Source organism: Pan troglodytes, chromosome 13 (assembly GCF_028858775.2).
Source record: "Pan troglodytes isolate AG18354 chromosome 13, NHGRI_mPanTro3-v2.0_pri, whole genome shotgun sequence".
In the NCBI taxonomy this organism is placed as follows: domain Eukaryota; kingdom Metazoa; phylum Chordata; class Mammalia; order Primates; family Hominidae; genus Pan; species Pan troglodytes.
Window position 1 is genome coordinate 121516116 of NC_072411.2, and position 117729 is coordinate 121633844.

The 117729-nt window shown below is 48.2% G+C and overlaps 3 protein-coding genes and 1 pseudogene across 9 annotated transcripts; 2 read left to right on the forward strand and 2 right to left on the reverse strand.

The window, feature by feature from the left end:
• Window positions 1-14136: 14136 nt before the first annotated feature.
• Window positions 14137-17247, forward strand: LOC470655 (tubulin alpha-1B chain-like; annotated as a pseudogene).
• Window positions 17248-24545: 7298 nt separating this feature from the next.
• On the forward strand, window positions 24546-32109 carry DNAJB2 (DnaJ heat shock protein family (Hsp40) member B2). Of its 5 annotated transcripts, none has more exon segments than NM_001280413.1 (10): window positions 24583-24732; window positions 25011-25111; window positions 25782-25891; window positions 26922-26975; window positions 27144-27266; window positions 28042-28134; window positions 28338-28440; window positions 28624-28694; window positions 29847-30050; window positions 31201-32109. In NM_001280413.1, coding segments are annotated over 9 exon segments (834 nt in total). In that variant the 5' UTR covers window positions 24583-24732; window positions 25011-25046; the 3' UTR covers window positions 31212-32109.
• A 2734-nt stretch (window positions 32110-34843) lies between these two features.
• On the reverse strand, window positions 34844-54618 carry PTPRN (protein tyrosine phosphatase receptor type N). Of its 3 annotated transcripts, none has more exons than XM_016950560.3 (23): window positions 54424-54618; window positions 52998-53048; window positions 52650-52763; window positions 48939-49035; window positions 47778-48039; window positions 47339-47693; window positions 46790-46921; window positions 46146-46180; window positions 45188-45462; window positions 44903-44989; window positions 44508-44587; window positions 44250-44314; window positions 43078-43296; window positions 42426-42626; window positions 42178-42325; window positions 41942-42015; window positions 41632-41709; window positions 41418-41537; window positions 40178-40344; window positions 36684-36737; window positions 36048-36112; window positions 35760-35833; window positions 34844-35519 (listed from the first exon to the last, which is right to left on the reverse strand). In XM_016950560.3, exons 1-23 carry the CDS (start codon window positions 54536-54538, stop codon window positions 35448-35450), a joined length of 2940 nt encoding a protein of 979 aa, XP_016806049.1. In that variant the 5' UTR covers window positions 54539-54618; the 3' UTR covers window positions 34844-35447. The 3 variants fall into 3 exon arrangements, with proteins under 3 accessions (XP_016806049.1, XP_063646864.1, XP_016806051.1); XM_063790794.1 differs by lacking the exon at window positions 54424-54618 and adding an exon at window positions 54088-54176; XM_016950562.3 differs by lacking the exon at window positions 44903-44989.
• A 17627-nt stretch (window positions 54619-72245) lies between these two features.
• RESP18 (regulated endocrine specific protein 18) lies at window positions 72246-98142 on the reverse strand. The gene is made up of 8 exons (XM_054678851.1): window positions 98047-98142; window positions 97567-97621; window positions 77383-77607; window positions 75618-75722; window positions 74484-74611; window positions 74004-74093; window positions 73765-73849; window positions 72246-72402 (listed from the first exon to the last, which is right to left on the reverse strand). Exons 1-8 carry the CDS (start codon window positions 98140-98142, stop codon window positions 72356-72358), a joined length of 831 nt encoding a protein of 276 aa, XP_054534826.1. The 3' UTR covers window positions 72246-72355.
• Between the last annotated feature and the right edge of the window lie 19587 nt (window positions 98143-117729).

Here is a 117729-nt window from a genome sequence, read left to right on the forward strand (position 1 = left end):
CTGACTCTTGGTCTCTTCTGTCTCTAACCCAAGAGCAGGATCTGCAACCCGCACCTTAATGGTCTCAGCACTCAGCCCCTGGTCTCCGCAGAAGCCCTTCTTTCTACATTTCATTCCGTTCTCTCCACCCCATCTTTTCAAGCTACTTCTGCTTTCTCTTTCTCTCTCTCTCTCTCTCTTTTGAGTCAGTGTCTTGCTGTGTCACCCAGGCTAGAGTGCAGTGGTGCAATCTCAGCTCATTGCAACCTCCATCTCCCGGCTCAAGGCCATCCTTCTGCCTCATCCTTCCACCTCAGCCTCCTCAGTAGCTGAGAACACAGGTGTGCACCACCACCATGCCCAGCTTATTTTATTTATTTATCTATTTTTGAGATGGAGTTTCGCTCTTGTTGCCCAGGCTGGAGTGCAATGGCACGATTTCGGCTCACCTCAACACCTGCCTCGCGGGTTCTAGCGATTCTCCTGCCTCAGCCTCTGGAGTAGCTGGGATTACAGGCATGTGCCACCATGCCTGGATGATTTTTGTATTTTTAGTAGAGACGGGGTTTCACCATGTTGGTCAGGCTGGTCTCCAACTCCTGACCTTAGATGATCCGCCTGCTTCAGCCTCCCAAAGTGCTGGGATTACAGGTGTGAGCCACCACACCCGGCCTTATTTTTTGTATTTTTAGTAGAGACAAGGTCTCGCCATATTGTCCAGATTTGTCTTGAACTCCTGAGCTCAAGCGATCCACCCGCCTCAACCTCCCAAAGTGCTGGGATTACAGGCCTGAGCAACCACCCCAGCCTGCCTTGCATTTTCTAATTGTCTCCCTTCACTGGGGAAAGTCATCTGGCAGTGCCCCAGGTGCTGCTGGTTTGCAGATCTTAAGAAACCTGTCTTCCTGGCTCTACATCACTTGGAAAGGATTCACCCCTCCCTCCCCCATCACCTGACAACACAACATAATACCATGAAAGAACTAGTGATGGCAACTCTCTATCAACAAAATAGGCAAGGCATGGAAAGGAATATAGTGAAATATGACAAGGTCTTTCTTCCCAGTAGACTTGCCATCTGATTGGGAGAACAAGACTCATTCATAAAAAGAAAACTGACAGGGGCGTATAATGAGGCTTCTTTGGGGAATAAGGTCATGGTCCCTACAAAGAAAGGAGCCGTGGTGACTACAGGACACATGGCAGTAGGTTGCAGACCCTCCCTGAACCTCTTTTTCCTTGTGCTCTCCTATCCTAGCAGAATGAACATAGTAAGAGACTTGAGCTATCTTAGGAAAAACCCTAAACCTCTTTGACCTTCAGGTGCAGATTCTTCATTTGTAAAACCGGGATAACAACTTCAGATTGTGAATATCAGATGAATTTAGAGATGTACATATTCACATCAAGGCACTGTGTAAGTAGCTGTGACATTTATTTTAGTGGATATAGCACATCATGCTATAGTTATTTGTGTACATGTCCATCTTAATATTATAGATAGCAAACTATTGGAGGTAAGGACTGTGTCTTATTCATCTTTGTTTCTAGCTCCTAGCATAGTGCTTAGCACACCTGGTAAGCATTTGCTAAGTGTGTGTCAGAAGAATTGTTTCACTTCAGAGATGGTAGGCAGAAGAATGCTCCCCCATAAAGATGTCCACATCCTCATCTCCAGGACCTGTGACTGTTACCTTACATGGCAAAATACTTTGAAGATGTTATTAAGGTAAAGATCTTGAGATAGGGAGATGATCCTGGATTATCCCAGGTAGGCCCAGTGTAATTTCAAGGGTCCTTATAAGTGAAAGAAGGAGGCAGGAGGGTCAGAGACAAAGAAGAAGAGGTCAGACCTGGTGCAGTGGCTCATGCCAGTAATCCCAACACTTTAGGAGGCTGAGGTGGGAGGATCACTTGAGGTCAGCAGTTTGAGACCAGCTTGGGCAACATAGTGAGACCCTGTCTCTACCAAAAAATAAAAATTATAAAATAAAGAAGAGGTCAAAAGTAAGTAGAGGTCAGAATGATGTGATTGTTGGCTTTGAAGAGGGATAGGGGCCATGAGTAAAAGAATATGGGCAGCCTCTAGAAGATGGAAAAGTCGAGAAATAGATTCTCCCCTAGAATTTCCAGAAGGAAGGCAACCTGGCCAACACCTTCATTTCAGTTCTGTAAGACCCATTTTGGCTTTTTTTTTTTTTTTTTTTTTTAAGATGGAGTCTCACTGTTGCCCAGGCTGGAGTACAGTGGCGCGATCTCGGCTCACTGCAAGCTCCACCTCCCGGGTTCAAGCAATTCTCCTGCCTCAGCCTCCTGAGTAGCTGGGACTACAGGCATGTCCCACCATGCCTGGCTAATTTTGTATTTTTAGTAGAGATGGGGTTTCACAGTGTTAGCCAGGATGGTCTCGATCTCCTGACCTCGTGATCCACCCACCTCAGCCTCCCAAAATGCTGGGACTACAGGTGTGAGCCACTGCGCCCAGCCTTTTTTTTTTTTTTTTGAGGCAGGATCTTGGCCGGGCATGGTGGCTCAAGCCTGTAATTCCAGCACTTTGGGAGGCCGAGGCGGGTGGATCACGAGGTCAGAAGTTCAAGACCAGCCTGACCAACATAGTGAAACCCCGTCTCTACCAAAAATACAAAAAATTAGCCGGGTATGGTGGTGTGCACCTGTAATCCCAGCTACTCAGGAGGCTGAGGCAGGAGAATCGTGTGAACCTGGGAGGCAGATGTTGCAGTGAGCCGAGATTGCACCATTGCACTCCAGCCTGGGCAATAGTGAGAGACACTCTCTCAAAAAAAAAAAAAAAAAAAAAAAGAGACAGGATCTTGCTCTCTTGCCCAGGCTGGATTGCAGTGCTGAGGCAGGAGAATCGCTTGAACCAGGGAGGCAGAAGTTGTGGTGAGCCAAGATTGTGCCATTGCACTCCAGCCTGGGCAACAAGAGTGAAACTGTCTCAAAATATATATATATATATACACACACTATATATATATATTTTATAGATATGGGGTCTTGCTGTGTTGCCCAAGCTGGTCTAGAGCTCCTAGCCATAAGCTCTTCTCCTGCCTTGGCCTCCCAAACTGCTGAGATTACAGGCATGAGTCACCTGGCCCATTTTGGGTGTTTTTTTTTTTTTTTTTTTTTTTGAGACAGTCTCTCTGTGTCACCCAGGCTGGAGTGCAGTAGTGTGATCTTAGCTCACAGTGCAATGCAACCTCCACCTACCAGGTTCAAGCGATTCTGCTGCCTCAAAGTCCCGAGTAGCTGGGATTACAGGTGCGCAGCATGCCTGGCTAATTTTTGTAGTTTTAGTAGAGACAGGATTTCACCATGTTGGACAGGCTGGTCTCGAACTCCTGACCTCAGGTAATCCCCCTGCCTTGGCCTCTCAAAGTGCTAGGATTACAGGCATGTGCCACCATACCTGGCCTCATTTTGTTTGTTTTGTTTTGTTTTGTGTTTGTTTTTGTTTTTGTTTGACACAAGGTCTGGCTCTATCACCCAGGCTGGAGTGCAGTGACGCAATCTCGGCTCGCTGCAACCTCCACCTCCCGGCCTCTAGCCATCCTTCCACCACAGTCTCCTGAGTAGTTGGGACTACAGGTGTGCACCACCACGCCTGGCTAGTTTTTTTTTTTTTTTTTTGTATTATTAGTAGAGATGGGGTTTCACCATGTTGCCCAGGCTGGTCTTGAACTCGTGAGCTCAAGTGATCTGCCTGCCTCAGCCTCCCTGAGTGCTGGGATTACAGGCATGATTCACCATGCCCAGCCCACCTGGCTCATTTTGGACTTCTGAACTCCAGCCCTGGCAGATAACAAATGTGTGTTGTTTTAAGCTATGATTTTTATTACAATTTGTTACAGTAACAGTAGGAAAATAATACGACAACAATAGAGGTATGTGGAAGCTACCATCTTAAGATGGGCAACAAGCTCCCTCCAGTTCGCCACAGTCCTCATCACTCTCTGTGTCTCCCTGACACAGAACATAAGTGTCTGTTGTCATTTAACTTCATACGATCAGCCCACGTTACACATTTATGATACCCTGGCCACTGTAGCTAAGAGTTTATAATCCTTGAGCACGCTTTCTAGCTGACAAAATGGAGAAGACATGGGTGCAGGAAGAAATGCCCAAGATGGCCGGGAGCAGTGGCTCCCTCCTGTAAATCCTAGCACTTTGGGAGGCCGAGGCAGGCGGATTGTGAGGTCAGGAGTTTGAGACCAGCCTGACCAACATGGTGAAACCTCATCTCTACTAAAAATAATAAATAAATAAATAAATAAATAAATTAGCCGGGCATGGTGGCAGGCACCTGTAATCCCAGCTACTCAGGAGCTGAGGCAGGAGAATCGCTTGAACCTTGGCGGCAGAGGTCGTAGTGAGCCGAGAATGCGCCACTGCACTCCAGCCTGGGCAATAACAGCAAGACTCTGTCTAAAAAAAAAAAAAAAAGAAAAGAAATGCCCAAGGCATGTTAGTGAAATACAGATTCTGCTTCTGATTGTGTGTGTGTGTGTTTGTGTGTGTGTGTATGTCCTCAGGATGTATTCAGATCCTCAGAATTAGGGCCATAAACTCTGGGTGAGTATGCAGGTAATGGTCCATTTTACCAGATCAAAAACTTTTAGACATTCACAGACATGTACAGAATCTAGAAAATGCTACCAGATGTTGAATTACTTTTCTAATTCACTCTCCCGTTGAATTACTTTTCAGTCCATCTACCTATATGTGTACTCTCCCTCTGGGTCTCTCTCCCTCTTCTCCTTTCCCATTATCATCTCCATCTTTTCTGACCCCTTCCCAGGGTCTCACCTTTATCTTGGAGCAGGGCAGCAAGGTACTCAAAGTTTAAAATGTTTGCACTGACTCCATCTGGGAGAGATAGAGCCACAGCCTTAGTGATGTGCATCCTTCAGTTTTTCCAGACTAGAGCATCTCCCAGCCATCTTCTTTCTCACAGCACTGCCTTTACAAAAGGGGTAGCCCTATTCATCACATATCCATGAATTCACCCCTCAATACTCTCCCTGCAGACTTGACTCACATACTCCGCTGAGATGCTTTTGCCAAGGTCTCTAGTGGCCTGCCTCTTGCCAAATCCAAAGGCCACACATCTTCATCTTCATCTTTCTTAGCCGCTCACAGCAGCATTTCTCATGGTCGATTCTTCTTTCCTTCTTGAAATTCTTTTTTGTTGGTTTTGATGACAGCACCGGCTTCTAGCTTTTGTCCTGGCCCCTCCTTCTTGGTGGCCTCTGATAGCTTAATTTTAAATGATGTTCCCCATAGCCCAGTCTCAGGTTCTCTTATTTCCTTCATTTATTTTTCTCCCTGAAGGAGCAATTGTTGAAGCTTGGTGATGAATATATGAGGTTTTATTATATTATCTCTGTTTTTAGGTATATTTTTAATAATATTCATCATAAAAAGTTATTGTAACATTTTTGGAATTATTTAAAGAGAATTATTAAAAAATAATTTTGGAATTATTTTAAAACTAGAGTATATACATTCCCATACAATAGTGAAGGAATAGGATAAAAAGAAATGAATGTCATATATATGCTGACGACTCAAATTTATATCTCCATTTCCGACCTCTCCTCTGAACTTCAGATTCATATGACTAATTGCCTTCTTGACATCTCCACTTGAAAGCCCATTAGACATCTCAAACATAACACAGTCACCATGGAACTGTTTTCTACCCTCACCCCACTCCCTGCCAAACCTGCTTCTGTTCTAGGCTTCCCAGTCTGAGTGATCATCTTCCTTCCAAGTGCTTGAGTTAAAATCTTAGGATTGGCCGGGCACGGTGGCTCACGCCTGTAATCCCAGCACTTTGGGAGGCCAAGGTGGCAGATCACCTGAGGTCAGGAGTTTGAGACCAGCCTGACCAACATGGTGAAACGCCGTCTCTACTAAAAATACAAAAATTAGCCGGGCTTGGTGGCAGGCACCTGTAATCCCAGCTGCTCGGGAGGCTGAGGCAGAAGAATCATTTGAAGGAGGCGGAGGTTGCAGTGAGCCAAGATCGCACCATCGCACTCCAGCCTGGGGGACAAGAGCGAGACTTCATCTAAAAAAAAATAAAATAAATAAATAAAATCTTTATTTTAGGATCACTTTCCTCTCTCTCTCTCTCTCTCCTCTCCCTCTTTTAAGTTAGAATTTTTTGGCTGCAAATAATGGAAAACCTAACTTATCAATGGCTTGAACAATGAGGGCATTTATTATCCCACAAGGAATCTGAGTATAGGGTCTTTCCAGGGTTGATTCAGTCATGTCACCAATAACTCCAGTGTTTCTAGCTTTCCGCGCTGTCATCCTCAAAGAGCGGGTGACATCTTCCCTCAGGAACACAAGATACAGCAGCTCTAAGTATCATGTCCTTATATGACTCTGTCTTAAGGCAGGAAATGGGGGGCTTCCTCCCACATCTGTTTTTATCAGGAGAAAAACCTTTCCTTGAAGCGCCCTAGCAGACTTCCCCCTTCTATCTCACTAGCTTTTGCCTAAACCAGTCACTGGAGGGAGGGAGTTAAATGGCCATGGATGGTTTGGACTAACCTGTACACACCCCTAGGTCTGGGGGAAAGCTGTCTTCCTCAAGCAAGTGCAAGGGTGAATACTCAAATAAAATCAGGACCTTGCTAGTGAAGAATTGGGCAGGGGCAGGCAAGGCTGTTGAGAAGCTCTGCCACCACCTACACTAGTATGTCCTTCACTTTACTGCCAACCCAGCTACTTCTCACCACCCCCTACTACCATCCCGTTATTCCTAGATGCCTTCAGCAGCCTCTGAACCAGCTTCCTGCCTCTAGGCTTGAAACCCTAATGCAGTCTCCACACAGCAGCTGCAGTCATCTCTCTGAAACACAAGCTAGGCAATGACGCTTGTTTCAAACCCTCCTGTTACACTTATATAAAAGCCATTCTCCTTCCAAGGCCCCTCCACCTCTATGATCTCATCTTGTAGAGCTCTCTCCTTTCCTCACTCTGGGTTTTTGGACACACTGGGCTAGTTCCTACCTATGATTGTTTGCACTTGCTATTCTGTCTGTCTGGAGAACTGGTTTCCAGATCTTGCCTCGCTGACTCCTCACCATTCAGCCCTCAGTTCAAGTGTCACCTTCTGGCCGGGTGCAGTGGCTTACGCCTGTAATCCCAGCACTTTGGGAGGCCGAGGCGGGCGGATCATGAGGTCAGGAGATCGAGACCATCCTGGTTAACATGGTGAAACCCCATCTCTACTAAAAATACAAAAAATTAGCCTGGCGTGGTGGTGGGCGCCTGTAGTCCCAGCTACTCGGGAGGCTGAAGCAGGAGAATGGCATGAACCCAGGAGGCAGAGCTTGCAGTGAGCTGAGATTGTGCCACTGCACTCCATCCAGCCTGGGCGACAGAGCGAGACTCGAGACTCTGTCTCAAAAACAAAACAAAACAAAACAAAACAAATATCACCTTCTTATAGAGTGGCTTCTGTTCAGTCTAAAATAGCAGCCCCTGCATATCTTTCTGTTCCATTATCCAGCCTTGTTTTCTTCACATGCTTATTGCTATCTGGAATGTTCTTGTTTGTTTATTGTCTATCTTCCCCATGAAAATGAAAGCTCCATTTTATTTCTTTTTGAGACAGGGTCTTACTGTGTCACCCAGGCTGGAGTGCAAGTGGCATGATCACGGCTCACTGCAACCTTGACCTCCTGCGCTCAAGTGAGCCTCCCTCCTCAGCCTCCCAAGTAGCTGGGGCCACAGGCATGTGCCACCACACCCAGCTAATTGAAAAAAAATTTTTTTTTTTTGTGGAGGCAGAGTCGCACTATGTTGCCCAGGCTAGAATGTAAGCTTCTTAAGAGCATAAACTTGCCAGGCACAGTGGCTCACACATGTAATCCCAGAATTTTGGGAGGCCAAGGTGGGCAGATCACCTGAGGTCAGGAGTTCGAGACCAGCCTGACCAACATGATGAAACCCCATCTCTACTAAAAATACAAAAATTAGCCAGGCGTGGTGGCATGCGCCTGTAATCCCAGCTACTTGGGAGGCTGAGACAGGAGAATTGCTTGAACCCGGGAGGTGGAGGTTGCAGTGAGCCGAGATAGCGCCACTGCACCCCAGCCTGGGCAACAAGAGCAAAACTCCATTCCCCACCCCCCAAAAAAGCATAAACTTTTGTGTTTATCACTGTATCCCTGGCACCTGAAATGGTGCTTGGCATACAGCAAGCACTCAATATTTGTTGAAGAAATTAAGAGTATTCATGGCCTCTTATGTTTTAATCTAGATGCATTAAAATGCTTTAAAAATCTCAGTCTTGGCCGGGCACAGTGCCTCACACCTATAATCCCAACACTTTGGGAGGCCAAGGCAGATGGATCATCTGAGGTCAGGAGTTTGAAACCAGCCTGGCGAACATGGTGAAACACTGTCTCTACTAAAAACACAAAAATTAGCGGGGTGTGTCGGTGCATGCCTGTAGTCCTAGGTACTCGGGAGGCTGAGGCAGGAGAATTGCTTGAACCCAGGAGGAGGAGGTTACAGTGAGCCAAGATCACAAAACTCAGTCTTTTCATTCTGCTTTACATAAGACAGCTGACTGCCATTAGGATAGTTTTCTTTTTGGAGTTGGTGATACCTAGGTTGACTCTGAGAGTCCAACTCCCAAGGCCAGTTGGGAGAAGTTTCAGTGCTACACAAGAGAGTTTTGAGCCCAGTGGGCCCTCTGGGCCCCATACCACTCCATCTGGACAATAATTCCTGAGGTCCATGGTTTCAAGGGCCAACCCAGTAGAAGGCTGAGCTTTCTTATCTTTGATATGTTAAGTGGCTGGGTCTCTTCTTTGGGCCTCTTTGTTCCAGGTGGGAGACAGAAGAGTTCTAACCTTCAGTCTGTAGCCAAAGCCAGAGTTAACCAACTTGAGATCATTCCCTAGCTTACTGGGATGACAGGGTCTCTGAAAAAGTCCCCTGTTTCAACTGCACTATGTAACACAGTGGCTGAAATTTCACATTAGCAACTACTTCCTGGATAGGGTTGCTAAATAAAATACTTTTATTTGCTAAATCTGGCAGACCTAGTCCTGGTTTTGGCTGCTATCTGGAAGAGGGACTGAACTGTACAACAGTCCCCCCTTACTTACAAGGATATGTTGTAGGGCCCCCAGCGGATGCCTGAAATGGCGGATAGTACTGAACCTTATGTACTGTTTTTTCCTATACATGCATACCTATGACCAAGTTTAATTCATAAATTAGGCACAGTAAGAGGTTAAGAACAATAATAGGCCAGGTGCAGTGGCTCATGCCTGTAATCCCAGAACTTTGGGAAGTCAAGGCAGGCAGATCACTCGAGGTCAGGAGTTCGAGACCAGCTTGGCCAACATGGTGAAACCCCATCTCTAATAAAAATACAAAAATTAGCCAGGCGTGGTGGCATGTGCCTGTAATCCAAGCTACTCAGGAGGCTGAGGTGGGAGAATTGCTTGAACCCAAGAGGCAGAGGTTGCAGTGAGCTGAGATCATGCCACTGCACTCCAGCCTGGGTGACAGAGTGAGGCCCTGTCTCAAAAAAAAAAAAAAAAGAACAATAATGATATAGAGAAATAAAGCGATGATAGTAATATGCCAGCATCACTGCTCTTGAGCGGTGGGGCTGTTATGAGGTAGAATAAGGGTTACATGAGCAGAAGCATCGCCACAGTCGATCTGATAAGGGATCCGGCTACTCAGTGGCTAATGGGTAGGTAGTGTCAACAGTGTGGATACGCTGCACACAGGGATGTTCTAGACATGATGGAGTAGGACGGCACTAGATTTCATCACACTACTCAGAATGGCGTGCAATTTAAAACTTATACATTGTGTTTTTCTGGAACTTTCTCTTTAATATTTTCAGACTGTGGTTGGCTGCAGGCAACTGAAACTGCAGAAAGTGGCTAATGGGGGGCTACTGTGGTGTGATTTCCAGGCAACATGAGGGCCCATTTGAGGCTAGTGGCCATGCGTTTGAAACATCAGTCAGCATGGTTCTGGATTTTTCTATGGTCACTGTTTAGCTGGGTGAGTGCAGACACAGAGCTGGGGACAAAACAAATTTAACCAGGGTTCTGGTTTAGTCAAACAAGGATGTTGAAGCTAGCGGGAGGCAAGACAGTTGAGGGGTACAAAAGGGAGTGACCCTGGCTGGCCATGGAACTGAAGACTGGGAGGAAGGAGATAAAGACCGAGGAGGGGCTGCTGTGCACACTCTGCCATGTGGAAAGAGGGGAAGCAGAGCCCGAGTCCTAGATAAATCTTAATTCCAGCACTAATTAATCCCCATGTGACCTCAGGCAGGACACTAGGGATTTCAATTTCCTTTCCTTCATCCTGGGAAAGGGAGGCCCTGCCTTGCCTACCTTACAGAGTTGTTGAGGGATTCAAAGGAGGTACGGAGAGAAGGTGCCTTAAGAAGCATAAAGCAGACTAGGCGCAGTGGCTCATGCCTGTAATCCCAGCATTTTGGGAGGCTGAGGCAGGTGGATCATCTGAGGCCAGGAGTTTGAGACCAGCCTGGCCAACATGGTGAAACCGTGTCTCTACTAAAAATATAAAAATTAGCCAGGCCTGGTGGCAGGTGTCTGTAATCCCAGCTACTCAGGAGGCTGAGGCAGGAGAATCGCTCGAACCCCGGAGGTGGAGGTTGCAGTGAGCTGAGATTGCACCACTGCACTCCAGCCTGGGCAACAGAGCAAGACTCCTTCTCAAAAGAAAAAAAAAAGATGCATAAAGCAGGATACAAATGCTAGAGACTAGCCTTTTTATTTCAGAATTTTGCCTAAGACTATCGGGAGACTCCTTTTCTGGGGACATAAGGCCAGGCTAGAGCAGCAGTGACTTGCCATGGCCTAGGAAGAGACATTTAGGAAGTGCCTTGAGGCCCTGCTCATCCTCTTGCTTTGCCCTTGGAGAGCAACAGCTGTTTTGGACTAAGCACTTAAGAAAGGTTACCTTGTTAGTACCTCGTAATACTACCTCTCCCCATTCTCCAGAGAGAGAGAAAAAAATAAGTTTTAATTGCTAGTAGCTATTAGAGGTGGGATTAAAACCAAGCTCTAGGTCGCTTGTTGTATGATATTCTGAGTTTCCAGGCAGGATGTCCTGAGGCTTGATCTCTTGGCAGAGGACTCATTATTTCTGGATCATTGCAGAGATCTTCTTAGTCCCACCCACAGTCGACTTACAGCCCTCAGCAACCCTAGGGCAGGGGAGTGCAGGGGTTTGATGGGTGGGGGTGGTGCTGGAGCTCAGGGTCTTGATTTCTAAATCATCTTCCACCTATGAAGTGCAGGCTCTGCCACCAGGAAATGGGATTGCGTGACTGACAACAGATACCATGTACCCAGAGGCCTGGATACCTGTGTGGAGTTACTAGCCCTGGCCCCTCCTCTGCCCACCTCAGCTGGCTCCCCTGTTTGGGTGCAGGCCCAGTGCTTGCCTCGTACTCTGTGACCAAGTCAACAGGCCCTGCCCTCCCAGGCCGTTTCTAACAACATCCACCTGCTGAGAGCCACCCAGCGAGTATAAGGAGGAGGCTGGCTGGCCGCTGCAGGCCTCTCACAGATCTATCCCTGCTCACTATCCTGCAGCAGACAGAGAGACAAGACCCCAGCCAGCCCCTGTCTAGGCAGCATGGTGAGTAGAAGGGGCCTTGGGGGGACTGAGCATGCAAGTGAGGGTCCCAGTGGGCCCAAGATATCTGGCGTGAAGGCACCTTGGGAGTCCACATGGTGATGGGGCTACAGTATGTGGTGAGGTGGGGAGAGGGAAAGAGACTTCCAGATGTGGCTGTGGCCCCCAAATGTGCAGGTGTGGGGGGCATCACAGGGGGTAGGGAAGGAAAGTTTAATGGTAACCAGGTTGTGGGGCTGAGCCTAGGCTGAGAAGCAGGGCTGCTGAGGGGGTCTGAATTTAGGTGTGGGGAGTGTGGGGGAAGCAGGACTTGAGCAGAAAGTGTAGGTGATTTCCTCTGCTGGCTGAGGATCTCCAGACCCTGGGCCTTGCCACAGGTTCACTGTTGGGCTCTGATCCCACCTTCCCACCATGGGGACACATCCTCCATGGAAGCTTCTCCCCTCTGGTTCCTCCCTCCACCCTGCCCATCTGCTGTGCCTTTGTCTGACCTCTCATGTCAGTTACAGATCAGTGGGGAGAAGAAGGAGGAGGGAAAAGGGGGTGCTCCCATCTGTCAAGAGCTGGCTGTGCCTGGGGCTTATTTGATATCTTTTACCCACCTCCCTACCAGGCAGGATAGAAGAACAGTTAAGAGCATGGTTGGTGCCAGGCCGTCCCTGCTCTAAATATTCTTGGTTTTGCTCATGGCCTTGAGCAAGCTACTTGACTTCTCTGAGGGTCAGTTTCCTCATCTATAAATTGGGGGTAATAAAACTACCTACCTAAGGTGAATGTGGTAAAGATTAAGTGAGATAATGTGTATAAAGTGCCACCTTCACCTGGCACCTTATTAGTGCTTAATAAGCAGAACTAAGCAATGTAACAACACAGGCCGCCGGCTATGAGATTCTTCTCTTTCTACAGTCATGAAAAAGGTGCTAGGGAAGCTGAGGTGAAATGACTTGTATTGGATCACAGAGAGATGGGGGTTTGAGGCCAGGTCTGTGTGACTCCAGAGTTCTTTTTTTTGTTTTTTTTTTTTTTTTGAGACGGAGTCTCATTCTGGAGTGCAGTGGCGCAATCTCGGCTCACTGCAACCTCTGCCTCCCGGGTTCAAGCGATTCTCCTGCCTCAGCCACCCAAGTAGCTGGGACTACAGGTGCTTGCCACCACACCCGGCTAATTTTTGTATTTTGAGTAGAGACAAGGTTTCACTATGTTGGCCAGGATGGTCTCAATTGCCTGACCTTGTGATCTGCCCACCTCGGCCTCCTAAAGTGTTGGGATTACAGGCGTAAGCCACTGCACCCGGCCAGGGGCTGAGTTCTTTGCCCCAAAACTGCTGCCTCCAGTGTGAGACATCATTCCCAGAGGGGCCAGAGACACCTTGCATGGGCTAGTAGTTCTGGGGGCCAGGACGATGTCTGGGTCTGTGGACAGAACTGGCTGGTCAGGCTCAGAGGTGCAGCACCAGGCAGGTGATTGGTGAGCCAAGGCAGCCCCAGGATTGGACCTGGGATTTCTCCTGTCCTTGAGGTCTCAGCTCAACTCATTATCTTTTTTTTTTTTTTTGAGACGGAGTCTCATTCTGTTGCCCCGGCTGGAGTGCAGTGATGCAATCTCGGCTCACTGCAACCTCCACCTTCTGGGTTCAAGCAATTCTCCTGCCTCAGCCTCCCGAGTAGCTGGGATTATAAATATACACCATTTTTGTATTTTTAGTGGAGAGGGGGTTTCACCATGTTGGTCAGGATGGTCTCGAGCTCCTGACCTCAAGTGATCCACCTGCCTTGGCCTCCCAAAGTGCTGGGATTACAGGCTTGAGCCACTGCGCCCAGCCTCAATTCATTACCTTCTCTTACTATGACATCAGGGATTGAGGGTGGGAAATTGGAAGGGGAACCCAACATGCATGGCACGCCCTAGTGTGTGTTAGGCAGTGGGCCAGGCACTTTGCATGCATTCTTTCATTTAATTCTCATAGTTTTTCTAGGAGGGGCTCTTATTATTGTCCACATTTCAAAAGGAGAACATTGACAAAGAGGTTAAGATTTTTGCTCAAGACAAGTAGAGAAGTAATTGGGCTGGAATACAGATTATTTATGGATTAATCTCAGTCATCTAAAAATCATGAAAAGTCAGGCCTTTGTGTTATATAAAAATAGTCAATGAAGTGTTACATTTTTGGAGAAGTCATCCTCATTAAACAATTAAGAAATATTTCAGGAATGCAAAAAGGTATAAATAATAACATGATAGGCTGGGCGGCGGTGGCTCATGCCTGTAATCCCAGTACTTTGGGAAGCCAAGGCAGGTAGACTGCTTGACCCCAGGAGTTTAAGACCCACTTGGGAAAGATGGCGAGACCTGTCTCTACAAAAAAATTTAAAACTTAGCCAGGCATGGTGGTGCATGCCTGTAGTCCCAGCTACTCGGGAGGCTGAGACAGGAGGATCCCTTGAGCCCAGGAGTCCAAGACTGCTATAGTTAACGATGATCACATCACTGTACTCTAGCCTGGGTGACAAAGTGAGATTCTGTCTCAAGAAAAAAAGAAAAGAATAATGTGATGAACAGCAGCTATCAAGCTTGAGAAATAGAATCTGTCTCCAATTGCATCTATCTGCTTCCCCTGCCAGAGAGCACCATTATTCCAAATTTGGAGTTAATGTCTCCTGTGCTTTATCTTTGTACTATTTTCCCTTGCTTCCCTCACCAATGGCTCCTAATTTCTTTCTGGACACTGGTGGGTAGATTATCTTGCACTTCTAGATTCATTCGATTCCTTCAATGTTGCTCATCGAGACAGGCACTGAGCAAGAGTCTATAATCTCAGAACTGCCCGCATCTTCTGCTTCCCCCAATGATTTTGGCCCAGCCCCTACAGCCGATGCCTGTTGCTCCTCAGTGCCACCAGTAAATGCTTAGATGCAGGAGGCGAGGCAAGCAGAGTAGAGTCCAGGAACCTTGGCCCTCAGCCAAAGAGCCACTCAAGGAAGGCAGGCAGGAACCATGTCCAGGCATGATATGTTTCCCTCTGTGAAGGCCGTTCTCTGCCCTTTGCCCACTCAGTGTGAGTGCATCTCAGTCCACGTGGGGCAGGCCGGTGTGCAGTTGGCAATGCCTGCTGGGAGCTCTACTGTCTGGAACATAGGATTCAGTCTGATGGGCAGATGCCCAGTGACAAGACCATCAGGGGAGGGGATGACTCCTTCAACACCTTTTCTAGTGAAACTGGGGCTGGGAAACATGTGCCCCAGGCGGTGTTTGTGGATCTGGAGCCCGCTGTGATGATCAGTCCCAGCCACAACCTTGTCCCTGGGTACCACAGCAAGTCCTACTCCATAACTGCAGAGCATGGTGTCTGTGGTATAGCTTCCCAGGTGCTGCAGCCAATTAGAACTCCACATGTACAGAATCACTGTTACTCAGCTCCTGAGTCTGTAGGCCACTCCACATCCCTTTCCTTATTGAAAAACACATCCAAGCAGCACAAACACATCCAAGCAGGTAATAGCAGCAGCCTGAATGCAGAACCTGGGACCCGGTGACCCCACTCCCTTCAGGTCCCCTGGGGCTCCAGCAGCTGGATTGCAAAGGGAGGTGGGGCCCAAAACTCTGCCCACTGCAGATGAAGTTTGAACAGGCACATACCGCCAGATCTCTCATCCAGAGCAGCTCATCACAGGCAAGGAAGATGCTGCCAATAACTATGCCTGGGGCCACTACACCATTGGGAAGGAGTTCATCGACCTGCTACTGGACCGGATTCGGAAGCCGGTGAGGAAAGGACTGAGGGCTGGGGCAGGGGGAATGAATCTGGATTCCTGTTGTGAGGTAGTCTGGACACCAGATTGGGGAAGGACAGCTTCAGCCTCTGGGAGAAACACACAGGATCAGGACCAATGAGGAGAGGCCCTGCACTCTGATCGGGGGGCCAACTGTAGGTTCCAGCTGGAGCTGGTGTCCCCTGTATCTCCGAAGTGGCTGGCCTGATGCTAGGCCGGGTGTCCATTAAGGCAAACATGTTGATGGGCTGCCTGGCCAAGTTGTGGGGTTCCATAAGCGTTCCCAGAATACCACCTTGTGTTACAAGGATGTGGGCAGAAGTCCCTGTGAAAGTCAGGGATTCAAAGAATGTCAGCCCAAAGCCTCTGTGATTGGCTTTGGCTTCTACAAAGGATGGGGATGAGGTTCCTGGATTGTTGTTCTTAGTAGAGAAACCCTCTAGAAACATCCAAAGTTAAATCAGCGGGGCATGGGTGTGATGGTGGGTGGAGTTGGCAAGTTATGATGACAAGATGAGGGAGCCCTGGAGTCCTGTGCACTGGTCAGCCTAGACAGCCAACTCCACCCACCATCATACCCCTCTTTTCCAGCATACAACAGAGCTCTGTGTTAAGGGCCTCAGGAGATTTCAGAGGAAGAGGGACAGGGAGGAGAAAGAGTGGGCCCTGGACCCACTCTATGAGGATCTCTTTTGTGCTCTTGGAAAAGTCTTCCAAGGAGTTCATGAAACTTTTGGGAATTTAAAACAGCACAAGTTGGTTCTTTCCTGTCCATCAGCTGTGCTCCATGCCCCACATTTCCCCTCCCCTTCCCTGTCTAGGCTGACCAGTGTACAGGACTTCAGGGCTTCCTGGTGTTCCACAGCCTTGGTGGGGGCACTGGCTCTGACGTCACCTCATTCCTGATGGAGCAGCTTTCTGTTAACTATGGCAAGAAATCCAAGCTGGAATTCTCCATCTACCCAGCCCCCCAGGTGTCTACAGCCATGGTCAAGCCCTACAACTCTATCCTGACCACCCACACCACCCTGGAGCACTCAGACTGTGCCTTCATGGCGGACAACAAAGCAATCTATGACATCTGCCGCCGCAACCTAGACATCGAGCGCCCAACCTACACCAACCTCAATCGCCTCATTAGCCAAATTGTCTCCTCCATCACAGCTTCTCTGCGCTTTGACGGGGCCCTCAATGTGGACCTGACAGAGTTCCAGACCAACCTGGTGCCCTACCTCACATCCACTTCCCCCTGGCCACCTATGCACCAGTCATCTCTGCAGAAAAGGTATACCACGAGCAGCTGTCGGTGGCAGAGATTACCAATGCCTGCTTTGAGCCTGCCAACCAGATGGTGAAGTGTGATCCCCAGCACGGCAAGTACATGGCCTGCTGCCTGCTATACCATGGAGATGTGGTGCCCAAGGATGTCAACGCTGCCATTGCTGCCATCAAGACCAAGTGCAGCATTCAGTTTGTGGACTGGTGCCCCACAGGCTTTAAGGTTGATATCAATCACCAGCCTCCCACTGTGGTGCCTGGGAGTGACCTGGTAAAGTGCAACGTGCCATGTGCATGCTGAGCAACATGACAGCCATCACTATGGCCTGGGCCCGCCTGAACCACAAGTTTGACCTGATGTATGCCAAGAGGGCGTTTGGGCACTGGTATGTGGGTGAGGGCATGGAGGAGGGTGAGTTCTCCAAGGCCCATGAGGATATGACTGCCCTGGAGAAGGATTACAAGGAGGTGGGCATGGATAGTGTGGAGTGGGGGGAAGAAAAGATGGGGGGATGAATACTAGGGGAATACTGTGTGTCTGTCCTACATAAAGTGCTGTGGCCTTATTGTCTCACGAATGTCTTTTTCTCTGGGGGAAAACCATGGGGGGAGGGCTTCTTCTCCATGAGAGATAGGAACGCTGGTGTCTTAGCCTCTATTCCCCAGAAAGCAGATCTGATTTTAGATTTCATTACAGAGTGCAATTACAGCAAATAGAATGGGGGCCAAGGGAAGTAAGGCACAGAAGGAGGAAAAATTCACCCTAGAGAAAATGCAGCTGAATAAATGGCATCTCAGAACCATCCTTGGGTGAGTGGGCAGGTGAGGGCTGGGGGTGGGGTTTATGCACTGGCTCTATTCTTCCACTAGTTAAACTTTCGCCCCATCAAGCATTAATTCCCCTGCACTGGTGGATTGCACACACTTGGGCTGTAGAGTCATCAGGAAACCCTGGGCGAGGAGGAGGTGCTATTAAGTTGCACATATGTGAAGTCAGTGGAACCCCACATGGAGCTGCAACAAGAGCCCGGTGAGGCCAGGAGGATCCGAAGTGATCCTTAAAGTAATCTAGTGCCCACTAGCCCATCCTGCGATCTGGAGGCTTGTCTTCTCCAGGCAGGAGGTTGGGGTAATAGAGAGCCCTGACACTGGAGTTGGTTGAGGCAGAAGAATGGTGCAGTGGCTGCCACACAGGGAGAATGGCTTGTAAGGGTAGGAGGCTTACCTCCCAGTAATCTCTGTCAACACTCACCACTTTTTTTTTTTTTTGATGGAGTTTTACTCTTGTTGTCCAGGCTGGAGTGCAATGGCACGATCTCGGCTCACTGCAACCCCCGCCTCCTGGGTTCAAGCTATTCTCCTGCCTCAGCCTCCCAAGTAGCTGAGATTACAGGCATGCACCACCAGGCCTGGCTAATTTTATGTTTTTAGTCGAGACAGGGTTTCACCATGTTGGTCAGGCTGGTCTCCAACTCCTGACCTCGGGTGATCCACCAGCCTCAGCCTCCCAAAGTGCTAGGATTACAGGGGTGAGTCACCATGCCCGGCCCTGACACTCACCACTTTTTGATAAAGACAGTTGACCTTTTAACAGTCCTGTGGCATCATGCACACACAGCTTCCCACCCCCACTTCCAAACAGATGGCAAATTTTAAATCCTGAGACTGAGTGAGGCAGGAGAATCGCTTGAGACCAGGAGGCAGAATTTGCAGTGAGCTGAAATAGTGCCACTGTACTCCAGCCTAGGTGACAGAGCCAGACTCCATCTCAAAAAAATAAATATAAATAAAAAAAATACAATACAATAATATTTTTGTAAGGACAGGATCTCACTATGTTGCCCTGGCTGGTCTCGAACTCCTGGGCTCAAGTAATTCTCCCACCTTGGCCTCCCAAAGTGTTGAGATTACAAGCATGAGCCACCATGCCTTGCTAAAAGGGCTGACTTTTAAATCTCCATATATTTGACTTATGCGTCTTTCTATCAACTGGTTTCAAACTTGGGAAAGGAAAAGGTGTTACTCTGGGAGCCCTTCACACCCCAAGAAATAGCCATCATTTAGTGAGCATCTACTATGTGCTAGGTCCTGTATCCATAAGATCTTGTTTAATTCTGAGGTTAATACAGTTATTACACCCACTGGAACAGAAGCTCTCAGACAGGCCTTGGACTGTTTTTCATTGTTCTACTCTCAACACCCCAGTGTTGCCTGGCATATTAGATGATTAACATTTGTTGGATGAACTTGTTCAATGAACACCTATTTTATAGATGTGGAGACTGAGACTCAAAGACTCGCCCAAGGTGGTAAATGGAGGAGTTGGGATTCAAACCCAGGTTAGCCTGCACCAAATCATATGTTGCTCCCCCATCTTTTTCTTAGGTGCCCTCACTTCCTGCTCACAGTGGTTCCAGGCAGCCCTCCAGACACCACCTCTTCTCAGCCTGCCAGGTCCCGAGTGCCCAGACAGTGACTCAGGTGCCTCGGGCAGGGAGTGGGTGACGCTTCACAATGCCCTGCCCAGGCTCTGGGAAGGAGGGCATCGATGTAGAGGGGAGAGTCCCAGCTTCTGGGTCTGAATGGGGGTAGAGGCTTCTTTGGGGCCAGATTTTGGGGCTATCAGTGCCCTTTGGAAAACATCCCCCAACATCTCCTAGGAGGTGGTGAGGGCCTGGGAGAGGCCAGGATTGGGGGTGGGGAGGGAGGTGAGCTCTTCACCTGCCAAGACGGCTAGGGATCGAGAGAGGCAGCTCGTCTCCCTTCCTGTCTGCTGAACCAGCCAGCCCACCCTGGGCAGCTATATAGCCATCTCCCTGAGGTCTTCCTGCTAGTAATACTCTGCTGGCAGGCCCTGGCAGGCCTGGGTTGGACTGGGTATGGGTGTGGAGAGGTGGCAACCCAGACCTCCTGAGGCAGCTAGGAGCACCACCCAGCCTGGCTCCTGGGGACTCCCTCAGTGCAGGAGAAATGCTTTCATCCCTGATGATTCTAAGCCAAAGTACAATTGCCTCCTTCAGGCAGACAAAAGAGACAGGTTCCCAAGCTCAGATTCTACCCAACAAATTTATTCCCTGGGCTCTGATGTGTCAGGAACACGCCTGGCTTCAAAGCTGTGTTGTCACCATTCTCTCCTTCTGGAACGCCACCTCCCCCTGCTTGTCTCAATGTTGCCATTCCTTCCAGCTTAGGTCACAGCCATCCAGAACCTACCCAGCCCCAGGGAGCTCTCCCTCTTCTGGATTCTTTTAGCACCTACCTCGGTCTCTATTTTTCATTTGGCACTTGGTGTGGGCTGCCTTGTATGATAGCACTTGGCTTCTTGTCAATGTCTTATTTCCCCAACTCAATTTTTAACAATTAGTATGAATTTGAACAGTTATTAGGTGCATATGCTTCAGAATTCAAAAAGTATCAGAGAGATTTAGGAACAAAAAAAATAAGTCTCTTTCATTTTGTTCCCCTCTTGGCAGCCACCACTGTTAATGTTTTTGTTAGTGTTTCCTTCCAGAGATGTCTACATATATATAGGTTGAATATCCCTTATCGGAAATGCTTGGGAACAGAAGTGTTTAGGATTTCAGATTTTTTCAGATTTTGAAATATTCGCATATACATAATGAAATATCTTGGGGCTGAAACCCAAGTCTAAATACGAAATTTACTTATGTTTCATATACACCTGATACACATTGCATGAAGGGAATGTTGTATAATGTTTTAAATAATTTTTTTGTTTTGTTTTGTTTTGTTTTTTGAGATGGAGTTTCACTATTGTTGCCCAGGCTGGAGTGCAATAGCGTGATCTTGGCTTACTGCACCTCCACCTTCCAAGTTCAAGTGATTCTCCTGCCTCAGCCTCCCAGGTAGCTGGGATTACACGTGCCTGCCACCATGCCGGCTAATTTTTGTATTTTTAGTAGAGACAGGGTTTCACCATGTTGGCCAGGCTGGTCTCAAACTCCTGACCTCAGGTGATCCTCCTGACTTCAGGTGATCCTCCCGCCTCGGCCTCCCAAAGTGCTGGGATTATAGGCGTGAGCCATTGAGCCCAGCCTATGTTTTAAATAATTTTGTGCATGAAGCAGTTTGTGTATATGAGGTCAGGTATGGAATTTTCCACTTGTGGCATCATGTCAGGTACTCAAAAAGTTTTGAATTTTTGAACATTTCACATTTTGGGTTTTTGGAGTAGGGATGCTCCATCTGTACTACCATGCTTGTATGCACATTTAGTATACACTTTGTTCTACACCTTGTTTTTTCACTTAATAATAAATCTGGAAGATGGTCCATATGAATACTGTTAGCTATGCCTCATTCGATTTGGTCACAATATAATATTCCATCGTATAGCATACCAACACTTGTTTTACCAGTCTGCTATTAACGGGTATTTAGATTGTTTCCAATCTTTTGCTATTAAAAAGAATGCTGCAACCCTTGTATGTATTTTTTTTGCACATATGTATGACCATACATTGTTAGAATTGAGATTTCTGGGTCAAAGATTATGCATTTTAAATCTTGCTCTCTTTAAAAGTCACACCAGGCCAGGCACGGCGGCTCACGCCTGCAATCCCAGCTACTTGGGAGGCTGAGGCAGGAGAATTGCTTGAACCCGGGAAGCGGAGGTTGCCGTGAGCCAAGATCGCACCATTGCACTCCAGCCTGGGCAATAAGAGTGAAACTCTGCCTCAAAAAAAAAAAAAAAAAAAAAAGTCACATCAAATTACCCACCCTCCCACTACCAATCTATAAGAATGCCTGTGCCCTCAGCCTTGCCCATACAATGTATTCAACTTTTTTTTTTTTTTTGGTCTTTGTCAATCATCCAATAAGTGAAACAAAGTATTTTGTTAGGGCCATGTGCCCGGGTGCAGTGGCTCTGGCCTATAGTCCCAGCACTTTGGGAGGCTGAGGCAGGAGGATCATCTGAGGCCAGGAGTTTGAGACCAGTCTGGCCAACATGGTGAAACCCCATCTCTACAAAAAATACAAAAATTAGCCAGGGGTGGTGGCACATGCCTGTAATCCCAGCTACTTGGGAGGCTGAGGCAGGGGAATTGCTTGAACCTGGGAGGTTGCAGTGAGCCAAGATAGTGCCACTGCACTGGAGCCTGGATGACAGAGCAAGACTCCATCTCAAAAAACAAAACCCCAAAGTATTTTGTTGCAGCTTTATTATTATTATTCTTTTTAAAATTATTATTATTTGAGATGGAGTTTCACTCTTGTTGCCCAGGCTGGAGTGCAATGGCACGATCCTGGCTCACTGCAACCTCCGCCTCCCGGGTTCAAGTGATTTTCCTGTCTCAGCCTGCCGAGTAGCTGGGATTACAGGCATGTGCCACCACGCCTGGCTACTTTTTGTATTTTTAGTAGAGACAGGGTTTCACCATATTGGCCAGGCTGATCTAAAACTCCTGACCTCAGGTGATCTACCCACCTTGGCCTCCCAAAGTGCTGGGATTACAGGCATGTGCCACCACGCCTGGCTACTTTTTGTATTTTTAGTAGAGACAGGGTTTCACCATATTGGCCAGGCTGATCTAAAACTCCTGACCTCAGGTGATCTACCCACCTTGGCCTCCCAAAGTGCTGGGATTACAGGCATGAGCCACCATGCCTGGCCTGTTGTAGCTTTAGTTTACAGTTTTTTGTGAATGAGATTGAGCATCTTTTCATTTGTTTAAAAGCCAGTATTTCCTCTTCTGTGAGCTGCCTGTCCCTTTGTCCATTTAAAAATGTCATTGTCTTTCATTAGTTGGCATTTCTTTGTGGACAAAGGAAATTAAACCTTTGTCTGCTAGATGTGCTCCATATAATTTCCCTCGGTTGTCATTTGTCTATGTCCTATCCCCTTGAGCACAGAGATTGGAATTTAAACTTTTTTATATTCTTTTTCTTAATATAACAAGACATACACGGTAGGTGCTAGACAAATGTCTGTTGGCACAGCAGAGTAAGAAGAAAAAGGCAGAGATCTGGAAAATTTGGAGTGACTTAACCCAACCACTCCTTCCTCTTATACCAAGTCTAACCCTTAGTCTTTGTGTCAGTCAGGACTCTTATAAACAGCAGAAGCTAACTGGCAAATTGTTTCAAGTCCCCTGCCCCCAACAATTATAGAGATATCGGATAGCACACAGAATCAATGCAACGGCCAGCAAACAAGGGTCAGCAATCAGACAGGCACCTAGGGAAGCTGGGCAGCCAGTACCACAGTCAAGGTTGGGCACAGGACAGCCTGTGTAGGAGACTCCTGTCCCCTCCACCCTCCACAGTGATCCTCCTACTCTCGTCCCTCACCTGCGGCAGTAGCGCTGACACTTCCTCCTCCAGACACTAGAGGCCGCTGTTGGCCCCATCGCCTCCACCGCCGCCGCAGAAATGAATTCCTAAACCAGCCTTGCTATTCCGTGACTTGCTCCAGATTCAAAGTCCCAGTTGGAGCATCCGATTGGCGGAGCTCATGTCTTCTGCCTGCAACCCTAGAGCCGAGTCAGGGAGAGCAAGCATTGGGGCTTTGTGGCAAATGGTGGCCTGCTTTCCATTAGGGCCCTTGCGATGGGAATTCCCCAAATGTAGGCAGGAGGTTCTGACGGTGGGCGGCCAGGAAACCAGGACACTCACACCACCTTCTTCTCTCACGTCCGCCTCAAACCCTTCTCGTTGGCGAAGTATTCCTGGGTCCCCCAGCCTAAAGCACTTTTCTGGACTCACATAACCATTATTGCTTGAGCCAATCGCGATGCCAGCAGGACCGCAGTAACACCTAATTCGTACCATGTCTCATTTGACTTTCAAACAACCCTAGGCACTACCTATAATTAGTGAGAAAAAAAGAGTGCTCAGAGATTTTCCCAAGTCTCACAGTAATGCCAGGTTGTACTCTGTTTTCAAAGCCTCGGGTTTCCCAGGGGGCTACATTGATGGGCTGGTATCTTATCAAGTTCAAGCTCTGCAAAGGCAGGGCTTGGGCCACATTCTTCTTTATACGGCCTGGCAGCATCTTGAATGCAGAAAAATGCTCAGCTAATGCCTTTGGATTGGCCTGGATGGGATCAAGCAGGAGCCAGTTCTGGAAGGTTTCCTAACTCTCCAATGAGGCCTGAACCCAGGGAGCATTTTGAAGTGGAATAGGCCTACTCAGGATCAGTTTGGGAAGACTTGAACCTGGGGAATTCCGTTGTACGGCCCCCTTTACCTCACCTCCCCCAAATGTGTCAAAACTGTCAACAAGAGGTTTGCAGGTGTTCATTATTTATTCATCCCACGGGTAGTTTTGAACCCCTACGACTGCTCTAATAGACCAGTGAGAAAAAACACACAATTCCTGTCCTGTGAAATCGACATTCTAGTGGGGGAGGTGAATGGTAATAAAAAATAATCAAACCAATAAATGCTAATTTGTGGCTCTAACAAGCCTGATGAAGGAAATGCCACGAGATGCTGTAAAAGGCAGTTCTGACCTACTCAGGAAAGCCAGGGCAGCCTGCTGGGGGACCTGGGGCTGGAGCTGGGAGCTGAAGAAGGGGGAGGAGTTAGAACCGTGGTGGGGGGAGGGAGGGAAGAGTCTGAGTCCTCGAGGTGGGTGAGTAAGCAAGGATCATCGCTCATGTTTATAAGAAAGTGACAGAGGAACCTGGGGGCCGAGCGGCTTGTTTGTGGGCTGCCCCAGCCTCCGTGCGAGCGCGTCTCGCTTGGATGGAGGCGGGGCCGCAGTCTCCCAGGTCCCAGCTGGGGCTGACGTCGTCCTGGTGTGTGCCCAAAATAGCCGGCTCCACCCTCTTCTCCCGGCAGCCCCTGCAGGCCCCCACCCCCCCAGGGGACAGGCGGAGCCGGCCTTCTCCCGGTCTCTAGTAGTTTCCGCACCGCTGACGCATGCCTGCGCGCACAGCTGGGCCGGGCGCGTCCTACGCAGCAGCCGCGAGCCGGGCTGCGGGTGCCAGACGGTTCCCGGCGGGGGGCAGGGGCGGGGCGCCGCAGGAGGCCGGGACTCCTGGCGGAGGAGGTGCGGCCGGGGGCCCGGGTCAGGCTGGGGGCCCTGGATCGGACTGCTGGAGTTGGGGGGCCCCGATAGGGCTCCTGGGCCTGGGCGTCGAGATAGCTCTTGGCCCCGGCCTGCGGGGGCAGATAAGGCTGCCGGAGGGAGCTAGTCACCGGCCGCAAGCAGAGCCCGGTGTGCTCCGCTTCCAACTGGGAGCGCCTTCCGCCACCCGGGGAGGGGGACTGCTGCAGCCACAGGGTGGGGCTCTTGGTTCTTTCCGCCTGACTCCTTCTCTTCTGCAGCCCCAAGGAGGCCCGCCTGACGACTGACCAGTTGCCATGGCATCCTACTACGAGATCCTAGACGTGCCGCGAAGTGCGTCCGCTGATGACATCAAGAAGGCGTAAGTGCCTCCGTGTGCAACAGAAAACCTCTCACCCTCCACCCGCCACCACCATGGGGCACTTCAGAGTGACACCTGTAGGTGTCTGAGGGAACCAGGTCGTTAGAAAGCACTGGGGTGCTTCTTCCGAGTGACACCTGCAGGGAGGAAAGAGACCCCTGGTAGAGTACAAGGAGAACGTCCAGAGAGTGAAGTAGTTAGTTCCGCTGGGAGCTGCACTGTGTTATGGGTTGTTCTCCAGTTGATCTTCCCCTCCTCCTCCTCCTTTCCCCTCCCCTCCCCCTTCCCCCTAGATTTGGGCATTCTCAGGCTGCAGTGCAAAGATGCAGTGCAAAGAGGCTCTATGAGGAGGAGGGGCCGGTGTCCCTGTACTCTTCGAGGCCACATGTGCCCCAACCTTTGCAGCCCCAGTCCAGTGAGCCCTAGGGAGGGGCTAGGGACCCTGGCATTGTATCCGCTTGTACATGTGGTCCCAGCACTGGTGGCGGAGGAGAGAGGGTGGAACTTGATGGAAATATCACAGCAGCGGCAGCCCTAGCAGCTGGGGTGGACCGGGACCCGGGGGTGAAAGGACAGTGATAGGCTAGTGGGAAAACAGGTCGTTCGGTTCCTGGGTGGGAAGTGCCTGCATTTGTCCCCCGACTCTCTCCTCTGCACCCACTTTCTGCAGGTATCGGCGCAAGGCTCTCCAGTGGCACCCAGACAAAAACCCAGATAATAAAGAGTTTGCTGAGAAGAAATTTAAGGAGGTGGCCGAGGCATATGAAGTGCTGTCTGACAGTAAGGGCCGGGGTCAGGCAGGACCCAGCACATCACCCCCTACTTCATGCCCCAGCTCACATTTTCTTAAAGCAATGTCTCTGCCACCTAGTTTCCTCTGTGCCTTTTTCCAGCCTGACATTTAAGCTCCCCCCTCCCACAGGGACAGCTCAGTGTCTGCTCCCCAGAGTCTGGTAGGAGTGGCTGGCATGAGACCTGAAAGGGGAAGGAAGCAGGGCAGGTAACTCATGTGAGCTGAGCCTCCTGCGTGCCAGGCATTGGTGGGTGTCATCTCCATGAGTTCTCACAGCCGTCCTATGAGGCAGGTTCTATCACCCCTATTTTACAGGCAAGGAAACTGAGGCTGAGAGAGGTGAAGTAACTTGCTCAAGGCCACGCAGAGCTGGAATATGAATCCAGGTCTGCCTTTTTATTGATTCATTCGAAAAGTAATTCAGTGAATGGTGACAGTGTCCGGCACTCGCTGGGTGCTGGGGAAACTGGAGGACAAGCAGGCACTGTCTTTGCCCAGAGGGGCAGGGAAGACCAACACCTACCAGGCACACACACAGACACAGTTACAGCTTGTGAAGAGTATTCCGAGGGAAGAAACAGGGCAGGTGGAGTGCTAGGGAATAATGTGCACTTGCTTTAGTTCTGGTGGTTGTAGAAGGCCTCTCCGAGAAGGTGACATTTAGGCTAAGCCCTGGTGAATAATAATGTAGTAATCATTAGCTAACATTTTTTGAACACTTTCTATGTGTCAGGCACTGGTAGGCAGTTTACGTGGATGGTCTCATTTTATCTTTGCAACAACCCTGTGCGGTAGGTGTTGTGATGACAGCCATTTTCCAGATGAGAAGAGGCCAGCTGTGTGAAAGGCTGTGTTGCTGCCTAAACCTATAGCCCGTGTCCCCTGGGTCCCCTGCTGTGCCTGCTTTCCCCCGCCAAGTGTCAGAGTGTCAGTCTCTGGACAATCCTTTGAGTGTCCTAGCCTGGGAGGGGAGCCCATCCCAGAGGGAGGGTGAAATGATCTGGTCTCTTTTTGCAGAGCACAAGCGGGAGATTTACGACCGCTATGGCCGGGAAGGGCTGACAGGGACAGGTAGGTGGAGTGGTGAGGCCCAGGAATGGAGGTGGGGCAGGGAGGAGAGGGGCAGGGCAGATTCTTGCAATGGAGGCTCTCTCAGGCTCCTGGCTGTGCCTTAGGTGAGGTCCCCCGGCTCAGGGCAGGATGCATGCCCTAAGCTCTCTCCTCATCCTGCCTTTCCAGGAACTGGCCCATCTCGGGCAGAAGCTGGCAGTGGTGGGCCTGGCTTCACCTTCACCTTCCGCAGCCCCGAGGAGGTCTTCCGGGAATTCTTTGGGAGTGGAGACCCTTTTGCAGAGCTCTTTGGTGAGTGGACTCTGGAAGCCTCTGAATGGCTCAACTTCCCCCTCCAGGCCTGTCCTTCCATCAGCTGGGAGGCCCTGAGGTGGAAGGCTGAGAGGGGACGGGAATGCCACGGACAGAAGATTTTGTGGAGCTGGGTCCAGTGAGAGCCGGGACAGAACCTCACGTGTGCCAGAACCCCCGTAATCCAACAGTGACACTTCACAGACTCACCTTATTAAATTACAACAATAATACATTGTTAGACTTCTATAGTAACAGCCATGAAAGCAAGACTCAAAGCATCTTGTGACAATATTGTTATTATTACCTATAAAACAGATACTGGTATTTTTTAATGATAGATATGTGCCAAATATTTTACATTTCGTAAGTCTCTAGTGAACCCTGACAGGTGGGCAATTTTCTCCCCATTTGCAGATGAGAAAACTGAGGCACAGTTAATAGCCCAGAGTCACATAACACATGGCAGAGCTGGACTCCTAGCTGTGTCTGCCTGTCATCGCGTCATGATGATTTTCCTGTACTGAAAGAGCCATCTGTCCTCCATCCCTCTTCCCCCTCCTTCCTTCCTTTATTCTTTATTGTGGACAGAATTAACCAGTGAGTGTTTTTGAATTCAACATTAAAAAGGAATTTATAAATAAGCCCAACTAAAAAGCGGAAAAGAAAAACCCTACCCAGTTGCTTAGTGGTTTATACTTCCAGACTTGGGCTCACACACTTTTGAGGGGAAATGTCATTACCAGATGACTGCTAATCTGTTTACTTGTTGCAGATGACCTGGGCCCCTTCTCAGAGCTTCAGAACCGGGGTTCCCGACACTCAGGCCCCTTCTTTACCTTCTCTTCCTCCTTCCCTGGGCACTCCGGTAAGTTCTGCCCCTTCCCACGTTTGCAAGCTCCGATTCCTGGAACCCCTGGCTTGAGCTTGTTGCTTTTCCAAGCCTGTCTCCTGTGTTGGGAGCCCTGCCTCCAGCAGCCCTGCGAGGAGGCCTGGAGCCTCGGTGACCACAACAGGCAGCGCAGTCTTCTTCTAACCACCTCTCCTCCTCCTCCCTTGTCCCGATGCCAGATTTCTCCTCCTCATCTTTCTCCTTCAGTCCTGGGGCTGGTGCTTTTCGCTCTGTTTCTACATCTACCACCTTTGTCCAAGGACGCCGCATCACCACACGCAGGTGAGAGCTCTTTCTGGGGCCATAGAGGGCTGAGAGGTCTGCTGGGGAGCTGTGTTCAAATAGAAAGTTGGCTCCTTGAGGGCAGGGCCCAGTCTGCACTCTCTACTGCGGTGGCCAGAACTGGGACCAGTGCCTGCAGGATTCTGTCACTGCTCGTTGCCTGAACTGTGCTGTCTCCCACAGAATCATGGAGAATGGGCAGGAGCGGGTGGAAGTGGAGGAGGATGGGCAGCTGAAGTCAGTCACAATCAATGGTGAGGAGCAGCTCCCCTACCCAGCCCCTGGCAGGAAGCCCCAGCCCCAACCTCAGCAGCCTCCTCCCCAAACTGCTGCTCTCTGAACTCACTTAGGGCTTGGGAGGGAGTGGCAACAGGCCAGACTGGTAGGATCAGAGATGGCAATGCCGGGAAGGGGGCGGAGGAGTCTCACGAAGCCATCGCCATCACTGTGAGTGGGGTGCCTTACATTTGCAAAGCACTTTACTCTTTTTAAAGCACTTCCAGATATACGATATCCTCTGTATTCTTCAAGCATCTGGGGGAGTACACAGGGCAGATGGTATCCACTCAGTTTTAATTTGGGGACCCTGAGCTGCAGCGTAGTTAAATGACCCTAACTTCCAAGTAGCCCAGGCCCAAGACTCTTTCCTTCCAAGTAAGGAGTGGAGCCAGGAGTCAAACTCAGGACGCACGATTCCCGGGGCAGAACTGCCCCTGCAACACCATGCTGTGCAGGGCCGTCACCACAGCTAACCTTTCACGCCTGCTGACTCCCAGCACTGTGCACCAAGCCCTTTACATGGGCTGACATATTTAATCATTGGAACAATTTGAGTATGAAGGCACTATCATCATTCCCATTTTCTTCTTTTTTTTTTTTTTGAGACAGGGTCTTGCTTTTGTGCTCAGCCCAGCACGATTATGGCTCACTACAGCCTCGACCTCCTCGGCTCAAGCAGTCCTCCCACTTCAGCCCCCTGTGTAGCTGGGACGACAGGCGTGTGCTACCATGCCCAGCTAATTTTTAAAATATTTTGTAGAGATGGGGTCTCACTATGTTGCCCAGGCAAGTCTCGAACTTCTAGGCTCAAGTGATCCTTCTACCTCGGCCTCCCAAAGTGTTGGGATTACAGGCATGAGCCACTGTGCCCGGCCATCATTCCCACTTTCTAGATGAGGAAAGGGAGGAGTAGGGATGTTGAGTGACTTGCCTAAGGGTAGGAGCTCCTACCTGGTAGAGCTGAATACTTCCTTGTGCTCAAAATCACAACCCTAGGTGCCAAAATGCATGTGTGCCAATTCCAAATAAGAGACTCTTAAGTGGTCAGGGTTGTTACTGTGTGAGGCAGCCTGGCAGTAATACCCCTGGCTCAGGTTGGGGCCTCATGGTGGCTGTGACTCTTGCAGGTGTCCCAGATGACCTGGCACTGGGCTTGGAGCTGAGCCGTCGCGAGCAGCAGCCGTCAGTCACTTCCAGGTCTGGGGGCACTCAGGTCCAGCAGACCCCTGCCTCATGCCCCTTGGACAGCGACCTCTCTGAGGATGAGGACCTGCAGCTGGCCATGGCCTACAGCCTGTCAGAGATGGAGGCAGCTGGGAAGAAACCCGCAGGTGGGCGGGAGGCACAGCACCGACGGCAGGGGCGGCCCAAGGCCCAGCACCAAGATCCAGGCTTGGGGGGGACCCAGGAGGGTGCGAGGGGTGAAGCAACCAAACGCAGCCCATCCCCAGAGGAGAAGGCCTCTCGCTGCCTCATCCTCTGAACACCGGGCCCAACCTGATCTGATCCAGATCTTGACTGGGGGTCTGACTCACTGTGGGAAGAGAAGAGGGGAGTATCCTGAGTTGTAGGAACTGCTTTCCAACTCCATGCTCCCTCCACAAGTTTCCCTCCCAGGCCCCCCGCACCCCAGTGTGGACTTGGGATTTGCTGTGCTCAGCCCAGGGCTGATAGGTCCCTGGTGAAGCCCAGGGTGGGGGGTGTCAGGGCAGTGGAGGGGCCCGAGGAGCCAGGTTGCATTTATTGGATGGGGAGCTCCAAGGGGCATTAGTGGTTTGGGCTGGGCCTTTTGTGCCCAGGTACTCTGCCACCTGTGTTGCTGATGGTGTCAAGGAAGGAGGACTTGGCCTAGGGTTGTCTGAGCCGGAGCCAGCAGCTCCACTGGAGAGCAGTGCAGGCAGAGTGGAGCCTCCTGCTCTCCTGGACCAGCTGCAGACCCCCAACCCTGGTTTCTGTGCCATGTTGCGCTCTGACCGTCTCTGTTGCTTCTCTTCTGGTGTTGCTTCTCCTCCCTCCCATTCTCTCTGCAACTCCCTGCGGGCCGCATCGCTTGCTTTCACTGCCGTCTGGCTAGGACTCCCTTCTTCCTTCCTTCCCCGAGAAGGCCTCAATGTGGCGAGGAAGATGCTGGGGCCGGTAGGGCTGTGAGATCATCTGGGGAGGCTAGCCGGGTGGGGCGGGAGCCTCTCAGCTGTCCAGATTCAGAACTGGAGCCCACTCCTCCTCCCTCTCGTTGCCTCAGCCTGCCCTCACCCTCAGGACTAGGCAGAGGTGAGGCTGGCTCACCCTGAAGAGGTGGGATAGGACCGGGGGACCCCAGAGGGAGGCCTAGGAGGGGACTGCACCCATACTGCTTCCCTACCACAAATCAGGGCTCAGGGAGAGGCCATGCGGCCAGCCCAGGTCTGCATGCTGAGCCCCATCCTCCACAGCTTGCTGCTGACGCTCTCTCCTGTCACCCCGCCCCTGCTCTCTCCCCAGATGTGTTCTGAGCTGGATGCCGGGATCCAGAATCGCTGCACAGTTCCAACAGGACAGCGCCTTCCCCCATGCGCTGGGAGGGGACCCTCCATTTCTCCCCCTCACCCATGCTGAGTGTAGAGCCGGGGCCTGGGTGGTGGGCAGGGGCTGGGTGGGAGGTGGCAGTAGTCTTAGCCTGTGCACTCTCTTCCTTGGGTGTTTGGTGCTGGCTCCTGGGGACTACAAATCCCAGAGTGCGGTGTGCCCGGCCTCATTTCTGATAGATCCCGCTTGGGGGAGGTGGTGTGTGGTTACGGAGCTGTGCATCTTGGGACATGTAGTAGCCCAGGTCGGCTTGTCACTCGCTGTGAGATGGGGAGATTTTGTCTTTTGATTTATCCCTGTAGGGCTGGCAGGGTTGTAGATGAAGGGGGAATGATCTGAGCCTTGGTTCCCCTGACACATCTTGCTAGCCCCAGGGTTAGAGTGGGCAGGGCAGAGCCGCGCAGCACCTGGGAGCGGTACCTTTCCCTTGGGCAGCCTGGGGTCCCAGGAACAAGCCAGGGCGAGTAGCATGTCTGCCTGAGCAGGGTGTGGCTCCAGAAGGCTGAGGAGTGTGGGCTGGCAGAGAGCTTCGAGGGCAAGGCCACCCGCGGGGGCGTGTGTGTGGTGGGGCTTGGCATGTGATGGCAGCTCCAGGCATGCCGCTGCTTGTATGGCTTTCTTTGGCCTCTGACCCTGCTGCCCATTCTTTCCAACATCACAGATGAACTGCCTCTCCTCCTCCCTGCCTGGGGAGCCCAGTGGCCAGGGAGGGGAGTGGTGGAGCCAGTCGCTGTAACACTGAGCTTCAGAGACGAACCAAAACCAGCTGGGCTGAGCTCAGATCCAGGGGGAAATGCTGGAAGTCAATAAAACTGAGTTTTGAGAGCTTGGTGGTGTGTTGTGTTCTTGCGTTCCTACTTTCTGGGGTGGCCCAGGAGGGCCTCTTAAGGGACAGTGGGTGACACCTCAGGCCTCACACCTCCCTTTATGCCCCTACAGCTAGAGGTGCAGGCCTTGCCAGTTGAAGGCAGAAATGCCTTCTTTGACCAGGCTGCCCTCCCCAAGTATGTTATGGAACCCCAAGCAATGCTTCATTCTTTGCTTTCACCTCTTGGGAGCCTACAGCCGGCTTTCCCTAGCAGCCGATGTTCCCCTTATGAGTGGCTTCACCCCCTAGTACTACTCCACAGCACAGCTAGGACCATACTCAAGTTAAGACTTAACTGAGGCTGGGTGCGGTGACTCATGCCTATAATCTTAGCACTTTGGGAGGCTGAGGCGGGCAGATCACTTGAGGCCAGAAGTTTGAGACCAGCCTGGCCAACGTGGCAAAACCCCATCTCTACTTTAAAAAATACCAAAAAAAAAAAAAAACAAACCCCAAAAAACAACAAAAACACAAAAAGCTGGATGTGGTGGTGGTGCACGTCTACATGCCTATAATCCCAGCTACTCGGGACGCTAAGGCAGGAGAATCACTTGAACCTGGGAGGCGGAGGCTGCAGTGAGCCAAGATCAAGCCACTGCACTCCAACCTGGGCAACAGAGTGAGACTGTCACAAAGAAAGAAAGAAAGAAAAAAAAGACTGAAAGCACAGAAAGCTGAGAACACACAGTGAAACCTTTAAACTGTACCCCCATGAGGCCCACAGACTAAGCCCCTGGGTAGGTTTCATTGGCTCAGCCCGAGGTGTGAGCCAGTGGCACGTGGAGTGGCACGAGTCCAGCCCACCCAGGGCCCAGGCCCCAAACTCATCAGGGCCCACAGAAGAAAAAGCCAGGTACCCCTTCCCTTTCATCTCCAGCCACTGTGCTGGGACAAGCACCTTTCCGTTGTCAGGCAGGGCCAGGTGGCTCCCCAGGCCTCTCTTCCATTCCAGGACAGGCTCTTGCTTCACCGTCAATCACCAAAGGGCCTCTACTATATTTTTCTCAAAGTGAAGAAGCAGCCTACCCTGAAAGAGGAATTTCAAACCTCCATCCTGAGTCGGGTGGAAGTTTGCAAATGGCTGTTTCTTCTACGTCTGTCTAGCCCTTGAGATGGCTATCACTGACACTGAGCCTCAGCAGAGCGTGGGTGAGACAGCGGGAGGGCCTGTGGTCTGCTGGTGGGTCCCTTCACTCCTGCTCAGGGCAGATGGTGTTTGCCCTGTTTTTTAATTAAGGAGACTGAGTCTCAGCACAGGTAAGTAGCCCTAACTCCCAAGTAGCCCCAGGCCTAAGGCTCTTTTTGCCTTATTTCATGTCCACCCCATTTGTCCAAGGACACCTCCTGACATGCAGGTGAGTGTGCCTTCTGGGACTATACAGGGTGGAGGGTTCTGGGAGCTGGGGTGAGACAGAAAGTGTCCTTTATCCCCAGGGGAACGCCTGTCCTAGCATCTCACAGGCCTAGCCTAGACTCACTGGCAGAGTTTTGCTATAGTTTTGCCTAAGGTGTGGCAGACACTTTGCTAATATCACTTTGTTCAGGCCTCACCTCAATCTGGCAGCAGAAGGGCACAAAGCAGCTGCCAAGAACTGAGAGGAGGCTAGGCGCAGTGGCTCACGCCTGTAATCCCAGCACTTTGGGAGGCCGAGGCGGGCAGATTGTCTGAAGCTCAGGAGTCCAGACCAGCCTGGGCAACATGGCGAAACCCCGTCTCTACTAAAAATACAAAAAATTAGCCGGGCTTGGTGGTGGGTGCCTGTAATCCTAGCTACTCAGGCAGCTGAGGCAGGGAAATCGCTGGAGCCCAGGAGGCAGAGGTTGCAGTGAGCCGAGATCGCGCCACTGCACTCCAGCCTGGGTGACAGAGCAAGACTCTGTCTCCAAAAAAACCCCAAAAACAAAAAAAGAATTGAGAGGAGAGGTAGTAGAGAGGAGGTTAGTCAGCCAGGTGCAAACTCTAACTCCACCTTACAATCTTTTTTTTTTTTTGTGAGACAGGGTCTCACTCTGTCACCCGGGCTGGAGTGCAGCGGCACGCTCTCGGCTCACTGCAAACTCCACCTCCTGGGTTCAAGCGATTCTCCTGCCTCAGACTCCCAAGTAGCTGGGATTACAGGTACCCGCCACCACACACGGCTAATTTTTTTGTATTTTTAGTAGAGACAGGGTTTTGCCATGTTGGCCAGGCTGGTCTCGAACTCCTGACCTCAGGTGATATGCCTGCCTCAGCCACCCAAAGTGCTGGGATTACAGGCGCGAGCCACCATGGCCGGCTAATTTTGTATTTTTAGTAAAGACGGGATTTCTCCATGTTGGCCAGGCTGGTCTCCAACTCCTGACATCAGGTGATCTGCCTGCCTCAGCCTCCCAAAGTGCTGGGATTACAGGCATGAGCCATTGCACCTTACAATCTTACAAGTTGTGTTACGTGTTACCACAAGCAAGTTCTGTGCCTCAGTCTTTCCATCTGTAAAATGGGACTCATCATGTAAAGCACCTTGGAGACTGCTAGCTGTGTAGGAAGCCTCGTTCTAACGTAGTGTTCCCACCTAGAAGGGCCTTACTGGCAGCTGGCGCTCTCCTGCTGTGCTCTCTGCACCTCCTGAGAGACCAGCAGGGACCGGCTCCGGGCTGAGACTGGGGCTGGAGTCCAGATGCACAGCGGACAGAAATGCGTAGGAGTCTGGGTTGCAGCTGCACAGACAACACACTAACTTTATTCACACTGGTACAAAAGTAGTTTTTTCTAGAAATGTTCTCTTGCGCCAGAAGGAGAGAGGTTGAGCAGCGCATGGTGGGAGGGTGGTGGGAGGAGGCTGGGCGTGAGGCCAGGGAGGGCAGAGCGCCCGAGTGTGAGTCAGAGGCAGGCCCGGGGCTGAGAAGCAGGGGGAGCCGGGTGTGGCGACCCTCTACCCCATTCTTCCATACTGGAGCATAGGGGGACACACACAGATGTTCGGGGAGCTCCCAGAACCCCAGGAGAGCTACAGGAGAGCCAGGCCAGGGAATGTAGGCAGGAGAAGGCTCTGGGTAGAATTGCTACCCATGTCCTTTCCTCTCCTCCTGGCTGCAGCACCCCCATGGGATGCCCTGGGCTCTGGGATGCCCCAGCTCTGGCATGCGTGAGGCTGGGCAGGTGTGCCCCTTCTGGCTTTCCCTTCCTGACTCTTCTAGGAAGAGCTGAGCATGCCCAAGAGGTGGCTGGTGGGGCAGTGAGGAGTGGGTACACAGAGATGCTCACACGGGCAAAGAGGGACAGAGGCTGGGCTGCCCGCCAAGGGGCCCCAGGGTCTCACTGGGGCAGAGCCTTGAGGATGGCATTCACTTCCTCCGCCACGGCTGTCAGGGCAAATTCAAACTGGTCCTGAGGAAGGGCAGTGGTAGGATGGTCATGGAGAGGGCTGACCTCTGCTCTGCCCTCAAGGTGGGGGGCTTTCGGTGGGGGGAGGGCCCTGGGCAGGTCCCCTGGGAGGAAGGGAGTCCTCCTGGAGGAGGCGCAGAAGCAGGTGGGAGAGGTTGGCAGCTGCTGCTTTCCCTGGGGTGGCCAAGAAGTGGGTGCTAGGGAAGGGTGGGAGCTGGGGTTGGGGCAGGAAGGCATGGTCACCTTAGAGCGGACAAGGCCAGGCCGCTGGTCACGGACATGCTCCAGGGTGGCAGCGATGTCAATCTCCTTCACTCCTGGAGATGGAGGTGGGGATGGGGCTGCTCAGGGGGTGTCCAGAGGAGGACAGGACCCAGAAAACCTGAGGCCTCCTGGAGGCGAAGAGCCTTGGAGGGCTGGGCAGAGCCTGGAGGTTGACAACCTGCTCCTTCTGAGCTCCCAGGACCCTGTGTGCTGGGGAGCCTCTAAAAAGGGCCTGGGGGCTGCGGGCACCGTGGGGAAGCTCCCTACCTTTTGCCATGCGGTTCAGGACCATGTCGATGAGGATGTAGGTGCCGGTCCTCCCCGCACCGTCACTGAAACAGGAGTTAGTGACAGGTTTAGCTTGAGATGCAGCAGAAAGGGGGAGGGACGGAGGAGGCCTGGGGGCCTGGGGGAGGGGAGGACACTGGGTGACCCGTTGGGGTTGGCTTGGAGAGGGACAGTGAGCCAAGGATGAAGGAAAGCTCATAGCACCTGCACGCTGGGACTTGGGCCTTGAGAGGGGAGTCTGTGACCTGTGGGTGTCACTTGGGCAATGGGACAACCAAAGAGGAGAGCCATGGCTCAGCCCAGAAGCAGAGGCAGCAGGAGGGAATTGGATGGGCCTCTCTATCCTTCAGCCAGCTTTTTGTGTATAGGGGGACAATGGTCAATATTTTCAACTTTGTGGGCCACATACAGTTTGTATCACATACTTTTCTTCTTTTTTCTTTACCCATTTAAAACTGTGAATGCCACGCTTAGGTCTTGGCCATTAAAAACAGGTGGTGTGCTGGATTTGGACTATGCCTGCAGTTTGCTAGCACCAAGGGGACAGGCAGGCAATGTGCACAGGAGACGCACACAGGGAGTGGGACCAGAGAGATGAATCTCCTCTCCACCCACCTGCAGTGCACGATGATGGGGCAGGAGCGGCCCCGGTAGCACTTGTTCACCTTCCTGCAACAAGAAATGGGTGTGAGGGCCAGTGGGCACCAGCAGAGAGGGAAAGGGAAGCTGAAACACATGACGTGGGCCTCTCTTTCTTCCTTTTCTCCCCACCTGCCCGGGGCAGAGAGGGAAGATGGTTGGAGAAAGGAGCCAGGGCTGGAGGCAAAGAACCAGAGCTGGTGTGGGTGGCACTGGGCTCGCCTTGTCACTTGCAAGCTAGGTGCCCAAGCTATGCACCTGGAACAACTGATTTAACCTCTTTGAGCCTCAGTTTTCTTACCTGTAAAATGGAGGATAGTAAGAAAAACCTCCTTAGGGTTCTTACAATGATCACATGAGATAACCCATGTAAAGAGCTAAGTGCTAGGTCTGGCACACAATAGGTGCTCAATACATGGTAGCAGGTGGCAACTATTAATGATAATACATCATCATATTAAGAGCCACTTCTGCCCAAGTCCAAGGGGATAGCTTTCTGGTGACTTCAAGGGTGCCAGTCTTGCCACATCCCTGCTCTGGCCCTCTGCCATTCTTTATGACCACCCAGGCTGTTTTCCTCCCGACTCAGGCTCCAGTGGTCCTTACCAGTTGTGACATCAGGCTGCCCTGGGCATAGTGTTCCCTGGGCCAGGGGAGGACAACCCCAACCCCTCAACTCGGGACATTGTGCTACTGCTTGTCTCCCTGGAGCAGTCTCACTTCAGCACAGGCATTCTGTGGCTGCGTTATATTCAGACTTGGGGTCCCCTTGGACCTCAGACCTTTCTCCACTGCCCCTGACCACAACTCAGTGAGGAGCAGGGGGCTTCTCCGTCTCTCAATGGACCCATCTAACCTGCCCTTGTCCTTTATGACCTTTCTGCTTTGGGAGTCACCTGCATACTCCTGATATCCCTGCAAGCCAGAACCAGGGAAGACCTTCTTAGGGGTTGTCAGATTGAAGTTTGGAACTTCACAGTCCTTCAGCTATAGGACCAGGTGACTTAGAATGGCTTCATAGGAGTCCACATGGTTTTCTAGCTCTTTGGCTGTTATGTCAGAGGGCTAGGGTAGAAGAGTAATCACAATAGTTGTTTTTGCTCATTTAATAATGATAATAGGCAGCATCTAGAATTAACTGAGCCCTTGCTATGTATCAGGCACTTACACTAGATTTTACATACTTTATCAAATCTTGCAACAGCCCTCTAAAGCAGGGGTCCCCAATCCCTGGGCCATGGACCAGTGTCAGTCTGTGGCCTGTTGGGAACCGAGCCGCATAGCAGGAGGCAAGCGAACATTACCACCTGAGCTCCGCCTCCTGTTAGATCAGCCATTGCAATAGATTCTCACAGAAGTGCGAACCCTATCATGACCTGCACATGTGAGGGATCTAGGTTGTGAGCTCCTTATGAGAATCTAATGCCTGATGATCTGAGGGGGAACAGTTTCATCCTCAAACCACCCCCTCTCCCAGCCGTGGAAAAACTGTCTTCCACAAAACCGGTCCCTGGTGCCAAAAAGGTTGGGAACTTCTGCTCTAAAGTATGTGTAATCATCCCCATCTCACAGGTAGCGGAGTGGAGGGAAGCCAAGGAACTTACTCAGGGTCACTTTCTTAGGGTCTCTTTTATTAATTTGTTTTCCTTCTAGGGGGGCTTGACCAAACTGCATTTATTTATTTATTTATTTATTTTGAGAGGGAGTCTGGCTCTGTTGCCCAGGTGGCAGTACAGTGGCATGGTCTCGTCTCACTGCAACTGCTGCCTCCCAGGTTTAAGAGATTCTCCTGCCTCAGCCTCCCGAGTAGCTGGGAGTACAGGCGCTCGCCACCCTGCCTGGCTAATTTTTGTATTTTTGGCAGAACAGGGTTTGACCATGTTGGCCAGTCTGGTCTTGAACTCCTGATCTCAAGTGATCCACCCACCTCGGCCTCCCAAAGTGCTGGGATTACAGGTGTGAACCACCGCGCCCGGCCCCGAACTGCATTTCTTAAGCAACAGTTTATTTGTTCTGGATGTCTAATGCCAACTGAGTTTACATAATTCCAGCCTAAAGCAATCTTTTAGCTTATCTGTGCAGCTTTAAAACAGATCCATGAACTAGTTCTACCAGGATTTTTTAAATATGGAAAAAGGAAATAGCTCTGATACCCTGGCACTGCTTTCAAGATGCCTGTGTCTCAGGCCTCAGGGACCCCAGTTAGAAACTGCTGTCCTGAGGTTCAGAAACTATACCCACGTCCCCACCCCCAGCTCTGCTCCTCTGTCCAGTACCTAGAGACATCAGGCCAGCTTGGCAAGGGACAGAGAACCAGGAGAAGGGTGCAGTGTGGGTGGGCCCCTGCCCTTGGTAGTGGGCTTCCCAAGTACCTGTCTGGGGCTAGGAAAAGCAGGGGACGCTGGAGGGCTGACCTGTCTTGGTGTCAGTGTTGGAAAAGGGTAAGTCCCTCAGGTAGCCCCTGTCTAGTCCCCACCTGCTCCACTGAGCCCCCCAGAATCCAGAGATCCTCCCACACTCCTTTCGACAGTCTTTGCCTCTTCCCTGTACCCCTTGCTCCCAGCTCGGGGTGGTCCCCGGGCCACATGTCCTGTCTGTCCATGCAGCAGCCACACCTGCCAATGATCACTTTTGTGACTATGCAACTGGAGTGAGAATACTAGCTGCAGATCACAAAAATGACACTGGCAGCTGTGAGGGAGAGAGAGAAAGAGGGAAGAAGGGAGAGGGAAGGACAGAGAGAGGAAAGACGGGCAGCGGGAGGGAGAGGGAGAGACGGACAGAGCAGCAGAGAGAAACTGGCAGACAGGGGAAGGAGGTGGAGAAAAACAGGGGAGAGGGCAGAGAGAAAGGAAGAGAAGCGCGGAGAGGGAGAAATGGAGAGAGGGAAAGGGTGAGGCAGAGACAGAGTGAGAGAGAGATGGGGAGAGAGAAGAGGAAGAAAGAGGAAAGGAAAAAGAATGAAAGACACAGAAAAAAGAGGCGAAGAGACGGAGAGGGATGAAGGAGGGATGGAGAGGGATGAAGGAGGGGAGACGGGCAGGCGGGAGTGAGAGACGGAGGGGGCAGCAAGGCAGCGCAGTGCAGGGCCTGGAGACAGCGGGGCAGGAGGGAACTGGAAGGAGAGAGGAAGCAGGGGTCCTGGAGAGGGAGGGGAGACAGAAAGCAGAGGGCCCTCTGGAGGAAGCAGGTGGAGGAGAAGGAGCCAGTACCGGGAGCGTGAGAGGGAGGGAGCAGAGCAGCAGCGGCCGGCGCGGAGCTGGCCCACGCGGGTGGTGGAGGCTCGGGGAAGGGCACAGCCGGAGCCTCAGGCCTGGTTTTAGGGGTGGGAGCGTGGGGTCTGGAGGGGGCGGCCAGAAGTCAGAGGCCGAGGCTCCAGGCCCGACCCGGGACTCCAGGCCGAGCGGCTGGCGGACCCCGGCTCCGCCCCCGCCCGTGCGGTCCCTCCAGGCGGGGGCGCCCGCGCTCACCTGCGGAAGTCCAGCAGGGGCCGCGTGGAGGCCGGTGTGCCCTCTGCCGGCCAGCTGAGGAAGTGGAACTGCGTGAGCGTGCGCGTCTCCTGGGTCTGCACGTTCTTCAGGTAGAAGCTCCGCACCAGAAAGTCCTCGCACCAGATGTGCTCCGACACCAGGTTCACCTGCCCGGCAGGGGCCCAGGCCTGAGCGCCGCGGGCTGCCCCAGTCCCCGCGTTGCGCGCGCTCTCCTCGCGACCTTCTCGGTCTCTCCAACCACCGCCCGGCCTCCCAGGCCGGTTCAAATTCTAAGTTCCAGCGGTCCCAGGAACCCTGGCTGCCTGTCACTTATCTACTGCTCAGGACCACTAGTAGCTTTTCCACCCAGACACAGCTATTGTGAGCCTCTCGAGGTCGGAGTTTCTCCTCCCTCTTCCTCGCAGGGTCTACCAGAGTATGAGTGCTACACGTGCCATAAACTTGGATGAAATTCTGTAGTATTCTTACTGGATTTTTTTCGTTAACCACCAGCAGGACCAATGAAAGGCTTTTTTAAAAAACCGTCATGTGCTTATTTGGTGGGGAAAAATTACTATTCAGGCTCATCTGGTGATGAGAAGCTTCTGCTGTGTTCTTAAGGTTTTTTTGTCTTAGTGGGGACTCACGTTCTCCCATTTGTCTGAAATATTTCTCTTTCCCCTGCTTGGCCTCTGCCCAGTTCCCCCTCCTTCTCCACCCCTCCACCTAGTCTCTCTCCTAATGAAAAAGTTTGTTTCTCTTTTACATTAGTAACATATGTAACGGGTGGTATGTCTTTCTTTGCTTTGGCCACCAGGAAACTCAGAGCTAAATTAGGCTCAATTAACGTAGGTCTTAATCTCAGTCTTTGGGTATCCTTATCTTCCCTGTCTAATATACACTTCGCTGTTAGCTTCTTACCTCGGTTTTGGTGGTTTTATAGTTTTATCTCTGTGCCTTTATCATAAGTCTCTATGAACGCTTTTTGACTCTAGACAGGACACACACACACACACATATGTATGTTCTGTAAACAGGACACACACATGTATATATGTGAATATATGGGTATGCATATATGTGTTTATATATATTCATATATGTATGAATCATGAGCAGGGCCAATAAAAGCCTTTTTAAAAAGACTGTTGAGTGCTCATTTGGTGAAGAAAACGTTACGAAAAGGCCATCATCTACTCTTCCCACATCCATTGTCCCCTTGCTGTGGGGCCCTGCTGACCTCATATACGTGGTAGAGGGAGGCACCCTCATCTGGCCAGTAGCGGTCACACTGCTTGACACCATCCTCCACCAGCGGGGTCAGCATGACGATGACGGTGCAGCCGCTCTCCCACACCATCTAGGGACAGAGACCCAGTTGAGCTCCACTCTAACCTCCCTGGGACCTCGCTGGCCACAAGGACCCCAGCGAAGCCCTCCCTTTAAGAGCCCACCTGCCAGAAGTCTGCGATGGTATGGGACAGCGGGCCCTGCGTGGCTATGTAGGCTGGCATCCGAGGGTCATGCTCAATCTGGAGGCAGGGAAGATACACCATGAGCCAGTGTGGGAAATGCCACTATGGACAGGCGTGGTCAGAGCAAGTGGGTCAGGGTCTGAGAAGGCTGGCAGTTCCCCCTTGCTAGGATATCAGGCCCCACCACTCCAGGGGGTTGGTGGGGTGGCAGGTGACCACGGGGAAATGGAGTGCATAGGGCCAGGATAATGATGGGGCAGAGGTGGGGGCTGGAGTCAGGGCCACTCACAATGGGGCTGGCATTGATGTAATCGCTCCGAGAAGGGCTGCTCTCCACCTTCAGTTTTATGCGGGCATGGTCATCTGCACAGACCCGACACCCCACCCCAGATGGCCCTCTGGTCATTGGCATCGCGGGACCTCTGCCACTCAGCCTGAGCCAGAAGCCCAACCCCTTACCCCAAGCCCTCCAGACCTTGCAGCAGAGAGAGGGCTGGGCCAGGTGGGCCAGCAGGGTTCACTCACAGGGCAGGAAGTCAGGATGCCGGTTCTTTTTGATGTTGCCCTCCCCCTGCGCGGTGGCACAGGTGTTTGGCTCTGCTTGGTAGGCACAGAGGGCCTGCCACTCCTTGGCAAGGCGGTCCCGGTTCCGCAGGTGATCCTCCATGTATGCCTGTGGGGGCACCACGGTCTGGCTCTGGCCCACACAGCCAGCCTGGCCTCTCTCACCATCCCATTCCTTCACCCACTCTGGGCCCAGGCCCTGTCCTGACCAGAATCATGTGTCCTGTGGAGATGTCCATGTTGGCTTGGGCCGGCTCCTCGCACCAGGACGGGGTGCTGCTGTGGGAGCTGGGGCTGGCCTGGGCTGCGTCACTGAACTGGGAGGACACACTGCTCACCCGTGAAGGCTCCGGCGGACCCTCTGCCCGGTTGAACAAGGACTTCGTGGCCATGTGCTGGCGGCACAGGTCCTGTGGAGGAAGAATCAGGTGAGGTCCAAGAGTCCCCTGAAACTTTTCAACAGGGCCCTGGGTTCAACTCTGGGCTCCTAGGCTTGCCCTTGACTGATTTTCAGTGGAACTCAGCTCCTCTGGGGTATGGTCTTCTGCCTGGCCCTGATCCTTTCCAGGGCTGTTTTGCTTGGGTGGTGCTTATGTCAACCTCAGACATGACAGAGCAGAATCCCAGAGCCCCAGAAGCACAGCACCAAGAAGAACCTTAGGCACTGTATGCTCCCAATTCCCATGCGTTCATAAAGGCCCCTACCATACTCCCTCCCACTGGGGCTTCTCCAGCCTCCACTGGACCTTCCCAGGGATGAGGGCTCACTCCCCATTCAGTTCCGACCCTTACTCCACACAAGACCCAGACTCCCAGGCCCCTTGCATTTCCTTTGCTCAATCAGCTTCTGGGGCTGCACACCTGGTACTCAAAGGTAGTGTCACCATGGGCCCCCTCAGGCCCCAGGGCTGCCAGGCGCTCCTTGTCTCGCTGCCGCGCATGCTGCCGCACACACAGAGCCACAGCCAGAGCCACCAGCAGCCCAGCCACACCTGCCAGGGCCACCAGAGTGAGCAGCACTGAGCGCATGGGAGAGGTGCTGTGCGCGGTTTGGGGAAGGACTGCAGCTGCCTCCTCCCTCTGTGGGAACAAGGCTAGAATCAAGGGAGGCAGTGGCATAGGGAGGTTTCAGAGCTGCTCCTCACCCCGGTCCCATGCCACACCCCCTGTTAGGACATCTCCTGGGGCAAAGCTGGGAGATTAGGGGTATGGTGGTACAGCCAGATGGGCTCAGATTCTCCTTCTCAATCCCCATCGGATCAACTCAACCACAGTGCAGTGCCAGAGGCCCCCACCAGGAGTGTTTGCATTTAAAAACGGACAGAGAACCCTAGGAATTGAATTGTAGAATGTGAGGCATCAGTGTTGGATGCAGAAGACAAAGATATTTTGAGTATAGGCTGGGCGTGGTGGCTCACACCTGTAATCTCAGCACTTTGGGGGGCCAAAGGTTGGCGGATCACCTGAGATCGGGAGTTCGAGACCAGCCTGGCCAACATGGTGAAACCCCATCTCTACTAAAAATACAAAAAAAAAAAAAATTTAGCCGGGTGTGGTGGCAGGCACCTGTAATCCCAGCTACTTGGGAGGCTGAGGCAGGAGAATCGCTTGAACCTGGCAGGTGGAGGTTGCAGTGAGCCGAGATCGAGCCACTGCACTCCAGCCTGGACAGCAAGAGTGAAACTCTGTCTCAGACAAACAAACAAAACATATTTTGAGTATAATGTCCTTTCTGTGCAAGGTGTTCCGTTGGAATTTGGAGACCGCGCTCCAGCAGACTAAGGGCGGCTCAACTAGTTCTCAGGCCTTTTTACTACAGAGGGCTTGTCCTGCAGGGAGGGGACACCTGCGCCATCTGCTGGTGAGAAAGAGAACTGCGGGGAGGGACTGCTTGGGCGAAGGCCGCCTCCAGCCTGCCGTGCCTACGGACACATGAGATTTCAGCTCCAGTTCTCCCCTCTGGTTTGCCTCCAGCTCTTGGGGACAACATCAGCCCTCTGGGGACTTGGACTGATTCTCCAGTTAGCGCATACCTGTCCCACTCCTGTCTGCAAGATTTGGAGCCCTGTCTGTGCTTCCAGTTCAGACTTCACCAGCCCTGCAGGGAGGACAAAGGTCAGGCTCGCTCCAGCCCCATGTGGTCTCCATCCTCTGTCTTGCTCTGCCAAGCAGCAGGCAGGGCCCATGTGGGCTGGGAACATTTCAAGGGGGCATCAGCAACAGGCCTGGATATATCCTCTTAGGAGTGGGGCTGGGGCCAAGCCTGGGATTGAGGTCGCAGAGATATTTACCTGCTTGTTGGGTCACATCAGCCAAAGACAGGTTCTGCTCATTGTGCCGGATGCGGAAGGTGAGGGCTGGTCCCACCACACTGCCAGATAGGAGCTATGTTACTGCCTTCTCCACCCCAGACCGCAGACTTCAAAAAAGAGGCCAGCTCTGGCCCTCTCCCCATTAGAGGATGGGGCTGGAGCAGATTGGGGATGCCCTACAGGGGCATCTGAGGCAAGGAAGATGCTGGGTGGGGCCAGCAACGGGCTGGGTGTGGCTGTACCTTCAGTACAGCTGGGAGCATCCCTGAGCTCAGAGCTTGTCTGCTCTTCCTCCCGCAGGCCCCTCCAGCCACCTCCTTGCTCAAGCTGCTTTCTAGATCTCGGCCACTGCCCTAGCAAGATGCCAGCCCCACCTGATGTTGATGAAGCTGCCTGAGGACATGTGCACATGCTCAGCCAGGATCTCCAGCAGCTTCACTCCTGCAGCCAGGCTCAGGGGCCTGGAGATGGGAGAAGGCAGAGGAAGGAAAGTGGGGCAACCCTCTCAGTCATTTTCTTAAAACAGGCCACTCCAGGGGTACAGAGCAGCCTGTCAATTCCCTGTCCCTGCACATCTGGATTTCTGCCCTCTGCTTCCGGCCAGGCAGGCCAGCCCAAATCCCAGCAGACCAGAAAGCTTCCCAGGATGCAGCCCTTACTTCTGATCAGTGACGATGTAGCCATATTCCTCCGCTGCTGGGTGGGCTGAGGGCTGTCCTGCCACCGTGGGCTGGCTCTGGCCCAGTGGGCTTTTCTTCTCTAGCAGGACAGGTGTCGCAGGGGGTCTGGCAGCTTTGGGAGGCTCAGAGGAGACAGGGCTTGGCACCTGCTGGACTTCACTGGAGGTGGGGCTGGCAGTGGGGTGTCCAGGCATGGGGGGTGTGCGGGCTGGAAGCTCTGCTGTGTCTCTGCCCTCCACCGGCCCCTCCATTGTCTGTTCAGAAGAGGGTGGAGGTGTGGCCTCTGGACAGTGCTGGGGGAAGGGGTACCCTGGACTCGGAGCTCTCCACAGTGGAGCTCAGGACCTGCTTTTCACTTTCTACCCCCAGGGACCACTGCAGTACTGGGTACAGAGAGGACACCAGAGCATCTGAGACAAGTAAGTGGATACATGAATGAATAAAGGATTGAATGATTGAAAATGGTCTGTACTAATCCACAGAATGGGGCTGGAGACAGAAAACCCCTGCAGCAAGAGAAGCTGGGGTGAGGGTAAAAGACAAACAGGCAGGCGATGGTTTCTAGACTTTTGTTTAGCCACAAAGTCTTAGAAATCCAACACATGGAACAGAAAGAAGCAGAGCTCCTCCTGCTACAGAAGCTCAGGAAGGGCTCTCTGCTCGAAACTTCCCTCCTCCCCTAGGAATCCTCAGAGCATGGTCTGAAACGATTGTAGTGAAAAGAGGAATGAATTAAGAATTCAGTTTTCTGGCTCCAGTTCTGCCATCAACTTGATGGGAGACCTTAGGCAATAACTTGTGGTCTCTGGGCCTTGGTTTCCCCCAAAATGAGGGGTGGGAGGATACAGATTCTGGGTCCTGAATTTGAAATTTAGGTTTGGCAAGGGGGCGTGCTGCCATGGGGTGATTATGAGTCAAGGAGGTGCTGGGGACTCACTTTCTTGATATCAGCTCCAACATTTACAACCCCTCCTGCGAGACAGGAAAAACAAGAGTCCGGAAAAATGGCCATGGCCAAGGTCTACACAACACAAGTGGGAGAAAGGGCCAGAGACCCTGAGCCTGGAACATTTGCTGTGGTCTTCATCTCAGTCAGTGACCAAGACCCTGTTACTGGTCTCATCCTAAGCCTGGCCTCATTCCTTTTTGCTTCCTCCTCCCAATTTACTGTTTTATTAACTCCTCCCTCTACCATTGGCCATCTCTCTCAAAGCTATTCTTTGTTCAGTTATTTCTCTACCCATCAATTACTGGCTTCTTCTTAGCACTGGCTATGCCCGTTTTTAGGCCCTCATTGTCACCAACCCATCCTTCCTGATGCCTCCTTTTCCCTGCTCACACCCTCTGTTGGCTGCTTTTTCCATTACTTCCACCATCTAGTCTTTTCCTGATCTAACTCCTAAGCTTGCCACCCTACCCCCTTGCTCCCTGCTTGCTGGCAATGACCCTATGTCTCAAAGGAACTCTTTCCCCTGAAGCCTGACTCTTCCTCTCCAGGCTACTCCAAGTGGTCTCGAGGCAGGGCAAGAGGCCTCCATGGAGCCGGGAGATATTGGTCCCTCCCTCTGCCTGGACACTTACCCGGATTTCTTCCTGCACCCTTGGGCAGTAGCTGCAGCAGGGTCAGGAGTGTGGAGAGCTGCTCAGGGGTCAGCTGACGCAGCTCTACCCCATAGCCCGCCAGCACAGCGGCCAGCCTCTGCAGAGCCGCATCTGCTGGGAGCCAGACACAGAGCTTAGGGCTGATTGCGCAGTGAACTTGAGGGATGCAGATGAGTGAGTGAGTGTGGGAGGGGACTAGCATGTTAAGAGAGTCTTCCCAGACACCAGGACACCAAGAGATGCCCTCCCTTTCCCAGCCCTTGTCCACACTTTGGGGGAAAGTTCTTCCTGGGACCCAGATCAAACTTCAGGACATCTTGACTCTCCACTGGAAGGAGAGTCACGTCAACTCCACTCCCCACCACTTCCCTAGTGCCTGGCATAGACCAGCTTGTCAGTAGACATTCCTTAAATGTATGAATGACTTTAAGGACAAGTTAACAAACGCATAGATTGTCAGGGAAGGGCCCCACCATGGTTCCCCCAAAGCAGCCCTCACAGGGAGGTGGATGCTGAGGACCTTGTTACCTGGCTGCACAGCTGGGGAAGCAGGCTTCTCTCCACGATCCCCTAGTCCTTCCTTCTCATAGCCCTCTGGGGAGTCCTCTGCCCGGCTGCTGCCCCCTTGCTCTGGCAGCCTTGGCACCCTGGCCCTGCTGGGTGCTGGCAACTCCTGGGCCAGATAGAGCAGCCCAGAGTCCTGAAAAAGCTGGGCAGGTGAAGGCCCTGGAAGGTCCCCGTAGGAGTGGCCAGGGTGGTCCCCAAATATGCCCTTGGAGGCAGTTCTGCTGAAGAGGGCAGGGGCTTCAGCCTTGGGCAGGGGGCCAACACTGACCATCCCTGGGGAGCCCTCTGAGACCCTGGAGCCATCACGGGAGCCAAACTGTGGAAAACCAGAGATCTGGGTAAGAGCAGAAGTCCGGGCTGAGGGACTGCGGTTGGGGTGGGACCAGAGTCAAGGACTTACCTGGTGGAACAGGTAGGGCTGCAGCAAGGCAGGTTCGTAACTCAGTGAAGGGTGGGGAGGCTGTGGGGGCAGCAGCAGGTGCTCCAAGAGAGGGGGGAGCAGCTCAGCCTGCAGAGGGGACAGAGAGGAGCTGGCCCCAGCTCCACCTTTGCCCACTGGTGGTTGTGGAAGCCGATGCTGGGCAGCAGGGGCGGAGCCAGTGGGGATGTCCTGTAAAAGCAGCTCTCCAGCAGGACCAGGTCTCTTGGGTGCCAAGCCAGACCTGTAGAGGAAAGCAAAGTGTGTGTGTTGGAGCGGGGGAAAGGGCATAGAGAGCCTGCAAGGCAGAACTATTCGGGGCCAGGCAGGCTCAGCGGTTAAGAGCAGGCCTGACCTCTTTAGAAACTGAGTGACCTCAGGGGAAGAGAGATGGGCTGGGTGGGAATGGGGAGGGACCAGAGGGCCAAGCTGAGGGCAGAGGTATCTGCCTCCCTGGTGAGCATGGCTGAGTCTCTGAAACAACTGCAAAGGCTAGGTAATCGTGAGGCTGGGGATGGAGAAGGGGCAAACAGGAGCAGGGGAAGGCAACCAGGAATTTCTCTAGATGAACTGTGGCTGCAGCTGTCCCCGTTGCCCCTGTGTGCCATGTCCCCACACCTGGCTCTCCAAGTATATGTCCAAATATTCAGGACTGCTCCTCCACCCCCCACCACTATGCCATCTTCATCCTGGTATCATCATCTGAGCTCCCTAAACCTCATTTACTTTCCTCTGCTTTGCAGTCTGAATGATGCCTTTAGAGGCCCTAACCACAAAAAGATGATGGTGGCTCCTGTCATATAGAAATTCACATAGTAATGAAATGGAATATTGAACAACTTCAGTCCAACAGCATTCTAATTTCTCCCATGATGACTACATTGATGCTTCTTTTAAAGTAGCCAATGTCAATGTTCTTCAAAACATTCAAAAAATGCCCCTGTTTTTCTGGATCCCTAGAGATGAGCTCAGCTCCTCTTGGTCATGTGAGCATGTCAGAGAGTGACCATTCCTGCACCTCTTTACCTGTGCCCCAGCATGCTGGCCTTGGTGCCCACTTCCTTCCCCTTCTCTCCATCAATTAGGACAACCACAGATGCATCAGCCTTACCATTGCTAGAGTTGTAGAGAAAGGCTGCCTACCTGTCCCTTGGATGGGGCTCTGGGGGGCGAAGCCTGGGGATGCGCTCCATCTCCTGAGAGATCACATACTGGGTGAGGTCATCGTGCCAGGACAATCCTGTCAGGAAAGAGGACAGCGTAAGTTGGTTCAGGAGTCTGGGGATCCAGTAACGGGGACCACTGGGGATCAGAACTGTACCCTCTGCCCTGCAGCTCATGGGGTTTGTCAGAGTAGAGGGACAAACTCAGTGGGTGATCTGAGCTGTCTTCTTCCCACCCTCAGGTACAGCTATTGGAGCCAGACCACCTGGGTTTGAATCCTGCCCTTGCTACTGATGAATTATGTAACCTTGGGCAAGTTGCTGAACCTCTCCAAGCCTCAATTCCCTCATCAATAAAATGGGGATTTATACCTCCTAGGATTGTTATTATCATTAAAATAACACATATATATATCAAATGGTTAGAATAGTGCCTGTCATGTAGTGAACTTTTAACAAATGCTATTACCATAATTATTATTACTATTGTTATTATTCTTTGTGTTGACCCTGAACCTCAACTTTCTGTTTGTAAAGTGGAAACGATACATATTTCAGGGGGCTGTTGTGAAGATCAAGTGTGATCAGGGCAATCAAAGTGCTTAGAAAACTGTAAAGCACAATCCACATGTTTTAAACATGTATCATCATCTTCATTGTCGTCATCATCATCATCATCATCACCATTATCATCATCATCTTATTCATAGACAGCTCTCCTGTTTGACTCTTTCCCCCAAAAAAACTCTGCTCTCAGGAAAGTTCAGTCACTTATTCTAAAGGAATAATTTCCCACTTTTCACCCTCATTTTTTCTTCTCTAGTTCTGGATTTAAAATCTGTGCTGCTCTTAACTTGTATTCTGGTATCTACCAACATCCACACCTGCCTCCTTGCTTATTCACATTAGATGAGCTGTCTGTGTTCCTATTTAAAGCCAGTTCCTCTGAGCACTAGATTTCATCCCCTCTCACCTATTCAGGAACATTCTCCTTGCAATTCTCTCTTCTTTCCTACATAATTTCCTTTGCTCTCTACTGAATTATTCCCATTATTCCCATGCAAACAATATGCAATTTCTTCCATCTTAAGAAAAATACTGGTTGATCCCACTTTCTTCTCTAGGGATCACTCCATATCTTTGCAGCAAGACTTCTAGAAAAAGTTGTCTATACTGACTGTATCCAATTCCTTTCTTTCTATTCCCTCTTAATCCACTTTATTCAGGATTTTATTCCCAACTATTCTACCAAAGCTGCTCTCATCAAGAGCAGCTTTGTCTGCTGTCCAAATCTAGTGGTCAATTTTCATATCTTATTTTACTTATCCTGTAATCATCATTTGACACTGTTGGTCACTCCTCCTCCTTGATACACTTTCTCCTGGCTTCTGGGACACTGAACACTGTTGTTTTTAATCCTACTCCACTGGCTTCCCCTTCTCAGTCTCCCTGAGAGGAAGTTGATAGTTCCTCTCTTTATCCTGGTCCTCATTTTTTTTTTTTTTTTGAGATGGAGTCTAGCTCTATCACCCAGGCTGGAGTGCAGTGGTGCGATCTCGGCTCACCACAACCTCTGCCTCCCAGGTTCAAGTGATTCTCCTACCTCAGCCTCCTGAGTAGCTGGGATTACAGGTGCTCGCCACCATGCCTGGCTAATTTTTGTATTTTTTGTAGAGACAAGGTTTCACCATGTTGGTCAGGCTGGTCTCGAACTCCTGAGCTCGTGACCTGCCTGCCCCAGCCTCCTAAAGTATTGGGATTATAGGTGTGAGCCACTACACCTGGCGTGGTCCTTTTAATAGAAGAATTATCTAGGACTTGATCCTTGGTCTTCTTCATAGACACTCAATCTTTTGGTTATCTCATCCACCTCATGGGTGTAATTACCATCTATATGCCAAAGAATTCCAAATTTATATCTCCAGGTGAGAACTCTGTCTCTCAGAATCCAGTCTCATGTACTCAACTTCCTGCTTCACTTGAGTAGACATCTTAAACTCAACATATTCAAAGCTGAACACCCCCACCAAGTTGATCCATTTGCAAGTTTCCACATTATAATTAGTGACATCTCCACTGATTCAGTTATTCAATAAATAAAACCTTTGACTCCTGGCTGAGCGCGGTTGCTCACACCTGTAATCCCAGTACTTTGGGAGGCCCAGACAGATGGATCACTTGAGGTTAGGAGCTCAAGACCAGCCTGGACAACATGGTGAAACCCTGTCTCTACTAAAAATACAAAAATTAGCCAGGCATGGTGGCACGCACATGTAATGTCAGCTACTTGGGAGGCTGAGGCAGGAGAATCACTTGAACCTGGGAGGTGGAGGTTCCAGTGAGCAAGAGATTGCATCACTGCACTCCAGCCTGGGTGACACAGCAAGACTCTGTCTCAAACAACAACAACAACAATCAACAAACAAAAAAAAACCCAAAAAAACTTTGACTCCTCTCTTTATAACCATATCCAATATTTCACGAAATAATGCTGACTACCTTAAAAATAAATGCAGAATTCTGTCATCCTTCATTCCTTCCCTGCAATCACCTTGGCCCCATCCACGTTCATCTCTTATCTGAGTTATTGTGGTAGTTTTTGTTTGTTTGTTTTAGTAAAGTGAAAGCAGTTTATTAGAGAAGTGAAGAAACAAAAGAATGGCACTCCATAGACAGAGCAACCTATTGTGGTGGTTTTTAGTGGTCCCCCTCACCAACTCTTGACTCCATCTATTCTAGTCTCACTACAGCAGCAAAAGTGATGCTTGTCAAGTGTAAGTCAGATCATGTGCCCCCAAGCTCCAAATCTTGTAATAGTTTCCTTCTTTACTCAGAGTAAAGCTAATGTCCATACATTCCCCTATGAGGCCCTAAAGTGATCCACATCCCTTCCCCCATTACCTACCTGACTGCACCTTCTACTCTTCCTCTCCATCAGTCTTCTACAGTCCCCTGGCCTCCATGGTGCTCTTCAGAATTGTGCTTTTGTCCTAACTGTTTGGTCTGCCTGAAATACTCTTCCCCTAGATAATCTTCTGACAAACTCCCCTACCTCCTTAAAAAGTCTGTTCAGATTTCATAGTCTCAATAATGTCCACCTTGACCACCTGATTTCCTCATTTAATACTGTAGCTTTCTACCTCACCATTTTGATCACTTTATCCTGCTATAATATTCCATGCTATTTATCATCTTCTAAGACACTATGTATTTTCTAACTTTTATAGCGTGTTTCCTCCCCTTATCCCCCAAACAGAAACTCCAGTAAGCAGAGATCTTTGTTTTATTCCCTGATACATTCCAAATACCTAAAACTATGCCTGCTACATAGTAAGTACTCAATAAATACTTGTTGAATGAGGAATTGGGTGAGTGGAATATTATCCTGGCTGAGGATTCCAGAGTTCTTGGCTCTGTAGCACTCAGACAATGCCAGTGAGAGGAACTGGTCCTAAGGAGATGGAAGCTGGCCTTTTCCAGTGACTTCTTCTAGAAGGCTCCTCTGGGCTTCTCCAGAGAGTCCAAATGTGAATAGCCCATCTCTAGGGTTCCACCTCTTACTCTAGCAAGATATGGGAAGGTGAGGCTCCAGCAGTGGGGGTGATAGGAATATTCCTTGAAGAGAAATCTTCTTCCCCACCCATAACTAACCAAGTTCCAATCTCTCTCCTCCAGTGCACCCAGACCTTACCTTGGGACATGAGTTGTCGGAGCACACCTTGTAAGCGTTGGAGAACTGGGGAGGTGACTTGCAAAAGGGGCCGGGCCTGCCCCACTCCCACCTGGCACTGCCCAAACAAGCCATCTAAGGGCACAAAAGTGGTGTCAGCAGGGGGCTTGAATAAGAGGCCTTCCAAAGTCCAGGTTGCAAATGGACTGTACTCTCTTCACCTCCTCCCCTACCTCTCCTCCTCCAGGCAAGTCTTCCTTCTTCTCAAGCCCAGTAGCCCTCTTCCTTTCTGGGCCTTCTCTCCCCTTCTTGTTTTTTATTGCCCCTCTCCCCCCGATCTTGTGAGTTCTATGCTTGGGCCTCACTCACCCTGAATACAGACTTCCAGGTGAGAGCAGAGCCTGCGGTCAAATAGACAGCCTGTAGAGGAACAGGTGAGCAGAGGCTCAGACACCCACTCACAGAGAATGGGCAGATGGGTGGACAGGCTGGGAATGGGAGAAGCAGATGCAATTTATTCTTTCATTCTAAAGAAGGCCTTAAGCTGGGAGGAGAGTAGGAATCAGGCCTGAATTTCTTAAAAGGAAGCATGGGATCTTGTTTTGGATTTTAAGAATTTGTGAGTCTGTATCCTTAAAAGCCTCTGTTTGCTTAACTGAGTGATAGGGAAGAAACCTTCCAGGTGCAGGGAGAGAGATTCATAGAATTACTGCAGGAGAGGTTTTGGCCAAATTCTGAAAGAGGAATTTCCTTCCCAAATATGGAAAAGCATCCTATAATGGCCTGGAACTCAGAAGAGGTTCTAGCACACTTCCCCCGGTCGGGGGAAAGAGGGCATGGGTGGGGCTGGGGAGGGTGTCTCTTAGGCATCTCTCCTCGCGCTGTCCCGAGCCGCCGGCGCTGTCCGCGGTGCTGAAGCTCTGAGTCTGGCGCCGCCAAGGGCTCGCCTTGGAGGCGGTTACCAGAGAGGAAGGGGTCACAGAGCGAGGACTCTCCACTAGACCTGAGCCCTCTGTTCTATTCTGCCAACCCACAGCGTCACAGGAAGTACTCTGCCTCTCGGGCCTCCAAGCCCGGGTGGGGAAAGAGGGCGCCAGGCGGCGAGGCTGCGCCCCTTCCCCCACGCGCCACCCTCCTATCCCCCACCCCCTGCCCGTGAGTCAGCGCTGACTGTCTCTGTCCGCACAGATGTGAGTCAGCACCAGGCCTGGCTGTGGGGAGGGGGACAAGAGAGGACCCTCCCCTCTTCATCCTCTTCTGCCCCCTCCCCGTGCTGTCCCCCGTTACAGGAGATCAGATCGCTGCAATCAGCTTCTCTAGGCTTACGGAGAAACCCTGGCCTCTCTCTCTGCCCAGCTGGGACTCTATGTCTGCGGCCCAGGCTTCCACTGCCCAGAGATCACCGTTCCCTCATTCTCCCCGCCACCTCCCCTTCCCATTCCTCAGCGCCTGTCACCACCTCCCAGGCGCCTCGGAGCAAGTGGCTTCTCCTGTGGTCTCGCAGCCGGTCTCTAAGTCCCTCTGCCCACATGCACCCCGTGTCCTTCTCCCGAACGTGCAATTTTCCCCAGAGCCCAATTCTCTTAGGTCCCGCCCCCGTATTCCCAGCCCCACCTCCAGGCCTACGCCCCTTTCCTCCGAGACGCCCTCTCACCTTCCTCATCTCGCATGCCTCCCCCAACCCATATTCTCCCCGAGCTTCATGACATTTCACCCTCACCCCCACCGAGTTTCGCTCCAGGCCCCAAGCTGCTCCCCGCCCCCCACCACCCGCCAGCCCAAGTTTCCTCCTGACCATGGGCACTAACGGCGCTGCAGCCCCCCGGGCGGCTGCTCAGCAGCAGGAGGCAGAGGAGCAGCCGGAGACCCCCGGATCCCCCGAGACCCCCAGGCCGCCGCGGGCGCCGCATCCTTCCGAGCTCCGGGCGCTCGCTCCCGGGCCGGAGCCGCAGCGACGCTGGCGGGAGCCTGCCAGAGGGGCCGAGGCGGGGCTTGCCGCTCCCCACCTCCCTACGAGGCGGGGTCTACATGCCCCTCTCGCTGCAACGCGGCCAACCGCAGGCGGGTGCTGACGACACCTCCACCCCCGGCTCGTAAGCTAATTTGCGTCACATATGGCGTAAGAGCCCTGTCGGAGCGGGGGACCTACCTAGCCCATCCCTCCTCCATCAAATAGTAGGCGCCTCGCTAGAATTCCCACTTGGCCCCATCCCTGTAGCCCTCTTCTAGGATCACCTCTGTCTCCCCGCCCCAGGGTGGGTGAAAAGGGTTAAGTTGAGTGGGGGGCCAGGAAAGATAGGTGGGTCCAGAACGATAAACCCGAAGACAAGAAGCAGAAAAGTGGGTAGAATAAGTACTCTTACTCATTGTCATTGAAGGTACTGTTCTCTTCCTTAAGAAAAAATGGTTAGGCATGCCTAGATTCCAGTTCTAGCAGGGCATCTACTAAGGGTATGACCTTGGGCACCTTGTTTAACTTGTCTGCGTCCAAGTTTCCTGATCTGCAAAGTGGAGGTGTTAATAGTTACTACCCGCCTCACGCAGTGATTGTGAAGATTTTGTTCGTTACACTAATATGGATCACTTAGAAGGATGACTGGACTGGTGCATACTACATGCTCCATACATATTAGCTGTCATCATTAGCTTTTATTTATTTTTTATTGAGATGGAGTCTTGCTCTGTTGGCCAGGCTGGATACTGGCGCGATCTTGGCTCACTGCAATGTCCACCTTCTGGGTTCAAGCCATTCTCCTGCCTCAGCCTCCCTAGTAGCTGGAATTACAGGTGCACAGCACCTTGCCCGGCTAATTTTTGCATTTTTATTGGAGATGGGATTTCACCTTGTTGGCCAGGATGGTCTTGAACTCTTGACCTCAGGTGATCCAACGGCCTTCGCCTCCCAAAATGCTGGGATTACAGGTGTGAGCTACCGGGCCTGGCCTCATCATTAGCTTTGACTCTCCTTTCTCTCCGTCTGTGCCACCTCGAGGCTATCAATCATTTTATGGTTTCTCCCTGCAAAATACATCTCCCATCAGTCCACTTCTGTCCATCCTCACTACCTGAACTGAAACACTGTGCTCTTTCACCACGACCACTGCAGCAATCAGCTAGTAACTGCTCTCTTGCTTCCACTCTAGTCATCCAATAAGTAGCGGAGTGAGCTTCTTAAGTTCAGATTTGATCTCCTTCCTCTCTTGCTTTCCAGTAAAATAAAATAAAATTTAAAAAGGACAGAAATGCATAATGAATACTTACATACTCATCATCCATACTTAATGGTTATTGATGTTATACAATATTTGCTTCTTTTTAGTATTTAAACATGAATGATAGACATCATGACATTTCTCTTCTAAATATTTCATTATGCATCTCCAAGAAATAAGGACATTTTCCTGCATAACCTAAGTGCTGTTATGACACCTAAAAAAATTTACAATAATTCCTTAATATAATTTTTTTAATGTTTTATTTTTTTGAGAAGGAGTCTTGCGCTCTTTTGCCCAGGCCAGACTGCAGTGGCACTATCTCGGCTCACTGCAAGCTCCCCCTCCCAGGTTCACGCCATTCTCCTGCCTCAGCCTCCTGAGTAGCTGGGATTACAGGTGCCTGCCACCGCACCCGGCTAATTTTTTGTATTTTTAGTAGAGACGGGGTTTCACCGTGTTAACCAAGATGGTCTCGATCTCCTGACCTCGTGATGCACCCACCTCGGCCTCCCAAAGTGCTAGGATTACAGGCGTGAGCCACCTCGCCCGGGCATTCCTTAATATAATTTAATGCTCAGTTCAGATTCAAATTTCTCAGATTGTTTCCCCCAAAATGCCTTTTCTTTTCAGGTGTTTTGTTCAAAATAACAGTCAATTAAGAACAACCACGGCCTTTGTTATGTTTCTTAATCTCTGTAAATTAGCATAGACACCATCTCCTCTCTCCCCTCCCCCATTTTTGACATTGTCATGTTGATAGACCAGGTCAATTTTTCTTTAGAACTCTTCTTCTGGGTTTATCTGATTTTTTTCTTCGTGTTGTTATTTCCCTGTATTTCTCCAGTGTATAACCTGTATATCACCTGTATTTCCTGTAAACTAGAAGTTATATATGAAGTATTGACTGTATCAAATTAAAGAATTTTTAAAGCAAAATGCCTCTCATTGCATCATTTCAGGAAGTACATGATGTCTGACTGTTCTATTAGTGATGTTAAAATTGATCACTGGTTTAAGGTAGAGACAGCCAGATCTCTGTATGTAAAGCTGTGGTTTTCTAATGTGACCAGCATGCAATCCTTGGATGATACTTTGGCACTGTGAGACTATCTAGTTCCTCATCAACTTTTCACCTAATGGTTTCACTATTCACTGGTGATCCATCCTTGACTAAATGATTTCATTAGAGGTTGCAAAATGGTGATTTTTATAATCCTATCATTCAATTCACATTTATCGCTTATTTTACTTTGTAAAGAAGGGCTTTCTCTCATCAACTGGGTTTAGTTTACACTAAAATGCAATTCCAACTGGAAAGGTAACATATATTCTCAGCTTTTTCTCTTTACCCTTCTGCAAAATAATGAGTCTGTGTAGTGTAGTGACCTCTAACAGTGACTAATACATTTTTAAACATTTATTTATTTATTTAGAGTCAGGGTCTCACTCTATCACCCAGTCTGGAGTGCAGTGACAAGATCATAGCTCACTGCAGCCTTCAACTCCTGGGCTCAAGCAATCCTTCTGCCCCAGCCTCCTGAGTAGCTACCATTGTGAGCAACCATGCCCGGCTAATTTTTTTTTTTTTTTTTTTTGTAGAGGCCAAGCACAATGGCTCATGCCTGTGATCCCAGCACTTTGGGAGGCCGAGGCAGAAGGATCACGTGAGCCCAGGAGATTGAGACCAGCCCGGGCAACATGACGAATCCTTGTCTCTACAAAAAATACAAAAATTAGCTGGGCGTGGTAACACGTACCTGTAGTCCCAGCCAGGTGTGGTGGCTCATGCCTGTAATCCCAGCTACTCGGGAGGCTGAGGCAGCTGAATTGCTTGACCCTGAGAGGTGGGGGTTGCAGTGAGCCGAGATTGCGCTATTGCACTCCAGCCTGGGTAATAGAGAGAGACTCCGTATCAAAAAAAAAAAAAAATTTTTTTTTATCCATTTTTCTGCTGATGGACATTTGGGTTGTTTCAGGTTTGGTATTATTATGCATAATGCTATTGAGAGGCGACAGCATGCTGGCAGCCCTCACAGCCCTCGCTCGCTCTCGGCGCCTCCTTGGCCTTGGCGCCCACTCTGGCCGCGCTTGAGGAGCCCTTCAGCCCGCCGCTGCACTGTGGCAGCCCCTTCCCGGGCTGGCCAAGGCCGGAGCCGGCTACCTCAGATTGCGGGGAGGTGTGGAGGGAGAGGCGCGGGCGGGAACCGGGGCTGCGCGCGGCACTTGCGGGCTAGCACGAGTTCCGGGTGGGCTTGGGCTCGGCGGGCCCCGCACTCGGAGCGGCCGGCCAGCCCTGCCGGCCCCGGGCAGTGAGGGGCTTAGCACCTGGGTCAGCAGCTGCTGTGCTCGACTTCTCTCCGGGCCTTAGCTGCCTCCCCGCGGGGCAGGGCTCGGGACCTGCAGCCCACCAGGCCTGAGTCTCCCCTCCGCTGTAGGCTCCTGCACGGCCCTAGCCTCTCTGACGAGCGCCGCCCCCTTCTTCACGGCGCCCAGTCCCATCGACCACCCAAAGGCTGAGGAGTGCGGGCACATGGCTCGGGACTGGCAGGCAGCTCCACCTGCGGCCCCGGTGTGGGATCCACTGGGTGAAGCCAGCTGGCCTCCTGAGTCTGGTGGGGACTTGGAGAACTTTTATGTCTAGCTAATGGATTGTAAATACACCAATTGGCACTCTGTATCTAGCTCAAGGTTTGTAAACACACCAATCAGCACCCTGTGTCTAGCTCAGGGTTTGTGAATGCACCAATCGACACTCTGTATCTAGCTAATCTGGTGGGGAGGTGGAGAACTTTCGTGTCTAGCTCAGGGATTGTAAATGCACCAATCAGCACCCTGTCAAAATGGACCAATCAGCTCTCTGTAAAACAGACCAATCAGCTCTCTCTAAAATGGACCACTCGTCAGGATATGGGTGGGGCCAGATAAAGAATAAAAGCAGGCTGCCCCGCAGGCAGTAGGGACTCACTCGGGTCCCCTTCCACATGGTGGAGGGTTTGTTTTTTTGCTCTTTGTATTAAGTTACTACTGCTTACTTGTTGGGTCCACACTGCTTTCGTGAGCTGTAACACTTACGATGGCAGTCTGCAGCTTCGCTCCTGAAGCTCAGCGAGACTACACACCCACTGGGAGGAACGAGCAAGTCTAGACGCGCCACCTTAAGAGCTGTAACACTCACTGCGAAGGTCTGCAGTTTCACTCCTGAGCTCAGCGAGACCAAGAACCCACCGGAAGGAAGAAACTCGGAACACATCTGAACATCAGAATGAAACAAACTCCAGACACGCTGCCTTTAACAACTGTAATACTCACTGCGAGGGTCCGGCACTTCATTCTTGAAGTCAGTGAGGCTGAGAACCCACCAATTCTGGACACACTATTATGAATTTTTTTTTTTTTTGAGACGGAGTCTCACTGTCACTCAGGCTGGAGTGCTAGTGGCACAATCTTGGCTCACTGCAACCTCTGTCTCTCGGGTTTAAGTGATTCTCCTGCATCAGCCTCCCCAGTAGTTGGGATTACAGGTATATGCCACCAGGCCTGACGAATTTTTGTATTTTTAGGAGAGGGGGCTTCACAATGTTGGTCAGGTTGGTCTCTAACTTTTGACCTCGTGATCCTCCTGCCTTGGCCTCCCAAAATGCTGGGATGACAGGCGTCAGCCACCGTGCCCAGCTGCTATTATGAATATTCCTGTACACACGCCTCTAGTGTACATATGTGTGCATTTCTCTAAGCTAGTAGTTCTCGAACTGTGGTCTCTGGACCAGCAGTATCAGTATCTGAAAATTTCTTAGAAATGCAAATTCTTGGGTTCCTGAACTATTGAAGCAACAACTGTGAATGTGACTCTCTGATTTTAACAATCCCTCCAGGTGATTCTAATGCATGCTGAAATTTAAGAACCACGGTACACCTGGGAGTTAAATTGATGGGCCATAGTAAGTATATGTTCAACTTTAATGGCTAATATAAAAGTGTTTTCTAAGTTAATTTTACCAATTGGCTGACCTAGCTAACATGGTGAAACCCGGTTTCTACTAAAAATACAAAAATTAGCCAGTCGTAGCGGCGTGCACCTGTAATCCTAGCTACTCAGGAAGCCGAGGCAGGAGAATCACTTGAACCTGGGAGGCAGAGTTGAGGTGAGCCGAGATTGCGCCACTGCAGTCCAGCCTGGGTAGCAGAATGAGACTGTTAAAATAGAATAAAATAAAATAAAGTAAAAAAAATAAATGTTACCAATTTATACTCAGGCCAGCAGTATGGAGCTTTAGTTAGTTAGTCCATATTGTTGCCAGACCTGGTATTGTAAGTTTCTAAAAAATGTACCAATCCTGTTGGAATGTTATTTTGTGGTTTAAATTTGCATTTATTTGATGACTCATGATGTTGAATGCTTTTTTTTTTTTTTTTTTTGAGATGGAGCCTCGCACTGTTACCCAGGCTGGAGTGCAATGGCGTGATCTCGTCTCACAGCAATCTCCGCCTCCTGGGTTCACGCGATTCTCCTGCCTCAGTCTCCCAACTAGCTGGGATTACAGGCGCACACCACCACACTCGGCTAATTTTTTGTATTTTCAGTAGAGACGAGGTTTCACTATGTTGGCCAGACCGGTGTCGAGCTTCTGACCTCAGGTGATGCACCCGTCTCGGCCTCCCAAAATGCTGGGATTACAGACATGAGCCACCGTGCCCTGCCGATGTTGAATACCTTTTATGAGTTTATAGATTATTTGAAGATCATGTTTTAAAGTACCTGTTCAAGTGTCTTGCCAATTTTTTATTGGGTTTAAAAAATATTTGTCTTACTGATTTGCAGGATTGTTTATATATTCTGGATACCAGCTTTTTGTAGGCATATAAGTAGGAAATATATTCTCCAATCTGTGGTTTCCTTTTTCACTCTCCTAATGGTATCTTTTGATGATGAGGTATTCTTAATTTAATGGGTCAAATGTACTATCTTTTCCTTAATTTTCTAGCACCTTTGTTCCCTCTTTAAGAAAACTTCATGACCTTTAATTTTGAGGTCATGAGGTTATTCTTACACTATCTTTTAAATTCTTGTTGAATCCTTGGCGTATAATCCATTAGATTCCATTTTTGTGTATGCTGTAAGCTACGGGTAAAGGTGAGTTTTTCTTCTACAAAGACACCTAATTGTTTCTGTACTTTTTAATTTTTATTTTATTTTTTATTTTTTTGAGACGGAGTCTTGCTCTGTCGCCCAGGCTGGAGTGCAGTGGCGTGATCTCGGCTCACTGCAAGCTCCACCTCCCGGGTTCACGCCATTCTCCTGCCTCAGCCTCCCGAGTAGCTGGGACTACAGGCGCCCGCCACCACGCCTGGCTAATTTTTTGTATTTTTCGTAGAGACGGGGTTTCACCGTGTTAGCCAGGATGGTCTCGATCTCCTGACCTTGTGATCCGCCTGCCTCGGCCTCCCAAAGTGCTGGGATTACAGGCGTGAGCCACCACGCCCGGCTCTGTACTCTTTATTGAAAATACTACCCTCTCCTCTCTGTAGTGCCATCTTTAATATAAATCTATAAATCAAGTGTCCACATCATTGTGGGTCTATTTCTGAGCTCTTTATTTTTGTTTTGTTTTTGAGACAGGGTCTTGCTTTGTTGTCCAGGCTGGAGTGCAGTGGCATGGTAATGGCTCACTGCAGCCTCGACCATTTGGGCCCAACTGATCCTTCCACCTCGGCCTCTCCCGAGTAGCTGAGACTACAGGTGTGCACCACCATGCCCAGCTAATTTTTGTACTTTCTGTAGAGATGGAGTTTCACCATGTTGCCCAAGCTGGTTTATTTTGTCTTCTAGATCCACCTGACTGTCTTTACATCAATAGCACACTTTCTTAAATACTGTGGCTTCATACTAAGTCTTGATATCAGGTAAAGCAAACCATCCATCTTTTCAAAAACATCTTTTATTCATCTTTCACATTTTAATTTTGAAAGGTTCTGTTATTGTTAAGGCAGGTAGATATGATTTATTATTGAAGTCCAATTTACATTCAGTATACAAACTTAACGTTTACAGCTCTAATTATATACACATAGCATGTACATAAAACCCTGTAACCACCACCTAGATCAATATGTAGGCTATTTCCAGCATCCCAGAAGTATCCCTCATGCTCCTAACCAGTCAGTATACCCCTACATAGCACTATGCTGATGTCAATCAGATTAGCTTTGCTACTTTTTGAACTTGGTTTAAAAAGTGTGTACTCTTTTGTGTCTATGACATTTATATATGTTGCTGTGTCTATTGGTGTATAGTTTAATATTTCCTTATATGAATATACCACCGTTTACCCACTGATTGATGGACTTTGGGGTGATTTCCAGTTTGGAGATTATTGTATAAGATTACTAAGAACATTTTTGCATATTGTTTAGTGTGTATTGTGTGTGTGTGAGTTTGAAAATAGTGCTCATTTCCATTAGGAATATACTAAGCGGTTGAAATGTTACCTATCTTCTGGTACCAATTCTCTTTCAGTAGTTAAGCCCATTAATGAATTACAAATTTTAGTTCTTGTATTTTTATTTTTTTGAGATGGAGTCTCACTCTGTTGCCCAGGCTGGAGTGCAGTGGCACGATCTCGGCTCACTGCAAGCTCCACCTCCTGGGTTCATGGCATTCTCCTGCCTCAGCCTCCCAAGTAGCTGGGACTACAGGTGCCCGCCACCACACCCTGCTAATTTTTTGTGTTTTTAGTAGAGACAGGGTTTCACGGCGTTAGTCAGGATAGTCTCAATCTCCTGACCTCATGATCCACCCACCTTGGCCTCTCAAAGTGCTGGAATTACAGGTGGTTCTTGTATTTTTAAGTTTTAGAATTTCTATTTGATTCTTTTTTTTTTTCTCAAAGAACCAGCTTTTGAGTTTCATTGATTTTTTTCTATTATTTCCCTGTTGTAAATTTTATTGGTTTCTACCCTGATTTTTATTATTCATTTTCCTCCACTTGCTTTAGGCTTAAATTATTGTTTCTTTAGTTTCCTAAAATGTAAACTTAGTTTATTGATTTTATTTAATAATTAATGATAATAATTTTTTTTTTTTTTTAAAAGAGATGAGGTATCACTATGTTAACCAGGTCTCGAATTCCTGGTCTCAAGTGATCCTTCCATCTCGGCTTCCCAAAGTGCTGGGATTACAGGCATGAACCACCATGCCCATATTTTATTATTATTATTATTATTATTTTTGAGATGGAGTCTTACTCTCCAGCCCAGGCTGGAGAGCAGTGGTACAATCTTGGCTCACTGCAACCTCCGCCTCCCGGTTCAAGCAACTCACCTGCCTCAGCTTCCCGGTAGCTGGGATTTAAGGCCCACACCACCACGCCTGGCTAATTTTTTTGTATTTTTAGTAGAGATGGGGTTTCACCATGTTGGCCAGGCTGGTTTTGAACTCCTGACCTCAAGTGATCCGCCCACCTCGGCCTCCAAAAGTGCTGGGGTTGCAGGCATGAGCCACTGCACCCAGCCAACGCCTGTATTTTTTTGGGACAGGGCCTTTCTCTGTTGCTGACAATGGAGCACAGTGATGTGATTATGGCTCATTTCAGCCTCAAACTCCTGGGCTCAATAAAGCAATCCTTCTGCATAGCTGGGACTACAGGTGTGTGCCACTAAGCCCCGCTATTTTTCTTTCTTTCTTTTTTTTTTTTTTTAAGAAACTAGGTGTTACTATGTTGACAAGGCTGGTCTTGAACTCCTGGCCTCAAGTGATCCTCCCACTTAAGCCTCCCAAAGTGTTGGTATTACAGGTATAAGCCACTGCACCAGGCCAGTGTCATTGATTTTAGATCATTCTGATTTTCTAATATATGCATTCATCACTATACACTTCCCGTTAAGCAGTGCTTTTACTGCATCCCACAAATTGTGATAATTTGTATTTTCATTTTTGTCTAATTTAAAAATTTCTCTTGGGGTGGGGCACAGTGGCTCACACCTGTAATCCAAGCACTTTGGGAGGCTGAGGCTGGCAGATCACTCGAGGTCAGGAGTTTGAGACCAGCCTGGCCAACATGGCAAAACCCCATCTCTACTAAAAACACAAAAATTAATTGGGCGTGGTGGCACATGCCTGTAATCCCAGCTACTCAGGTGGCTGAGGCACAAGAATCGCTTGAACTCGGGAGGTGAAGTGGAGGTTGCAGTGGGTCAAAATTGTACTACTGCACTCCAGCCTGGGTGACTGAACAAGACTGTCTCAAAAAGAGAAATAAAAATAAAATGAAATAAAATGTCTCAACTTCTTTGACCCACGGGTTATTTAGAAGGGTGTTGTTTTTCAGATACTTGAGGATTTCAGATATTTGAGCTGTCTTTTTGTTACTGACTTCTACTTTAATTCCATTGTGGTTGGAGAACATATTTTGTATAATTCCTATTCTTTTAAATTTGTAATGGCCAGGCGCGGTGGCTCACGCCTGTAATCCCAGCACTTTGGGTGGCTGAGGCAGGCGGATCACGAGGTCAGGCGATCGAGACCATCCTGGCTAACACGGTGAAACCCCGTCTCTACTAAAAAATACAAAAAATTAGCCGGGCGTGGTGGCAGGTGCCTGTAGTCTCAGCTACTCGGGAGGCTGAGGCAGGAGAATGGTGTGAGCCCAGGAGGCAGAGCTTGCAGTGAGCCGAGATCGTGCCACTGCACTCCAGCCTGGGCAACAGAGTGAGACTCCATCTCAAAAAAAATAAATAAAAAATAAAAATAAGTAAATTTGTAAAGGTGTGTTTTTATGGTGGTCTGTCTTGGTGAAAATTTGTGAGCTTGAGAAGACTATATTTTGGCTGGAAGCAGTGGTTCATGCTTATAATCTCAGCAATTTGGAAGACTGAGGCAGAAGGACCACTTGAGGCCAGGAGTTCAAGACCAACCTGGGCAACATACCTAGACCCCATCTTTACAAAAATTTAAAAATTATCCAGGCATGGTGGCACACTCCTAGTTACTCAGGAGGCTGAGGCAGGAGGATCTTTTGAGCCCAGGAGTTCAAGGCTGTAGTGAGCTATGATCACACAACTGGACCCCAGCCTGGGTGACATAGTGAGACCCTGTCTCTAGAAGAAAAAGAATGTTATTTTGCAGTTTTGGGACGGTGTATTCTACATGTCAATTAGGTCAAGTTGATTCACAGTTCTGTTCAGATCATTTATAGCCTTATAGATTTTCTGCTTGCTTCATCTATTACTGATAGAGTGGTGTTGACATCTCCAACCATAAAAGTGAATTTTTCTATTTCTCCTTTAAGTCCGATTAGTTTTTGCCACATGTATTTTGGCATATTTAGTTCTTTTAAAAAACTTTTTTTTTTTTGAGACCAAGTCTCACTCTGTTGCCCAGGCTGGATTGCAGTGGTGCAATCTCGGCTCACTGCAACCTCCGCTTCCTGGGTTCAAGTGATTCTCGTGCCTTAGCCTCTTGAGTAGCTGGGACTACAGGTATGAGCCACCACACCCAGCTAATTTTTGTTTTTGTATTTGTTTTTTTTTTGAGACGGAGTTTCGCTCTTGTTGCCCAGGCTGGAGTACAATGGCGTGATCTCGGCTCACCGCAACCTCTGCCTCCTGGGTTCAAGCGATTCTCCTGCCTCAGCTTCCCGAGTAGCTGGGATTACAGGCTTGCGCCACCATGCCTGGATAATTTTGTATTTTTAGTAGAGACAGGGTTTCTCCATGTTGGTCAGGCTGGTCTTGAACTCCTGACCTCAGGTGATCTGCATGCCTTGGCCTCCCAAAGTGCTGGGATTATAGGTGTGAGCCACCATGCCCAGCCTAATTTTTCTATTTTTTAATAGAGATGGGGGTTTCACCATGTTGGCCAGGCTGGTCTCGAACTCCTGACCTCAGGTGGTCCACCCGCCTCGGCCTTCCAGAGTGTTGGGATTACAGGCATACGCCACCATGCCTGGACACTGCACTCCAGCGTGGGCAACAGAGCTAGACTCCATCTCAAAAAAAAAAAAAAACAAAAAACTTACTCTCTGTGGTTTCTGGTTTCCTGTCAAAAATTATAGTTTGGTCTTTGTAGGTTTGAACATAGCAAGCACAGATGTTTTATGTTGGAACCAATGTTTTTCATTGAAATCACTGTGAGTCTGTTTTTGTTATCTATTGTGCAGAGCATAGTATTTGGAAAATTATCTGTAGAAATAATTTAAAGTTTTGATGGATTTTCATTTATGTCTGCAGGTGCCTGAAAGCACTAGCAATCTAATATAACCTTAATCCAATTTCAGAGCCATACTGCAGACTGAGCAAGGTTACTACTTTTTTATGTATTTATTTATGTATTTATTTATTTTTTGAGACAGAGTTTCACTCTTATTGCCCAGGCTGGAGTGCAATGGCACGATCTCAGCTTACTGCAACCTCCACCTCCTGGGTTCAAGTGATTCTTCTGCCTTGGCCTCCCAGAGTAGCTGGGATTACAGGCATGCACCACCATGCCCAGCCAATTTTACTTTTTTATCTTTATGCTTGGAGTTTGTTTCTTGTTCCCAGGCCAAAACACGGAGAAGTTTACTAGAATTCTTCCTTTCACAAGCCCTGGATTCTAACATCTACTCCTCTAGCTCCACAGGCTGTCTAAATCAGTCTTTTCTCGGCTTTTTCCCCGCCACTGCCGAGAGAGGGTCTTGCTCTGTCACCCAGGCTGGAGTGCAGTGGTGCAACCTTGGCTTACTTGCAGGCTCGACCTACCAGGCTCAATCAGTGTTCCTGCCTCAGCCTCTCAAGTAGCTAAGACTACCAGTGTGTGCTGCCCTGCCCCACTAATTTTATTTTTTGTTAAGACGAGGTCTCACTGCATTGCCCGGGCTGGTCATCTACCTCCTAAGAATGGAAAATTTCTCCATTGCAACCCTGAACATTGGATCTACTATCTCTGGATTCTGTTCCTTTCTTGGATCTTTTTCTGTGTCAGTTTCTCCTCACTCTCTTGCTCGCTCCTTGATGGTTTAAAAAAGATTTTGGTAATTTTTCACCCACATTTTTTTTTGAGGTAGGATTTCACCCTGTTGCCCAGGCTGGAATGCAGTGCTGTAATTTCAGCTCACTGCAACCTTGAACTCCTGGGCTCAGGTAATTCTTACTTCAGCCTCCCAAGTAGCTAGGACTACAGGCACGCACCACCACGCCTAGCTAATTTTTACATATTTTTTTGAAATGTGATTTTGCTATGTTTCCCAGGCTGGTCTCAAACTCCTGAGCTCAAGCAATCTGCCTGCCTCGGGCTCCCAAATTGCTGGGATTACAGGTGTAAGCCACCTTTCCTGGCCTGAGTTATCTTTTAACTCCAGCCATTGCTGCAGCCACCTGCACTAAATCATTTGACAGCACCTGCCTCACCTGCACTAAATATCTCTTGTTTTTGATTTGCGTCTGCTCTGCTACAACAGCATTAGGCACTCCTGGGAATCTGTTCAGTCATTCTCATCCATGAAAAACCTGGAAGTATGAGGAAATTAACATCCCATAGGTCAACTCTTGATCCAATGGCGGATGGAAACTAGAAGATAAATATTTCTCTTTCCGAAGGACAATTGTAGGGTATATCTTGTACCTGATGCTTAAAGAGTCCCCAGAAGAACTGATTCCCAGTGGCCTACAACTCATTCTTGCACCCTTAAATTAGCTTTCCAAGCCCTCCTGTTTCGCTCTTTTCATTCTCCCACTCTTGATCTTGTGATATCTTCCCAAACTAAACAACCTCTATACAAGCCCTTATTTCACAGTTTGACTTTGGGAGGAATCAGTCTAAGACAAGTTGTCTTCAGCAGGGGCCTGAGGAGTATGAGCTTGAGGTAATGACCTAGTGCATTATTACCAGAAGCAGAAATTGAGGAAAAAATAAATATAGGAGACATAACAACATGTATTGATGAAAATGATCAGACATCCAAAAGGCTTGAGGTAATGACCTAGTGCATCATTACTAGAAGCAGAAATTCAGGAAAAAATATAGAAGATATTACAGCATGTGTTGACAAAAATGATGAGACATCCAAAGAAAAGGTAAGGAAGTAGGAAAGAGACCGGAGGACACAACTGTGTGATGTCCTTAAATGAGCTCCCAGCTTTAACTCTTAAGAGTAAATCAATTTTCCTTCTCCAACTAATTCTCCAGATATTCGTATTCTGTGAATGGCACTTTTATTCCCTCAGTCACAAAATCTCTAAATTCAGGTAAGCCTCCTCTCTCAACAAAGCCCAGTCATCTGTAGTAGTTTGCTAGGGCTGCTGTAACAAAGTACCATAGACTGGGTGGCTTAAACAACAGAAATTTATGGTCTCACAGCTCTGGAGGCTAGAAATCTGAAACCAAGCTGTTGGCAGGGTTGATACCCTCTGAGAGCTGTGAGGGAGAATCTGTTTCAGAACTCTCTCCTTGCCTTGTAGATGGCTTCCATCTCCCTTTATCTTTTCACATCATCTTTGCTCTAGCTATGGCTGTCTTCAAATCCTGCCCCTGCTTTTTTTGAGATTGGGTCTCCCTCTGCTGCCTAGGATGGTCTCAAACTCCTGTGCTCAAGCGATTATCTCACCTCAGCCTTTGAGTAGCTGGGACTACAAGCACTGGCCACTGTGTATTTCCTCTTTTTATAAGGATACCGTGATTGGTATTAGAGTCCGTCCTAATGACCTCATCTTAACTAACCACATCTGCAACAACCCTATTTCCAAATAACATCACATTTGGAAGTACTGGGGATTAGGACTTCAACATACGATTTTTTTTTTTTTTTTTTTTTTTGGTGGGGGGACAGAATTCAACCTGTAACAGTTACAAAGGCTTATTAACTCATCCTTCAAAATATCTCTCATACATGTCCTCTTTCAGTCCATTCAGGTCGTGTATGGGACACCCCCACCATTGCAGCAGTCTTTCTAAAACGTTTCCACTTTCTCCTGCTCTCTAATCCATCCTTAAACAGAAATGTAAGGCTATGCTTAAGCACAACTTTCATTGTGTTCTCTTGCTCAAAAACATTTAGTGTCTCCTCATTACCTATCAGATACTACCCAAATCAGATAACCTGGTCCTCTGCAATAGGAACTGAACCTGCCTTCCTTTCTAAAAACTCCCCATCTTTCCTACCCATTCACCATGTCCCAGAATTATCAGATTATTTAATGTCCCCTATAGGTTTTCCTTTTCCAGCCTCTGCAACTTTGCTCTGGGCATGGGGGTGATGTTACGAGGGTCAGGGAATGGACCACAGAGGAGAATTTAGATTTTTCAGGTAAGACTGACAAGGTGTGCTGGGGATGGGACACTTATATGCAGAGGGAACTGCTGATACAAGGGCCCAGGAGCATAAAACAGCTGGGTATGTTTGGGGAAATGCAAATAGGGCTGAATTGCTGGTGCACATAGGATGGGGGAAACACTGCAGTTTTGAAGAGGTTGATGAGACAAGAACTTGAATGCTCTGTGGGCCAGATAAATTGCTTAGATTCTGCCCTATACCCAGGCAGTTAGTCAATGATTTATAACCAAATCCATGCAGTGGATACTCTGACTTGTTCACAACTGTATCCCCAGGGCCTAGAAGAGTGTCTGGCACATAGTAGGCTTGGTCTGGGTGGACCCAAGAGCAGACTGAGACAAGAACTTGGGCTGGGCATGGTGACTCATGCTGGTAATCCCAGCACTTTGGGAGGCCAAGGCAGGAGGATTGCTTGAGCTCAAGAGTTTGGGACCAGCCTGGGGAACATAGTGAGACCTTGTCTCTACTAAAAACCAAAAAAATTAGGTGTGGTGGTGATCATCTGTAGTACCAGCTACTCAGGTTCAAGTGAGGTGGAGGAATTGGATTCTTCCAATTTTTCACAGCAGCCTCAGTCTCTTGGGCTCAAGTGAGGTGGAAGAATCCCAAGAGACTGAGGCTGCTGTGAGCTATGGTTGCACTACTGTACTCCAGCCTGGGTGACAGAGCGAGATCTGGGTCTCAAAAATGAATGAATGAATGAATAAGTTGGGTGCAGGTGGTTCCTGTGGGAGATGATTCCAGAAATCACAGATGAAGGACAAGGAAAGTAAGCCAAAGAAGGAAGAAAAGCCAATAATATTAAGTGTGTTGCTGAACAGGTTACCACTGTGGGCGACTAGGCTGAATCTCACTAGGCACCCTCTGAAGAATCATACTGAACATTTCTCACTAAGGGCTGGTGGAATCTGGGATATTTTTGCACTAAATTTGGCCCTTAACTGATTGAGAGTTGCCTCTAGGGGTATTACCTCCCAGGTGCTTCAGGGCTGCCTGGGGCACAGCTGGGCAGTCCCTTGGCATTGCAGAAAGCCTGCAGGATGAGAAGCAGAATCCCAGGGCATGAGGTGGGAAGGTTGACAGGTTCAAGAACTGTCCACCTGCAGCTGCAGGCAAATGGAGATGCAGGCAAGGAGATACGGGATGGGGCATCCATTGCATTCACTCCTTGTAGATAACTGAATGATGCTATGTTATATGGCTTACTTTCTTGACTTTTTTTTTTTAAACAGCCTCACTCTGTCACCCAGACTGGAGTGTAGTGGCACAATGATGGCTCACTGCAGCCTCAACCTCCTGGGCTCAAGTGATTCTCCCACCTCAGCCTCCCAGGTAGCTGGAACTACAGGTGCATGCCACCATGCCCAGCTAATTTTTGTATTTTTGTGGAGATGGGTTTTTGCCATGTTGCCCAGGCTGGTCTCAAACTACTGGGCTCAAGTGATCTGCCTGCCTCAGCCTCCCAAAGTGCTGGGATTATGGGAATGAGCCACCACACCCCACCCTGACTACTCTTAAAGGTCTTTGAGGGCAGGAACCAAATATGTGACTCAGCATAAAGGCCAGGCACAGTGAAGCACATGATTACATACATGTTTGAAAATGAGTGAGAAAGAAAGGCTTAAGAAGAAAAGACGGATGAGTGGCAGGGGTTAATTGATTTGATGAGAACTAGGTACGAATGAGTATGACTGATCTAACGTTGGCTTTAGCTACATTCTTGAACATAAGGGAAAGAGCAACCACAGTAGCATGACTGAGAATCTGGATCATTAAGAACTAGTTGTGTAGTTTCTCTGGGTTGTTTAAATGGGGAAGATGTGGTGTGGCCAAGTTCCAATTCCTTAGAGAAACCCAGTTTGTTGTTGTTTTTGGTTTATTTTTTTGAGATGGAGTCTCACTGTGTTGCCCAGGCTGCAGTGCAATAGTGTGATCTTGGCTCACTGCAACTCCGCCTCCCAGGTTCAAGCGATTCTCCTACCTCAGCCTCCTGAGTAGCGCGCCACCATGCCCGGCTAATTTTTGTTTGTTTGTTTGTTTATGATGGAATCTGGCTCTATTGCCCAGGCTGGAGTGCAGGGGCGTGATCTCAGCTCACTGCAACCTCCACCTCCTGGGTGCAAGTGATTCTCCTGCCTCAGCCTCCTGAGTAGCTGGGATAGCAGGTGTGCACCACTACGCCCAGCTAATTTTTGTATTTTTAGTAGAGATGGGATTTCACCATGTTGGCCAGGCTGGTCTCGAACTCCTAAACTCAGGTGATCCCCTTGCCCTGCCTCCCAAAGTGTGGGATTATAGGCATGAGCCACCGTGCCCAGCCTAATTTTTGTATTTTTAGTAGAGATAGGGTCTCACCATGTTGGCCAGGCTGGTCTCGAACTCCTGATCTCAAATGATCCACCCGCCTTGGCCTCCCAAAGTGCTGGGATTACAGGTGTAAGCCACTGTGCACAGCCAAGAAACCCAGTCTTGATACCTGCCCATTTGCTTACACCTGTGAGGCTCCAACGTGTGTGAAAGTGCTTCAAAATGTATAAAGCTCTGCAAATAGGACATTCTAGTGTTTGGTTGTTGGCTGAGCATAGGTGGTGAGATTACCAACTCCCTTTTAAGATTTTAAGCTACCAGGAGCAAACTGGCAAGAATGATCAGAATGTCCAGTGTGCGTACACTCTGACCTCAGCACTGATCTGTTGGTCCTTGTAGACAGAATGGGTGGGAAAGCCTGGTAGGGGCTATAATGCTGGAGGTGGGGACCCTCAAAAAACAGCAGGATCCAGGCCTGTCTGGCATGAGGGGTAAAAGAAATGAATATGGAGTCCACCTCCCCATAACATGAAAGGATGGGCAACTAGACCACACAGTGTGGCTGGGATGTGGCTGGGTTAGGGGGGCTGCCATTCCAGCTGTGGTCTCACTCTCACTTTCCCCACTCCGGGAATTATCAGTGGAAGGAAAACAAGACAGAAGCCAGTCTTCCATCAGCCAAGAGTTGTGCTCCCCTCATCCCCACCCCATGTTTTGGTCCCACCTCCCTCTGTTTGGAGGCTCTGGCCAAGTTCAACCCCCACCCATCTTGCCTCAAGACAAACTCAGTGTTTGCATGAGAGTCTACTTTAATGATTCAAATCTGGGTCATCCAAGAACTGCTCCTCTGAAGGGCAATGGGAAGGGTGCTGGGGCAGGGAGGCTTCACATGAGGTCTCAATCAGCCACAGGGTTGCGGCCCACAGTAGGAAATGGCCCAGAGAAGCCCTAAAACAAGAAGAAACAAGGGAGCTAGAGTCAGGATGTGAGACGGTGGCTCCTCCCTCATCTGCCCTCCTTCCACAAATACTGTAGTAACAGCCTGATTTGAGTAACCCTTCAGCATGGTGACAGCTCACCAACTGAGAGCCTGTCCCCTTGGGTCTCACATGTAGCCCTGTCTCTCCATGGTTTGCCCTTAAGCTTAGGTCTGGAGAAGAATGGCAGCTCCTTGTTTGCATTATTCCTGGGAGCACCAGGGCAACCAGTCCCCCACAGGTAGGTCTCTGTCACTTCTGTCACTGAGCTCTGATTATGTTGCCCCAGCAACCAATCCAGGCTTAGGAAGCCCAGCTGCCACATTGTGGAAGTAGGAATCTGTTTCCTTGGAGAGCATGAGGAGCTGGAACCCCCTGTGGTGCAGGTTGCCTTTAGATGGAGGGTGCAGCCAGCCGGGGGTGCCCTGCTTCACTGCCACCACCCAAATTCAAGCCACCTCGGTCTCCCTGGACCAGGATGAGCCCCTCCTTACAGACTTCTCAGTTTTCACTTTTGCTTTCCTTACAGTTCATTCCCCAAAATCACCAGGGTGGCCTTTTAAAATCATATCATGTTGTGACATTCCTTTCCTTAAAATTTCCCAGTTAAATTCCCACTGCACTTAGAATGAAATTCAAACCTTTTGCTATGATCTGTGAGCCCCTGTGTGGTCAGTCCTGGGCCTAATTCTCCACCCTCATCTTCGACCACTGACTTTTCTGTCTATTCCTTAACATGACATGGTATGGGCGTCTCAGGACATTCGTAGTGGCAATGCTGTCTGCCTCAGATGCCCTTCCTTTACATCTTCCTCTGGTTGCCACCTTCTTATAATTTAGGTCTTAGTCCAAAAAAAAAAACCAAAAAACCTCTTTTTTCAGTGTGGAGGAGTCTGATGTTTGGAATGGCCAAATCCCACTGCAGTTCTTGAGTGGATAGGGCAGGGACTATGCAGGGGAAAGAGCTGGAAATCAGGAGACCTGGGTCCAGTCTTGGCTCTGCCACAAACTCATGGTGTTGCCTTGAGTATGTCCCATGGCCTGGGCCCCAATTTCTCATCTATAAAGATGGATGGGAGTACTAGATGGGTGGTTTCCATTCTGGATTCTGAAGAGTTCAGAGATCCCAAGGAGATGTCTCAGAGCCTTGCCCGGGTGACTTGCCCAGGCCATAGAGTAGAGCAAGGGGGAGGCTGAATGTGAGGGTCTCTGAGCTGCACCTCCCATTCATCAAGGGAGTGTTGCTATCACGTGCTACATACAAGGGCATATATGGCAAAAAGGACGTTTAATTTTGAAAACTCTGCAGTTTCAATGCCTATTTTAAACTCACGCATGATCTTATAGATAATTTCTTCCTTAGAGGCTCCCAGCGCCGGCATCATGTCCAGCCCCCCATATGAACACCTATAGGTAATCTGAGAGAGACAGGAAATTAGAAGTACCTTTGATTAGGAATGGAAAAATCTTTTCTGCAGCGATCTGCCCTCACCTCAATGCCCATTCCCTTCTTCCTATCTGCCTCCCTCATTTAAACAGGTCCAACCTCCCTAGAAAAAGTGAGCCCCTCACCTTGACAGGGTTGGCCACCTCTTGTTTCAGGGCCTTAGAAACCACTTCGGAGGTAAAGCACTGATCCCTGTTCACCTTGGCCAGGGGGCTCTGAGGAGGGAAACCAGGAGTCAAGGAGGAGGCAGAAAAGGGTGAGAGGGCCCCACAGGAAAAGCAATTGGATACAAAGTCAGGGATTCACAATTCTTGAGAAGATACATGAGTCTCACTGTGGGGAATAGGAGTCGAAGTTTCTCCTCTTGCTAGAAGAGACAGGGAATGACAAATTGGACCTAGGCTTGCCACACCCACCTCCCCTCCCTTTGCAGATATCACTAATGGATCATGAAATTCTTCTCCGTTGATTCCAAACAGGACCTCTGAATTATTCTCCTCACAGTGCTCCTGGCAACTTCTACCTGCAGTTTTAGCACACATTCCTTCCCTGTTCCGTCTGTCTGCCAGAATGCTTGGAATGACCACAGGCCTCATGCACCTCACCTCAGTGGTTTTAGTGGGGAAAAGTGCCTTCCCATCCTTCAGGCATGGATCTTGGGGATGCAGTCTGCTGGCATGCTCCATCTTTTGGATCATTGCATCCTGGGTGATGTCATCCTTCCAGAACAGACCTGCAGGATGAAAGGATGGGGGGTGAGTTGACACCTGAGACACTCAGATCCACTCCAGGGATCAGAGTAACCTTTCTCTCAAGTATATATTAGATTACATTTTACAGAGAATTAAACAAGATGATGTATTAAAGTTGCTTAGCATAGTGCCTAGCATATAATATTCAAATTAGGATTATGATTACAGTCTCTTTGCTGGTTCATTTGATGCTATTGTGAGGATTAAATGAGGTTAGGAATGTAAAGAGTGCTTAGAAAATGCTAAGGCAGTGATTATCAAACTTTAGCATGTGCATCAGAATCTCCTGCAAGGTCTGTTAAAATACGGACTGCTGTTTCCCACCCCTAGGGCTTCTGATGCAGTAGGTCTGTGGTGAAGTTCAAAAATTCCCATTTCTAACAAGTTCCCTGGCGAGGTTGATGCTGCCAGTCCAGGGGTGCACTTTGAGAACTACTGCTCTAAGGCACTATGCACATGTTAGTCTTAGCAGCAGTAATATGAACTCAAGGAAGATTTCCTATCTGTCTCCTCCCCAACATTCATGAAACTCTGCTGTGAAACAGGGTCAGCCACATGTTGCCAATGGACTCTCCACTCCCTTTCATTCCTCCCATCTGTTTGTCATACAATTTCCTACTCAGAGGCTGAAGTGTGTGTTTTCCTGTCTGAGAACTTTTGAAGAGTCCTGGCTTTGGAAAAGCTCATATAGTGCTGGGTTGGGGGGAGACTAGTCTCAAGGAGTTGGATGCTGGCCGTTTTCAGGTTTTTTTTTTTTTTTTTTCCCTAGAAGCCTCTACTGGGCTCTTCCAAGGTGTTCTAGTGCAAATAGTCCACCCATCCAGATCCCACTCCTACTCCTGTCTCATCCCCATGGGGGTAAATGTGACAAAGTTTTAAGTAGAGACATTTGGGGAACCGAAAGCCTACCCTCAGGTCGGATAGCCCCTCTTCCCCCCTCCCCATCTCTAACCAGGCCCCAACCTCTGTTCTCCAGCTTTTACTTACCTTGGGGTATAATCTGCTGGAGCACAACCTGTAAATGCTGGAAGACTGGGGTGGCAAATCCTTGGAGGGTCCAAAGCTGCCCCACTCCTACTTGGTCCTGACCATCTAAGGGCAAAATAGTGGTGTCAGCAAGGAACCTGGCCAGAAGCCTTCCACATCCCAGTTGAAGAGAAGCAGCTTCCTTGTACTGTCACTCCTGGACCCCTGACCTCTGTTCCCACTACCAGGCCGCTTTGTCCACTTCAAGTCTTCTTCTCTAATTTTTCCCTTCCTCCATCACCACTTGCCATATTCTTCAACCCCTGGGCCTCATTCACTCTTGGTACCAACTTACAGATAACCAGATTTACAGACAAAGAGCAGCCTGTAGAAGTTCAGATGCGCAGAGGCTCAGAAAGCTAAGCACATGGGAATAGTAATCAGGTGGGTAGGTGGGGCATGGGGAAACAGGTGAGCTTCATCTTAGGGAAGTCATTGAAGCCTGGAAGTGTTAGGGAGGAGGCCTGGAATCATTAGAAAAAGTATTGGTTTGTTTAGGATTTGAGGCTCTGGATCTTTTTCCTGAAGCCCACAGTTTGCCCAACTGTGCATAAGAGGAAGGACAGGGGTTGGGGAAGAGAACCCCTAATGCTATGCACACCTTACTTCTTCCAGATCAGTGAGATAGGGCTGGAGGACAGTCTGTTTTTTGCTATAGTGTAGTTACCATGAGCCATTCTGGACAGGTCTTTAGAAAAGGGAATTCTCCTACCCAGTCAAATGGATGTCTAATAATTTCCTGGGGGTAAGCGTGACAAAGTTTTAAGTAGAGACATTTGGGGATGAGAAAGCCTCCTTAAGGAAGTAGTGGAACCTCCAACACCCTGAGAAGAAGGGAAAGAGCTTCGGGAAGGGGAGCTGATTCTCTGAGGCAGCGTTCCCAGGACTGGTGGGAAGGAGTGGTGACTCGCTCGGGCTCGGCGTGGACCCGGAGCGCGCCTGGCGCTGTCCGTGGTGCTGAGAGTTGGGGAGGCCAGCGTGGCGGCGGCGCTGGGCAGAATGTGGGCGAGACATCTCCGCAAGGCTTGGCGGTCCTTCCCCACGGCCCTCATCCTCTCATTGCCACCAGGCCTCCTCCCACAGTTGTTCCCGAATCCGCTGCATTGGCCTCTAAAACCAAAAATCAGGCAGGGAGAGGGGGCGACAGACTAGGAGTTTGCGCTCTCTTCCCCATGTGCTCTGAGCAGGAATTGTCGAGTTTGCGCAGTCTGGCACGTGAGTCAGCGCGGGGTCTACGCGGATTGGTGCGGGGGAAGGGGAGAAGGATGGTCCCATTCCCCCTCCATCCTGCTTTCCCTCAGCGGTCCCCTTATTGGAAACCGGATCACAGCACGAGGAAGCCCTGGCTCGTCTCCCGGCCCAGGCTTCTCCCTGGAGCCAAGACCCCGATACCCGCAGCCCTGGTCAACTCTTTTTCTGGCCTTTCTTGCTTCTCCTGTGGCCACATAGGCCAGTTTTACCTCTCTCTGTTCATTTGTCTTTCTGACCTCTTCCCAAATCCCCAATTTTCACCTGAACCCACTTCTCGTGAGTCCAGACCCCATATGCCCAGCCTATCTGAAGCCTATGCCTCTTTCCGCGAGACGCTGTCTACCTTTTTCTCTTCTCACCTCCTTAAGCACATTCTTTTACTTCCAAGTTTCCTAGCCTTGAGGCCCCCTGCAGACCCCCACTTCTCAGGATCGCTCTCTTGGCCCTGCCCGCACCCCCCAGGGTTCCTCCTGACCGTGGGCACTAATGTCGCTGCAGCCCCCGGGGCAGCTGTTCAGCAGCAGGAAGCAGACAAGCAGCTGGAGCCCCTCGGAGCTCCCAGGCCACAGTGGGTGCTGTATCCTCCCAGGCTCGGCGCGCTCACTCCCCGGCCAAGTCTCAGCGAAGGTAGCGGCCACGGCCGAGGGGCTGAGCGGGGCTGCAGCTTCCCACCTGCCCGCGACTCGCAATCTGTTTAACCCTCCTCGGCAGTTCAGCCAATCGTGAGCGGGCCCTGCCCCTGCGGTCGCCTCCCCAGCTCCTTCCCCTACCGCCTCCCCACCCTCATCTCTTGGAATTCCTGACCCGGCTCCTTTCGGACATTAGCTGGGTCCCAACAACCACCGCCTGTACTCCCAGTCCTAAGGCTGTAGAAATGGATGGCACGTAAGATACGGGTGCAAGTTGTACCTACTCAGGTTTGTTGTGAGAATCAAATATGAACAGTGATGAAACAGGCACTCAAGGAATTTATTTTATTATCCTTGACACTCTTTACTCTGGCCCACTTAAAACCCTTTAGAAATCATATAGGTTCGATCTGCTATATACATATATATATACACATATATATATACATATGTATATATATATACACATATATATATACATATGTATATATATATACACATATATATATACATATGTATATATATATACACATATATATATACATATGTATATATATATACACATATATATACATATGTATATATACACATATATATATACATATGTATGTATATATACACATATATATATACATATGTATATATATATACACATATGTGTATATATATGGCACATCCATCCACTTTACTCCACATCCACTGCCATCGCCTTGGTCCAAACCACTGCACACTATACTTTTTTTTTTTGAGACAGTCTTGCAATTTCAGATCACCACAACCTCCACTCGACCTCTACTCAACCTCAGGCTCCAGAGTAGCTGGGACTACAGGTGCACACTACCATGCCCAGCCAATTTTATTTATTTATTTTATTTATTTTTGTAGAGACAGGGTTTTGCCATGTTTCCCAGGCTGATCTCAAACTCCTAGGCTCAAGCAATCCTCCCACCTTGGCCCCCCAAAGTGTTGGCATTACTGGCATGAGCCACCATGCCAGGCCTTGGACACTGTACTCTTTTAAATTGAGTTGTTGTAGTAACTAACTAACTGACCTCTTGCTTTCACTCTTGTGTACTTACAAGCTAGTTTGTGAGCTTTCTAACTCTTAGACTGGCACTTAAATTTTTTTTCATTAAGCTTAAAACATTTATTAAACTGGGCATGGTGGCTCATGCTTGTAATCTCAGCACTTTGGGAGGTCGAGATAGTGGATTACTTAAACCTAAGGGTTTGTATAGTGAACATTTGGGGTTGATACATTACAAAGGATCTGAATTATATTATTATCTTTAAAGGGTAATAGTTTGAGTTTGTTCTGGCAGGCAATTAAATTTTGGGTAAAAAGTCTTGATCCTGTGGCAGTCTGGTTAGGGAAGGAGTACTTCATCCTATTCTCAATTCTAGCCTGTATCTCTTAGTCCTGGGATATGGTGCTTATGGCTAAGGTGTGGTCCTTTTTGGATTTCAGCATAACCCAAAGTCATTTACCAAAACTCTCTATTTTACGGGTCCTGAACTCCAAACTCAGTCACCCTAACACTGTGACAGCTGCCAAAATCTCTGTTCAGATATTTGACTTTTTCACTAGGTTCCTTGAAATCTCACCCTGCGCAAGTGCCATTTAGAAGATAGCTAAGAATTGGAGGGGAGTTAGGATGCAGATTTTGAGTTCCTCTCTCTGTAATTTATTCATTTTCTAAATTTCTTCCTCAATTTCCAGATGCTCTGGCATCTCTGTACTCCAAAAGCTGTTTCCTTAGTAAGACTGCCACTTGCTGACAGAGCTGTTTCCCTGTGTACTGCAGTGAACTCTGAAGTATCTTCAGAGGAAAAGCCTATACATGTATAAGTCACTTGGTGGACTTCCTTTTTTTGAGGACTATACTCCCTATAGGTTTCTAACTCTTGATCAGTCTCCATGGTTTCATACAGTTATTTTTATATTTTGCCTAGAGTATATACCCAATGTTAGGAGGATCCAACACAAGTTTCTGTCTTGTCACGCCAAAAACTAGAGGTTTATCTGGTTGTCACTGATTATGTACTGGACATGCTATTTTAAAATAAATTTATAGCAATAATTTGAGGCCTAAGAGCAAATGAACGTGAACCTGCTTTGTGAAGTATAATGCTCCTGGAAAAAGGGAAATATTGGTCTTTGGGTCGGCTGAACAAAGGTGAGTGTGCTCCTCTCTGTATTTTAAGATTTTAAACCACCAGGAGAATGGCTATCAAAATGATAAATGTACAGGAGCATTGATGCTGCTCTTCTTTTTACTGTTCATTGGAAGGGATTCTAATGCTAAGAGTAATACCCTCAGAAGACTTAGCAGGTTTTCAGGCCTATTGAACCAGGGGTTCATAGGAAGGAACTTTCTTTCCCAAGAAGAAAGAAAGACTACCATAAAGTGTAGCTGGGGAGAGTGGGCGAAGGAAGATTGTAATTCAGCTGTGGTCCTACTCTGTCTTACATTCATGTTACAAATGATGTCCGGAAGGAGAAGGAGATCAGAAGCCTAGGCTCCATGTGTACCAAGGAGTTTTACTATTTCAATCCCCACCCCAAATGTCCTCTCTGTTCTGGCTTTACATATTTTAATTCAGAAGCTCTGGCTGAGGCCCACTGTCTTACTTGCAGACAAGCCTGCTTAAAGAATTTTCATGAAAACTCACTTTAAAAAATCCAGTAGCAAGTTGTCCTAAAACTGCCTCTCTGCAGGGTAATGGGGCTGGGAGAGGAGGAAGGCCTCAATCTGTGACAAAGTTTTGCTCAGAGAAGGAAACATTTCAAAGAAGCTCTAAAATGGGAGGAAAATCGGATTTGGAATTTGTGTGTATATGTGCCAGGGGCTCCCCCTCCACAGTGTAAGCTCCCCTCACCCCACTATATAAGGGCCTCTAGTTGCAGTTTTGACTTGGGCAAGTCTTGAGGAATAGTGACTCAGCAACCACCTGACAGCTAGCCTCCCCTTGGCTCCGACGTCATGATCTTCTCTCTCTCCCTGATTTTCCCTTAGGTACAGAGCTAGTCAAGGACGCTGAGCCTGCAGAAGAAAGGCAGATTCTTGTTTGCATAATTAGTAGCACCATGACAACCAGTTCTTATTGTGAGGATCAGTCATTTAGTGCTGATGATGCCACTCCAGCGACCAATCCAGGTAGGAGAAGTGTAGCTGCCATGGTGACAGGAATCAAGAAGCAGTTTCCTTGGAAGCATAAGGATCTAGAGCCCCCTGAGGTTCAGGCTGCCTGTGGGGGCAGTGCAGGGCCAGATAGAGGTGCTAGGCTCCTGTGATTGCCTCGCCCAGGCCACCACAGTCTTTCTTGGACCAAGACAACACTTCCTAACTGATCTATTGATTCCACTCTTTCCCCTATCAATATATTCTCAAGTAGCCTTTTAAAATTATATATCACATAATTCTATTCCTTTCCTTAAAATCCCCAGTGATTTTTCCTCTGTACTTTGCATAAGATCTGGACGCTCTACTGTTGCCTACAGAGCTCTGTCTAGGCAATTTTGGACTTATTTCTCCAATCCCATCTCCTATCACTGGTTGTTCTGTTTGTTTTTCTAAAGTGCCATTTGAGAAATGAAAAAATATAATAACTAAAATAAAAACTCACTGGATGAGCTCCAAGCGGGATAGAAATGACAGAAGAGTCAGTCAACTTGAAGATGGGTCAACAGAAATAATCCAATCAGAACAAGAGAGAGAAAAAACATTGGGAAAAAAAAGTTAACAGAACTTCAGGGACCTGTGGGGCAATATCAAAAGTCCAAAATTAATGTCATTGGAATTCCAGATTAAGAGGATAAAGTGTAGTACACACAAAAATTTTGAAGAAATAATTTCTGAAAAATTCCCAAATGTGTGAAAAGACATAAGCCTAAAGATTAAAGAAGCTTAAGGAATGCCAAATAGAATAAACTCAAAGAAGTCTATACTCTTGACACATTATAATAAAAAATTCTATAAAGAAAAAATCTTAAACACACGACTAAAGAACAATGGGATTCAGAAAACTGAATTTTTCATTATAAACCATGGGGGCCAGAAGGAAGTGAAATAACATCTTTAAAGTTGTGAGAGAAATGAGCTGTCAACTGAGGATTCTATATCCAGCAAAAATATACTTTAAGAATGAAAGTGAAATAAGGATATTCTCAGATGAAGAAAAACTAAGATAATTAATTGCTAGTAGAAACATCAGGAATGAAGAAGAGGAACAGAAATGACAAGTGTCTGAATAAATATCATAGACTATTCTTCCCCTTGTGAGTTATGTAAAATATGTTTGGTTAAAAGCAAAAATTCCAGCCTGGGCAACATGGCAAAACCCTGTCTCTACCAAAAAAAAACCCAAAAAACAAAAACACACAAAAAATTAGCCAGGCATGGTGTCACACACATGTAGTCCTACTTACTCAGGAGGCTGAGGAAGGAGGATTATCTGAGCCCAGGGAGGTCAAGGCTGCAGTGAGCCATGATCGCACTACTGCATTCCAGCCTAGGCAACAGAGTGAGACCCTGTCTCAATAAATAAATAAATAAATAAATAATAAGGTTGGGTACAGTGGTTCACACCTGTAATCCCAGTACTTTGAGAGGCTGAAGTAGGAGAATCACTTGAGCTCAGGAGTTGGAGACTAGCCTGGGAAACATAGCAAGACCTCGTCTCTACTAAAAATTAAAAAAATTCCAGCCTGGAAACATGGCGAAACCCTGTCTCTACAGAAAATACAAAAATTAGCTGGGTGTGGTGGTGTGTACCTGTAGTCCCAGCTACTCAGGAGGCTGAGGCAGGAGGATTGCTTGAGCCTGGGAGGTGGAGGTTGCAGTGAGCTGAAATCATGCCATCGTACTCCAACGTGGGTGACAGTGTGAGACACTCCCTCAAAAAAAAAAAAAAATTCACTGGGTCTGGTTCTGATGGGACAGCATGCCTGTAGTCTTAGCTATTCAGAATGCTGAGGCAGGAAGATCACTTGAGCCCAGGAGATAGAGATTGCAGTGAGCTATGATCACACTACTGCACTCCAGCCTGGGCAACCTGTCAAAAAAAAAAAAGCATAAATTATAACATTGATAGGATTTTCAATGTATGTAAATGTAATTGATTCTAATAGACAACTACAGCATAAATGGGGAAGGTAAAGAGATCTGTATGCTGGTAAGATTTCTATATTACACTTAAAACGGTAAAATAGTGATTAAAAGTAGACTTGGAAAAATTAAGTATGTATACTGTAATCCCTAGAGCATCCACTGAAAAAATTATACAAAGAAATATAGTAAAAAATTACAACAGATACATTAAAATAGAATATTTAAAAGTTTTCCAATAATCTAAAGAAGGAAAGGGGAGGAAAGGAACAACACAACAAAAAAAGAGGAAACAAACAGAAAAGAAACAATAAAATGGTAGATGTAAATCCAAAGATACCAATAATTGTACATTGTCTAAACATATAGATTTAAAGACAAATGACCAGAATGGCTTTAAAAAATAACCCAACAACATGTTATCTACAAGAAATTCTCTTTAAATATAACTATGTATGTAGATAGGTTAAAGGTAAACAAATGAGAAAAAGTATGATGTGCTAACATGAATCAAATAAAAACTGGAGTAGCTATATTAATGTTAGATTGACTTCAGCACAAAGAAAAATACCAGGGATAAAGAGGAACATTACATAATGATAAAAGGGTCAAGTCATCAAGAAGACATAGAACTCTTGATGTGTATGTACCTAACACCAGAGCCTCAAAATACATGATGCAAAAATGAACAATTATAAAAGGAGAAATAGACAAATCCATAATAATAATAATAATTATTATTATTTTGAGACAGAGTCTCGCTCTGTCACCCAAGCTGGAGTGCAGTGGCATGATCTCGGCTTACTGCAACCTCTGCCTCCCAGGTTCAAGCGATTTTCATGCCTCAGCCTCCTGAGTAGCTGGGATTACAGGTGACTGCCACCATGCCCAGCTAATTTTTGTATTTTTTAGTAGAGATGGGTTTTCGCCATGTTGGCCAGGCTGGTCTCAAACTCTTGACCTCAGGTGATCCACCTGCCTCGGCCTCCCAAAGTGCTGGGATTACAGGCATGAGCCACCTCACCTGTCCCAAATCCATAATTATATTTGGAGACTTCAACATTTCTCTCTCAGAAATCAAGAGAACTAGTAGACGTAAAAGCAGCAGGCTTACAAGAACTTAATCACACTACCAACCAGTAGATTCTAACTGACATTTACAGAACACTCCACCCAACAACAGCAGAGTACACATTCTTTCCAAGTGCAGAATGGAATATACCCACATCCTGCATCATACCCTGGATCATAAAACAAACTTTACTAAATTTAAAATAATTGAAATTATACAAATTTGTCCTATGACCATAATGCAATTAAACTAAAAATAAATAACAAAAAATAACAGGTCTCCAAATACTTGAACATTAAAAACCACACTTCTAAGTAATACACAGGTCAAAAAGGAAGTCTTAAGGAAAATTAGAAAACATTTTGAACTGAACAAAAAGGAAAACATCAAATTTTGTGGGATGAAGCTAGAGGAATACTTAGAGCAAAGTTTATGGCATTATATGCTTGTATTGGGAAAGTCATCTAAAGGAAGAAACTAAAGATAAAAGCATAAACCAATAAAATTGAAAACAGAAAAAGAAGAATCAACCAAACAGAAAGCTGCCTTATTGAACAGGTTGATAAAATATTTATCAGTAAGATAAACTTCTAGCAAGACTGACAAAAAAAAGACATAAATTACCATTATCAGGCATGAAAGATATCACAAATTGACCCCATAGACATTAAAAATATAATAAAGGAATACTACAAACAACTCTTATGTACATATATTTCACAACTTAGTTGAAATGGACCAATTCCTTAAAAACCACAAACTACCAAAACTCATCCAAGATGAAACAGATAACTTAAATGATCTTACAACAAGAAATTGAATTCATGTTAAAACTTCCCCCCAAAGTAGTCTACAGGCTAAGATGGTTTCTGCTATGGTTTGAATATATCCCCCAAATTACCATGTGTTGTAAACTCAATCCCCAAATTCATATGTTGATTGGAGGGGGGCCTTTGGGAGGTAATTAGGATTAGATATAGTCATCAGGGTAGGGCCCGCATGATGGGACTGGTGGCTTTATAAGAAGAAGAAAGATCTGAGGGGACACAAACACTCTTGTCCTCTCATCATGTGATGCTGTCTGTCATGACACAGCATGAAGGCCCTCACCAGATGCCTGTCCCTCTATCATAGACTCCCCAGCTTCTAGAACCATATAAAATCAACTTTATAAATTACCCAGTCTGTGGTATTCTGTTATAGAAATGTGAAATAGGGCTGGGCACGGTGGCTCAAGCCTGTAATCCCAACACTTTGGGAGGCCGAGGTGGGCAGATCACTTGAGGCCAGGAGTTCAAGACCAGTCTGGCCAACATGGTGAAACCCCATCTCTACTAAAAATACGAAAGTTAGCGGGGCTTGGCACATGCTTGTAATCCCAGCTACTTGGGAGGCTGAGGCATGAGAATTGCTTGAACCTGGGAGGTGGAGGTTGCTTGCAGTGAGCCAAGATCATGCCACTGCACTCCAGCCTGGGTGACAGAGACTCCATCTCAAAAAAAAAAAAAAATGCAAAACAGACACAGTTTCATTGGCAAATTCTACCCAATATTTCAAGAAGAAATAACACAATCTCTTCCAGAAATTCGGAAAGAATACTTCCCAATTCATTATATGTACTTACTATTGCCTTGATACCAAAATCAGAAAAAGACAATACAAGAATAGAAAATTGTGGGCTGACATCTTTTATGAACACGGGCACAAAACCACTCAAAAAATTAGCAAATTGAATCCAGCAATATATAAAAGGAATCCTGGGAGCATAAGGCTGGTTCAATATTTCAAAATCAATGTAGTCCACTATTTTCAACAGTTTAAGATGAAAAGCCACATGATCACATCAATGAATGCAAAAAAAGTATTTGATAAAATTCAACATTCATATTTAAAAACAAATAGGCCAGGTGCAGTGGCACATGCCTATAATCCCAGCAGTCTGGGAGGCTGAGGCAGGTGGATCACCTGAGGTCAGGAGTTCAAGACCAGCCTGGCCAACATGATGAAACCCCATCTCTACTAAAAATACAAAAATTAACTGGGCATGGTGGTGGGTTCTTGTAATTCCAGCTACTCGGGAGGTTGAGGCAGAAGAATTGCTTGAACCCAGGAGGTGGAGGTTGCAGTGAGCCAAGATTGCGCCATTGCACTTCAGCCTGGGCGACAAGAACGAAACTCCGTCTCAAAAAAACAAAAACAAAACAAGCAAACAAATAACAATAAATAAAACAAGCCTCTCAGCAAGGCTGAAATAGAAGGGAACTTCAATCTGATAAAAGGGCATCTACAAAAAAGCTACAGCTAATGTCATAGTTAATGATCAAAATACTTCCCCTGGCTGGTCATGGTGGTTCCTGCCTGTAATCCCAGCACTTTGGGAGGCCGAGGTGGGAAGATCACCTGAGGTCAGGAGTTTGAGACCAGCCTGACCAACATGGTGAAACTCTGTCTCTACTAAAAATACAAAAATTAGCTGGGCGTGGTGGTGGGCGACTTGTAATCCCAGCTACTCAGGAGGTTAGGGCATGAGAATCACTTAAACCCGGGAGGCAGAGGTTGCAGTAAGCTGAGATCGTGCCACTGCATGCCAGCCTGGACGACAGAGCAAGACTCTGTCTCAAAAAAAAAAAAAAAACTCCTTCCCCTAAGAGCAGAAAACAAAGGAAGTACAGTTGTCCCTCAGTATCTATAGGAGATTGGTTCCAGGACCTCCCGTCAAGGTCAAAATCCTCAGATGCTGAAGTCCCTGGTATAAAACGGTGTAGTATTTAACATATAACTTATGCACATCTTTCTGTATACTTTAAATCATCTCTAGATTGCTTATAATAATACAATATATGTGCTATGTAAATCATTGCTATATTGTATTGTGTAAGTAATAATGACAAGAAAAAGGATCTGTACACGTTCAGCACAGATGCAGTTTTTTTTTTTCAAATATTTTTGATCCATGGTTGGTTGAATCCAAGGATGTGGAACCAGAGAGTGCAGAGGGCTGCATGACCCTCTTGCCACTCCAGTTCATCATAGCACTGGGAAATGATTCCATTCAGGATCCTCTTTTTCTGGTAAAAGAACACCCTATGGAATTTCTTCTAGTGAAAGTGTGTTGGCTGCAAGCTCTCACATGAAGATTTTCTGAAAATGTCATTATTTCACTTTCATTTTTGGAAGATATGCCAGGTATAGAATTCTAGGTTGGGCCAGGCATGGTGGCTCACGCCTGTAATCCCAGCACTTTGGGATGCTGAGGCGGGTGGACCTGAGGTCAGGAGTTCAAGACCAGCCTGGCCAAATTGGCGAAAGCTGTCTCTACTAAAAATGCAAAAAAATTAGCCGGGATTAGTGGCAGACGCCTGTAATCCCAGCTACTTGGGAGGCTGAGGCAGGAGAATGGTTTGAACCCAAGAGGTGAAGGGTGGTGAGCCGAGAACGCCTTGCACTCCAGCCTGGGTGACAAGAGTGAAACTCTGATTCAAAAAAAAAAAAAAAAAAAAAAAGCTAGGTTGGTCATTGTCTCTTTTGGCACATTGAGGACATCAGTTTAGTATCTTTTGGGTGCCATTATTGCTATCGGCATAACTGTAACTTGTGTCTTAAAAGTAATCTTCTGGCCGGGTGCGGTGGCTCATGCCTGTAATCCCAGCACTTTGGGAGGCCGAGGTGGGCGGATCACAAGGTCAGGAGATCGAGACCATCCTGGCTAATATGGTAAAACCCTGTCGCTACTAAAAATACAAATAATCAGCTGGGCGTGGTGGTGGGCACCTATAGTCCCAGGTACTCCAGAGGCTGAGGCAGGAGAATGGTGTGAGCCCAGGAGGCAGAGCTTGCAGTGAGCCGAGGTTGCGCCACTGCACTCCAGCCTGGGCAACAGAGCGAGACTCCATCTCAAAAAAAAAAAAAAATTAATCTCCCTCTGATCTATACCACAGCTGTTGTATTAGTCCATTTTCTGTTGCTTATAACGGAATAATTGAAAGTGGGTAATTTATAAAGAAAACGCATTTATTTCTTAAAATTTTCACAATTATTGAGACTGAGAAGTCCAGGGTTAAGGGGCTGCATCTGGTAATGGCTTTCTTATTGGTAAGGATGCTTTACAGAGTCTCGAGGTGCCACAAGACATTATATGGCAAGGGGGCTGAGCATGCTAGCTCAGCTCTGTCTTCTTCCTATAAAGTCACAGTCCCACTCCTGTGATAACACATTAATCCATAACCTATTAATTCAGAAATGGATTAATCCATTTATGAGGGCAGAGCCCTCATGACCCGATTATCTCTTAAAGACCCCCTCTCGATACTGTCACATGGGGATTAAATTTCAACATGAATTTTGGAGGGAACAAGTATCTAAACCATAGCAGTTGTATTTAAGATATTTCTCTGTGTCTTTGGTTTCCTACAGTCTCACTATAATGTTTCTAGGTATGGATTTCTTTTTTTTTTTTTTTAAATCCTGCATGTGTTTCTTTGGGATTTTTTTTTTTTTTTTTTTTTGAGACAGTAGAGTGACGCGATCTTGGCGCACTGCAACCTCCACCTCCTGGGTTCAAGCGATTCTCCTGCCTCAGCCTTCCCAGTAGCTGGGATTACAGGCGACCGGCATAATGCCCGGCTAATTTTTGTATTTTTAGTAGAGACGGGGTTTTGCCATGTTGGCCAGACTAGTCTCGAACTCCTGACCTCAGGTGATCCGCCCACCTCAGCCTCCCAAAGTGCTGAGATTACAGGTGTGAGGCACCGCGCCTGGCCGGGAATTTTTACATTGAAGGCTTACATATGTTTTTGTAAAATTCTAAGCCATTAACTCTAAGTATTGTATCTCCCCATTCTGTCTCACCTTTCCTTTTCAGTCTTCAGTGAAGTGCATGTTAAACATTATTGCTCTATCCTATATACTTCTTTTTTTTTTTTTTTTTTTTTTTTTGATACAGGGTCTTGCTTTGTGTCACCCAGGCTAGAGGGCAGTGGCACAATCACAGCTCACAGCCTCAACCTCCTGGGCTCAAGTGATCCTCTTACTTCAGCCTCCTGAGTAGCTGGGATTACAGGCACGTGCCACCATGCCTGGCTAATTTTTGTATTTTTTGTAGAGGCAGGGTTTTGCCATGTTGCCCAGGCTGGTCTTGAACTCCTGGACTCCAGTGACCCATCCATCTCAGCCTCCCAAAGTGCTGGGATTACAGGCCTGAGCCATTGCCCCCAGCTCCTGTATAGTTCTTACCCTCACTTTTGCATTTTCAACAGCCTTCATCCAGTATTTTCTTCTTATTTGTACTCCAGTTTATGAATGAATTATCTATTCCGCTGTTTTAATCTGTTATTAATCCTATCCCATGAATTTTTTAACTGGGGTAATAGAATTTTTTTATTTTATTTTTATTTTTTATTTTTTATTTTATTTTATTTTTTTTGAGACAGAGTCTCGCTCTGTCGCCCAGGCTGGAGGGCAGTGGCACAGTCTCGGCTCACTGCAAGCTCCGCCTCCCAGGTTCTTGCCATTCTCCAGCCTCAGCCTCCCAAGTAGCTGGGACTATAGGTGCCCACCACAATACCCAGCTAATTTTTTGTATTTTTAGTAGAGACGGGGTCTCACCGTGTTAGTCAGGATGGTCCCGATCTCCTGACCTGGTGATCCGCCTATCTCGGCCTCCCAAAGTGCTGGGATTACAGGTGTGAGCCACCATGCCAGGCCTAGATTTTTAAATTCTAGAATTTTTCTTTGGTTCTTTTCCAAATTAGTTTTGAAATTTCTAATGGTTTTTAGTTCTGACAATATTTTCAAATTTGTCCTTTATTGCTATGAGCAGAGTAAGCCGTGTTTTTTCATCTGTATCTGGTGACACTGTGGTACTATTTTTGTTTTCTATTATTTTTACTGTTTCTCACTCAAATTGTCTCATTTCCTCTTGTGACTGTTTATCTTTGTGTGCTGGACACACTGTTTGACCAAAAACAAAACAAAACAAAAAAAAAGCAGAAATAATTTGAGACCTACCTGCACTAGCAATCTAAAATCGCCTTAATGTAATTTTAGGATTCCTCAGATGAGTTGAAGCTTGACTGCTTTATGGACAAGAGCTAGTGTACCTCTGTTTCGCCCTTCTCGGGTGTAACTCTGCAGTCCTAAGGGAAAATGAAGAAGCTTTTTGTTCTTGTTGTTTTTTGTTTGTTTTAAACCAGAGAACTTCCTCTTCACAGGCTGTGAATTTCCACATTTGATTCTCTAGTCCCACAAGGCTGGCAGAATTCCAGCTCAGCCTCTCAGCTGCTTCTACCCAGTCAGCAAGCTTTCTTATCCCTCTGGATTCTGTCCCCTCCTGGATGCTGACTGGCCCCATTAATTTCTCATTATCTTGATAGTTCCTTGGTGCATTAAGAAGGCACGCTTTAGATTCTCATCCCTAATTTTTAGTTGTATGTTAGACACGGCTTGTGCTCCACCTCACATCCTCCCAGCCCATCTCTTTACTCCAGCCATTGTTGTAGAAGCCAGATGGCAGCAGATGTAGAATAAGAGCAACTTGCCTCTGCTGTGCAGCCAATCCCTAGCTTTCTGTCCTAAAACTTATCTGTCCCTGCGGTGACGGGTGCCTGCAGGAATCTACTCAGCCATCCTAATGCATGAGCAAACCTCCTCTATATACAGATTTCCTTGACTTGGGCTATCCTTGACTAATCAGGGACAGAAGCTAGTCAATAAGCACTGCCCTCCCCTCAGTCTTAGGCAAAAAAATCACAGGCATATTCTCCTTGGCTCCTCAAGAGTTCCCAGTGAGCTTGAACCTTAATTGTCCACAGTGGTAAGTAGTTCAATTACACATGCTTAAACTGATTTTCCCTACTTTCCAGTTTTAATTTCTCACTCCCCCGACCAACACCTGTTCTTTAGGATCATAGCCAAAAATAAGGTACCTGCATTTAAGCCCAATTGTTGAACTCTTGGGGGAAGTTGGGGGCTAAACACAAACTAAGACAAGGTGTCTTCAGCAAGATTGGTATAAATTATCAAGTCTACCATTGCCAGGAGCAGAAATCAAGTTTTCTATTGTTCTTCTGTTTTTAATATTGGAGCTATTCCAGGATGTTTGTATGTTTATGGGAGGTGTCTAGAAATGAGGAGAAAATGATAAAGAAAAGAGAGGAGATAATTTCTTTCTTCTTCTTCTTTTTTTTTGAGATAGAGTCTCGCTGTGTTGCCCAGGCTGGAGTGCAATGGCACGATCTTAGCTCATTGCAATCCCCGCCTCCCAGGTTCAAGCAGTTCTCTTGCCTCAGCCTCCCAAGTAGCTGGGATTACAGGTGCCCGCCACCATGCCTGGCTAATTTTTGTATTTTTAGTAGAGACAGGGTTTCACCATGTTGGTCAGGCTGGTCTCAAACTCCTGACCTCAGGTGATCTACCCGCCTCGGCCTCCTAAAGTGCTGGGATTATAGGCGTGAGCCACTGCGCCCGGCCAAGAGAGGAGAGAATTTCTAGAGTGATGATCCTGAATAGGCCTCTGGCTTGCCCCTCTCTCACTCCCCCGCCCCCTCCCCTCCTTTCCCCCTACTTTCTCCTTTCTCCTTCTTCCCTTCCCTTCCCTTCCCTTCCTTTCTCTCTTTCTCTCTCTCTTTCTTTCTTTCTTTCTTCTTTTTACTTTTTCCCCCTAGAAATGGGGTCCTGCTCTGTCACCCAGGCTGGAGTGCAGTAGCATGATCATAGCTCACTATAACCTCGAACTCCTGGGCTTGAGGGATCCTCCCACCTCCGTCTCCCAAGTAGCTGGGACTACAGGCAGAGGCTACCACACCCGGCTATTTAAAAAATTTTTCGTATATATGGGGGTCTTACTATATTGTCTAGGCTGATCTTGAATGCCTGGCCTCAGGCAATCCTTCTACCTTGGCTTCCTGAGTCACTGGGATTACTGGCGTGAGCCACTGAGCCGGCCTCTGGCTTTAATTCTTAGGAGTAAACCAAATTTCTTTCTCAAATCCTTCCTCCTCCAGTCACCCCTTTTTCTGTAAGTAGCGTGATTATTTTCCCAGGCAATAGTTCTCTAAATTTAGGTGGCTTCTCTCTTTATCTCTTCACTGAAACCCAGATGCTGAGACCAGGTGGGCTGGGGAGACCCTAACCCAGTGGCGCTAGAGGAATTAAAGACACACACACAGAAATATAGAGGTGTGAAGTGGGAAATCAGGGGTCTCACAGCCTTCAGAGCTGAGAGCCCCGAACAGAGATTTACCCACATATTTATTAACAGCAAAACAGTCATTAGCATTGTTTCTATAGATATTAAATTAACTAAAAGTATCTTTTATGGGAAATGAAGGGATGGGCTGAATTAAAGGAATAGGTTGGGCTGGTTAACTGCAGCAGGAGCATGTCCTTAAGGCATAGATAGCTCATGCTATTGCTTGTGGCTTAAGAATGCCTTTAAGTGATTTTCCACCCCGGGTGGGCCAGGTGTTCCTTGCCCTCATTCCCATAAACCTACAACCTTCCAGCTTGGGCATTAGGGCCATTATGAACATGTTACAGTGCTGCAGAGATTTTGTTTATGGCCAGTTTTGGGGCCAGTTTATGGCCAGATTTTGGGGGGCCTGCTCCCAACACCCAGACAGTTGCCAAGGCCTCTCAACTCACTCTTCAGCACAACTCTCAAAGGTGTCTCCTTTCCATTTGCTCCATCTCTGCCCAATTTCAGGCCCTTAGAGCATATGTAAGTCATCATATCACTGTTCTAATTGGCTACCTCCTTTTCATATATTCCCCCCCTCTCTCCTCCTGCATTCATCCTTCAAATATGTTATTTCTTTGACTACAAAATGTCAGTGCTCCCCATGGCCTCTTAAAAATGAGACCTAGGCCGGGCACAGTGGCTCACGCCTGTAATCCCAGCACTTTGGGAGGCCGAGGCGGGCGGATCACAAGGTCAGGAGATTGAGACCATCCTGGCTAACACAGTGAAACCCTGTCTCTACTAAATTATACATATATATATATATATATAAATTAGCCGGGCATGGTGGCGAGCATCTGTAGTCCCAGCTACTCAGGAGACTGAGGCAGGAGAATGGCGTGAACCCGGGAGGCAGAGCTTGCAGTGAGTCGAGATCGCGCCACTGCACTCCAGCCTGGGCGACAGAGCGAGACTCTGTCTCAAAAAAAAAAAAAATAATAATGAGACCTAAATTATAAAGCTTGGCCCTCCATCATCAAGCCCAAACCTACTTTTCCAGACGTACCTCCAGCTGTTCCAGAATTACTCGTTCACCCACTAATCTTCCTGCTTTCCAACTTCTTCATCTTGTATGCTATTGTCCATACTTTATCACCTCCTACTGAAATCCACCGCAGACCTCCAGGGCCAGCTCAAAAAGTTTCTTCCTTGCTGGGACCTTTCCATATCACCCAGTTGCATGTACAATCAAGGGTCACAGACTGTCAGAGTGGAGAGGTCCATTTGTAAGGACAGAATTCACCAATTTCATGGATGGCGCAGTACAGTCTTCCAGCTGTAGCTCTTTTTCTCCACTATATTTATTTAACTCTACTCCATAAATATGTGTTGAGTACCTGGGCTGTACCTAGGTACTATGCTAGGTACCCATGACACAGAGATGAGTCAGTCATATACAGTGACCCCAAGGAAAAGCAAGGTATACCTACTTACAAGGTATAAAGTTAAACATTGAGTTTGCATGGAGAAGAGTGTGATGAACTCAGGTGGGAGAAATGATTGGAAGGTCAGAGAAGGCACAATAGAAAAGGGGATATTAAGCTCATATTTTTAGGATAAGATGGATAAGGTGTGTTGGTGGGTACTTGGGGGTAGAGAGTACTGTGTGTATAAGGGCTGAGCAGTGTGAACTAGCAAGGCCCAATTTGAGAAACACGAGTGGGGGCTGAATTGCTGAAGCACCCACACAGGCAGAAAGGAGAATGCCTTTAAATGAGACAGGAGAGGCTGGCAGGAGACTGAGGGCCATGTGGACCATATAAGAAGCCTGGACTTTTTCCTGTGGGTTATAGCGTCGTTAAATAGCTCCAAGCTCATGGAAGCAAGGACTTTGTCTTGTTCACCACTGTATCCCTAGTGCCTAGGACTGAGCCCAAAACATAATAGATCGTCTTAGTTTGGATTCACCCAAAAGGAACCTTGAAAAGAGGATTGGGTGCAGGTGGTCTAGGTGGCAGGTCATCCCTGCAAGCACAAGTGAAGGAAGGGGAAAGTGAGAGAAGGAAAGGAGAAAAGCCAATACACAGAATGTTGATGAGCAGGTTGTTGCTGTGGGCAATTGGGAATTGACCCTGCTGGGGATTCCTGAGGATCCCTGTGAAAGTTGTCTCAAATTTATCCCACCGAGGGGAGGATACATTGGAATATTTATCCAGTAACACAGCCTTTTTTTTTTTTTTTTTTTTTTTTTTTTTTTTTTTTTTTTTGAGACAGAGTCTTGCTTTGTTGCCCAGGCTGGAGTGCAATGGCACGATCTTGGCTCACTGCATCCTCTGCCTCCCAGTTTCAAGAGCTTCTCGTGCCTCAGCCTCCCAAGTAGCTGGGATTACAGGCTCCCACCACCATGTCCAGATAATTTTTGTAGTTTTAGAGATGGGGTTTCGCCATGTTGGCCAGGCTGGTCTTGAACTTCTGACCTCAGGTGATCCACCTGCCTCAGCCTCCCAAAGTGCTGAGATTACAGGCGTGAGCCACCATGCCCAGCTAACTCAGCCTTTAAAGTGTTGATGATTGCCCCTCAGGGTGTTAAGTCCCAGGCACTTCAGGGCTGTCTGGTGCACAGGTATGCAAGTTCTCCTGGTGTTCCAGAAAACCCACAGGACGAGAATCAGAGTGTTTCCAGGTTTCGAGGTGGGAAGCTGTCAGCACATAGACGTTGTCCACGTGTTTGCTGCAGGTAACCTCAGAGATGGGCCATTGGATATGAGGCAGGGCACCTGCCTGGTCTGCTGCACAGGTGTTCAATATCTATTGCACAAGTACGTCGTATGTATGTCTTCCTTCCCTGCCTAGCCTTCAATTGCCTTGAGGCAGGAACTATGTATTGCAGAGGCCAGGCACAGTAAAGCACAAATCTTTACAAATGTGGGTTGAATAAAAGAAAGTAAAATGTTTGATGGGGAAAAGTAAAGTGGGTGGTAAGGGTCAACCTAGCTAATAAAAATAGGTATAAATAAATATGACTAGTTGAGCATCATATTTATCGATGTCCTTACAAGCAAAGCGGCAGGGGAGAGGACATATATTGGTGGCATCATTGAGCCTGTATACTAAAGGACTCTCTTGTAATTTCTCTGTATTCCATAGTGGAGGGGCTTGATATTTTCCCTTGTGCTCCCACTTATGAGGATTGAATGAGCTGACTACCCAATGAACACTGAAAATTAACAAAACAAAATAAATGAGCTGAGTGTGCAGGTGCTTTGAGAAACATAAAACTTGAGGCATGGGACCTGCTGGAGCTTGGTTGGGTTGAACATTGGTGGCTAGACTCCCCTTTCCCAGGGGAAAATTGACCATAGGTACCAAAAGTTAAATGTGCATAGCCTTTGGCTGTGGAATTGTTTGTGGATTCTTGGGGTGGGGCTGGTATGACTGCCGTTTAGGGGACCCTAATGCTGAACAGGTACCATGGACCTCTGAAGGCAGAGCAGGGCCCAGACCTGCTTGACCTGGGGTCTGGAGGGGGTGGATTTCCTTCTATCGGGAAAGAAGACCAGTAAGACACAACTGAAGGCTGTGTGGGGATGGCTGCCTTGCCATCCTGCCTTTCACCTGCTTTAGAAATGACCCATGGAAGGAAAAAGGCATCTGAAACAAGGCCTTCGGACAACCAGGGGCTGGCTGGCTGCACCCACTCCCCAGGCTTCCCTGCATTTGGCTCCCACCTCTCCCAGCTCTCACCTGGGAGGCTCTGGCTTGGTCCCCCGACCACCAATTCTGCCTCCAGACAAGTCTGCTGAGTTTTTTTTTGAAAATTGACTTTAATAATCCAGATTTGGTTCAGCCTGAAATTGTCCTTCCTGAGAGCATCAGGGAAAGTATGAGGAATGGGAAGCTTCCCATATGGCCTTAATCAGCTACAAGGTTGTGACTCAGAGTAGGGAATGGCTCAAAGACATCCTAAAATGGGAAGAAACAAGGGATTTTCAGTTAATGCACCCAGGCAGTGGTTGCCACTCCCCTCCCTCTCCCCTTCCCCCACCAAGTGCAGAACCAATCTCAATAGCAGTCTCAAGTCCCTTCCCTTGTTCCCCATCTCTAATCCCATCTCCTTCCCAGGATTTTCCATGAGACACATTAGGGGTTTCTCAGGTTGCCTGAGCCTGAGGCATAGCAGCTCCTTGTTTGCATACTTGACAGAACCATGGCAACCAGTCCCCATCATGGGGTCAGTCACAAGACTAATGATGTGGCCCAGCAGCCAATCCAAGCAAAGGAGCCCCGCTGCCATGGTGATGGGGGGCGGGGACCACCAGTTTCCTTGAAGGGCTGAGGGGCTGGAGCACCTCTGAGATACAGGTTGCCCTAATGGAGCCCATCTAGAAGTTTCCCAGATCCACTGCCACGATCGTAGTCCCAGGTCCCAGGATCCCACCTGGACAACCTGGTTGCCCCAAACAGGTCTACCTGTTTCCACTCTTGTCCATTTCAAAATCCATTTTCCAACAGCATCAGTGTGTCTTTATAAAATGCTTATCATATTGTCCTACTCTCTTCCTTAAAAATCCTCCAATGCCTTCCCACTACACTTTGAATAACACCCGACCCCCTGTCTATGGACTACAAGCCACAAGTAGTCCTGGGCCTATTTTCCAAGCTCATCTGCTGTCACAGGACTGTGTCTGTTCCCCCAACAAGCCCTGGAATCTCATCTAACAGCAGATGTATTTGAAAGCCTCTTTGCCTTGGAGACTCTTCCTCCAGATCTCCCCCTGGCTGCCTCCTTGTCATTTAGGTCTAAGTTTAAATGTCACCTCCTGAGGCCCTCCTTAGCCTAAGGTGTGTGAAACAACCCAACCTCTACTGGGGTCGCTAAGAGGAAGGGTAGGGGCTGTGCAGGGGGAAGGCTGGGAGTCAGGATACAGGGGCTAGTCCTGGCTCCACACTTGTCCAGGCTGGACCTGAGCTTCTCATCTATAAAGATGGCTGGAGGTACAAGATGGGTAGTTTTCTATTTGAGCTGCAAAGGGCTCAGTGGTCCCAAGGAGATGCCTGAGAGCCTTGCCCAGGTGACTTAGTCAACACCACAGAGATAAGCAAGGGGGCTGGAGGGCTGATGTGAGAGGCTCTGGGCCCTCCTCTCTAACTCAGGGAGAGAAGTGCCCCCCACACGTACATACACATGCACATATATGTGTATACAATGTATGTATATGTAAGGGTGGGTAAGGTTAGGATTGGGGTCATGGCACACTTGGAATTCTCAGAAAAACAGCCCATATGTTTTTGTTGGGGGCGGGGTTGTGTTTTTTGTTTTTTGAGACAGGGTCTCACTCTGTCACCCAGGCTGGAGTGCAGTGGTGCAATCATAGCTCACTATAACCTTGAACTCTTGAGTTCAAGCTAATCTTCTTGCCTTAGCCTCCTGAGTAGCTATGACTACAGGTGTATGCCACCACACTTTTAAATTTTTGTAGAGACAGGGATCTTGTTATGTCACCCAGGCTGGTCTCGAACTCCCGGCCCTGAGTGATCCTCCCAATGTTCTGGGATTACAGGCATATGAACCACGACGACCAACCCACAGAGAGCCTATATGTTTTTTAAAAACATTGGAAAACCTCTGAAGCAGATTTATGCAGACCCTTCAATTTCTGTGCACATGACTGACTGTACAGGACCAAGCCATCGGAAGCCCCAGTCCCTGCATCCTGAGTTGCGGCAATCTACGAAAGGGAGACTCTGAGAGACAGAGAAAGTGGGGGCGCCCTCCAATGGGGAAATGAAGAATTTTCCTTCCATCCAGAACTGCTGACTGGCCTTTATTACATTGCCTTTAATTCTCACAGCAGCCAGGGAGGATGGCCATTATGACCACTCCACCGATGTGGAAGGAGGGCTTGTAGAGCTTCAGTAAGGTCATGACTGGGAAGCAGCAGTGCCAGGACTGGCCTGGGTCTCTCTGTGTGGAAAGCTGTGTTCCTTCCCATCCATCAGGCCCATGCTTCCAGAAGATTCTCCATGAGGCTCTGCCCTCAGTGAAGCCCTGTCAGTCCTCATGCTGCCAATGTCAGTCCCCTCCATCACTCTGCCTCCCTCTTGAAATAGCCCTTGCTGGGCTCAGGCTTCCTGAACAAGGCCAGGCCCTTACCTGCAGCAGGGCCTTGGTGTGGCTGGTCACCTCTTGGTTCAGGACCTCTGAAACCGCTTCAGAGTTAAAGCATTGCTCCCTGCTCACCCTGGTCATGGGGCTCTGATGGGAGGGGAGCCGGGAGCCAGGAGCCAAGAGTGAGGAGAAAATGGTGAACAGGCCCAGAGGAAAAGAGAAGGGGCCGAAGTGAAGGATTTCAAAACTCTGAGGGAAACTCACTTTAGGGGACAAGAGTCTCCTTGTGCTTGCTCATAGAAAACAAAGATTAAGCAGGGATAACAAATGGGAACTGTGCTTTCCAGCCCCTTCCCTCTGCAGACATCACTAATGGATCGTGGATTCCTTCTGGTGGAAATCAGATGGGAGCTCTTATTGTTCCATTCCCTGAGCTCCTGATGGCTCCTACCTGCAGCCCTGATAACTCATGCCCTTCCCAGCTCCTCTGTCTACCGGCAGGTGCAGTGCGGACCAACCGTAGGCCCAACATGCCTCACCCTGGTGACTCTGGTGGGAAAGGCTGCCTGTCCGCTCCTCAGACAGGCCTCTGGGGCATGGAGCCAGGGCGTGTGCTCTGTCTGCTGGGTCCTCACACTTTGAGTGATGTCATCCTTCCAGAACAATCCTGCAGAGTGAAAGGATGGGATGAATTGACACTTGGGGCACTCTGATGGGCCCATCCCAGAAACAAAAGTGTGATTAGAATTTTTTCTTTCCCCAAAATGCACAAGTACCACATTGCAGAGGGCCAGTGGAGGGGTCCGGAGACTGACTGGGGTACAGGAGTTTGCCTTCTGCCCACCGCCATGGCTTAAATCCTTGCTCTTGCTAGCTCTATGGCCATGAGAAACAATTAAACTTGCTGAACCTATTTTCTCGCTCATGAAGCGACGAACTTCATAGGATTGAGAGAATGAAAGCAGATAGTGCACACACATTTCCTAGCTTATTGTTTGGCATGCAATAAGTGATCAAGTGAGAGCTGTATTTTACTTTTTTTAGCTACACCTGCTAGAAAGGGACAAATAGGAATTTTTAAATGATGCTGCTGTGAGAATCAAATAAGGTTGAAGATAGAAAGTGTGCTTCCAGGCCAGGCATGGTGGCTTATGCCTGTAATCCCAGCACTTTGGGAGGCTGGGGCGGGCAGATCACTTGAGGTCAGGAGATCGAGACCAGCCTGGCCAACATGATAAAACCCTATCTCTACTAAAAATACAAAAGTTAGCCCGGTGTGGTTGTGCATGCCTGTAGTCGTAGCTGCTTGGGAGGGTGAGGTATGAGAATCATTTGAACCCGGGAGGCGGAGGTTGCAGTGAGCTAAGATAGTGCCACTGCACTCCAGCCTGGGTGACAGATCGAGACCCTGTCTCAAAAAAAAAAAAAAAAAACTTCTAGAACCCTAGGACATTACACATTATATACTATGATTATTAGTAGTAATTTGAACTCAAAGCGGATCTCCCTTCTGATGCCTGAAGCCACACACTCTGCTTTCAGGAAGGGTCAGATACTTTTCCCCAGGAAAAATATCCTTCCACCCTCCACTCTGGCCTTTCATGTCTTCCACTTGTCATATTCTCTGAACTGCCCACCTCCTTAATTCAGAGTCTGAAGTATGTGTGTGGGGGTGGGAGGGACCTGGTTCTGGCTGAGGACTGCAAGATTCCTAGCTCTGGAGCAGTCAGACAGCACCCGGGGTGGTGAGCCAGGCCCGAGGAGATAGATGCTGGCCTCTTCTGGGGACTTCCAGTGGCCTCTGCTGTGTTCCTCTAGAGTCCACGTGGGAACGACTCCCCAGCTTAGGTTGCACCATGACTTCCGTCTTGCCCCATCTCTAGCAGAGACTGGGCAGGTGAGGCTCCAGAGGTGGTATGATGAGAAAGTTTCAGGCAGGGAATTTTAAGGGAGGAGGTTTTAACGTCAAGTTGGAGATTCCCTCTATAGTATCTATCCCTATATTTGACCAAACCCAGTCCCTTTCCTCCAGCCCTCCCAGGTCTCACCTTGAGGCACCGGCTGCCGAGCACACCTTGCTAGTATCGGAAGACCACGTGGATGCTGTCTTCGAGGGGCGTGGCCTGCAGTACTCCCACCTGGGTCTGCCCCTCTAAGGGAACGAGAATGAAATGAGTAGGTACCTGGGCCAAAAGCCTTCAAAAGGCAGCATCCTCTCCATTGACACTCCCATATCCCCACGTCTCCCTTCCTCTGCCAGTCCCCTCCCACTTCCCAGCTATCTATCCTCTCTCCCTCCCTGTCCACCCTCTTCATATTCTGGGTCTCATGCACTCTTGGTACAGACTTCCAGGTAAGAACAGAGTCTTCAGGCAAAGAGGCAGCCTGTGGAGGGACACTTGAACAGAGTCTCAGATGGCTACAAAAACTGAATGGACAGACAGGTGGGCAGGCTAGATAATGGGGGAAGTTCAGTTGCTTCCTGGGAGGAGTTCTGGAATCCTTGGAAGACTACAGCATGGAACCTAGCTTCAGACAGGGCTGGCGAGTCCAGATCATTTTCCTGGAAGCCACAGTATACCCAACTCACAATGGGGGGATGACCTTTCTATGATACAGACCCTCCTCCTGGATACAGATCATCTCCATCCAGGCAGATGGGGCCAGTTGGAAGAGAAGCCAGGCTTTTCCCATCCTAATTTTTCTCCTCCTCCAGTTCACAAGCAGATCCTAATAATGATGCCAAAAAAGGCGAGGGCCCCTTGCAAAAAGACAACCCAATTTAAAAATGGGGGCAAATCTGAACAGACATTCTCAAAGAGGATAAACAACTGGCCAATAAGCACATAGAAAGATGCTGAACTCCATGAGCCATCAGGGAAATGCAGATCAAAACCACAATTAGGCTGGGCGTGGTGACTTATGCCCATAATCCTAGCACTTTGGGAGGCCAAGGCAAGTGGATCACTTGAGGTCAGGAGTTCGAGACCAGTCTGGCCAACATGGTGAAACTCCATCTCTACTAAAAACACAAAAATTAGCCAGGCATGGTGTCGTGTACCTGTAATCCCAGCTACTCAGGAGGCTGAGGCAGGAGAATCACTAGAACCCAGGAGGTGGAGGTTGCAGTGAGCCGAGATCGCATCACTGCACTCCAGCCTAGGCGACAGAGCAAGACTCCGTCTCAAAACAAAACAAACAACCACAATGAGACACCACTTGACACACACTAAAGTGGTTACAGTGAACAGGATGGTTAACAACAAGCATTGGTGAGGATGTGCAGAAATTGGAATGTTTCTACACTGCTGCTGGGAATGTAAAGTGGTCCAGCTGCTGTGGAAATAGTCTGGCAGTTTCTCAAAATGTTAAACAGGCCAGGAACAGTGGCTCATGCCTGTAGCCCCAGCACTTTGGGAGGCTGAGACAGGTGGATCATCTGAGGTCAGGAGTTCAAGACCAGCCTGACCAACATGGTGAAACCCTGTCTCTACTAAAAATACAAAAATTAGCCAGGCATGGTGATGCGCACCTGTAGTCCCAGCTGCTCGGGAGGCTGAGGCAGGAGAATCAATTGAATCTGGGAGGCGGTGGTTGCAGTGAGCCGAGATCGCACCATTGCACTCCAGCCTGAGCAACAGAGCCAGACTCCATCTCAAGGAAAAAAAAAAAAGTTAAATAATAGAGTGACCATATGACCCAGCAATTTCACTCCTAGATGTATACTTAAGTGAAAACAGATATCCACACAAAAACCTGTACATAGATTTCATAGCTGCATTATTCATAATAGCTACAAAGTGGAAACAACTCAAAGGTCCATCAATTGATGAATGGAGAAATAAGATACAATGGGAATACTCTTCATCAATTACAAGAAAAGAAGTGCTGATACATGCTACAACATGGAAGAGCCCTGGAAATATTATGCTAAATGCAAGAAGCTAGTCACAAAAGGCCACAAGTTGTGTGACTCCATTTATATGAAATGTGCAGAATAGGGAAACCCATAGAGATAGGAAGTACATTGGTGGTTGCCTAGGGCTGAGGAGGGTGGTTGGGGGAGGGAATGGGAAGTGGCTGCTAATGGGCACAGTTTTCTTTTTGGGGTAATGAAAATGTTACAAAATCGATTGTGGTGATGGTTGTGTAACTCTGTGAATATACTAAAAGCCATTTTAAATGGCTGAATTACATGTCAATAACATTATTTAAAAATCACTAATAACTGGCCAGGCATGGTGGCTCATGCCTGTAATCCCAGCATTTTGGGAGGCCGAGGCGGGCAGATCACCTGAGGTCAGGAGTTTGAGACCAGCTTGATCAACATGGAGAAACCCTGTCTCTTACTAAAAATACAAAATTAGCCGGGCGTGGTGGTGCATGCCTGTAATCCCAGCTACTTGGGAAGCTGAGGCAGGAGAATCACTTGAACCTGGGAGGTGGAGGTTGCAGTGAGCTGAGATCGCGCCATTGCGCTCCAGCTTGGGTAACAAGAGCGAAACTCTGTTTCAAACAAACGAACAAACAGACAAAGAACGACAAAAAAGCACTAATAACTAACAAAATGGAAGCGCAGCTTTCCCCAAACTTTAGTTATTTGAGAACCACCATGATTTTTGACTTATCTTTGTACCATTGTGCTATTACTGGCTTACTCTTCAAGTTGATGATTCATGCTTTTTATTTAAGTGAAATTATTTTAAATTTATTATTTATTTAGAGACAGGGTCTTACTCTGTCTCCCAGGCTGGAGTGCAGTGGTGCAATCTCGGCTCACTGCAACCTCCGCTTCCCAGGTTCAAGCAATTCTCGTTCCTCAGCCACTCGAGCAACTGGGATTACAGGTGCGCACCACCAAGCCCAGCTAATTTTTGTATTTTTAGTAGAGATGGGATTTCACCGTGTTGGCCAGGCTGGTCTCTAACTCCTGACCTCAAGTGATCCACCCGCCTTGGTCTCCCAAAGTGCTGTGATTACAGCTGTGAGCCACCGCGCCCAGCCAAGTGAAATTATTTTAAAGGGCAACTTTGCTACTGTAAGTGGAAAAAACCGTTGTTTCTTGGCGTAAGTAGAAGCTAATTATAAAATATAAAGACAGACTCCAGAGAAAGAGAGGGAAGATATGTGTAGAGAGACCCCAGCACCCTACCCCTGAGGAGGGACTTCAGGACTGAGGCAGTAGTCCCAGGACTGACAAGTAAAGAGCGACCTTGGGCGCCGCCCCTGCTGTCATCAGCACTGACGCCCTGGACCCACACAGCGGCGGGGTTTGGTTTGAGGTGGCTCCCAAAGGCGAGGGCGGAGCCGGGGAAGGTGAGAGCACCCAGGCATCCGCACAGGGGTGACCCTCTGCCCACCAGGCACCCTGCCCACACAGCGCGCCGCAGGAAGCCCTCCGCATTGGTGTCCAAGCTCGAGCACCAGGTGGGGGAACCCGTGGCCATCGGGTGTGGGGTGTGGGGGGTGCGGAGAAGGCTAGGATTCCTCCCAATCCTCTGCTGCGCCCTACCCCAGCCGCCTCCCCAGGTTGAGGGGAGGCCCCGGCCCGGGACTGGGCTCTTCCCGAGGTGGGGACTGGATGCCCGCGCTCCGGGCTCCTTCTGCCGGAGATGCCAACCCCCCAGCGCTGGGCACCTTGCCCTGACCCCTCAGTGCGTCTCACATGGCCCGGATCTCGGTCCCTTGGGCACTCCCTCTTGCCCAACTCCGAATTGGAGTTCTTCTAGTTCTAGTTTCCACCCCGTCTTCCGACGTTTAAGACCCCGCTTCCAAGACGCCCTCTGGCTTTCTCTTCCCATCCCGCACACTTCCCTAGCTTCTGAGCTGTGTGCACCCACCAACCCGCAGCCCTCCCTCAGGATCGCCCCTGCCCTTCCCCCAGGTTTCCTCCTGACTGTGGGGACTAATGGCGTCCCAGCCCCCCGGGCGGCTGCTCAGCAGCAGGAAGCAGAGAATCAGACGCATCCCCGCTGGGCCCCGCGCCCCATGCGCGCGCAGGGGCCCCCGCATCTTATTGGGCGGGCGCTGCCCCGCCTGCACCACAGCGACCGCGGCCAGAGCCTGGCCAGGCGGCTCTGCGCGTCCCTCTCTCTGCAGCGCGGCCAGTCAGAGGCCAGCTGCAGCAAGGTCCCCAACCCCGGCTCTCCCGTGTCTTGGCGTCAGAGTCCTGCTTTTAAGAGTGGGGTATTGCCTGAATATGGTCGACCCCTATCTAGAATCCCAACCCCCTACCTGCCTACACACACACACACACACACACACACACACACACACACACACACACACCATATTGCCTCCCCCTCACTCCCACTTCTTATCACCAGGGATTAACGATGGGGGTGGGGGGGGGGCTTGATAAAATCCAGAATTGCATATTGGCAAATGGCATTGGGTGTCCTTCTTGAGAAGCAGTGTCCCTTACTTGTTAAAATAGTGTGCTGGGACCGGGTGCGGTGGCTCACGCCTGTAATTCCAGTACTTCGGGAGGCTGAGGTGGGAGTATAGATTGAACCCAGGAGTTTGAGACCAGCCTGGGCAACATAGTGAGACCCCGTCTCTAAAAAAAATTTAAAAATTAGCCGGGTGTGGTGGCAGGCACCTGTGGTCCCAGCTACTTGGGAGGCTGAGGTGGGAGGCTCATGTGAGTCCGGGAGGTCAAGGCTGCAGTGAATCGTGATCCTGTACTCCAGCCTGGGTGACAGAGCAAGACCCTGTCTCTCTCTTCCTACCCCTCTCCGGGCAAAAAAGACAGTGTGCTGGAGCCAAATCCAAGTACCTGCAGGCAGTTTTTTGCTTCCTCTGTGCCCCAGTTCCCTCACTTGTAAAATGAGTTTGACAGTAGCGTCTAGCTTACAGTGTTCTTAGAAGGATTAATAAGTTTAACACCTTTGAAGGATTTAGAAATATGATGGGACCGGCACATCATAAGCATACATCAGAAGCACTCAATTAACGTTGGCTGTTACTGTTCTTTTTGATGCTCCCTCTCTGTCAGTGGCACCTCCTATGCATTGTTCAGGTTTCTTCCTGCAAAAATTTTCTCTTACAGTTTACATTTTTCCCAGACCCAATGCCATTGCCCTTGTTCAAACCACCATCATCTTTCTTTTATTTTTATTTTTTTTAATGTTTAATAGAGACAAGATCTTATGTTGCCTAGGCTGGTTTCAAACTTCCAGGGTCAAGTGAACCTCCTGCCTCAGTCTTACAAAGTGCTGGGATTACAGGCGTGAGCCACCATGCCCAGCTGGCCATCGTCTTTCACCTGTTACAGAAATCGAATCTCATCTAGTTGCCTGGAGTAACTAATGACTTGGGGTGTGTTCTAGGAGCCTGGGATTGTGTCTGGTGTACTGTAGGTGCTCAATCGTTCTTGTTGAATATTTGTTGTTCCACTCTTGCCTCCCTGTAATCTCTTAAGCACCAGGAGAAGCTTTCCAAAATATAAATTAAAGCATGTTATTCCCTTGCTTAACACCGTCCAATGGATCACCTCATTTACACTTTTGAATAAACGCTAAATTCCCGACCATGGCCTATGAGCCCCAGCGTGATCTAGCCTTGCCTTCCTCTCCAGCCTCATTTCCTTCTCTCATCTTGCTCTCTCTGTTCCCAGCCTCCTTTCCATTCTTTGAACACCTGAGTCCTTCTCAAAGGCCATTTCTGCTTCTCCCCACCCTCCATTGTTATCTCTTTGTTCTAGTATAACCTTCCCCCACCACCAAGTAGTTTCTAGTCCCTAGGAATAATTGTCACTTCATTACCTCCATGACACTTACCACTGTTCATGACTTCTTCGTTTTTTTGTTGTTGTTGTTGTTGTTTGTTTGTTTTGTCTGTTTTGAGATGGAGTTTTTGCTCTGTTGCCCAGGTTGGAGCGCAATGACGATCTTGGCTCACTGCAACCTCTGCCTCTTGGGTTCAAGCAATTCTCTTGCCTCAGCCTCCCAAGTAGCTGGGATTGTAGGCGCCTGCCACCACACCCAGCTAATTTTTGTATTTTTATTAGAGACGAGGTTTCACCATGTTGGCCAGGCTGGTCTTGAACTATTGACCTCAGGTGATCTACCTGCCTTGGCCTCCCAAAGTTCTAGGATTATAGATATGAGCCACCGCAACCAATGGACTTCTTCCTTTGTTTACTTGTTTATTTGCGTCTCCCCACTGGAGTGTAAATTTCAAGAGGACAGAAGACATGTCTGTTTCATTTGCTGTCACATCCTCAGTGTCTGGCTCAGGACCTAGCTCAGCCTGGATGCTCCAAAATGAAACAGATTTTGGGTCCTGAGGCCCAGATGAAACACCTCTGCCTCAGTGCTCTTATCTGTTAGATGGGCAGCTCATCAGGGTGACTGTGAAAATGAAATGAGATGATGGATATAAAGCAGCCTCGTGTTGCACAAATGCATTGTGAGTCGAATTCTAGTTCCTTTCAGCTTCAGCCTCTCTGGGATTTGTAGACCTCGGCCATGCCCCAAGGTTTCAAGGTGAAAGACCTTGAAACCCAGAAGGGCAGAGAGGCCTTGTCTGGTAGAGAATCAGGAGCAGAATCCAGGAGACCTGCCTTACAGCTCACCAGGGGGAAGGCGTGAGACAGCCCAGCTGACCCCAGGGAACAAAGGCTGCCCACCTTGATAGGGAGAGGGCAGGCTACCATGCCTGTGCCTCTTCTTGGATAGCCAGTGGGGATGGTGCTATCATTGTGTTGAGGCCTGCAAGACTCAGGCCACCACCCTTTGTCGGGAAACAAGGTCTTCCCTCAAGGACAGGATCACCTCTGGTGGGAATCTCCTAGAGAAGAGGCAGCTCCTCAGGCCAGACACGGTGGCTCACGCCTGTAATCCCAGCACTTTGGGAGGCCGAGGCGGGTAGATCACGAGGTCAGGAGTTCGAGACCAGCCTGGCCAACATGGTGAAACCCCGTCTCTACTAAAAGTACAAAAATTAGCTGGCCATGGTGGCGTGTGCCTGTAGTCCCAGCTACTCTGGAGGCTGAGGCAGAAGAATTGCTTGAACCCGGGAGGCAGAGGTTGCAGTGAGCAGAGATTGTGCCACTGCATTCCAGCCTGGGTGACAGAGCAAAACTCCATCTCAAAAAAAAAAAAAAAAAAAGAGAAAAGAGAGAAGAGGCAGCTCCTCCGAGATGGGTCAGAGCTCTATGGGGAGACCCAGGTGGGCATCTAGAAGGTGAAGAGCCCAAAGACTCTAGAAGTGGGTTCTCGGGACTTGTGCATGTGTACATGTGTTTATATGTGTGTACATGTGTTTATATGTTTGTGCATGGGTGTTGTGTCCATGTGTTTATATGTGTGTGCATGTGTTTGTATGAATCAATGTGTATTGTATGCATGTGTGTTTGTGTGTGTGTATGTAGGTTTGTATGTGTGGGAGATGTATTTGTGTATGTAGATGGGATGTGTGTGTCAATGTGTATACGTGTACATGTAGTGTACTTGTATTCATTGTCTATTACTTTTTTTAAAAATCCAGTTTTAGCAAAGAATATCTATGGCTTATTGCTACATGTCAAATTACCCCAAAGCTTAGTCGCTTAAACTATAAACATCTATTTCACAGTTTCTGTAGATTGGGAATCTGAGAGAGGCTTGGCTGGGTATTTTTGGTTCAGGGTCTCTCTTGAAGTTGCAGTGAAGATGTTACTCGGGGTTGGCTGTAGTCTTCTGAAGGCTTGCGTGGGGCTAGAGGATCCACTTTCAAGATGACTCACTCACCCTCCTGGCAAGACGATGCTGGCTGTTGGCAGGAGGTCTCAGTTCCCTACCACATCAGCCTCTCCATATGGCTGCTTGAGTGCCTCATGACACAGCAGCTGGCTTCCTCTGGAGTGAGTGACCTGAGAGAGAGAGAGAGAACCAGGCAAAAGCCACAGTGTTTTTAAAACCTAGCTTTGGAAGTCCCATGCCATCATTTCTGCCATATTATACTGGCCACAGAGACCAACCCTGATACACTGTGGGAGGGACTACACAAAGGCATGAATTCCAAGAGGTAAGGATCACTGGAGGTCATCTTGTAGGATGGCTATCACATGCAGTATGTGCGTGTGGGTATGTGGGGTGTGTGTGTGTGGGTGTGTATGTAAAGATGTGTGTGTTTGTGTATATATGTGTATGTCTTTGCATATGTATATATGGATATATAGCAATATGTTTGCGTGACATGTATCTATGTATTGTCTGCATATGTGTATGCGTGCATTTATGTATACGTATCTGTGTATTGCACATGTGTGTTTTTGTGCACGAGTATGTATGCATGTATTATGCCTACATGCATGTCTCTGTGTTTGTGTTGTGCATGTGTGCATATATGGGTATGCCTTTTTGTATGTATTTGTAGTATGTGAATGAGCATATGTATGCATGTGTGATGGGTTTGTATATGTATCCAGGTGTATATGTGTGTCTATGCCTGTGGCTGTATATGTTTGCAAACATTGTATGTGCATGTGCACCTGTGTTGTGTGTGTGCATGTATGCTTACGTGTGTGTGTTTCTGTATAGATGTCCATGTGTAAGTCCGCATGTGTCTGTTTATGTGTGTGTAGGTGTATATATGTTACGTTTATGTATATGTGTGAGGTGTATGTGTGTAGGTTTGAGAATATGTGTGTGCATTACTATGTACATATTGCACTTGTATATATAAATGTGTGCTGGCACATGCATACAAGCTTAGGAATGTCACCTGCTGTGGGAGGAAAGCCTGGAGTCAGGAGTGGGGAGACCCAGGGAAGAGTCCCTATTATTCCTGGGGTAGCCCATGAGTGGAAGGCTCTGGGGCCTGGAGAGCAGGCTCTCCCTTGCATTTAGGATATGTGGATCCATTGTCCTCTGCATCTGGCTTTCCTTTGTCAAGGCTTTCTGTTGTTCATTTTTGTTTGAACATTTCAGTCTTTCCTAAGCTGTCAAATAAAGCAGCAGAGAAAGGGTGGTCTCTATTGCCTGGAAGTTGAGAGTTCAGTGTAGACTAGTGCCCCTTTGGGGCTGGCCTGGGGAAAACAAGGGGATTTCCCTGGAGAGCATGGCTGACCCTCCCTCTCATCTCTTCTCGCCTAGGGCCACTCTGGGAGCTTCTGGAGTTTATTGGGCAAGAAGGGAGGGCATTTCTTTACTTCTAATAATCCAGTCATCTTAGGAGCCACTCTTTTCCTCTTTCCATTTAGAATATTTCTGACACCAACTTTTGTGTTTAGAAGCTTTTATGCTTTTTTCTTTTTTAAAAAAGTATTTTTACCTTTTGATTATGAAAGGTAATACATATGAACAGAAGTAGACAGAATGTAAAGATACAGCTCAACAGATTTTCAGAGTGAATAACCATTTATACTATCCAATAAGAGGGTTCAGGACATGCCACCCAGAAACATGGCACACTGGCATGTTGAATATTTTAAGCCGGAAGGATCTGAGAAACAGCATGTGCAGGACAATCTCTCTGACTTCCCTGATCCTTCTCTCCTGAAGGGATCTCCCTGATCCTTTCCCCATGTGAAAGGTGTCCTTCCTCCAAAGATGGGGACACAGACAGGAATCTGAACACATGGGCCTTGTTAAGCCTTTTGGGTAAATAAAATTAGTTTTAAGATTGTTGGCAGGCTGGGCGCACTGGCTCACACCCCTAATCCCAGTGCTTTGGGAGGCTGAGGCAGGAGCATCACTTGCGCCCAGGAGTTTGAAACCAGCTTGGACAACATACTGAGACTTGGTCTTTACAAAAAGTTTAAAAAGTAGGCCGGGCTTCGGGGCTTACGCCTGTAATCCCAGCACTTTGGGAGGCCGAGGTGGGTGGATCACTTGAGGTCAGGAGTTCAAGATAAGCCTGGCCAACATGGTGAAACCCCGCTTCTACTAAAAATACAAAAAATTAGACCGGCGTGGTGGCAGGCGCCTGTAATCCCAGCTAGTTGGGAGGCTGAGGCAGGTGAATCCCTTGAGCTTAGAAGTTCAAGGCTGCAGTGAGCTGTGTTCACACCACTGCAATCCAGTCTGGGCAGCAGATTGAGACCTTGTTTATATAGATTAAAAAAAAAAAAAAAAGCCAGGTACAGTGGCTCACGCCTGTAATCCTAGCACTTTGGGAGGCCGAGGCAGGTTGATCACAAGGTCAGGAGTTCAAGACCAGCCTGACCAACATGGTGAAACTCCGCTTCTACTAAAATTACAAAAATTAGCTGGGCGTGGTGGTACACGCCTGTAATCCCAGCTACTCAGGAGGCTGAGGCAGGAGAATCACTTGAACTCAGGAGGCGGAGGTTGCAGTAAGCCAAGATGGCTCCATTCCATTGCACTCCAGCCTGGGTGACAGAGCCAGGCTCTGTAAAAAAAAAAAAAAAAAAAAAAAAAAAAAAAAAAAAAAAAATTGTTGATAAAATAAAAGCAGAAATGTCTTTGGAGTTGTCAGCATTAAATAGAATGCAGAACTACAATTTTATTCTACCTGGGTTTACTGGTCAAACAATGTTATATCAACTAGATGTTTAAGGTTATAAAACTATAAATCTAAGAATAAAATATACAATAAAAATAAATTGCTTGATGCATATCAAGCATAGCAGTTTTTAAAAAAAGACAAGAGAAGAACCATATATTTAAATTTTTAGGTTTTTTGCTTCTGTTATTTTTTTTTAAACAGGGTTTAGCTTTGTTGCCCAGGCTGGAGTACAATGGCATGATTATGGCTCATTGCAGCCTCAACCTCCCAGGCTCGAGCAATTCTTACCACCTCAGCCTCCCAAGTAGCTAAAACTTCAGGAGAATGCCACCATGGACAGTCAATTTTTGTATAGATGGGGTTTGGCCATGTTGCCTAAGCTGGTCTCGAACTCCTGAGCTCAAGGGATCTGTCCACTTCGGCATGCCAAAGTGCTGGGATTATAGGCGTAAGCCACCATGCCTGGCCATTTTTTACACTTACCTGATTTGTCAACAAGAAAAATAACTTGAGATGATGGCTAGCTTTGTTTGATGTTACAGTATGTCTGCCTGAAACAGTTTCCAAATCTTATTTGGTAACTTGCAAACTTAAAGTTAGGTTAAATTAAGCAGTAGATATTCATTAAATGTCTGAACCATTTGTAAGTAAGATAAACTACTGAAACATTAACTACTAAGCATAAATTAAAGCGTATATACTTCTGGCATCTTATTTTTATATGATATAGAGAAGCTAAATATATTTGGGTCTACTAATAAGCATGTTCTTTGCCACACTGAAAGACTGTACTATATAAGGAAGCATATGTTCCTGAAATTATAAAATGGTATATTCTTAAATTTACTAATCTACTACAAGATGCCAATATATGATAGGCAGTTCACAATTGCCTGCTTCCTAGTTTTCACAGCAAATTAGGGTCACTAAGGTTAAAACTTATAATAAGTATACATAAATAAAACAATTAGACATCATAGGATGGAGGGAAACAACTTTGTTTGCAAAGTATGCAAGGTATGAAGAAATTATTATTATTATTATTATTTGAGACCGAGTCTTGCTCTGTCACCCAAGCTGGAGTGCAGTGGCGTGATATCGGCCCACTGCAAACTCCACCTTCTGGGTTCAAGCGATTCTCCTGCCTCAGCCTCCCTAGTAGCTGGAATTACAGGCACATGCCACCATACCCAGCTAATTTTTGTATTTTTAGTAAAGATGGGGTTTCGCCATGTTGGCCAGTCTGGTCTCCAATTCCTGACCTCAGATGATCCGCCCACCTCGGCCTCCCAAAGTGCTGGGATTACAGGCGGGAGCCACTGTGCCTAGCCAGCTGTGGGTTTTTCATAGATGCCTTTATCAGGTTGAGCAAGCTCTTTTCTATTTCTGAATGTTGAATATTTTTATTATGAAAGGGTTTGGGATTGTACCAAATGCTTTTCTGCATCAATTGAGATCATGTAGGTTTTGCTCTTTATTCTATAATATAATGTATTACATTAATTAATTTTCATATGTTGAAGTAAACCTGCATTCTTGGGATGTCCACTTTATTATAGTACATGACCAGCCTGGCCAACATGGCAAAACCCCATCTCTACTAAAAATACAAAAATTAGCTGGGCATGGTGGTAGGTGCCTGTAATCACTGCTACTCAGGAGGCTGAGGCAGGAGAATTGCTTGAACCCAGGAGGCAGAGGTTGCTGTGAGCCAAGATTGCGCCACTGCACTCCAGCCTGGGCAACGAGCGAAACTCCATCTCAAAAACAAACAAACAAACAAAAAAACAAATTGCCACCTTTGTCATAAACCAAGTATCAAATATTCATTTGTCTGTACTCTGTTCTATTGGTGAGTTTTATTCTTGAACCAAGAATATACTATCTTAATTTCTATAGTTTTTGTAATAAGCTTTGATAACAAATAAGGCAGTTGTCTTCTTCGATTCTTTTTTTAAAAAAATTTTTTAAGATACGGGGTCTCACTATGTTTGTCAGACCGATCTCTAACTCCTGGGATCAAGCAATCATTTCATCTCAGCCTCCCAAGTAGACAGGACTACAGGCACGCACCACTACACCCAGCTCAAATCTTGGCTATAAAAAAGTATCAGCTTGTCAACTGCCACACAAAAAGAAGAAAAACAAGGAGGAGGAGAGAAACTGTCGATATTTTTATTAGAATTGCACTGAATCTATGTATCAATTTGGAGGATAACATATTTTACAATATTGAGTTTCACATCATGAATAAGAGATATCTTCCAAATCATTTGGACCTTCTTAGATAAAATTTTCTCTATAGAGGCCGGGTGTGGTGGTTCACATCTGTAATCCCAGCACTTCGTGAGGCTAAGGCGGGCGGATCACCTGAGGTCAGGAGTTCAAGACCAGCCTGACCAACATGGTGAAATCCCATCTCTACTAAAAATACAAAATTAGCTGGGCATGGTGGCACATGCCTGTAATCCCAGCTATTTGGGAGGCTGAGGCAGGAGAATCACTTGAACCTGGGAGGCGAGGGTTGCAGTGAGCCAAGATCACACCATTGCACTCCAGCCTGGGTGACAGAGCAAGACTCTGCCTCAAAACACACACACACACACACACACACACACACACAAATTTTCTCTGTAGAGATCTTGCATAACTTTATATTTATTGACAGGTACTTGATTTTTATGCTTGTAGAAGTAAACCTTTTAAAAATTTCGTTTTCTACCCATTTTTTATTGGTATGTAGAAATAAAATTGATATTTGTATGCTGATTTTTCAGCCAGCTGTATTGATAAACTCTCTTATTACGGCCGGGTGCAGTGGCTTACACCTGTAATCCCAGCACTTTTGGAGGCCGAGGCAGGCCGATCACGAGGCCAGGAGATCAAGATCATCCTGGCCAGCATGGTGAAACCCTGTCTCTACTAAAAGTACAAAAATTACCCGGGCGTGGTGGTGTGCGCCTGTAGTCCCAGCTACTCGGGAGACTGAGGCAGGAGAATGGCTTGAACCTTGGAGGCAGAGGTTGAAGTGAACCAAGATCACACCACTGCACTCCAGCCTGGGTGACAGAGCGAGTCTCGGTCTCAAAAATAAATAAATAAATAACTTATTAATTCAAATAGTATAACTTTTGGATTTTCTACATAACAAATAATATAAAAAGAAAGTTTTATTCCTCCCTTTCCACCTTTCTTTTATTCCTTTTCTTGTTTTAGTACATAGCTAAAGACCTAGAGTAAAATGCTGAATCGTAATAGAATAACAGACATCCTTATCTAAAAATCTCAGAAGAATTCTAACTTAGTTTCAGTTTTCCCAGAAGCAGACCCGGAGACAAGGATCTGTGTACAGGAATTTACTGGGAGGTGAAGGAAAACATTGGTTGGGGAGTGGGAAAGGGAGACAAGGAAGGGAAGGTGGCCAATAGAGGCATGTGTTATCAGGCTTATCTGTGGAGCAGAATTCTGCTGAGGGGACTCTGGGAGCCAGTGTAAACTACATGCCTCAGAATTCTCTCACCCCAGATGGGAAGGAGCTGTGGTATTCAGACACAAAGTCTTGCCAGTTATTGTTTAGAGCTGCTCTGGGATGGAGCTTGAATTCCCCAGCACTTCCAACTGCCATGGGAGTGGAAAACTGTAGTCAAGCAGCAAAGAAAGCCCGCAGGCAAGAAGTGCAGATGCTGGCAGCTGAAAACGGTACTGTGTACACTGAAATGGTAAAAGTGACGGATACAGGTAAGTTGCCAACAGTGTCTTCTACAAACCCCTTCAACATTTTACTGCATTAACAAGTAACATTTGCAGTCCCCATAGGATAACGGCAGCTGCATAAGTCCAGCCTTTCTAGACACGCTCCTAAAATCATTTTGTCAATAAAGAGTAAAAGAAGGGGAAGAATACACATAATTGCTGAGCATGGTGGCTCACACCTGTAATACCAGGCCAAGGTGGGGGGAATTGGTTGAGTCCAGGAGTTCAAGACCAGTCTGGGCAACATAGTGAGACCGTGTCTCTACTAAAAATTAAAAAAAATTAGCTGGGTGTTGGGGCGCATGCCTGTAGTCCCAGCTGCTCAGGGGGACTGAGGCAGGAGGATCACTTGAGCCTGGGAAGTTGAGGCTGCAGTGAGCCAAGATTGCATCACTGCACTCCAGCCTGGGCAACAGACCAAGACACTGTCTCAAAACAAACAAACAACACACACACACACACACAATCCATGCTTACAGCATAATTAGGAGACAGAAAACACCACAAACTATGATGGTAAAATGTTGCCACCTGGCCACTGTTACTCTGAAGTCCTACTATCACCATTAACATCAGAGAGCTCAGTTCTCTGGTAGCATTCCCTACTGTGAACCCTGGCCTACAAAGGACAGCCACCACTCAGTCAAAGTCTAGTAACTGTCATACTACAGCATGCAGGGTTTACCACCACCACACTTAGCATTAACAAACAAATAAGAATCCTGGTACTTAGAAAATACACAGAATAGACTAAGTTAAGGAAAAAGGAGAATGGACAAATACAAGAGAAAGAAGGAAGAGGAGGAGGAAAAAAAAAAGGAGGAAGAGGAAGAGAAGATAAAAGGGGCTGGGTGTGGTGGCTCACGCCTATAATCCCAGCACTTTGGGAGGCTGAGGTGGGCAGATCACCTGAGGTCAGGAGTTTGAGACCAGCCTGGCAAACATGATGAAACCCCGCCTCTACTAAAAATACAAAAAAAAAAAAAAAAAAAAAAAATTAGCTGGGCGTGGTGACACGTGCCTGTAATCCCCGCTACTCAGGAGGCTGAGGCAGGAGAATGGCTTGAACCCGGGAGGCAGAAGTTGCAGTGAGCCGAGATGGCGTCACTGCACTCCAGCCTGGGTGACAGAATGAGAGTCTGTCTCAGAAAAAAAAAAAAAAAAAAAAGGAAAAGAAGAAAAGAAAATTCTAAAAAAGGTAAACTAATCTATAGTGACAGAAAGCAGATCAATGGTTGCTTGGACGTCAGGAGTGGAGAGAGAGATTGATTGCAAAGGGGTACAAGAAGATGATGGAAAGGTTCTGTATCTTGATTGTGGTGGTGGTTTCCCAGGTGTATATGGTATATCTGTCAAAATTCATAGAATTTTACACTTTAAGTGTATAATTTATTATATGGAAATAATACCCCAATTTTTTTTTTTTTGAGATGGAGTTTCGCTTTTGTTGCCCAGGCTGCAGTGCAATGGCACAATCTTGTCTCACCACAACCTCTGCCTCCCGGGTTCAAGTGATTCTTCTGCCTCAGCCTCCCGAGTAGCTGGGATTACAGGCATGTGCCACCATGCCCGGCTAATTTTGTATTTTTAGTAGAGACAGGGTTCCTCCATGTTGGTCAGGCTGGTCTCAAACTCCAAACCTCAGGTGACACGCCCACCCCGGCCTCCCAAAGTGCTGGGATTACAGGCATGAGCCACTGCACCCAGCCTTTATGTATAACTTTTAACTCCCTGTAAACTTAATTACTGTTGACCAGAAGCTTTACTGATGACATAAACAGATTACCACATATGAAGTATATTCTATGTATTACACACTGTATTCTTACAATAAAATAAGCTAGAGAAAAGAAAATGTTATGCCTGTAATCCCAGTACTTTGGGATGCTGAGGCAGGAGGAATGCTTAGGCCAGGAGTTTAAGACCATCCTGGGAAATGTAGTGAGACCCTGTCTCTTTAAAAAATTAAAAAATTAGCTGGGTATGGTGGTGGGCACCTGTAGTCCCAGCTATTCAGGAGGCTGAGTGGGAGGATCGCTTGAACCTGGGAGGTGAAGGTTGCACTAAGCCAAGATCTTGCTACTGCACTCTAGCCTGGGCAACAGAGCAAGACACTATCTGAAAAAAAAAAAAAGGTGGGGGGGGTGGGGAGAGAATATATTTACTATTCATTAAGTGGAAGTGGATCATCATAAAGTCTTCATCTTTGTCGTCTTCATGTTGAGTAGGCCAAGGAGGAGGAAGAGAAGGGTTGGTTGGGGCAACAGTAGGAGAAGAGGCGGAGGAGGTAGAATAGGGGGTAGCAGGGGTGGGGGTTCAGGAGAGCCAGGCATACTTGGTATAACTTTTTTTTTTTTTTTCCCAAGACGGAGTCTTGCTCTGTTGCCCAGGCTGGAGTGCAGTGGTGCGATCTCCGCTCACTGCAACCCCCGCCTCCCAGGTTCAAGCAGTTCTGTTGCCTCAGCCTCCCGAGTAGCTGGGATTACAGGCGCCCACCACCACAACCTGCTAAATTTTGTATTTTTAGTAGAGATGGGGTTTCACCATGTTGGCCAGGCTGGTCTCGAATTCCTGACCTCATGATCCACCCACCTCAGCCTCCCAAAGTGCTGGGATTACAGGTGTGAGCCACCGCACCTGGCCGGTATAACTTTTATTGGGACAAATCCACATGTAAGTGGATGAATTTGAACTGCACAGGTCCATTTATATGTGGATTTTCTTCCACCTCTGGGGTAACATTTCTATCACCCTCTTAAAGTTTTCTTGCACCCTTTTGCAACCAAACTCTCTCTCAATCCTTGACATTCAAGCAACCACTGGTCTGCTGTCACTATAGTTCAGTTGGCATTTTCTAGAATTTATCCCATGGGAAAAACTAAGGCAAATGTACAATGATATATGTACATTTATCTCAATGTTATTTAGAGTTGTCAACTGGAGAAAAAATTAAATGACCATTATTAACAGACTGAATAAATAATGACCATCTATACAATAAAATACTGTATGCCAATTGTAAGAGTAAATATAGTGTGAGGGTAAAATTTTTTACATAAGTAATACATGGTACATTCTGTTATACAAAAGGAAACCATTACAAAAAGGGTAAGGCCCTTTTGTCACTCCCAACCCAGAAGATCACTGTAAAAGTTTCAGGTGCATTTTTCCAGGCTTTTTCTATACATGTATACATCTACGTGCATATTTATATACACATAAAAATATATAGTAATTTTTTTTTTGAGATGGAGTCTGGCTCTGTCGCCCAGGCTGGAGTGCAGTGGCGCAATCTTGGCTCACTGCAGCCTCTGCCTCCCTGGCTCAAGCTATTCTCCTGCCTCAGCCTCCCGAGTAGCTGGGATTACAGGCACCCACCACCACGCATGGCTAATTTTTTTTGTATTTTTAGTAGAGAGAGGTTTTCACCATGTTGGCCAGGCTGGTTTTGAACTCCTGACCTCAAGTGATCTGCCCACCTCGGCCTCCCAAAGTGCTGGGATTACAGGCATAAGCCAC

Coding starts and splice junctions, on each gene's coding strand:
- PTPRN (XM_016950560.3), bottom strand. CDS start 54,538: ATGCGGCGCCCGCGGCGGCCTGGGGGTCTCGGGGGATCCGGGGGTCTC. Junction 53,049..54,423: donor CAGCGCCGTTAGTGCCCATG/GTCAGGAGGAAA, acceptor GTTCCTCTACAG/GCTGTCTATTTGACCGCAGG. Junction 44,588..44,902: donor GGCAGCTTCATCAACATCAG/GTGGGGCTGGCA, acceptor CCTATCTGGCAG/TGTGGTGGGACCAGCCCTCA.
- DNAJB2 (XM_009444268.4), top strand. CDS start 25,047: ATGGCATCCTACTACGAGATCCTAGACGTGCCGCGAAGTGCGTCCGCT. Junction 28,135..28,337: donor CTCCTTCCCTGGGCACTCCG/GTAAGTTCTGCC, acceptor TCCCGATGCCAG/ATTTCTCCTCCTCATCTTTC. Junction 28,441..28,623: donor CGCCGCATCACCACACGCAG/GTGAGAGCTCTT, acceptor TGTCTCCCACAG/AATCATGGAGAATGGGCAGG.
- RESP18 (XM_054678851.1), bottom strand. CDS start 98,142: ATGACCAGGGTGAGCAGGGAGCAATGCTTTAACTCTGAAGCGGTTTCA. Junction 77,608..97,566: donor CGATGGCTTGGTCCTGTACA/GTCAGTCATGTG, acceptor ACTGCCGAGGAG/GGTTAAACAGATTGCGAGTC. Junction 74,094..74,483: donor TCCCCACTAAAACCACTGAG/GTGAGGTGCATG, acceptor TTCCCTCCTCAG/AGCCCCCTGGCCAAGGTGAA.